Source organism: Peromyscus leucopus, chromosome 7 (assembly GCF_004664715.2).
Source record: "Peromyscus leucopus breed LL Stock chromosome 7, UCI_PerLeu_2.1, whole genome shotgun sequence".
NCBI lineage: Eukaryota > Metazoa > Chordata > Mammalia > Rodentia > Cricetidae > Peromyscus > Peromyscus leucopus.
The window spans coordinates 34,155,838-34,300,016 of record NC_051069.1 but is presented as its reverse complement, the minus strand read 5'-3'; the positions used below and the strand labels follow the sequence as shown (position 1 = coordinate 34,300,016).

The 144,179-nt window shown below is 36.6% G+C and overlaps 7 protein-coding genes and 2 pseudogenes across 7 annotated transcripts; 2 read left to right on the top strand and 7 right to left on the bottom strand.

Moving 5' to 3' along the window:
* Window positions 1-22,653: 22,653 nt before the first annotated feature.
* Window positions 22,654-23,597, bottom strand: LOC114687614 (annotated as a pseudogene).
* Window positions 23,598-30,765: 7,168 nt separating this feature from the next.
* LOC114687626 lies at window positions 30,766-31,722 on the bottom strand (annotated as a pseudogene).
* An 11,838-nt stretch (window positions 31,723-43,560) lies between these two features.
* LOC114687618 (olfactory receptor 145-like) lies at window positions 43,561-44,521 on the bottom strand. The gene has a single exon (XM_028862209.1). It carries the CDS (start codon window positions 44,491-44,493, stop codon window positions 43,561-43,563), a length of 933 nt encoding a protein of 310 aa, XP_028718042.1. The 5' UTR covers window positions 44,494-44,521.
* A 16,438-nt stretch (window positions 44,522-60,959) lies between these two features.
* Window positions 60,960-61,892, bottom strand: LOC114687623 (olfactory receptor 8B3-like). Its single transcript, XM_028862214.1, has one exon. The coding sequence runs from the start codon at window positions 61,890-61,892 to the stop codon at window positions 60,960-60,962; it is 933 nt and encodes a 310-aa protein (XP_028718047.1).
* A 9,202-nt stretch (window positions 61,893-71,094) lies between these two features.
* LOC114687622 (olfactory receptor 145-like) lies at window positions 71,095-72,027 on the bottom strand. The gene has a single exon (XM_028862213.1). It carries the CDS (start codon window positions 72,025-72,027, stop codon window positions 71,095-71,097), a length of 933 nt encoding a protein of 310 aa, XP_028718046.1.
* Window positions 72,028-81,501: 9,474 nt separating this feature from the next.
* On the bottom strand, window positions 81,502-82,437 carry LOC114687611 (olfactory receptor 145-like). Its single transcript, XM_028862202.1, has one exon. The coding sequence runs from the start codon at window positions 82,432-82,434 to the stop codon at window positions 81,502-81,504; it is 933 nt and encodes a 310-aa protein (XP_028718035.1). The 5' UTR covers window positions 82,435-82,437.
* A 7,250-nt stretch (window positions 82,438-89,687) lies between these two features.
* LOC114687619 (olfactory receptor 8B3-like) lies at window positions 89,688-101,450 on the bottom strand. The gene is given in 4 exon segments (XM_028862210.1): window positions 89,688-89,707; window positions 91,724-92,110; window positions 92,113-92,621; window positions 101,416-101,450. Coding segments are annotated over 4 exon segments (951 nt in total).
* Window positions 101,451-108,748: 7,298 nt separating this feature from the next.
* On the top strand, window positions 108,749-110,766 carry LOC114687616 (olfactory receptor 145-like). The gene is made up of 2 exons (XM_028862206.2): window positions 108,749-108,794; window positions 109,818-110,766. Exon 2 carries the CDS (start codon window positions 109,834-109,836, stop codon window positions 110,764-110,766), a length of 933 nt encoding a protein of 310 aa, XP_028718039.1. The 5' UTR covers window positions 108,749-108,794; window positions 109,818-109,833.
* A 20,449-nt stretch (window positions 110,767-131,215) lies between these two features.
* Window positions 131,216-131,794, top strand: LOC114687625 (olfactory receptor 145-like). The gene has a single exon (XM_037208214.1). The coding sequence runs from the start codon at window positions 131,216-131,218 to the stop codon at window positions 131,792-131,794; it is 579 nt and encodes a 192-aa protein (XP_037064109.1).
* The last annotated feature ends 12,385 nt before the right edge of the window (window positions 131,795-144,179 follow it).

Below are 144,179 nucleotides of genomic sequence, written 5' to 3'. Positions count from 1 at the left end.
GTCTCTGGTAAGACTCAGGTACAGAGGCTTTAGACATCGATTGAAGGCAAATGTCATCAGGGATGATTTCTATCTATGAAATGAATGGTGATATGAGGTTGTGAAATCAGGAATAATAAGGAAAGGGAGAGCAGAGCATGTATTATGAATGAGGGAGAAAGTACATGGTTTGAGGTTATGAGAGGTAGTAAAGTGATTATTGTAGGTGAAGAAACATAGAAAACAATATTTTGGTGTAGAAGGATATCAACAAAAGTCATTGCTTCTGAGATAAAAGTTAAAACAGCTGCTTCCTAATTAGAGTACAAAATTATTAGGAACTTTATTGACAAATACAGAAAAAAATCTAAGTGTAATTTCAAAGTGACAAAATTTAGTAATAACATGAGATAGAAAACATTATGTCAGTATAGTATACTTCATGCTAGAATAGTAAGTATGCTCCACCCATGGACTGTCATTGGTATCAGCGTTCACAAGAGGAGAGAGGACTGCTCTTTTAGGTCACTTGAGTCCTTATGAGGAGAAGGATTTCTGTGAGAGAAGACTACTTTGGACCAGAATTCTCTTGCCAGTATTTCCCTGCTTCCAAGCAAGTTACAACTTGTCTTTCCCCAGTGAACAGGGAATGAACATTACATTAGCAGGGCTTTCTGTGGCTCAGCAACTGATGATGTGTGATAGTACTGCACAGCTAGTAATGGTGTACTGGCAGAGTATGTTCTGAATTCCCCTGGATCTTTCCTATGTGCAGCTTGCATCCAGCAACAGCTATTTTCACTGCATTGCTGTCTCAGGTTCACATCAAGTTGTGCCCTGGAAGCAATATCAGTGGTGGCAGTAAGGGACCCATGAGGCACCTCAAGTTCACTCATGGGAGAAGTCCATTGGCATGTACAGTGATGATTTGTCAGTCTTTGGAGGAATCTGGGTAGCAGCTTGGAAAAGCGACACAAGACCTTCTCCTTTATTTAACTAAGATCATCTACTCATGGTTTTTATGTCTCCATCTTACATGGAAATCCTAATGAATTTCTGTGGATTTCTCTCTTTGGGGCAATTAATAAAGTAAAATCGCATACTATATTGTCCTTTCTGATTGTCTTCTTTCACTTAGTGTATATGTTTGCAAAATTTATCCAAATTTTAGAATGAACCTCTGCTTCATTCCTTTTTATGGCTAAATAATGTTCTGAAGAAGGGATATAGCACATTTTGTCTATCCATTCAGTAGTTAACATATAGCAGAGTTAAGTTTATACAAAATGAACCCCATGCTTTCTTGTGAGATTTTTGTTTCATTTTGTCTTGTTTTGACATTTACTATTTTATTGGTTTTTGTTTTGTTTTGAGAAGGAACATAAAGTTGAGTGGATAAAGAGTTTAGGAGATCTGGAAGGAGTTGGGAGGCAAAATGATGAAGAAAATAAAATACATAAAAAAATACTTTAATAAAAGTATAAAAACAAGCGTTTTAGTGACTTATGAATAATGCCCTAATAAATACACATATAAACCTATACCCAGATTTATTATGTGGACTTCTTTCCACTTAGTATATATTTAGAGATAGAATTGGTATCACCCATAGTAACTGTTTCTACCTTTTGGAACTGTGATTCTGGACTATTAAACCAAGTTTTTTTTTTTGTTTTGTTTTATTGCTCATGGTTGTGAACAACATGTGAAGGAATGTCAAACCTGCTCCATTTTCATAAACATTTGTTAAGGTTCTTTGCAGCATGAATCCTAGTTGGTCTTAATAAAAACCAGAGCCAAATATTGGGGTAAATGCTGAAAGATCAGAGAGATAAATGAACAAGCCACAGCCACCTCTCACCTCGCCAACTCCTCAGCTGAAAAGGACTGAGTTCCTTCCTCCTCTGCCTTATGCTCCTTTCTCTGCCCAGCCATATCACTTTCTTTCTCAACCTCCCTAGTGCTAGGATTAAAGGCCTGTGTGCCTCCAAATTACTGGGAGCAAAGGCATGAGATCCCAAGTGCTGGGATTAAAGGTGTATGCTACCATTGCCTGAACTCTATGGCTATCCAGTGGCTGGCTTTACCCTCTGATATTCAGGCAAGCTTTTTTTGTTAGATCATACACAAAATATCCTCACAGTCCTTCTTTTACATTCCCTATCCTAGGGTTGGTTTTGGTGGAGTTTATAATAAAACCAGCTTAAACTGAAGTGAGTATCCTGTGAGTTTAGCAGTAGGAGGTAAAATACTCTGAGAAAAATATTTTCAAACCAACTGTAGGATGCAATCCACTGGAAGATGTAGGAGTAATGTCAGTACTCAAATACTGTCTGTTCCCATTGTCTGTGATATTTCTCAGGGTATCAGGAGAGGGCATCCATAAAGGAGATCCTCACAGAAATAGCAGCATTAGGGGCAGCAGCTATGAACCATTTAGAAATGGAAACTTGGAAATCCCACTGAAGACACACTGAATCCACAGGCTTTGAGAGGAGTCTCAGTTGTCTATAAGTAAACATGATTTTCATGTGTGCTCAAGGTTAGCATAAGCAATCCTCTGCCAAGATCTGCCCTGTGAACATCAACTTTCTTACCAGCTGGTTATAAAAGCCCCATCACCCTTGCAATGAGAATGATAAGGGGGGGAAAGGCATTTTTTTTTTTTTTTTTTTTTTTGGTTTTTTTCAAGACAGGGTTTCTCTGTGTAGCTTTGCGCCTTTCCTAGAACTCACTTGGTAGCCCAGGCTGGACTCAAACTCACAGAGATCTGCCTGGCTCTGCCTCCCGAGTGCTGGGATTAAAGGTGTGCACCCCCACTGCCTGGCAAAAAAGGCAATTTTTGAAAGTAACATTAATTAATTGGAAGAGACCAGCATCTCCTAATATTGAGACAAACATTTTATACCAATCATTCATAACCAATTATGGACACAGAAAAACTGGCTAGGAGCAGATGGAATTTTTTAGAGAGAATTTCTAAGGTTTTAATGTAATTTTATTTATACTCGCTTTCTGTTTTCCCTAGGGAAATTTTCTATACCAAAATAGGATGAGCAAGCCATGGGGAACAAGCCAGTAAGCAATATTCCTCCGTGGCCTCTGCTTCAATTCCTGTGGCTAGGTTTCTGCCTTGAGCTCTTGCCCTGACTCCCTTTGATAATGAACTGTGCTATAGAGATGCAAACTGAAATAACTCTTTCTTTCTCAGGTGGCCTTTGCTCATGATGTTCTACCACACCAATAAAAATTTAGGTAAGACATCATGCAGGAGTAGACAACACAACTCCAATAAAATTATATATTTTTGCCAATTGCACAATACCTCCTTATAACTCCAGGTTAAATATAAAATAAAGGGTACTGCTGTTGGTCTTGCTGGCCAGTTAAGACTAAGTCTTATTGCTGAAAGCACCATTGTAGCTGGAGTTTTCTCCAGTTCCACTGGGGCCCACAGCTGCTCAGACCCAAGTAAACACACAGAAGCTTATATTAATTAAAACTGTATGGCCTAATGGCTCAGGCTTCTTGGTAGCTAGATCTTACATCTTAAATTAACCCATTTCTATAAGTCTATACCTTGCCACGTGACTTGTGGCTTATGAGTATCTTTACTTCTTGTTTCTCCTGATTCAGCCTTCCACTACCCAGAATTCTCCTTTCTGCTTATTCTGCCTATGCTATACTTACTGCCTGGCTACTGGCCAATCAGCATTTTATTTATCAATCAATCAGAGCAACACATTCACAGCATACAGAAAGACATCCCCAACACACCATGCACTTTAATGATAGGACACAGAGAAATCAAACTAGAACTGAGCTGGAAGCATCTACCCTTTTGGCTAGTTTTGTGAATGCAGAAAATTTTATACAGAATGCTGGGAGAAAAAAGTTACCAACACTCACCCAAATGTGAACCCTAGAAGCTGTAATATCTTTCTGCCAGGCATGATGTACTCATTAGCTCAATAGCAGCATGACTGTTCTAGGAGTACCCAATCATTATACATTTGAGGTTCACTCCACAGGAGGGAATTCTGGATGGTACTGTATTTGTAACCCTGCTTAGAAGCCCATAGAAAGGATGGCCATAAGTTTTGGCAAGGAACCTACTAATTTTGTTTTGATAATGAATATGACGCTAAATGATATTTTTAAATGCATGCTTCTACCCATAAATTAGATTATCTTAGCCTTCAGCAGAGAAGTTTTGCTTAGTAGAGAGTAGCAAAGTTAATGCAGAGACCCATAAAGCTGGTCAAAGCACTGAGAATAGGTTAAGAGTTGAGTATTCATCTTTAAATGGGGCATCTGTATTACCCCCATGTCTCAGAAAATAATCATGGAAGAGAATCAAGAAAACAATAAGACCAAAGGACAGGAGGTGTGATGTGAAGTGTTGTCACTGGGATATGATATAACCATTGCATTCATGAACTTACAGTAACTATGGTGACCTCCACATGATGGAACATCTGGTAAACCCAAGGCATCCACAAGAAAAAGTGTGAGCCTGGCCGGTGAAGAGAATACTGGTGGACCCTGGTTCAGAGGGAAAGGACAGGAGGAAAAAAAAAGGAAGCACCTGCTCTCTCCACCTTTTCATGCACGCATTGCAGTACCACAGCACGAGATCAGTAGAGAGAGTGCCAAGTGAAAGTCTCCCCCCCACATTTCCCTGGGAGACATATGGAGGGTAGGCTGCTCCCCAGATTCCCCTCTACCCTAGGACCCTGTGCATCCTGGGTCTGAAGGGACTGTGAACCCCCTCCCTTAGGGTGGGAGAGAAGGCACAAATGGGGCCAGACCAGTCCATGAGAACCCACCACTTCCTGAAGAATTATTGGCAGTTATTGGCTGCTAGAGGAGTCATTTCTTCCAGTGGTGTAGCCACTGGTAAGTTTTCCATGTTCTAGTAAACAACTGCTTCTCATGCTCATAAGAACAACTGTAGGTAAACATACTTAGTGAGTCCCAAACAAAATTCAGGTCTAGGGGGAAAATAGCATGAAAACAGGACAGTGACCTGTTGGGAACAAGAAGGTTTCAGGGAAACTGGAAGTGGAATAAGAGTGGGTGGTGAGGGTGAAAATCACAAGAACATTTTATAAACACATGAAATTGTCAAAGAAGGATCAATCAGAACCCTGGAACCATATTTAATCCCCATAGATTTGTAAATTCTATCCAGATTTTATAGATTAGGAGCAGACATAAAGCATATTCAGATGTGTACATGGTTATAGATATTGACTAACATGGTTAGAATGTAAAAATAATGAGACATTAATCTGATGTCTGAATGATTTGTACCCTTGTCACAATCATTCTATGAATAAGCTGAATTTTTATTCATTTAATTTAAATCAATCACTTAGCTATCCTTTGCGAGTTTCATAGAGCACTAATCAGGATGCTATTCTTAGATCTACATGAACAACCTGGATTTGAGTGGGAGTAATGAAGGGCAAGGTTGGAGGGAAAGAGAGCTTAGGGGAGCTGGAGATCCCAGCTGGATCAAGAACAGAGAGGGAGAGCAAGGAATAAGAGACCATGATAAATGAAGACCACATGAAAATAGGAAGAAGCAAAGTGCTAGAGAGGTCCCCAGAAATCCATAAAGATACCTCCACAATAGACTGCTGGCAATGGTTGAGAGAAATCCCAAACTGACCTACTCTGGTGATAGGATGGCCAAACACCCTAATTGTCATGCTAGAAATCTCATCCAATGACAAAGGGAAGCAGAAGCAAAGATCCACAACCAGGCCCCAGGTGGAGCTCCAGGAGTCCAATTGGCGAGAAAGAGGAGGAATTGTATGAGCGAGAATTGTTGAGACCAAGATTGGAAAAATCACAGGGACAAATAGCCAAATGAATGGAAACACATGAACTATGAACCAATTGCTGAGGAGCCCCCAACTGGATGAGGGCCTCTGGATAAGTGAGACAGTTGATTGGCTTGAACTGTTTGGGAGGCATCCAGGCAGTGGGACCGGGACCTGTCCTCAGTGCATGGCTGTTAGGAACCTGAGGCTTATACAGAGACACTTGGTTCAGCCTGGGAGGAGGGGACTGGACCTGCCTGGAATGAATCTACCAGTTTGAACTCGATCCTCAGGGGAGTCTTTGCCCTGGAGGAGATGGGAATGGGGGGTGGGTTAGGAGGAAGGTGGGATGGGTGTGGGAGGGGGGAGGACAAGGGAATCTGTGGCTGATAAGTAAAATTAAATTAAATTATAAAATAAAATTTAAAAAAAGAAAAAGCAAACAAATAAATAAAAAAGATCCAGCAAAAAAGATGCTATTCTTTTAAATTTCAAGTAATATTCCTGATTATTACATTTCTGAGATTTGCTAAAATTTCAAAAAAAATCTACATGTACAAAGTGTGTTGATCTACAACTTCTTCTTAAAATTACTCTGTAGGACTTTAGAATCAAGACAATGCTTCTCTTTCACAACAACTATGATATTTTTGTTGATATTTATTGTTAGATGATATTTTGAAAACTGAAATCATGGTAAAATGTACAATTAGCTTATCCATGTCTGGGGTTTCCTTTAATATTAGATATTTAACTGAAAATTGAATTCCTCACACACAAGTCAACTTGAATTACCTATTTTTAAACATTCATACACACATTATAATAAAAAAAAGCAAATGATAGTCCATGTACATCTCCAAATATGTGAACATGAGCAAGACTAAATGGACTCATTAACATGTACTACTTATAAATAACTTTTTTGTGAGGATAAATCCGTTTCAAAGGTTTTCACACTATATAGTTATACATTTATTCATATTAACTTACATTTCATTTTATTTATTTTTTTCTCCATGAGAACCATTCAAGTTCATCCTAAATTAAGGAGATGGGAGAAAGGAAGTAGAGAGAGGAGACAATAATTGATGAACACATCATCAGTATATTTCCTGGAGCTGTACTGTAATGGTTCCATATTAGTCTTAGCGTCATATATATATAATTTGATTTAATATTACATATCAGCCATGGATAACCCTGTCCTCCCTACTCCTGCCCCCTCCACCCTCCCCTTAGCCCACCCCCCATTCCCATCTCCTCCAGGACAAAGACTCCCCTGGGGATTCAGCTCAACCTGGTAGATTCAGTCCAGGCAGTCAGTCCAGTCCCCTCCTCCCAGGCTGCGCAAAGTGTCCCTGCATAGGCCCCAGGTTCCAAATAGCCAGCTCATGCACTAAGGACAGTTCCCAGTCCCACTGCTTGGGTGCCTCCCAAACAGTTCAATCTAATCAACTGTCTCACATATCCAGAGGGCCTGAACCAGTTGGGGGCTCCTCATCTATTGGTTCATAGTTCATGTGTTTACACTAGTTTGGCTATTTGTCCCTGTGCTTTTTCCAATCTTGGTCTCAACAATTCTCGCTCATACAATCCCTCCTCTTTCTCGCCAATTGGACTCCTGGAGCTCCACCTGGGGCCTGGCTGTGGATCTCTGCATTTGTTTCCATCAGTCATTGGTTGAGATTTCTAGCAAGACAGGTAGGGTGTTTGGCCATCCTATCACCAGAGTAGGTCAGTTTGGGATTTCTCTCAACCATTGCCAGCAGTCTATTGTGGAGGTATCTTTATGGATTTCTGGGGACCTTTCTATTTAGCCTACAAAACAGTAAGAGATCACTGTATTTTGCTAATATTTATCCCTATTGCATTTTCTTCTCCCATCTTTTAGGTCACATTAGACCTCTTCCTCTTGTGTTTTTTGGTCCTACAGAACAGAAAACCTGTGTTTATTTTTCTGAGTCTGGTTTATTTTATTAACCAGAAAATCTTCTGTTCTATGCATCTTCCTTCACATGAATCAATTTTCTTGTTTATGCATGAAAGTGTCTATGATAAGCCTGTCCAACTCATCTTAATTATTCTGATGGAGGTCCCAAAGACTGGGTAGAAGAGGAGTCCTAAAAGAGAAGCCAATGATAGTGTGGTATTTGGGATCACAGATTAGTTGTATTTGGGAGGAAATTCCACACTGCTTTTTTACTACACAATTGTTGGATAAGCATTCTCCCTAGCATTTGATATTTGTTTTCTTGATGAAAACCATTCATATAGAAATTAAATATATAAAAAAAATTAAAATAACCTTACATGAGGTAAATGAGAGTGATCAAGTAAAAAGTAAGACAGAGAGACAGAGAGAAACAGAGAGAGAGACAGAGACAGAAGGACAGACAGAGATTGCAGTTGATAGTCTATCCTACATGGCCATCCCCAAATACCTTAACATAAGAGTACCATAAATGAATTCACTAAACTATGTGTGTATGTATATGCCTGTGTATGTATGTAACAATGAATAATAAGTGGTCATGAACTTGAGAGATTAAAAAAAAAAGGAAAGGAGGTGGGTGGAAATAATTTAAATAAAGTACTTATGTCTGAAATTCTAAACATTAAAATAAAATGTTTTGAAACATTTATACATGTATAGAATGTATCTTGGTAATATGCATTCCCTTTACTTGCCACAGCTGCCACTGAACAAATGCCCCCAACCCACCACCATCTTCCTTTCAAATTAGTTTCTTTTTTAAAATGTAAAACCCTAATGAATTGCCAGATTTTCACTATGCAATGTCTTCTTTGTTTCAACTCACATCTTCTGACCTAACATCCATTTCGACAGATATCATCTTTGTTATTCATACTCTCATTCATATTAGGTTTACACAGGATTTCTTTTTCTATCTCCTCACTTTCATTCTGTTTCCTTAAAATTAAAGTGGGTCTCACATAGACAGAATATGTTCACATCTTGTTTTGCTTCACTGAATCACCCTAAGTCTTTTATAAAAGAATTAGTTGATTTTTTTCCTACATGATGATTGATAGTTGAAGATCTTAACAATATTTTACTACTTTATTTTGTAGTTTTATGATGTTTTTTTTTCTCAACTTGCTATATTCTTTTTTTCCAATTATTTTATTTATTTATTTATTTTATTTTATTTTACAATACTATTCAGTTCTACATAACAGCCACAGATTCCCTTGTTCTCCCCCTTCCTGCCCCCTCCCCTTCCCCCAAGCCCACCCCCCATTCCCACCTACTACAGAGCAAGGCCTCCCCCGAGGACTGAGATTAACCTGATCGACTCAGTCCAGGCAGGTCCAGTCCCCTCCTTCTAGATTGAGCCAAGCGTCCCTGCATAAGTCCCAGGTTTCAAACAGCTAATTCATGCAATGAGCCCAGGACCTGGTACCACTGCCTAGATGCCTCCCAAACAGATCAAGCCAATCAACTGTCTCACCTATTCAGAGGGTCTGATCCATTTGGGGGCCCCTCAGCCTTTGGTTCATAGTTCATGTGTTTCCATTCGTTTGGCTATTTGTCCCTGTGATTTATCCAACCTTGGTTTCAACAATTCTTGCTCATATAAACCCTCCTCTTTCTCACTAAATAGACTCCTGGTGCTACACCCGGGGCCTAGCCGTGGATCTCTGCATCCAGATCCCTCAGTCGTTGGATGGGGTTTCTAGCACAACAATTAGGGTGTTTGGCCATCCCATCACCATCTTTTGAGGATTGATATGTTCTGATAATATTTTACTTTTCAGGGATGATTCCATTTGAATCTTTTCCATTCTTCTTTTGATAGTTGCAATAGATTTGCATTTTATGATTACTATAATACTCAAAGAAAATATCTTACCAAATATGTCTTAATAAGACAAAAACATATTTTTTAGAGTTGTCTTATCCTTGTGATATCCAACTGTTAGGTAAGAGATGAAGATGCTAAGATAATAAAATTATTTCATTTTATAAATTGAACTTTTCCAAATTGCATGTGAGATCACTATGGTTCTGTATGATGCGGTGCCTACTGAAATATAGTATTTCAAAGTAATATGTGATAAAGACAATGTTGATGCAATAGAACACAGCTCTTACCTAAAATGGAAAAAAAAAGTTCATTCTTGAGCCATTTTGAGTGACCATGGTCTGGCAAAAACAGATTTAGGTTACCTCAAATCCCATTTTTCAGTGTGAAAAGAGTTTCTTGAAGTTTTATAGTTTTATAGAACCAATGAAGTCATACATCAAGGTGAAACAGTTGGTGGGTACATCAGAAAGGCAATTAGATCAAGATGGAGGAGCTATAGGCCCAAGAAGTTATCTGATGATATTCTTAGCTTTTAGGGTGGTGGAAGCTTGTAGTCTGGTAAATGAATCAACTCCATTGTTTTGGTCTGTTATTCAAGCCATGTTAGTTCTGACACAGAGCTGGCAAGGAATATCTATTGGAGGGTGAGGCTAATGCTAACTCAAGATAATTAACATCTAGGCTTACAAATTTCAAAGCTGACCAGTCATTGCAGTTTTAATCAATCAAGCTTTTTTTTTTTTGTTTTGTTTTTTTTTTGTTTTTCGAGATAGGGTTTCCCTGTGTAGCTTTGTGCCTTTCCTAGAACTCGCTTTGGAGACCAAGCTGGCCTCAAACTCACAGAGATCCACCTGCCTCTGCCTCCTGAGTGCTGGGATTAAAGGTGAGTGCCAGCACCGCCCGGCCTCAGTCAAGCTTTGAAACCACAGTTTCCTTCTAGGAAATTATGTTTCACAATGACGTATGCATAAAAAGAATGTTATAGTCATTGGACCTTGGTCTTTATATAAGAATTATCACATGTATACCTGGGACCTACAGAGTCTGAGTCTAAAGTCTAAGTCTCCTCTGTCTGTCTGTCTGTCTGTCTCTCTCTCTCTCTCTCCCTCTCCTTTTTTCCTCCCTTCCCACCCCCTCTCTGCCTTCTCACTTTCTGCTGGACCTTCTGACAGGACCTCTTATTGCTAAAACATGATAACACTGATGTATGTCCTTATCTGCCTACAAATAAAATTTAATGAGAATTTTATCACTTATTGATAAAAACATACTCCAGTCTCTTCTGCACTCCTGATTTTTCATTTATAATTTGCATGGCAATCTCTCTCCCTCCCTCATGTTCGAAAGTGTACAGAATACACAAATGCTTGATTTTTCTAGTTAGGTAAGCTATGGACCCTTGAGCTAGCTACAGACCTGTGTAACAGGCTTTTTCTCTTGGGCCACTAACCAGCTCCCAAATCAAGACATGGAGACTTACTAGTTATGAATGCTTGGCCTTATCTTAACTCTTATTTCAATATGTTTCTCTTATGTAAATTTTGCCTTGGGGCTTTTTACTCTTTTTTCTAAAAGTCATACTGTGTCGGCTGGCTGGCTGACCCTGGGGCATCTCCCTCTCTTTCTCCCTCATCTCTTCCTTCTCTCTTCTACTCATTCTCTCTGCCTACTAGCCCCTCTTATCCCTCTCCTGCCTAGCTATTGACCCTTCAGCTTTTTATCGGAACAATCAGGTGCCTTAGGCAGACAAGGTGAAACAAATGCAACATATCTTTACATAATTAAACAAATGCAGCATAAACAAAAGTAACACATTAAATTGTTAACAAAGTCAGCAGAAACTAATGTAACTTTTTTTACACAGTTATATTAATATTCTGTAGCATAAACAAATGTAACACATCTTTACATAGTTAGATATCCCACAACAGATCTGATTTTGAAATTGTAAGCTAGCTTTTGAAATTTTAAGGTAGCTAGACAGGCATAAGCAGCTTCAAGACCATTGGTGATGGGCCATTCCTTAAAGGAGAACTCCCACAAAAAAAGGTGTCTGCATAGTTGATCAACTGATAAAAGCTTCTATGACTATGAAAAGTTTGGTCCACAAAGTACAAAATATTTATTAACTGGATTCTTTGCAAAAAAAATAGAACTTTGACAAATTTTAGTTTGATATGGTAAGTATCATTTGAATCCATTTTTAATTTATTTTATTTTTAAATACTGTTTTGATGTTCCTATATTATGGTCTCATTGTATATTCCAGGCTGTCATGAGAGTGACAGGACTGGCCATGCTGACCTGAAACTCACAGTCTTCTAGCCCTAACCTCTTGAAGATTAATGTTACAGTATCGTGTCCTTGATGGAACTTTATTTATTTATTTATTTATTTATTTATTTATTTATTTATTTAATGCCAGATGCTGTTTATTGCAGGAGGGAGGAGTCTTAAATACAGGCTTACAACACAATGGGAGAACCCTGGAGGGAAGAAAGTTTGTTACAGATGTTTTACAATCTTGCATCTAAGCTGTTAACACCCATTATGAAGGATACACAGACAAGGAACTTCCCTTAAGCATTCAGGAGGGTGGAACCCAGCAGGGAATTAGCATAGGGAGGATATCAAGGTCAAGGTCAGCAAGCAAGGCAATAGTTACACAAAACGGGGGCCGGGACCCTACAAGTCCCTAAACTTCTGACTTAGGTTGTGTGGGATGTCAGCAGGTCACCTTACCTGTTAAGGAGACAGCTGCCCAGGCCACACAGGTGCTCGTCTTAGGTTGGTGAGCACCCCCAGGATTTACCCTTCTCTAAATACTCATTATCATACAGGCTCAATCGTGTGTGAGCTGCAGAGTTAACTGCTGACAAAGATCTCAAAATGGCACTGGGCTTGCAATCTGTGTGTTTGACACAGAAAAGACCAACAGAAGTCCTACCCACCCATAGCCAGCAGTCTAAAGGCAACTGATCCATTCCCTTCCTTAATGAGCCTTACTGCAAATTGGAATCCTTTTAAGATGGTATCCCAAAAGCAAATGGAACTTGAGATTATAAATTTATAATTTTCAAAGCCAATTGAAATGTATATAACTATTGAATTAAATTTATCATGCCCAATAGAATAAAAGATTAACTAGCTGTGGTAGCTACTTTTGCTGCCAGGGACTCCACTATACCAGCTGTAGTAAACAATTATGAAATGGTAATCTCAGAAACTTTAGCAGCAGTGGCCACCACTGCTATAACAGCAACAACAGCAGCAGCAATGTCAAATTCTCTTCTGGAGCATGTGGGCATCCACTGGCATGGATACAGCTCCAGGAACACAAGCCACCAAGGCCCATTTTTCTTAATCCCAGCATGACTTAAGATGGCAGGTCTGCAAAAGAACAACTAAGAATCATAAAGAAAAAACAGGCAGCTCAAAAGGAGCATAACTAATGGTCTTATATGGGCTACATTCAGGCTCATAAATTTTAAGGTATCTTCAAAGGGGGGGGCTAAATGAATTTCAGGAGGCCAATAAATGTTGCACATAGCCACTCCTGAAAAGTAGGTAGTACATCAGCTTGAAGAGGATTGTGAAAATGAGAAGGCTTAGCTGGCATGCTACTGTTAACAAATGGAGGTCAGTGACCTTCAGGGTTATCCTTAATCTCCAAGGTGTCTGGGTGACATGTTCTCAAACATACTTGAAAAAGCAGTAACTATACACTACATTCTGGAGAATCCAACCACATGGCTACAGTTTCTAGGCTTATGTTAATGCTTGCCAAAGCTGGCCATATTTGGCTCTCAATCTCCATTGGCATGAGAAGGGAAGAGTTTTTCATGAAGGCCCAATAGGTCTCTGCCATGTTGGGCTTCAGCAGCAGCCACAGGGCGCAAACAGCACTCAGGAATCCAAAGAGGAACCTTATTGTCCTGAGGAAAGACATAAACAGAACCCCGGGCCCACACCAACACCAGATCAGGTCTCCTCCAAATGCCAGTAGAAAGATCCTTCCATCTCTCCAGAGGGTGATTTGCAACAGGAACCCTGCAGTGCTTATCTGCAGTGGATACCCCAGTAGAATCCACTGATAAAAAATTTAAAATATATAAAACAAGGGAAAGAAGTGAATGAGGAGAGGAATGATGAGTCCCTAGTTCCCTGCTTTTTTACTTAAGTAAAATATGTTTGTTTGGTTTTTTTTAATAGTACAAATTTTTCTTTCATTTTTTTAATTAATTAATTTATTTATTTTTCTATTATCAGTTGATACAGGATGTATTCTTATCTTAATAGTGAAATGTCTCATTAAGGCTTGCTCAGTAATTGAGTAAAACCAAAACTTATTATAAGCCACAGTCGTCCTAGGGTCCCCCATGCTATATATATAGCCTCCATGGTTCTGTGGGTTGTAGTCTGATTGTTCTTTATTTTATATCTAGAATCCACTTATGAGTGAGTATATACCGTGTTTGTCCTTCTGGGTTTGGGTTACCTCACTCAGGATGATTTTTTCTAGTTCCATCCATTTGCCTGCAAATCTCATTCTTTCATTGTTTTTCTCTGCTGAGTAGCACTCCATTGTGTATATGTACTGCATTTTCTTAATCCATTCTTCAGTTGATGGGCTTCTAGGTTGTTTCCAGGTTCTGGCGATTACAAATAGTGCTACTATGAACATAGTTAAGTATGTATCTTTGTGGTATGAATCAGTGTTCCTTGGGTATATGCCCAAGAGTGCGATGATTGGGTCTTGAGGTAGTTCGATTCCTAATTTTCTGAGAAATGGCCATACTGATCTCCACAGTGGTTGTACAAGCTTGCATTCCCATCAACAGTGGAAGAGTGTTCCCTTTGCTCCACATCCTCTCCAACATTGATTGTCATTTATCATAGCCATTCTGACAGGTGTAATTTGGTGTCTCAGAGTCGTTTTGATTTGTATTTCTCTGATGATTAAGGACATTGAGCATTTCTTTAAAGTCTTTCAGCCATTTGTGATTCTTGTTTGGTGAATTCTGTTTAGCTCTTTAGCCCATTTTTTAATTGGATTGTTCAGTATTTTGATGTCTAGTTTCTTGAGTTCTTTATATACTGTGGAGATCAATCCTCTGACAGATGTCAGGTTGGTGAAGATCTTTTCCCATTCTGTAGGCTGTCTTTTTGTCTTATTGACCGTGTCATTTGCCCTGCAAAAGCTCCTCGGTTTCAAGAGGTCCCATTTATTAATCGTTGTGCTCAGGGTCTGTCCTGTTGGTGTTATATTTAGGAAGTGGTCTCCGGTGCCAATGCGTTCAAGAGTACTTCCTACTTTCTCTTCTATTAAGTTTAGTGTAACTGGATTTATGTTGAGATCTTTGATCCACCTGGACTTGAGTTTTGTGCATGGTGAAATATATGGATCTATTGTAATCTTTTACATATTGACATCCAGGTATTCCAGCACCATTTGTTGAAGGAACTTTAATATATTTTATCTAACACACTGAAATGTTGAGAGGACCTGAGTGACCATATGCAACCCCTAAAATATGTTAACATGGTGTGATAGTGAAGTATCTTGGTGCACAGGCACTGAGAACAAAAGTATCAAAATGAAAATCTCCAGTGACTGTTAGATCAGCATCCCTGGAAGCATATTGGAAATAAAAGAAACAGACAAATATATACAGAAGAAGATTTTTTTTCCTTAAATAAGAGCAACCTAGGAGCCCCAGTCTCTCTGTGGGAGTAGTGACTTCTGGCATATGGCACTTGGGCATGGAGGGTTTAATGCAGTGGAAAGTGGTTGTGATGGAAGATTCCATCTGTTGAACACTTCCCCAGCATTGTCAAAATGATAGATACCTGTGGAGGGAAGCTCCTTGGATCCTTCCAGCCCACAGATGTCATTAGCTAAGTCAATGTTCCTGTCTGGAGATGTGCTGGCCACCTGAGGTTTTTAGTCATTAACCCTTTAGTGACAGTGTCCTAGGTGTTTTTCCTATGCACACCAGATATTAGAAGCATGTGTCTTAATCTATCCCATCTGAAAGCTAATTATATAGGGAGGGTTAGAGAAAGGAGCTCAGTGGTTCAGAACTAGTCTAACCTACTTGCATACATCCACAGAGTTATAACAAACAAACAAAAAAAAAAAACAAGCAGAAAGAGATTTAAAAATATATTTGCAAAAAATTCTTGTAAGAAAACCTGAAGCTAATCAACTGTCTTACTTATCCAGAGGGCCTGATCCAGTTGGGGGCTCCTCAGCTATTGGTGCATAGTTCATGTGTTTCCTTTCATTTGTATATTTGTCCCTGTGCTTTTTCCAACCTTGGTCTCAACAATTCTCGCTCATACAAACCCTCCTCTTTCTCACCAATTGGACTCCTGGAGCTCCACCTGGGGCCTGACCGTGGATCTCTGCATCTGGTTACCTCACTCATTGGATGGGGTTTCTAGCACAACAATTGGGATGTTTGGCCAGGTGGCCTTTGAATACTTCAGAGATCTATTCAGAGGGCCTGATCCAGTTGGGGACCCCTCAGCCTTTGGTTCATAGTTCATATGTTTCCATTCATTTGGCTATTTGTCCCTGTGCTTTATCCAACCTTGGTTTCAACAATTAGCTTGATCTGCTTGGGAGGCATCCAGACAGTGGGACTGGGTCCTGTCCTCAGTACATGAACTGGCAGTTTGGAACCTGGGGCTTATACAGGGACACTTGGCTCAGCCTGGGAGGAGGGATCTGGACCTGCCTGGATTGAATCTATCAGGTTGAACTCAATCCTCAGGGGAGTCTTTGCCCTAGAGGAGATGGGAATGGGGAGTGGGCTGGGGGGAAGGCAGGTGGAGGGGTGGGGGTGGGAGGGAAGAGAACAAGGGAATCCGTGGCTGATCTGTAAAATTAAATTTAATAAATAAATAAAAAAATAAAAAGAAAACCTGAAGCATGTTATGACATACTATGGAAATCTTTGCAACTAGGCTTGAGAATGAACCAGAATTTAATGTAGTTTATCATAATGTATTATATTTAATACGTTTTGTTTAAAATATTTTAACGTCAGTTTTGTTTCTTTTCATATTCATTGAAATTAGAAGTTATCCTCATCATTTTCTTTTATATATGTTTTGTTTTTTCACTGTGTGTAGAATTGATGCTTTTGTACCTCTTTCAAAATAGCATTAAGTAGTTCTCTTCTGTTTTTGTTATTTTAGACTGTTATTGAACACTTTCTCATATTGATTACAATATTATGTTGTCTGCATACCTATGTGGAGAACTGGCCATATTTGCCATTTGAAATGAAATATGAAATCCTCTTTGTGTCTCTGTGTTTGTGTCTTTCAATACTCTACTGGACAAGAATGTATTACTCTCTAATGCCAGTATTTAATAGGTATAGATATTTCTGTATTGACCATTGTCTAATGTGGGTACATTGCAGGTGTACTTATGGTGCATATAACATTGTTTTACTACATGTTTTATGTTTACCTTTTAAATATAAACAAGCACATTTTATTGCTAAAATACACTATTACAAACATATAATATTAAAGCTCATGAGATTAATAGTTTACATCATGACACAGGATTCTTAAAGTACATGAACATTTGGACTCTTGATTTCAAACCTACAACCCTGTTTAATATACCTTCCACTTAAAATGAAATATGACTTATTTATGGTGTATTCTTATTTTTTTATGATGATCTATAGATTCACCTTAGTAATTTTTTTGGTGGCAGCCCTATTTATTCAATAAAACTGTTTGCTGGCTCTTTCTTTTTTTAAAAACTTATGATGCATGTTTTGTTGGTAAAGTTAAAGATTCTTGATTCAAGCTAGGGTCTGACTTCTTTGGGAAAATGCTCAAAATATTTTAAGAGGCATTTAGATAAGGTACTGGGAAGGAATAGAAGTTAAAGGTAACAGGTCAAAGACTCAAGAAATTGAAATCTCTGTGTGTAAAATGATAAAGAAAAATTAAATTGCAATTTGATCAGATTTTGTGTGGATTTTTAGATTGAACTTTATATCTGATTATTTTAAAACCTTATTACTTTTGTACAATAGATTTAATTTTTTATTATTTCAATTAAGAAATTTTCCATTCATCCTACATATCAGTCACATACTCCCTTGTCCTCCCTCCTTCCACTATCCAACCCCCAACCCAGCCCCCATTCCCACCTCCTCCAAGGCAAAGTCTCCCACTGGGAGTCAGCAGAACCTGGTACACTCAGCTGAAGCAGGTCTAAGCCCCTCCTCCCTGCACCAAGTCTGTGCAAAGTGTCTCACCATAGGCACTAGGTTCCAAAAAGCTGACTCATACACTAGGGACAGGTCCCAGTCCCACTGCAGGGGGGGAGGGGGGCTAAAAAGTTCAAGCTAAACAACTGTCTCACTTATCCAGAGGGCCTGATCCAGTACCATGGGAGCTATTTATTGGCCTATAGTTCATGTGTTTCCACTAGTTTGGCAGGTTGTCTCTGTACTTTTTCCAATCATGGTCAAGATATCTCTTGCTCATAGAATCCCTCCTCTCTCTTGTCGATTGGACTCCTGGAGCTCTGCCTGGAACCCAGTCATGGATCTCTGCATCTGGTTCCATCAGTCACTGGATGAGGGTCATATGATGACAGGATATTCAGGCAACTGATCACCAGAGTATGTCAATTCAGGCACCCTCTTGACCATTGCCAGTAGTCTATGATGGAGTCCTCATTGTGGATTCCTGGGGACCTCCCTACCACTCTTCTTCTTCCTATTCGCATATTACTTTTTATGGTATTTTTTATTTAAATATTGTTTTCATTTTATATGCCAACCACAGTTCCCTTTCCCTCCCATTCTCTTGCCCCCACCCAAATCTCCACCCCACTCCCATCCACTTCTCATAGGGAGTAAGAACTCCCTTGGGAAGTCAACACAGGCTAGCATACCATGTTAGGACAGAACCAAGCCCCTCCTGCCTGAATCAAGGCTGAGCAAGTTATCTCACCATAGAGAATGGACTCTAAAAAGCTGGTTCATGAACCCAGGATAAGTCCTGGTCCCACTGCCAGTGGACCCACAAACATATCAAGCCACACAACTGTCACCCACATTCAGAAGGCCTAATTTAGTCCCATGCAAGTTCCCCAGCTGTCAGTCCAGAGGCCTTGAGCTCCTACTAATTCAGGTCAGCTGTCTCTGTGGTTTTCCCCATCATGATCATTATCCTTCCTTGCTCATATGACTCCTCCTCTTTCTCTCTTCAACTGATCTCCAGGAGCTCAGTCCAGTGCTTGTCTGTGGATTAGTACATCTGCTTCCATCAATTACTGCATGTAGGTTCTATGATGACAATTAGGTTAGTCACTAATTGATTACATGGGAAGGACAGTTCAGGTACCCTGCCCACTACTGCTAGGAGTCTTTGACTTAAATATCATCTTTGTGTCACATGCTTAGTAAGCTTACCTGGATTCTGAATGATTCTGTTTGTTGCCATTTGTCTCTTGTAGTCCCTACCATGAAAAGGAAATAATTATTTGACAGGCATATGTATTTGTCACTTAATTTATGTATGCATAAATATACATATTATATACACATGAGACACAAAGAGGATTTCATATTTGATTTCAAATAGCAAATATGGCCAGTTCTCCACATAGGCATGCAGACAACTTAAAATTATTTTAATTAATATGGGAAAACTGTTCAATATCCCCAGTGATAATGTCTATAATAACAAACAACAAATATCAGCTGTCATCTACTGGCTCTCCTTTTGGCCTCTGTCAGTGTGCCCACCCATGGAATGCTTGCAAAGAGTTCTAAATATTACAAATATTATTTTCTTATGTCACTATATCCTTATTCAAAACACAATTTAAGCACAATCTATTGTATCTAAAAGGCAAAAAGAAAGATATGAACATTCCCTCAATTTGAACTCTTCTATAGAGGTCAACTTCACCCTTAAATGGGAATCGAGTCATGTTGAACCATAAGTCAGGAGTTTAAACATGATGTTTATCTAAATCCAAGCATTTGAGACAACATACCATCCATGTCCAATTTTATATAATGATTCTGAATGAGAAGTAGAAAACAGTGAAAAAATAGTAAAAGTTATTGTAATTATCCTACAAAATATTTCAATAGTGACATGGTGCCAGGTGAAAAGAATCTTAGCTCAGTCATTCGTATCATTTGCTTGTGAGGAAAATGAACTGTAACAGGGGTCCTGGTTGTTGTCTAGAGGATGACTGAATCATTCCCTGACACAGACTAAGAATTGAAGTCTAGGAAAGACAGAAAGCCCCTAGAGAAAGCAAGAGTAACAACAGCTTTATCCCTTCAGGATAGGAGAAGCACTATGGCTGAGAGTCCTCTATGACTGAGTATTTTATAGGATTTCTGGTCTCTCTCTTACCCTACGGGCTCTCCATACATTCTTGCCATTTCTCCTTGTAATGTCTCCTGAGAAGAAGAAAACACTTTCTCAGAGAATTACTTTTACTTTCCTGGTCTTACTACATCCCTCTAGTGTTCCTTCATAACTCTCAACATCCTCTCAGAATGACTTTTCTACAATACGAGTTAATCACTAAATATACTTTTCAAATTTGCTTTACTTTGTCAGCTCAAGTAGGGTTTTAAAGTCTTTATTCTATATGAGAATGAGAAAAAAATCAAGAAATACAGAGTTGGTTTATCTAGTTGTTTTTTTTTTTTTTTATCTAGTTCCTACTACACTTTAAACTTAAACATTCTTCGGTATTAAATAACATAAATCAATGTCATCACCAGAGAACTCCTGTATTCATTGTATTCCTAGATATTTCTTTAGAAGAAAGTAACATTTTCCACTTTTTCCCTTAAATTCAATTTTCCTAAAGCACATTTCAAATGCAACTTATTTTGTCTATTAAGGCTGTTGTCTAATAACATCAGCACAAAAATCTGTTCATTTTCAATAATTCTCTAAAATCCTGTTAACCCACTGTCCTATTTTTCTTGCTCTTGCTATGATAAAAGGCCAAGAACAAATCAACTCAGAGCAGGGGGTTTTATTTCATCTTAGAATCTATCACTGAAAGAAGTCAGGGCAGGAACTCAAGGCAGGGACCTTATACAGAGTCTATGGAGGGTTGCTAAGTACTGGTCTTCTTCAGACTCACATTCAACCACCTTCTTATACCTCCCAGGACCTACCCAAGGGAGGTATTGCTCACAGTGGGGGTAGATCCTTCCACATCAATGAAAGCCATAAAGATTTGCCTAAAGGTCAGTCTGACATAAATGTTTCCTCAATTCATGCTTTCTCTCCTCCCAAATGTGTCAAGTTGACAACCAAGATTAGTCATCACACCTCCATTCATTATAGATACTGTTCAATCAAAACTTTTTAAGTAATTAAGTTTTACAATAGTCAAATATAAAATTTAATTTAAAATGCACACAAATCTGATCAACATGCTATTTACTTTTTATTTAACATTTTGCACACAGGGATTTCCTATGTCTTGAATTTTTGACCTTATACCTTTAACTTCTAGTATTTTCCAGGACCTTAACAAAATGCCTCTTAAAACATTTTGAGCTTTTTTCCAAAGTAAGTCAGACCTCAGCTTGAATCAATCATCTTTAACTTCACCAGCAAAACACGCCTAATATGTTTTAAACAAGGAAAGAGCCAGCAAACAGTTTTACTGAATAAATATGGCTGCCACAAAAAAGTGATGATTTGAATTTATAGCTCATAAGCAAAGAAAAATAATACTACATTAGAAATGTCATCATATTTCTTTTTAGGTGGAAGGTATATTAAAAAGTGTAATAAGCTTGAAATCAAGAGTCCAAAGGTTCACAAACTTTCTTTAAGAATCCTGTATCATTATGTAAACTATTATTCTCATGAGCTTCAATATTATGCTTGCAATAGTGTATTTTAGCAAAAAAATTGCTTGTTTATATTTCCAAGGTAAACATCAAACATGTAGTGAGACAATGTTCTGTGCAACCACAAGTACACTTGCAGTAGGTCATAAACAATGGCCAATGTAGAAATATGTACTAAATACCTATTTGACTATTAATTAAATAAATACATATTTAATTAAACATCTACTTAATACCTATTAAATAAATACTGGCATTAGAAGGTAAAAACATTCTTGTCCAGTAGAGGATCGAAAGACAAGAACACAGAGACACAAAGAGGATTTCATATTTCAATTCAAATGGCAAATATGGCCAGTTATCCACATAGGCATGCAGACAACTTTATTTTAATTAATATGAGAAAACTTTTCAATATCTCCAATGATAATGTCTATAATGACAAACAACAAAAAGAAGAACTACTTAATACTATTCTAAAAGAAGTACAATAATAAAAGTATCAACTTTACACACAATGAGAAAACAAAATATATATAAAAGAAAATGATGAAAACCAGATAATTTCCAATTTCAATGAATACGAAAAGTGTAGGAGTCCAGCTCTAACCTGTCAAAGGGTTCTTGGGGGGAGCAGAGAGGAATGAGGAAGTAGTAGATAGAAATATAGGCATAGATGGAGAGAAAGACAGAGACACAGGATAGCTTTGGGAGGCCGTGGGTCAATACCCAGTTGCCTTGAGATTTATTCTAATGGACTTTTTATACACTACTAAGGGGAGAGGCAAAAGACCTTGCCCTTTCAAGATCAAAGCACAAAATACAGCCAAGTGTAGACCCTTCAAAACACCTGGTAAACACGCTCCTGGCCAAATCATCCTACTATGCAAGCCCTGTTGGGTAAAGCAAGGTCAGACTTCTGACCTTGAGTAAGACCTTATTAAGGAGCCTCTGTGGGCCCCCACAGAAAAAAAAAAAAAAACTGATGTTAATATATTTTAAACAAAACATACTAAATGTAATATACTATGATAAAATATATTAAATACAAAAATATATCAAAAATAGCAAACATACTCTCCCCATGGTTTACCTACAGGCTCAGAGAGATTCAGTGTCTGATCAATACATTCTCCTGCTCAAGGTTTTTCTCACAGCCACTTTAACATCTTTGTTCCTCAAGCTGTAGATTAAAGGGTTCATCATGGGAACCACATATTTTTTCTATAAAAAATAGAAGAGAATTTTCCCTCATCCATAGATACAGCTGAGGTAGGTTTGAGATACATGAATGCACCTGATCCAAAGAATAGACAAACAGCAAGCATATGGGAACTGCAGGTGCTGAAGGCTTTGGACCTGCTTTCAGTGGATCTTATTTTGAGGATGTTGGAGAGGATGAAGCCATAAGAGGTAAAGATATTAACTGTGGGCACAATGATGTCTTTTCCTGTTACAATGAACAGCTCTATCTCATTGGCATAGGTGCTGGTGCAGGAGAGCTGCAGTAAGGGAGGACATCACAGAAGTAGTGGTTGATGGTTTTCCCATCATAGAAGGTCAGTCTCAGGATGAATCCAGTGTGGATCATGGCACCAGAAAACCCCATCAAATATGAACCAAGCATTAGATAGGAACACACCTTAGGAGACAAGGCAACATTATACAAGAGTGGATTGTAGATAGCTACATAGCGATCATAGGCCATTGAAGTCAGAACACAACATTCAGAAATGGCAAAAAAAAAAAAAAAAGGAAGTAGATCTGGGTCATACATCCCATGTAGGAGACAACATTCCTTTTTGTTGTATAAAGTTCATCAGCATTTTGGGTGTAAACACAGAAGAATAATAGCAATGAATGCAAGACAAGTTAAACAGGAAAAAATACATGGGTGTGTGGAGTTGAGAATTCCACACAATCAGAATGATCAAAGTCAAATTCCCCAATGAAATGATCATGTATATTACCAGAAAATGGAGGAACCATGGTATTTTAAGGTTAGGTTGCTCTGTTATCCCTAAGAGAACGAATTTAGTTAGAAAAAAATCATTTTCAAAAGCCATTCTTCTTCCAGAGAATCTGTCGAGTTGGAAAAATAAGTGATATTTCACAGGGAAAGAAAGGAATTTAAAAACACATCTTCCCCTTCAAATTTCAGTTTCTTGTTTGAGTGTCAAAAAACAAATAGCTTCAAAGTCTTGAGCCCACCTTTCAAGCTACCAGTATAAGTAACAGCATTGTCTTCCTCAATTAGCATCTCAGAGGTTGAATACATTAAAGAGTCTCACTAGTACACCTCAGAGTTTAGCCCAGTGACCTAATATGCTAATTTGACAACTTGAAAATTCAAGATCAAAAGATAAATTCGGTGCACAAGGACACAATTATCCTTCTTTCTTCTAATCCTTTCTTTATTGCTTCTGTCTGTTCTTGATACAGGGAAATGTTTTAGCAATCTGGTGGTAATCTATATCCACCAGTGTACTTAGAATCATAAGCAGTATTTTCAATATCAAGAAGAAGAAATTGAGTCTGTGACTGGTTATGATGTAGCCAGTGTCACAAAAATTCTTAAGTCTAGAGAAATTGCCATGTGTAATGGAAATGAAGCACATTGAAAAAGAATATTGCAACTTTCATGTCTACAGACTCTGACCATTCTCTGTAAACCTAAGACATTTTTCTCTGAATTTCTCTTGAACCTTAAAATTGCTTTTCATAGATAGAAAAGTGCATATTATTAATTGGTGGACTCATTTTGATACAATGCCACTATGAAAATATAAAAACAAAAATAATAACAACAGGAAAACCTCACTTTAGAAGAAACACTGCGTCATCTCTTCTATTAACATTTATATTCTCATAAATGGACAAAGAATGTTGGTTGTTGGAACTAGGGGAAAGAAAAAGACCCCAGGGAAGAAAGTTTAATTTTGCAAAATAAAAAAGTGTTTAGAAATCTAATGTTCAACATATTAACATCGGTTGATGATGATTTGGTAAGAAAATTTACCATATCTTCTCATTATAGGTATTACTACACAAACACACAAATGTGTGTCAACATATAGGAGAGACATATGTAAATAGCCTCAATGACATGACGCATGATTTCATCCAGGATATGTGGTCAAAATGAGTATTATGCATCAAAAACCCTTTTACATAGTATTTCTTTCTCAGTAAATGTTTTCAATAAAATTTGTGATTTTAGTATGAATAGATTTTAAAACTTACCTTATTTTAGAGAGAAATCTTATGGACCCCTTTCGTTGGTAAATGTTCCTATTATTCAAGAAAGACTGTATCAGGCTCCAAAGAACTCAGTTTATTATTCAAAAACAATGCTCCATAAAATTAATTTCTGATGTGCTCTGGACACTTTTTGAATCATTGTTTATGTTTAATAAGTGTAGTCATGATCCACTAAAAGGAAAGATGAAAAATTAAACTGTGTTCATTTTTATCATCCTCAACACTTAAGGAAACACCACATATTTCATATAAGATTAATTGCATAAAGAAATTAGTTATAAGCAAGACAGAGTTTTTCTTAGGTTCTTCCCAGGAAACATATTACTGATATAAAATGAGATAAGGTGATGGCATTTAGATGCTTACCCATGACAGGCCTTTACTTCCCTGGGGACTCAATATATTATTCAGGTGTGCACTTCTCTTTGGGGATTATACATCCTCCATACTTGAGCCAATATTGAACTCGCATCTTCCAGCTATCTTCTCTTGAGGGAAAACTGTTGTTTTGGTTATTTCTCAGATTTTCACCATGTCTTTTATGTTAATATTTCATAGAGTCTATTCCTAGAGTTTCTTTTTTTATTTATAATGTCTCATTTAATCATAAAACTATAAATTTTTTACAAGAACAAATAGATATATTCAATTTATGTATTTTCCCAGAGATATAATCTGATTTCTCCTACTTAATTAGCAATCATTCAATTTTTCTCTGTTTTTTTTATTTTATAATTTAATTTAATTTTACATATCAGCCACGGATTCCCCTCTCCTCCCTCCTCCTTCCTCCCTCCCCAGCCCTCCCCCCAATCCAACCCCCATTCCCATCTCCTTCAGGCCTAGATGTAATTATTTCCATAGTATGTCATTACATGCTTCAGGTATTCTTACAAGAATTTCTTGCAAATATGTTTTTAAATATCTTTCTGCTAGTTTTACTTTTGTTTTTGTTTGTTGGTTACAGCTCTGTGGATGTATGCATGTAGGTTAGGCTAGTTCTGACCCATTTTGAGCTGCTTTCTCTAGACCTCTAATTCTATCAGCTTTCAGGTGGGACAGATTAAGACACATGCTTAAAACATCTGGGATGCATAGAAAACACACCTAGGACACTGTCACTGAAGGGTTAATGACTAAAATCCTAAGGTGGCCAGGGAATTTCTGGACAGGAAAGTTGACTTCATTAATGACACCTCTGGGCTAGTAGGATCCAGGGAGCTTCTCTCCATGGGTATCTATCACTTTGACACTGCTGGGGAACTGGCCTACAGACAGAATCTCCCATCACAACCCTTTTCCATTGCACAAAGCCCTCAATGCCCATGTGCCGTGTGCCAGCAGTCACTACTCCCACAGAAAGACTATGGCCCCTAGGTTGTTCTGATTTAAGGAAAAATTCTGTATATGTTTGTCTGTTTCTTTTATTTCCAAAATGCTTCCAGGGCTGCTGATCTAACCGTCACTAGAGATTTTTATTTTGATACTTTTGTTCTCAGTGTCTGTGTGCTTGGATACTTGACCCTCACATCGTTTGAATATTTTTTAGGAGTTGTATATGGTTACCCAGGTCCTCTCAACAATTCAGTGTGTTGGGTAAAATATATTCAGATTCCATCAAATGACACAATGTTGCAATGAAAATATTCAAGAAGTTAGGGCCAGAAGACTGTAAGTTTCAGGTCAGCATGGCCTGAAAATAAAATAAATTACAAAATGAGTCAAATGATACTCAACATACCAAATTAAAATTTGTCAAAGTTCTTTTTTTTTTTTTTTTTTTTTTTTTTTGGCAAAGAATCCAGTTAGTAAATATTTCGTACTTTGTGGACCATAGGATGCTGTTCCTGTCTTGTGAAGTGTGTATGTGTGTGTGTGTGTGTGTGTGTGTGTGTGTTTAGGAAATAAGTGATAATTTATTCTGGAACCAAGTGTGAGTGATCAGAGCCTGGAATCAAAGATTTGGGTCTTAGCAGATACAATTTTATGATGTGGAAGCAGATTCATAGAGTATTTATGGTAACAGAACAAGCTATCTTTCAAGGCATTTAAAAATGCATTGATAGAAACATTAAATAGATTATAAAAGCAGGCAGAAAAATCTACACTGTAAATCTCACACTCTAACTGCTGTCATTTTGGGCCCTTGCATTGGTGGAGAGTAGAGTTTTTTAAGTTAATACATTCCAGGGGTTTTTAAGTTTAACAAGGTATTGGATGTGGCAAGTGATGGTTCTTTGGGGCTCTGAAGATAACCCCAAAGATCTTGTAATTAGACTGTCAGATCAGCAACATTCCAAATTTTCCAGAGTCATAGAAGCTTTTATTAGTTGACCAGCTATGCAGGAAGCTTCTCTGTGGGAGTTCTCCTTTAAGGAATGCCCCATCATTGATGGCCTTGAAGCTGCTCATGCCTCTCTGGCTACCTTAAAAATCTCGAAAGCTAGCTTACACTCTCAAAATCTGCTCTGTTGTGGTATATTTAACTATGTAAACATGTATTACCATTGTTTATGCCTCAGAATATTACTTTAACTGTGTAAAGGTGTGTTAACATTTTTTTCTGCTGCCTTTAAGGATGTAAAGATGTATTACCTTTGTTTATGCTGCATCTGTTTAATTATGTAATGTAATGATGTGTTGCATTTGTTTCACCTTGTCTGCCTAAGGCTCCTGATTGTCCTGATAAAAAGCTGAATGGCCAATAGCTACACAGGAGAGGGATAGGAGGGAATCTCTAGAAGGCAGAGAGAATTAAGAGAAAAGGAGAGAAGGAGGAGCTAATGAGGGAGAAAGGGAGGGAGATGCTCCAGGGCCAGCCAGCCAGCAGACACAGTATGACATATAGAAAGGAAAGAAAAATCCCCAAGGCAAAACACAAGGAGAAACAGACTACAATAAGAGGTAAGAAAAGGCCAAGCATTAATAAGTGTCCATGTCTTGATTTGGGAACTGGCTAGTAGTCCAAAAGGAAAAGCCTGGTACACAGGTCTGTAGCTAGCTCATGTGTCCATAGTTTAACTAACTAGAAAAATCAAGTATTTGTGTATTCTATACAATTCCTAACATGAGCGAGGGAGAGGGATTACCATACAGAATATGAATGAAAAATCAGGAATGCGGCTGGGGGGTGGTTGCGCGTGCCTTTAATCCCAGCAGAGCCAGGAGGATCTCTGTGAGTTCGAGACCAGCCTGGGCTACCAAGTGAGCTCCAGGAAAGGCGCAAAGCTACGCAGAGAAACCCTGTCTCGAAAAAACAAAAAAAATCAGGTATGCAGAAGAGACTGAAGTATGTTTTTTCAATAAGTGATGTAGATAAATTCTAATTAAATTTTATTTGTAGAGGGATGAGGGTATACATCAGTGGTATCATGTGTTAGCACCCAAGAGGTCCTGAGAAGAAGGTCCAGAAGAAAGCAGGAGGGCAAAGAGGGGGGAGAGAAAAGGAGGAAGAAAGGAGAGAGAGACAGAGAGAAGTGACTTAGACTCAGACACTGTGGCTGCCAGGTATTTATGTAAATAATTCTTATACAAACACCAAGGTTCAATGACTGCAATATTCTTTTTATGCATATGTCATTGTGAAACATTTTTCTGCATGAAAACTATGTTTTCAAAGCTTCACTGATTAAAACTGCAATGATTGGTCAGGCTGAAATTTGTAAGCCCAGATGTTAATTACCTTATCTTGGGCTAGCATTAGTCTCACACTCCAACAGACATTCCTTGCCCAGCTCTATGTAAAAATAATATCATGTGATTAATAGATAAAAACTATGGAATTAATTAACTTAGGCAGACTACAAATTTCCACCACCCTAAAGCTAAGAATGTCTTCGGAGAGTTTCTTGGGCCTACATCAGAGGCATCTTGCTGTAACTGCCTTTCTGATGTACCTACCAACCTTTTCTAAATTCACCTTGATGTATGACTTCCTTGGTTCTATAAACTATAAAACTTCATGAAACTACTCCCATACTGAAAAGGGGAATTTGAGATAACTTAAATCTCTTTTTCTAGACCGTGGTCATTCAAAATGACTCAAGACTGAAATCTTTTTTCCCCTTAAGTTAAGAGCTGTGTTTTTGCATCAACATTGTCATTATCACGTATTACTTTGAATTCCCATTTTTTCAGTAGGTACCATATCATATACATCCATAGTGATCTCACATGCAATTTAGAAAAGCTCAACTTATAAAGTGAAATCATTTTACTATCTAAGCATCTTTATCTCTTACCTAACAGTTAGATATCACAAGGACAAGACAGCTGTAAGAAATTAAATAATTGGGAAGGAGAGCCAGGCAGATTTCTGTTAGTTCGAGGCCAGCCTGGTCTATAGAGCAAGATCCAGCACAGGCACTAAAACTACACAGAGAAAACCTGTCTCAAAAAACCAAAAAAATAAATAAATAAATAAATAAAAGCTATGTGCAAAGATGGCAAGTCAAAATTATTTAGATAATGACATAGAATAAAATTTGGCAATTTTTTTTGCATCTAATATTATACTTGTTTCTTAACTTCTTTTTAAGAGGATCCTTCATTAATATAAGCTTAGTTCTATGCTGGCTAATTTTCACTTGAATATCTATATATGATGGATCAAGGGAAGAGGAAATGTTAAGCCATTGTATATATTGTATACATATATATGTATACACATACACACATATATATACATATATAGTCTGAATTTTAAAGCTAAAAAGCTGTTAACAATCAATGACTCAGGTTAAAAGATGAATGTATAAAAGATGTAGTGACTCGATCAATGTCATGATTGTTTTGGGTTGCTCAAAAGGACTGGAATCTTTTTTTTTTTTTTTTTTTGCTTTTCATTTTATTTTATTTTTCTTTATTAAGAAATTTTCTACTCAACCTCATGCTATCAACAGAACCCCTCCTCTCTCCTCCTACTCCCAGCCCTCTTTCCCGAGCCACTCCGCATCCCCATATACCTAAAACCGAGGTCTCTCATGGGGAGTCAGCAGAGCCCAGCTAACTGAGCCTAGGCAGGTCCAAGGCCCTTCCCACTGCACCAAGGCTGTGCAAGGTGTCACACCACAGGCACCGGATTCCCAGAAGCACATAACTTTTTAATACCCACATGTTTATTCAATCATTCTCCAACCTGATGTTCGATGACATTATTTAAGGATAAAAAGTTCTACCAAAGCTTTATAAAGAGTGGAGAGGAAGTATAATCCTTAAAGCTCTATACTGCACATATATAAAATACTAACCTCATAAAATGGCTGGTTAATATTTATGAAATAAATATAACAGGAATGGCTGACATAAAAATGTAAAGTACAAGCCGGTCAGGGGTGGCGCACGCCTTTAATCCCAGCACTCGGGAGGCAGAGGCAGGTACATCTCTGTGAGTTCGAGGCCAGCCTGGGCTACCAAGTGAGTTCCAGGAAAGGCGCAAAGCTACACAGTGAAACCCTGTCCCGAAAAAACAAAAAACAACAACAAAAAAAATGTCAAGTGCATATTATTTACAGTTGCAATGTAGGTTGTATTTAATAGACAGTTAATAAAAACACCTGGATCATGAATCACTTGCCTTTCAAAGGGATACTGTGATGTTCAAGAAAGGAAAAATTTAGTGAAATTCACACTTGATTACATTCACAAATGAGAGCCATCTTGCCACAGGATACATGGACAATGCAGAATTACTTTGTGTAACCATAGACAGATTTTTTTTGATACATCCCATAAAAAGTATGACAAAATGGGTTTAACTAATTAATGTTATTCTTAAATAAAATGAGAGATTTTTTCCCAAAAAATAAAAACTAAAAGGAAATTTATAACAAAATCATCTGCAAGAGCAAAAATATTCCCATATTCTACAAATGATCAGATTTTTTTTAACAAAAATAGATTAAAAAGGCAGTCTTGATTAAAGCCACAGACATACTCATTGACAAAACTATACTGATAAACATTTGAATTTAGTCAAAGCCTCCTCCTGCTAAAGGTTTTTCTCAGGGCGACTTTAACATCCTTGTTTCTCAAGCTATAAATTAAGGGGTTCATCATCGGAACCACAATGGTATAAAAGACAGAAGATATTTTTCCCTGATCCATAGATCCAGGTGAGGAGGGTTGAAGATACATAAATGCACAAGATCCAAAGAACAGAGAAACAGCAATTACATGGGAGCTGCATGTGCTAAATGCTTCGGCTATGCCTGCAGTGGATCTCATTTGAAGGATGTTAGGGAGGTTGAAGCCATAAGAGGTAAAGATAATGACACTGGGCACAATGATATCTTTCCCACCTACAATAAGAATCTCTATCTCATTGACATAAGTGCTGGTGCAGGAGAGCTGCAGCAAAGGGAAAAGGTCACAGAAATAGTGGTTGATGGTGTTCCTGTCACAGAAAGTCAGTCTTAGGATGCATCCAGTGTGGATCATGGCACCAGAAAATCCCATTATGTATGAACCAAGTATAAGATAGGAACATACTTAGGGGGACATAGTAACATTATACAAGAGTGGATTACAGATGGCCACATAATGGTCATAGGCCATTGACGTCAGAACACAACATTCACAAATGGCAAAAAAAAAAAAAAAAAAAAAAAAAAAAAAACAGAAGAAATACAGCTGGGTCATGCATTCCATGTAGGAGATAACATTCTTCCTTACTAAAAAGTTCATCAGCATTTTGGGTATAATTACAGAGGAATAACAGAGGTCAATGCAGGGCAAGTTTAAAAGGAAAAAGTACATGGGAGTATGGAGGTGAGAATTCAGCACAATTAAAGTTATCAAAGCTGCATTCCCCAGTGCTGTGGTTGTATATATTAGCAGAAAGAGTAAGAACAGGGGTAACTGGAGATCAGGGTCATTTGTCAATCCCTGAAGGATGAATTCAGTCACGAAAGAACCATTTTCCAAACCCATTCCTCTTTAAGATAATCTGTAAACACAAAAGTATATTGTGACATTATAAGACCACAAAAACTTACTGACACAGCTTCTATTACATTTGTCAAGTACATGATAGGAATGCCTATATAGCTGAGTTCACATAAATTACTGTTCATGCTATCAGGATGTAGAGTGTTATTTCCCCAATTAGAATATTAAAAGTTAAATAGAGTAAATTAATCACCAGAAATATAAAAATCTGTGATCATTGCTGTGACTTGCTATCATGACTACTCAGATATCCAAGTAAGAGGAGGCAGAACAAGTAGAGAATTCCAATCCCTCATCTCATCATGTTGTCATTGCTTCGGCCCTAGGTAGATGTATGGAGAACCTGTAAAACCTATAGCTAACCTCAAACAGATATAACTGTGGTGGCATCAGGACTACCAAGATTTTTTCAAATACAAACTTAGTTTAGATTTAGTCAGAGTCTAGGAATAATTATATTCTCATGCTTGCTACCAGAAAAAATAATCTAGAAAGATTTGAGATGGTCCTCAAGATGATACTTACTGACTGTGACATTGTAATCCTTGTCTGTAGCTAGAGTTTTCATGCCTGGCCCATAGTCAGGACAAATCTGTCACCCACCAGTCCCACAGCTGCTCAGACCAACCAAGTAAACAAAGAGACTTATATTGCTTACAAACTGTATGGCCATGGCAGGCTTCTTGCTAATTGTTCTTATATCTTAAATTAACCCATTTCTATTAATCTATACCTTGCCACATGGTTCATGGCTTACCGCCATCTTCACATGCTGCTTGTCATGGTGGCCACTGACAGTGTCTCCTCCCATCTTCATGTTCTCTCTGTTCTCCTCTCTGTTAGTCCTGCCTATACTTCCTGCCTAGCCCCTGGCCAATCAGTGTTTTATTTATTGACCAATCAGAGCAATTTGACATACAGACCATCCCATAGCACTTGTCTCCTGAAACTTTCAACACTTTGTACTATCTTTTCAAGGATTCTCTTTTGGGAATTTCATTGAGTCTTAGAATTGCATAATATGAAATGAAAAGGCACTCATGAGATCCCTGGAATTCAATGTCAAGCTACTTCACAAGACCAAAGACAAAGACACTAAATGGAAATGCTATGTCTTCTCTCCAGTTACATTGATGAAAAGAGATTATTCATGGCTTAGTTCATAGGATTAGAAATCAAGCAGTGCATGATAAATTGCAACATAATTCAAATAAGAAACATAGTTAAGTCTGTAGATACAATTTTCAGCAAGTTAAAATAATTAAGAATGGGTGCATGCTTAAATTTTCTACAGATAAAAGAACATTTTAGATTATAATTACCACTATCTCTATATACATTCAAAACTCAAACAGCAAGCCTATATAGAGAAAATACATGTTGAATAATCTCCATTTAGGAGAATTTTAAAATTAATAAATGTTTCAAAGCAATTGTAAAATGTACCTTTATTGAGGAGGATCTTAAAAGTGTCATTGCAGGCAGTTATCTGCAGAGTTGAAAATGCAAACTTGGTTCAGATTGATTTTGTCAACCTGGATCACACTCAGGAAGGTCATTGTCAACATAATTAAAACAAGGTAAAATTTGGGAAGAAGCTTCCAGCCACAAAAATTCCCATTCCAGGTGCACAACAAAGCTTAAAGTGTGATTAATAGAAATTCCTTTACAAATTACCCGTGAAAATGAGGGTGGGTTCTATAGTTAAAGGGCATAGAATCTAGTGTGGCCTTTAGCCAAGATAGCATAGAGGTCAGCAAGCTATAAAATACATATAACATCCTCCCTAACAATAGTTTCTATTAACTGAGAGAGAGAGAAGTCTGGGATAAACATTCTGGCTATTGTGTGTGGTCTGCTTCTATAGCGAAAGGTAGATGAGTTCTGCCTCCACAAATAGCCAAAAGTTCACCCAGTCATTAACAATATCCAATGACAGCCTATCAAAAAGAATACAATTATTTTATCTCCTCTACTGTGGAGAGTCCCCTGGATGTTTAAGATTTATTTCTAGTTTTCCTAGTAATTTGTGATGCCAGAACCATCACACAATTTATCATTTATAGATGCTGCAGATATATCATGATGATGTTAAGGAAAAATGAGGATACCAGCATAAAGAAATTTCAACTTACCTCATTATGAGAGAAAAGCTTTTATGTCATTCCTTTCTGCTTGTTGTTTTATAGGGATCTGTCAATCTCTGGGGGTTTCAAACCTTCAATTCTAAAAGGACACAACACAAAATTAATTTTCATATACCCTGAAATTACCATTAATATATTATAATTTATTAAAGTACCCCTCGATCATTTGAGGTGCTGTCTTTTTATCACACCTACCAACAGATAAGACATCAGAAATTTTTCATACTTCACTAGCATGATATACTTGGCTATGTCAAGGTAAAGGCTTTTTCAATCTCTTTTCAAAGGCACAGACACAGATATAAAAAAGACATGATGGTGTTCACATGCTAGACCAGGATGTATCTTTTGTTCCTTAGAGACTTGGCATTTAAGAAATGCATGCACTTCTCTGTAAGGTCTGTACTTCTTTGCTTGAGCCAACATTGCACCCCGACTCCCAATAAACTTCATATCTTAAGGGAAATCTATTGAGCAGCTTCCTTTTCTCATTGTTCCTCCATCCTTAATGGTGGCTTCCACAGATCGTATTCCCAGTATTCCTTATTAATTTATCATTTTTTATGATGGAATGCACCAAAGTATCTAATGTATTATCTATCCTGAGAGTTCCCCAAATCACTTTACAAAAATAGTTTATTATTGCTGTGTTTTGTCTTCAGTGCTCAAGATCAAAATAAGAAAGACATTGATGCCAAGTGTGAGCTCTTCCATTGAGAAAAATTCATAGACACCCAAGTGCTGTGAGATGGTCTGTATGTCAAATTGCTCTGATTGGTCAATAAATAAAACACTGATTGTTCAGTAGCTAGGCAGGAAGTAGGCAGGACAAGGAGAGTAGAATTCTGGGAAGTGGAAGGCTAAGTAAAGGAGTCACTGCCAGCCGCCGCCATGACAAGCAGCATATGAAGATGCCGGTAAGCCATGAGCCCCATGGCAAGGTATAGATTTATAGAAATGGATGAATTTAAGATATAAGATCAGTTAGCAAGAAGCCTGCCACGGCCCTACAGTTTGTAAGCATTATAAGTCTCAGTGTTTACTTGGTTGGGTCTGAGCAGCTATGGGACTGGAGAGTGACAAAGATTTGTCCTGACTGTGGGCAAGGCAGGAAAACTCGAGTTACACCCAAGTCATATTTAAAATTTTGCATCATCACCAAGTCATTTCAATACTTACTGAGAGTATGTACTTCAGTTTCCAGTTTAGTTCTTACCTGTAGGACTTTTTAGATGAGTTCAACAACATGTATACATATTTTACAAAAAGTATGGAATCAAGCTATTTCACCAATTTATTCATTTTCACATAATAGGAATTATAAAAAGATCACATCTTCAGTTGTGTTGATGTTGTGATTAAAAAAAATCATAAAACTAGTTACAATAAATCCCTGCAAAATGGAAAATAGTGAAATGTCAGCTATGAATATAAATTCTATTGGCTTTATGAAGGAGTCATTTCTTGATTTATTTATCATTCTTTTAAAATATGCTATGTCAAATCTATTTTTCAACTCAAAGCAAAGATTAGCTTATTCCTTTCCCAGAGATTACTAGACACAGGAGGGTATCTTTGGAATGAGGTAGATTACAGATATTTATTGGAACTTGCATGGATGCTTATTGGTGAATGAATAAATGAGGTGAAGTGGTATTTATGAACACAATGAGCTTATTAAACTTCGGTAATAAAGAACACTCAGCCTATGATAACATAGGACACAAATCCTCTTAATGAATGCCAATGAACTATAAGGATTAATGTTCAAAATGTAAATGAAATTTGGAAAGTAGCGTATGAACAAAATGAGTTTGACAGACAAACAGAAACAAACAAATAAAATAACAACAATCCAAAACATTAAGAGAAACAAAATAGCAGATTAGAAGCACCCAACCCTTTTCAGAATCTAAGCAGCCTGGGATTATGGCATTGAGTAATTATCTTGCTAATGAGGCAGGTATCTAAGTGGTTTTTTAAAAAATGGTCTTAGAAACTTAGGTTTGAAGTTATATATATATATATAATAAGATTAAATTAAATAAAAATAGAAAGCCTTTGATTCTGGTCATTAGAACAGAGGATGTGAAAGAGTACATTATCACTGACCCCAAGTTTTCCTCTCAGTGAGGTGGAGGGGAGGGTTATTAGAAGGGAAAATGTGGTTAATGTCACTAGGGAAAATGCACAGGGAAACATGCAAAATAAAAATGCTGACTGAAATTAACTAATTTGGGAGCTGTATTTTAGGCTACTACTTGAGAAGAAGTACTCTGCCTTTCTCAATACGAAAGCCTGCTTTAACAAGGAGCCATTGTGTGAAAGATGTGCCTAAGGTATTTGCTTTGAGAAACAAGTATATTATAGACTTTTCTTACTTTTGGAATTTACAGAAAAAGTTACTATACCATTTTGATGGCATCTACTTTGTGGTCAAGTGTGGCTCTGACAAATTTTAACTGAATGAAGATCATGAAGAATCTGTAAAATGAGACTGGTTTCAGAAGCAGGTTATCCTCAAAGCAAGATCCTATATGGATGAGCTTTGGTTTCAGTTCAGCAACCTTGACTCAATAAATAAAGCAAAGAAAGACCACAACAATGAAGATACCAGACATTAGTTCAAGCTTCCACATACAAATGTACACGTATACATGTGCATTCACATATATGTGTCTACATGTACACAATACATACACATAAAATGCCCATGCTATTTTAATTGGCATTGAAAGTTTAATTTATGATAAATTCTTCTGGTGAAATAGATTCCTGTAAAATATTTTCTTTAATCCTCATGGTAATCATGAGTCAAAAATAAATATAAATTTTTAAAAGCACAACTATCTGTAACTCCAGTTTCAGGGGTTTTCTCTCCTCAGTGGAGTTGCACAACCATATACAAATACACACACATATAAATAATGTTTAAATCTTTATTTTAAAAAGTCAAATTATCTCAGATCATGCCACCCTATATAAAAGAACTTACAAACATCTCTGGAAAACTTGTAGAACTGATAACTCATTTCAGGGATGTAACTGCATAAAAACTTATCATCCCAAAGTAATATTCTTTTCTATATACAAATAAGAAACTTAATTACCAATAAAGAAATTAGGAAATATTTTCCGTTCATATCAACTTCAGAAATGTCTAAGAATAAACCCAAGTGAAGACCTGAGGACTCTACGTTTCCTATTCATATCAACTTTAGAATTACCTAGAAATAAACCTAAGTGAGGACCTGAGCACCCTGTAATTGGGACTTAAATTTATGAATAAAATACTAGAGGATGGGAAGACTAATGCTCAAGGATTAGAATAATTAATATCTTCAAATGTCTATATTATCAATAAAGATATGCAGATTCATTATAAATATCAAAATCTCAATAATATTTTCACAGAAATAGAAAATTCCTAAAATTAGTTTTAAAACATGAAAGACTCTAAATATCCAATGAAAAACCTAAAAAGATAGTGCTGTGGGATAATGCTCTTATAAACTGATTTAATAAAATCAATAGCCAACCAGGAAGTATAGGTGGGGTAAGCGGATGAGGAAAATTGTGGGAAGAAGAAGGCTGATTAGAAGACGTCAGCCTGCCATTCAGGGAGCATCATGTAATGGCACATAGGTAAAGCCATGGAACATATAGCAACATATAGATTAACAGAAATGGGCTGAGTTTAAGTGTGATAGGTAGTCAGTTCTAAGCCTGAGCCAATGGCTGAGCAGTTTTAATTAATATAAGCCTCTCTGTGTTTACTTGGGTCTGAGTGGCTGCAGAATGGGTAGAACACAGGAAAACTTACAGCTATAGACACAAGGCAAGAGTGTCCACCAAAACCTGAGAGAACTTAGGAAGACATTATAAATGTAGCTAAGAGCACCTTCTTAGTTCATGTCGCTCATGGTGAGCCTAGGTACAATTATGTGTCCCCTGGATGTGGCAGGTTCACAGAATGCAGAATAGAGCTATAGCATGTCAGATTTTTGCTGAGTTACACAGAGGTTTCTGCAAGCCATGCAACATGGTGCAAGGTAGATATAGCTTTTACTACTACTGAAAAAAAAAGAAAAGAAAAATAAAAGAAAGGTTTAAAAAAAGAAAATAAAAGAAGTTCTGGGCTACACACTGCTAGATGGAAGCATAGACCCAGTGGCTCCCAGTGCTGCTGGTTCATTGTCTCCACCAGGTTAAAAAGCTGAGATGGGTGGGGTCAGCAGCCAAGGCTGCTGCTTAAGTACTAACAAATGCAGTTTAATCACAATAAGAAAGATTCAGATGGAATAAGACTTTAAATGGTTTATATTATATAAAAATGTATGTAAGCTTGAAAGACAGAAAAAAATAAATGTAGGCAACTACACAAAAACAGAGTTTTAAAAAATAAAGTCTTTAAAGATACAGTAAGGTAATATAGAAAATAAGCCATGTAAAGTTGGATATTACACAGAGAGTCTGGATTATATTGTCTTTGGGATTTTTAACTGCAGGATACATTTGACTGTAAAAGCTGCTGAGTTAAATATATATATATATATATATATATATATATATATATATATACACACATGTATTTATATATATACATGTATATATATACACACATGTATTTATATATATACATGTATATATATATATATATATATTAAGATATCTTGATTTCAAAATCTATGTCTAAGGATATGTTGCTTTGGAAAAGTGGTTCTGCTTTTGTTTCCACAGAAGATAAGAACCTGTGGATTGCTTCCAGACTAATATGGTTTGACCAGCCAAGACCCCCTGAAAGATCTCCAATGACACCAAGGCCCAAATCATCCAACATCCAAAATCAGCTTCAAGGCAAATGGCTCAGAGAATACAACTTCACAAGCTACTACAATAAGGTCTTGACCATAATCCTAAAATCTTCTTAATGTCCCCATAAGATTACCAGTGCCCCCTATCAGCAGGAAGTAGCCTAGAAAACTCTGCCCACATTCCCCAATAGATGTTTGATTTTGTTTTGGTTATTGGTTACAAATTGTTATTGGTTATAGTCAATCTCTTTCTAAAAGAAGAAAGGAGGATATGATATAAAAAATAAGATGAATGTTTTACATTGGTATAGATTTTAGTTTATTGATACAAATTTAAAGTTAATTTTTTTGTACTGTATGTATATTTCTACTCTTGTTTAAAATATTTTGTTTGTGCAACTCATTTAAAATTGTAGTGTATAGTTGAGAAATACAGATTAATAATAAGTCATCTATGATAATCAAATTTATAATCATGTGAAGTTTTCTAGGTATACATAGATATATATTTCAATTAGAGTTATAATCATCAAACACTTCAAAGACCTACAGAATATGGCTTTTAAAATGTTTTAAAAACTTAGACTTTCTGAACAGTGAGACACATCTGCTCCTGGCTGTACGTATTTATTTCAAAGAGAAATATGAGCATTGAAGACACTCCATAGGGAGTTTATCTTCTTGGCAAAAATAGCCATTTGGGCAAGAAACTGTTCTTCCCTGGACTGTTTGACAAAATGATATATTGACTAAACATGCAGGACCCATGGGAAGGTGAACACTGAACTTTGCAAGGTGAGATGGTCCTTCAGTTTTCTACTTTGAAGAGGAAATTGTCAGATATTCTACAGGACACAGGGGAAAAACTGAGAAAATCTAAGCCTGTAGGCTGAAGAATAGATGCCCCAACATTGCAGAAGAACTTTGAGTGACTGTCCAGGCAGCCAGCTGTCTCTGTGATTCTAGATTTTTGGAAGTTGCTTACAATGCTCTTTCTGCTTACTTGAGTAATATTATATACCTCTGATGTCTTTGATGTAGTTAAAGACTAGATAGTTATAATTATGGTTTTCTTTGGTTATGATAAAAGTAAATTAGATATGAAAATTTAGACTCACAAATATAGGACAGTTACAATATTTTCTTTAGTTTTGCCAAATACATATAGACTAGATATTGTAACTATGATTCTTGCTTGATAACTGTTTGTTATATATAATTTAACTATGTAAAAGTTAAGACCTTCCTTTTTGATTAGACAAAAAAAAAAGGAAATGTTGTGGGATAATTCTCTTGTAAGCTGATTTAATAAAGCTCTGATTGGCCAGTAGCGAGGCAGGAAGTATAGGCAGGGTAAGCAGATGAGGAAAATTTTGGGAAGAGGAAGGCTGAATCAGGAGATGCCAGCCTGCCATCTAGGGAGCAGCATGTAATGGCACACAGATAAAGCCATGGAATGCGTGGCAATGCATTGATTAACAGAAATGCGCTGAACTTAAGTGTAAGAGCTAGTCAGTTGTAAGCCTCAGCTAATGGTTGAGCAGTTTAATTAATATAAGCCTCTAGGGACATAATATTTTGTATTGTACTCAGAAGAATCAAAGACAGTACCCCACAGAGCCCTTTGTACATCCAAGTTTATTATAGGACTAGTTATAACAATCAACGAATTGAACATGCCTAGATGCCCATCACTGATTAATAATTGCAGAAAATTTATTTATAAACTCAGTGGAGCTAATTAACCTGTAACAAAGAACACTGTGTTAGGTGTAGGAAAATAAATAGACCTGAAGATCCTCTGGTTACATTAAATAAATGAAGTTCAGAAAGACAAATTGCACATATTTCTGTGACGTTCAGGATCTAGACCTAAATATATATGACATGAAACTGAAAGAAATAATATATGACAGACAAAGAAAACTAATGGGTTGGGGGCAGAGGAGAAGTGGAGTATAATGTAACGAAAAAACACAAATAGCATGTTTCTCCTCATTTGCAGAATCTAATATTAAATATATATGTATCTATATATTTGTACATTAAAATTCCATGACATCAAAGAAGATGGATGAGTATTTGTGGGGACAATGCTAATTAGCAGGAGGCAAGTGCAGTGATACATATTTATGAAAATTAAGTTATTTAAGCCATTATGTTGTTTGATACATAAATAATACAAATAAAAAAGTATGACTATGGATAAATGATAAACTTGAAAAATCACTAAACAGATTAATTGCATACAACCTATCAACTATAAACATAAACATGGCTGTCTTGATTAGTAAATTAAAATGTCTTTCTCTGGGAGGAAGTTATCATTTAGTAAAATATCTTCCATAAAAGACACTGTAGTCATAGATAATATTGTTGGTAATTTTATCAGATGTTTGTTATTTAACTAAAAGTCTTCTACAGTGGGTATATAAAAAAATCACAATCATCACATAAAGCTGATATCTCCCTGACACAAAATTATATAGACACGGTACTCACAAGGGCTACATTTCTATCCTTGGCAATAGAGCAGGTAATAAATGACAGCTATGATGCAAAGGAATGAATATGTAACTCTCTTTTTTTAATTAATTAATTAATTTATTTATAATTTATTTGGTTTACATCCTGGCTGCAGTTTCTCCTACCTCCTCTCCTCCCAGTCCCTCGTCCCATCTCTACCCATCTGTTCCTACCCCAATTCACTCCCCCTCCGTTTCTATTCAGTAAAGGGCAGTTCTCCCACAAGTATCAACAAAACATGGCATATCAAGCTACAGTAAGACTAAGTACCCCCCCACCATGTATTAAAGCTGGGAAAGGCAACCCAGTATGAGGAATAGAGTCCCAAAGGCCAGTAAGAGAGTTGGAGATAGGCACTGTTCCCACTGTTAGGAGTTCCACAAGAGCACCAAGCTATACAACTCTGCATAGATGTAACTTTCTTAACAGCAGGTATGACTCAGAAAATGCACTAAAAAAAATTGTCACTGCAAGATATTACGTAATTTATAATAGTATTGTCTATAATACATACAATTCCACAATTTGTTGCTCTATCAGCATTCCATAGATGAAATAATCAAGAAGGCAGCAGCTCACAGTTCTCAGTGTCACACAGTCCACAGTCAAGTTGTCTGAACGTGGTCTGGGCCTTCCTGAAGCAGCATCTTATGTCAGAAGAAGACATAGAGGCTGAGAGCAAAAGTCACGACACCAGGAGGCAAATGAGCAGTAGAGGGATAAGTGTAGTCTTTTGTAAGGATTCCATGTCCATACAAATGAGCTCTCCAGTTCTGCGAGAGCTTCGCCAGTGTGACCAGGACAACAGCTGCCTTGACTGATCTTATCTTAAAGGCACTCATATAGTACCTTATACTGGCGATTACATTTGGAAACATCTTTGAAGGGAGAGACTTAAGCACAGTGAAACCAGTGTTATTTGCTCTTACCATCAAGGAATACTTGAAAATTTAAACAGTTAAAGGCTGTTGTCATACAATAGCACCCCAAACCCAAACCTCAGGAATACCTCAAAAAGATATTTGTCAGAGCTTTTGTTGCCTATTCGAAATTGTTTCGTGACATCGTCTTTAAAGCTTATTAATTTATTTGTATATCTTTTTTGTTATTTGCATGTGTGTACAAGTGTGTTCGTGCGTGCCTTTAATCATTGAGTTCCTGGTCAAAGAGATATATTATCTGAAACAGCAAGCTAAATGGTGTCAAAGGAAATAAACCTGATGTTGAACTCTAGTGAGCTTAAGGATCTGCCCATCTCTAACCGTCCAGTCCTGGCATTAGAAATGTCTTCCATCACACTTAGCTTTTTCGGGGGAGAGGGTTTAGTCAGGTTTTCAGGCCTATAAGCCCCCTGCCAATGGCACTCCCTTTCCAACCTCATCTTCAGTTTAAAGTGACCGAGCAACAGGACATTTACAGCATACTTCTTCTAATGAATGGAGAACATGGATTTTGAATTTTGAATATTAGAAATATTAAGAAGAGCAAAAAGGAAGGAAATTGTTAGTACCTTAAAATTCACTATGAAGGCTCTATTGGCATCCAATCTTGGCTTTTTGTGACTGGAAGTAATTTGAAATTTTATGTTTAAAATGTCCATTTTTTTTTTTTTAGAAAATGGTGATTCCTTCCACTTCAGTAATCGAGACATTTAAAGGGTTCCTTCCAGGTCATTAATAGTCTCATTTGAATACATATATACATACACACACACAAAACAAAACAAAACAAAACAAAACAAAACAAAAAAAAACTAAAAGAAAAAAACAGCTAAATATTTTAAGTTTGTCTTTACAAAATAAATGCATAATTACTGACAAAAAAAGAAATTTAAGTGCATTGTATCATAGCTGTGATGTGGGTTATATTTAATAGCCAATGGTGAAAGAATGTGATCATGGAGGACTGTTGTATCAAAATGACATATGGTCATCTAAGAAAGGAAGACAGGAGCAGAGACAGACTATTTGACTCACAACTAAAGAAAGAATGACAAATAAGAACTGCACTGCTAGAAGATATGTGGGCATTTGTTACTTATGTAATCTCTTTTAGGGCTTGTTAGAACCATCAGTGCTTTTGAGAATGTAGCAATGAAAGGGGGAAAGTTATTTACTTACTGCTACTCTCAAATTGCTAAAATCTTGAAGGAAAATAATTTCCCAATGGTGGAGAACAAAGAAAACCTACAGAAAATAAAACAATTTTACAAATTCTCCTCTCCATGGTAGGAAAAAACAAAACAATACAATGAGGAATATAGGAAAATAAATTGACCAATACACACTAACTCTTGGTGGTATTCCTACAGGTAAAAAAATAGCAAGTTCTAACTAAAACTTTCTTTTGGTTAGAGTATTTTTCAGAGCAATTTTAACATCTTTGTTCCTAAGGCTGTAGATTAATGGGTTCATCATGGGGACCACAATATTATAAAAGACAGAAGATATTTTTGCCTGATCCATAGACCCAGCTGAGGAGGGTTTTAAGTACATAAATGCACATGATCCAAAGAACAGAGAAACAGCAATTATGTGGGAGCTACAAGTGCTGAAGGCTTTGGACCTGCCTTCAGTAGAATTTATTTTGAGAATGTTGGAAAGGATGAAGCCATAAGAGGTAAAGATGATGACTGTGGGCACAATGATGTCTATACCTGCTACAATGAGCAGCTCTATCTCATTGACATAAGTGCTGGTACAGGAGAGCTGCAGTAAAGGGCGGATGTCACAGAAGTAATGGTTGATGGTGTTCACATCACAGAAGGTCAGTCGAAGCATGAAACCAGTGTGGATTGTGGCTCCAGAAAATCCCATCAAATATGATCCAAGCATAAGATAGAAGCACACCTTAGGGGACATAGCAATGTTATACAAGAGTGGATTGCAGATAGCCACGTAGCGATCATAGGCCATTGCTGTCAGCATGTAACATTCAGAAATGCCAAAAAAGCAAAAAATGTAGAGCTGAGTCAGGCACCCCGTGTAAGAGATAAAATTCTTCTTTACTAAGAAGTTCATCAGCATTTTGGGTATAATCACTGAAGAATAGCAGAGGTCTATGAGGGACAAGTTAAAGAGGAAAAAGTACATGGGGGTGTGAAGGTGAGAGTTCAGCACCATTAGAATGATCAAGGTCAAATTTCCTAATGTGGTTACCAGATATATTACTAGAAAGAGTAAGAAGAGGGGTACTTGGAGGTCAGGCTCTCCTGTTATCCCCAAGAGTATGAATTCCATCACTAATGAGCCATTTGCCACAGCCATTGCTTTGCCAAGAAAATCTGGGGAGACAAAAATGGCAAAATTATAGGAAGAAGCACAACTGACAACCCTCTCTGATAATCTTGAGGAATGTCCTGGGAATGCATGACCCACTTGAAAACAGTGTACCCACCTAAGATGTTACATGATACAAAGTGGAATTCTTCCCTATGAAATGAATATAATGCCTGTCTTTAACCCTAGCTCTTGAGAAACAAAGGCAGATAGACCTCTGTGAGTGTAAGGTAGCCTGTTCTACAGTGACACCTCCCACTCTACATACACAATCACACACACGGAAACACACACACACAATATCACAAGTAGACTATTCTACAATGACTGCTAGAAAAATCTAGAGAAAATACCTTGGAATGGAACAGGACAGAAATGTTCATCTCCTTATTCTCTATATCCTTATCCCTTTAGGATGTAGAAGGAAGGTATAGCAACCTCCTAATGATACCAGTTTGCGTTCTATGGAGTGAAAATCATGAGTATTGTTTCCACACAAAATAGAAGATCCAGAATCTAGGAATAGTTGAGGTACTCAGAAACATTCATGGTCTCAAGGAATTTTAAATTTTTCATGGAGAGGTAGGTTACTAAATGAAAACACTGCAACTTAAATATTTAATGGATCTCTGGATGGTGTCAATTCACCCTTCTTACGCATTTTTCTTTGAAATTTACTTGAATCATAAGCCTGCCCTAAACAAAGAGAAAGAAGCACAACATAAATCCTTGGACTGATCTCAAGCTGAAGTTACTATGCAAACAGAAAAGGCAATGTAATTCAGGAGAAAATCTACATAATCTTCCTTGCATGTGAAATTTGTAATGGTCACATTCTCAGGAGGAGAAAGAAAGGTGTTGGTTGTTGGAAACTATAGGAGAGTAAAACAGGTGAGGTTTGGCCAAGTTGAAGAATATTCAATTATGAAACAAAAAAAGGTTCTTGATTTCAAATGTTCAGCAATGATAAACAAGTTAATACTACATTTTATATCTCTGTTTGATTTAAAATGACATTATATTATCATATTTATATATACATATATATATATATATATATATATATATATATATATATATATATATATACAACTATCTGCACAAAACACACAAATGTAAAGTGTGTAGACAAATTAACTTCATCATTGGGTCATTTCAACAATGCAATTTCTTGATCAAAGTATCAAGAATTTTATGACATATATACTATTTGCACATTAGTAGTAATTCAACAAAAAAGTTAAATAAAAATTAATATATTAATGTCAATAGATTTTAAAAGTTACCCCATTTAGAAAAGAAAAAAACATGGACTCATTGTCATTATTACTTACTGTTTTTGTCTTAGAACACCAATATTGGGTCCTGAATCTTTGATTGCTTTGATTCTATTACCATGCTTAATAAGTTATTTTCAGGCATTCCCCAGACACCTTTCTGAATTATGGTGCACAGGTTGTAATACTACTTCTTAATCCAGTAAAACAACAAGAGGAAAAGGAACCAATTTTTTTTTATCATGTCTGCCACTTGAAACTCCATTTTCTTATGGGTTTCATTTTATAATGCACTCAGAATACTCCAGATGATTTCTTGGGCTCTTGCAGGGGTCTGAAGACAGATATTAAAAAGGACTGAAGTGATGGCTTATACATGCAAGACCAATGTGTACCTTTAGTGCCTTGGAGATTCAATCAATGCCTGTCCTGGTCTTTTGGGATTGTGTATTCTCAGTACTTGAGCCAAAATTAAATTCCCTTCTCCTAATCACCTTCTTTGAAGAAATCCATTGTTTGTTTCATTCTCTTATCCCGCATTGTCACAGTAAAGTTGCACAGAATCGACCCCATGACTTTCTTAGTATTCCACAAAAGTTGTTGAAGGAATATTGTAATACTTCTGTTATAATCTCCCCTGGCACTTCTCCAAAATCATTTTTATTTGTGTTATTTTTGTTTTCTGATCTAGGCATTAATCCTAAGTCCTCATGGATATTATACCAGAGTTTAAACATTCAATTCCCTTCCCCATCTCTCTAAAATTATTTTTTAAGTGTTGCATACATTCTGCTTTTAATGTTTCTTGGAACTAACACATAAATATCAAACTGTCATAATCATTAAACACAATATTTAACAATATAGGTTAGCATTTTTTTATATTTTTCATAGAAAATTGTGGAAGGAAGAGTTGGACTCTCTGAAATTGAATCCTTAATACAATAGGTGGTAATTATTAGTTAACATTTCTCTACCCAGTGTCTACTTATAAAACAGGGATGATAAATAAAGTATACCCTTCATCAGATATATGTTGTGATTAATTTAGGAAAGGAAATGAAAAAATGGAAAAAGTAAAGTCCTATAAACTAAAAATAGAAAATCTCACCTGTGAGTACCAGTGCTTATGAATTTATGGAAGGATTTCATATGTACTCTTCATATATTGAAAATAAAATAAATTGAAAGGGTATTTAAATTCCATGTATACAGTAGAGTATAATTATTACTGAGATTACTGGACTCAGAATAACATGTTGGAAATGCACACACATCAGTTTTTCACCTTGTCTAAACAAATATTTGAAATAGAGGATACCCTTGTTTTATGTTTTTTGGTGAAATTAATTTGGACATATATCTGGTAATATAGTTTCAGTTTCAGAAGAAACAATAATTGTTATATTGTCACTCTACCTTGTGACCGTGATTTATTTTTGTTTCTAAACTGGGATGCTCCTGGTTGCTTTGTGGCTACATATAGGCATCCATGTTCTTTCAATATCATAGAATATCTTATTAAATCTATTAAAAGTTAAACCAGGCCAGGGGTCCTGACAGGTTTCTGTAGTTCTGACTGATGGAATTTTAATTTCAGACACATAAGAAACTTCCAGCAAATCCTGGGCTAGATACAGATAACATGTACCCCCAAAACTCAACTGGGAAGAAATATATTAAAACTAAAAATAGAATCCAGTGGTTGTCTTTACACTGTAATAGAAATTACCAAAATGTGTCTGCAAAAATCCAGAGAATGTGTAATTTTGAATTTGTGGACAATAGAAGTTGATCGCTGGTGGTGAAGATGTTTGGGTCCAAATATGAGTGTAGAAAGACTCCAAGTAAACTGTATTTATATGGACTAAGAGTATGTCTGTTTCTAGAACACACGCAACCTGATGGTCCAGACACTCAAACCCAAACAAGAAATCTTCTTTTCAAATGTTCACCATATGGATTCAACCCTTTTAAAACTTATTATATTTCAGCATCTGGTATATAACACATCAAGCCACAGTGGCTTTAGGATCATTTGTAAACTTTCAACTTGATAACTAATTTTTTTTTTTTTTTTTTTTTGGTTTTCGAGACAGGGTTTCTCTGTGTAGCTTTGCGCCTCTCCTGGTAGTCCAGGCTGGCCTCAAACTCACAGAGATCCGCCTGGCTCTGCCTCCTGAGTGCTGGGATTAAAGGCGTGTGCCACCACCGCCCGGCTTGATAACTAAATTATTTAATGAACTGCTTCAGAGTACTTATTTTGGCTTACATTAAGTTTTACAAAAGTAGTAAGATCAAATGAAGTCAAAGCTAAGCTTTTCATTATTGAAACAGACTTTTTTGATATATTGTTGAATCTCATGTATTGGTGGAAGTATTAAGGCAATTGCACATAGTTAAAAAGGGAGGGGGTTATTTTGTGGGGCAGCTTACAAGTAAAGGGATAGGCTACAGGGTCCAGGAGAGGTGAGATGCAGTCCAGCAGTGTTCCCCTGAGAACTCTGCTTGGTCTACCTCCAGTGTCCTGTATCCAGGAACTGAGAGAGTGTGCACATCCAGATCTCAGGTTGTAAGGGCTCCTGTCTTGGCACTGCCTCGTAGGCATGACAGTTACTGGAAGCCTCATTGGGGGTAGTACCTCCAGGTCAACACTGGAACAGCTACCCACTACACTCATGGTAAGCACAAATTAAATAAATAGAAGATGGTTAATGGAAAACAGAGTTTCAAACTGCATTATAGCACAAAATCAACAGAGAAATGGATTAGACTACAAGAAACAAAATTATGCAACACAACCCAAAGACAGTCAAATATCACTCATAGATAAATACTGTACCTTTCAATAAAATACTAAATTAAAGTCATTGATACCTCAAATAAGAAAGATGAAATTATCCAAATGCCATGACCAAGAGGTGTTATATCTCCATAAAAGAGACTCACCTCAATTTTAGGGACACATATAGAATGAAAGTCAAAACAAATGGGACCATCAACAGCTATAGTATTAGCTAACAAAGTAGAGTTTAAATCAAAGACTTTGAAATAAGAGAATGAAAAATTACATTGTGACAACATTATCATTTCATCAAGAAGTTATACAAGATATAAATATATAACCAAGCAATGGTAGAAATGTAACCATTAGGCAAATATTAGAAGTATGAACTTATAGGGACAGAAAAAGAAAACAAGAGAATTATCAATAAAGCACTACCAAGAATGCAAAGATCACAAAATAGAATAAAATTAAAAGACATTACATTAGAATACAGGATATTGCATCAAATAGCACAACACACACACACACACACACACACACATCACAAAGTACCTATAGAAATATTTGTATATGGGTGTCAGTATTCCATTTCCAATCTTTTGTAGGGATAGGGTTCCTTGTTGATCACTGATAGGTGTCCCATGCTAATGGCCTATTCAGTTCCAATAAATCCTGTCCTGTCCTCTCCTCTCTTCTCCTCTCCTACACTCTTACCTTAGGAAAGTTGAGATAACATTTTCAGCTGGCATATCCAGCTATATATGGATTCTGGTGATGTGACCTCAGGTCCTCACACTTTTACAGTAAGTTATTTATTTACTCACTCATCCATTCTCTCAGCTCCAAATCAGTTTTCTGAAATGTAGATTAATCTCTTCAGCTTTTTAAGGGGGAATTTACACACTTATGACAAAGGTGTGCTTATCTATTTTCACATAACCATTTATCTCTTAAGTGAATATTTACTATTCTAGAACAAGGCAAACTTCAAAACTTCAGAGTTTATAGATATTTTTATTTTATAATAATCACCTCTTTGTGTAAATTACACAAAATTGCCAAAATTTATTCAAGGCCAATTCAGAAATCAATATAAATTCTACCCAAAATCCAAGCCAATATTCATTTAAGTTATTTTATATAAGTATATATATGGGAAGGATGCTCATGTGTTATCAATTTCTATGAAGAATTGCAATTTGATTTTGATGAAGATTTTAATGAATTTGTAGATTGTTTTTGTTATGATGACCACTTTCACAATATTAAAACTACCAATCCATGAGCATGGGAGGTCTTCATATTACCTAGTAATGGATACCAAAGCAGGACCCATCTTTCTGCTGCATACAAGAAACACATCTCGAATTAAAAAACAGACACTTCCTAAGAGTAAAAGGCTAGGAAAAGACTTTCCAATCAAATGGTCTTAAGAAACAAGCAGGTGTAGCTATCCTGATATCCAGCAAAGTAGACTACAAACTAAAATCAATCAAAAGAGATAAATAAAGGCATTACATACTCATTACAGGAAAGATCCAACAAGATGAAGTTTAAATTCTGAACAGTTATGCCCCAAACACAAGGGCATCCACATATGTAAAAGAAACATTAATAACGCTTAAACCACACATAAAACCGCACACATTAATAGTGGGAGATCTCAAAACCCCACTTTCACCACTGGACAGATCTCCCAAATTGAAACTTAACAGAGAAATAAAGGACTTAACTGATGTCATGACCCAATTGGACCTAATAGATATCTACAGAACATTCCAACTTAACAAGAAAGAATATACCTTCTTCTGAGCACCCCATGGAACTTTCTCTAAAATCGACAACATACTTGGCCACAAAGCAAATATCAACAGATACAAAACAATTGGAATAACCTTCTGTGTTCTATCAGACCACCATGGTTTAAAGTTAGATTTCAATAACAACAAAAACTACAGAAAACCTACAATCTCATGGAAACTGAATAATGCTCAACTGAATCACCAATGGGTTAAGGAAGAAATAAAGAAGAAATTAAAGACTTCCTAGAGATCAATGAAAATGCAGACACCACATACCCAAACTTATTAGACACTATGAAAGCAGTGCTAAGAGGGAAATTCATAGCACTAAATGCCCACATAAAGAAGTTGGAGAAATCTCACACTAGTGACTTAACAGCACACCTGAAAACTCTAGAATAAGAAGAAGCAAAGTCTCCCAGGAAGAATAGACATCAGGAAATTATCCAAGTGAGAGGTGAAATCAATAAAATAGAAACTAAGAGAACAATACAAAAAAAATAATGAAACAAAGAGTTGATTCTTTGAGAAAATCAACAAGATAGACGAGCCCTTATCCAAACTAACCAAAAGACAGAGAGAGAGAATTCAAATCAACAAAATCAGAAATGAAAAGAGGGACAAAACAACAGACATTCAGGAAATCCAGAGAATTATCAGGTCATATTTCAAAAACCTCTACTCCACAAAACTGGAAAACCTAAAAGAAATGGACAATATTCTGGATAGTAACCACATACCTAAGTTAAGTCAAGACCAGATAAACTATTTAAATAGTTCAATAACCCCTAAGAAAATAGAAACAGTCATTAAAAGTTTCCCAACCAGAAAAAGCCCAGGACCAGATGGTTTCAGTGCAGAATTCTTTCAGATCTACAAAGAAGAGTTAATGCCAATATTCTCTAAATTGTTCCACATAATAGAAACAGAAGGAACATTACCAAATTCCTTCTATGAGGTTACAATTACCCTGAATTCTAAACCAAACAAGGATACAACAAAGAAAGAGAACTACGTATGATCTCCCTCATGAACATTGATGCAAAAATACTCAATAAAATATTGGCAAACAGACTCCAAGAACACATCAAAACAGTTATCCACCATGATCAAGTAGGCTTCATCCCAGGGATGCAAGGGTGGTTCAACATACGAAAGTCCATCAATATAATACACCATATAAACAAACTCAAAGAAAAACATCACATGATCATCTCCCTAGATGCAGAAAAGGCATTTGACAAAATCCAACACCCCTTCATGATAAAAGTCTTGGAGCAATCAGGAATACAGGGAACATACCTAAACATAATAAAGGCAATTTACAGCAAGCCAACAGCCAACATCAAATTAAATGGAGAGAAACTCAAAGAAATTCCACTGAAATTAGGAACGAGTCAAGGCTGTCTGTTCTCCCCATACTTATTCAATATAGTACTTGAAGTTCTAGCCAGAGCAATAAGACAACATAAGGAGATTAAGGGTATACAAATTGGAAAGGAAGAAGTCAATCTTTCCCTATTTGCAGATGACATGATAGTATACTTGAGTGACCACAAAGATTCCACCAAGGAAATGATAAAGCTTATACCTCCTATATACAATGTACAAAGAAGCTGAGAAAGAAATCAGAGATACATCACCCTTTACAATAGACACAAATGACATAAAATACCTTGGGGTAACACTAACCAAGCAAGTGAAGGACCTATATGACAAGAAGTTTAAGTCCCTGAAAAAAGAAATTGAAGAAGATGTCAGAAAATGGAAAGATCTCCCATGCTCATGGATAGGCAGGACCAACATAGGAAAAAAGGCAATTTTAGCAAAAGGAATTTACAGATTCAATGCAATTCCCATCAAAATATCAACACAATTCTTCACAGACCTGGAAAGAATAATACTCAACTTCATATGGAAAAACAAAAAACCCAGGATAGCTCAAAGAATCCTGTACAATAAAACAACCTCTGGAGGTATCACGATCCCTGCCTTCAAGCTTTACTATAGAGCTACAGTAATAAAAACAGCATGGTATTGGCATAAAAACCGACATGTGAACCAATGGAATCGAATTGAAGACCCTGACATTAATCCACACACCTATGAACATATAATTTTTGACAAAGAAGTCAAAAGTGTGCAATGGAAAAAAGAAAGCATCTTCAACAAATGCTGCTGGCATAACTGGATATCAACATGTAGAAGGCTGCAAATAGATCCATATTTGTCACCGTGCACAAAACTTAAGTCCAAGTGGATCAAGGACCTCAACATAAATCCAGCTACACTGAACCTGCTAGAAGAGAAAGTAGGAAGTAGTCTTGAATGCATTGGCATAGGAGATCACTTCCTAAATAAAACACCAGTAGCACAGACACTGAGAGAAACAATCAATCAATGGGACCTCTTGAAACTGAGAAGCTTTTGTAGAGCAAAGGATATGGTCAACAAGGCAAAGCAACAGCCTACAGAATGGGACTTCACCAACCCCACATCTGACAGAGGACTGATATCCAGAATATATAAGGAACTCAAGAAATTAGACATCAAAACAACCAACAGTCCAATGGAGAAATTGGCTATAGAACCAAACAGAGAATTCTCAACAGAGGAAACTCAAATGGCGAAAGACATTTAAGGAATTGCTCAACATCCCTAATCATCATGGAAATGCAAATCAAAACAACTCTGTGATACCACCTTACGCCTGTCAGAATGGCTAAGATAAAAAAAACACTGAAGATACTTTATACTGGAGAGGATGTGGAACAATGGGAACTCTCCTCCACTGCTGGTGGGAATGCAAGCTTGTACAACCACTTTGGAAATCAATATGGAGCTTTCTTAGAAAATTGGGAATCAATCTCCCCAAGATCCAGCTATACCACTCTTGGGCATATACCCAAGAAATGCTCAATCATACCACAAGAGCAGTTGCTCAGCTATGTTCATATCAGCATTGTTTATAATAGTGAAAACCTGGAAACAACCTAGATGCCCTTCAACTGAAGAATGGATAAATAAATTGTGGCACATATACACAATGGAATACTACTCATCAGCGAAAAACAATGACACAATGAGGTTTGCAGGCAAATGGATGGATCTAGAAAAAATCATCCTGAGTGAGGTAACCCAGACTCAGAAAGACGAATATGATATGTACTCACTCATAGGAGGATACTAGAGGTGGAACAAGGATGACTGGACTGCTACTCACATCACCAGGGAGGCTACCTGGAAAACAGGACCCCAAGAAAGACACAAGGATCTCCCAATGACGGAGAAATGGCTGAGATCTACATGAACAACCTGGACATGAGTGGGAGTAATGAAGGGTGAAGGTCAAGGGAAAGAGAGCCTGTGGGAGCGGGAGATCCCAGTTGGATCAAGAACAGAGAGAGAGAACAAGGAATAGGAGACCATGGTCAATGAAGACCACATGAGAAAAGGAAGAAACAAAGTGCTAGAGAGGCCCACAGAAATCCACAAAGATGCCCCCCACAACAGACTGCTGGCAATGGTCGAGAGACAGCTGGAACTGACCTACTCTGGTGATGGGATGGCCAAACACCCTAATAGTTGTGCCAGAAACCCCATCCAAGGACTGAGGAATCTGGATACAGAGATCCATGTCTAGGCCCCGGGTGGAGCTCTGGGAGTCTAATTAGCGAGAAAGAGGAGGGTGTATATGAGCAAGAATTGTTGAAAACAAAGTTGGATAAAGCACAGGGACAAATAGCCAAACGAATGGAAACACATGAACTATGAACCAAAGGCTGAGGGGCCCCCAACTGGATCAGGCCCTCTGAATAGGTGAGACAGTTGATTGGCTTGATCTGTTTGGGAGGCATCTAGGCAGTGGTACCGGGTCCTGTGCTCATTGCATGAGTTGGCTGTTTGAAACCTGGGGCTTATGCAGGGATGCTTGGCTCAGTCTGGGAGGAGGGGACTAGACCTGCCTGGACTGAGTCTACCAGGTGATCTTAGTACTCGGGGGAGGCTTTGCCCTGTAGTAGGTGGGAATGGGGGGTGGTCTGGGGGGAAGGAGAGGGGAGCAGGACGGGGGAGAACAAGGGAATCCATGGCTGATATGCAGAACTGAAAGGTATTGTAAAATACAATAAAAGGGAAAAAAAGAAGGATATCCATCAAAATGGATGTTAGGTCAACAGATGTGAGTTGAAACAAAGAAGACATTACATAGTGAAAATCTTGCAATTCATTAGGTTTTTACATTTAAAAAAAAAACTGTTTTAAAGGGAAGAGGGTGGTTCAGGGGCATTTGTTCAGTGGCAGCTGTGGAAAAGAATGGGAATGTATATTACCGAGATACATTCTATACATGTATAAGTATTTCAAAACATTTTATTTTAATGTTTAGAATTTCATACATGAATATTTTATTTAAATTATTTGCACCTCTTTTCCTTTTTTCTATCTCTCAAGTTCATGACCTTTTACTGTTCATTGTTACATACATACACAGGCATATACATACACACACACACCTCAATGAATTCATTTATGGTGCTCTTATGTTAATGTATTTGTGGAAGAAGAACACTTAGGATAGACTATTAATTGCAATCTCTCTCTCTCTCTCTCTCTCTCTCTCTCTCTCTCTCTCTCTGTGTGTGTGTGTGTGTGTGTGTGTGTATGTGTTACTCTCTATGTCTCCCTCTGTCTCCCTCTCTTCCTCTTTCACTTGCTCACTCTCATTTACCTCATATAAGGTTATTTAAATTTTGCTTTATATATTTAAATCCTGCAAGAAGTGTTTTCATCAAGAAAATAAGTATCAAATGATAGGGAGAATGCCTACCCAACATCTGTGTAATAGAATAGTAGTCTGAAATTTCCTCCGAAATATAACTACCCCATGATCCACAACACTGCACTATCACTGGCTTCTCCTTTAGGATTCCTCTTCTACCCAGTCTTTTGGACTTCCATCAAAATAATCAATATGGGTTGCACAGAGCTTATCATAGAGAGTTTCAAGCATAAACAAGAAAATTAATTCATTCGAAGGAGAGTGCATAGAACAGAAGATTTTCGGGTTAATAAAATAAACCAGACTCAGAAGAATAAACACAGGTTTTCTGTTCTGTAGGACCCAAAAACACAAGAGGAAGGGGTCTAGTGTGACCTAGAAGATGGGAAAAATGCAAAAGGGATGAATGTTAGCAAATTACAATGATGTCCATGTATGGAAATGACAAACTTATTATTTGTAAGCTAAATAAAATAATAAAATGAAATATGAGTTACTATGAATAAATTATCACTATGTAATGTGAAAACCTTTGAAACAGATACATCTTCACTATGAACTATTTATAAAAAGACATTTATAAATAGTTCATGTTAATGCTTCCAGTTAATGTTGCTTATGTTCACATATTTGGAGATGACCACTTAGGATGGACTATGACTTGCAATGTTTCTATACTATATTGTGTATGTATGAATGTTCAAAAAAATAGGTAATTTAAGTTGACTTGTGTTCAAGAAATTCAATTTTTAGTAAATTATCTAATATTAAAATAAATTCCAGACATGTAAAAATTGATTGTAAATTTTACCAAATGTTTTCAGTTTTCAAAATGTCATCTAAAAATAAATACCAATAAAACATTTCAATTGTTGTTATAGAGGATTGCTTTAATTCTAAAACCCTACAGAGTAATATTAAGAAGAAATTGTAGATCAACACACTTTATCAATGTAGATTTTTTCTTGAAATTTTAACAATTTCAGAAATGTAAAAATCAAATCAAGAATATTACTTTAAATTTTATGGAATGGCATCAGGATTAGTGTTCTGTGAAACTTCTAGAGGATAGCTAAGTGATTAATTAAATTAAATGAATAAAAACATTCAGATTAATCATACTATGATTTTGACAAAGGTACAAACCCTTCTGATATCAGATTAAAGTCTCATTATTTTTACATTCTAGCCATGTGGGCTAGTATCTATATCCAGGTACACATTAGAATATGCTTTAAATCTGCTCACATATCTTCACAGTATGGATAGAAGTGATAAATCTATGGGGATTAAATATAGTTTCAGTGTTCTGATTGATACTTCTTTGACAATTTCATATATTTATAAATTATTCTTGTGATTTTCACCCTCACCACCCACTCTTATTCCACTTCCAGGTCCCCTGAAACCTTCTTGTTCCCATAGGTCCCTGTCCTGTTTTCATGTATTTCCCCCCTAGACTTGAATTTTGTTTGTGACTCACTAAGTTTACTTACGGTTGTTCATATGAGCATGGGAAGGGGTTGTTTACTAGAACATGGAAAACTTCCCAGTGGCTACACCATTGGAAGAAATGACCCCCGTGGCAGCCAATAACTTCCAATAATTCTTCAGGAAGTGGTGGGTTCTCACATTGTCCCCCATCATCATGACAAAATGATGATGAGCCAGGTTTGTGGAGATCATGTGGGGGTTACCATAGTTACAGTTTCAGTTTGCATCAATACAACACAGTCCATCATTAAAGGGATTCAGAGCAGCACCATAAGGAAGAAACCTGGTGGCAGGAGCTGAAGCAGACGCCATGGAGGAGCACTGGCTTGCTGACCCTATTTCGTTATAGAACTCAGGAAACCTGCCCACGAGTGGCATCACCCCCTACTGGGGTAGGCCATGTTACAACAATCATCAATCACATAAATGCCCCACAAAACAACCTTATGGATGCATTTTCTCAACTAAGGTTTCCTTTTCCCAGATAACCCTAGCCTAGGCCAATGTTACATAAAAACTAGCCAGGAAAAAGATTGTCTCCATTGAAATACTTTTTAAATTACATTTTTAACATATCTTCCTGTTTAGCATACAAAAAAACAGGGAAACTGTCAATATTTGAGAGGAGTAGCAATAATGTAGCCATTAATGTACCTTCAGCTACGTTATCTTATCTTTATTAGTTATCAGGAAAGGTATAGATTCTCTTAATGGCAAATATTATTCCACACACTAATCAGAGTTATGATATATTAATTCATTACACTGCAGGGCCTGAACAAATCTAACAACAAGCTATTCATTTGCTCCCATGCATCCCATGGGAAATGAGTTGGTGAAACCATGATGAACAGCAAATTGGAGGTTCTTCCAAAACTAAAAGTATGTCTATCAAGTGATCTAGCTATCTCACTAGTAAGCACACAGCCAAAGGACAGATGATTTTGAAATTGTGGTATGTAAAAGAAATTCAGTTTGTCTTCAATAACATATTGTTTTACCAAAACAAAATGATTTCCCCCAATTTTTAAAAATGCCATTGAACATATATCAGAGATGCAGACATGGGTCTAGCAGGTCATTTTTATTATTGAAAATGACTAATCTGCAGGAGTCCTGTGACTTTCTCTTTTCTATTATCTAAAAAAAAAAGAATAATAATACACTTTTTGAAAATTTCCTTAAGCAAAACAGACCAGAAAGTGTAAGTAAAATACATTAAAACCTTAGTGAGTTCATGATCAGCCAGAACTACGTGGTAAGTTTAAAACAAAGAAGAAAGGAAAGAAGAAATAAAGAAAGAAAGAGAGAGAGAGAGAGAGAGAGAGAGAGAGAGAGAGAGAAAGAAAGAAAGAAAGAAAGAAAGAAAGAAAGAAAGAGAGAAAGAAAGAAAGAAAGAAAGAACGAACCAAAGAAACCTCAGATTGCCTTCCTCTTCCAACCCCCAACTCCACTCCGCCTCTGTTTCTGTTTAGGAAAGTACAGGTCTTCCAAGGATATGAGAGGATCAGGAGTTCAACTTATTCTTCACTACCTAGTTTGTGTCAATCTGGGATATGTATGAACTTGTCCCCACATTTAGAAAAGATAAAAACACAACAGTAACAACAAAAGACACATTGAGGCTGGCAAAACTGGATATCCACATACAAAGAAACAGAAGTATATCATCTCATTATGTATAAAAATTAACATGAAATTCATGAAAAAACTTTTAATGAAACACTTTAAAGTTTGAAGATAATGTGAAAATATGAGATGAGATACTCCAACACATACACAGAGTCAATGAATTTGTAAATCAGTAATTTTACAATCATATCTCTCTCTCTCTCTCTCTCTCTCTCTCTCTCTCTCTCTCTCTCTCTCTCCATATGTATTATGTGTGTGTATGTGGACACACACATACACACACACACACACACACACATATATGTATGTGTGAGTATGTGTGTCTCTGTGTATATATCTGCCTACAATTTTTCTAGCCATGCTTTCTTCGTTGTAGTTATCTTCTGTTTACTGTCATGAATTTATTCCAAGGTATGTACGTTTTTGAGATTATAATAGAATTACATCATTGCCCCCATCTTTGCCTCTCTCTAAACCCTCCCAAATATTGCTCCTTGCTTCCTTTCCAATTCATGGGGCTCTTTCTTCATTAATGGATAATTAATGATTGGATTATGGGGAATTACCTGTCTTTAGTCCATTGTCATCATGGCTCAAAGCATGAAGTGTGGCAGCATGCATCAGACATGGTAATGGAGAAGGAGCTAGGAATTCTACACACTAATTGGCAGGCAGCATGAAAATGCTGTGAGCCACAAGGCAGACTTGAGCTTCTGAGACATCAAAGCCCACCCACCTAGTGAAGCACTTCCTCCAACAAAGCCACACCTACTCTAGCTAGTTCATACCTCCTAATAGTGTCACTTCCTGTGAGCCTATGGGGCCATTTTCTTTAAAAACACCACAACATCAAAAAAAAAAAAAAAAGATGATGAATAGGATTGCATCAAAAAAGTGTTTCCCCACAGCAAAAGAAACATGAATAATAAATAGAGCAATGTGTTTACTGGCTCTTCCTTCAACAAGAACTCACTAACTGGAGTATATTAAAGAACTCAAACATGTTAATCACCCAAAGACTCAATACAGTCATTAAATGTGCAAAGTAAGTTAATGTTTATCACAATAATACATATAAGAGGCACACACACACACAATTCAACACCTGTAGCTATCAGAATAGAAATCAAAATTATATTGATCTACTGTCACATTCTAACAATGGCTATAATCAAGAAAAATAAATAATGAGCAATAGCAAAGCTGTAGTAAAAGTAACCCATCTTCTGGGAAGCAGAAAATGTAACTATGGAAATAATTAGAGAGATTACTCAAAAAATAAAAATGCACTAACACAAAAATGGGCGATAGATGTTTAAGGAATCAAGTTTAATACACAATATAGTTAGAGATAGACTCATGATTATAATAGCACTATTCACAATAACACATTTTGGAACTGGCATAGGAATCTGTCAACTGAGTTTCAACAACAACTCATTACATTAGCTCCTGGTGTTGTCCTCACTCTCTTCCCAAAATAAAAATAGGTCCACATTTTCAGTCATTCTCCAACCTGATGTTACATGACATTATTTAAGGGTAAAAAATTCTATCAAATCTTTATAAAGAGTGGAGAGGAAGTATAAATCTTAAAGCTCTATACTGTGGTGGTATTGTGTTCCCCAAAATATTGTGCACCCTAATAAATTTATCTGGGGTCAGAGAACAGTTACTAGGTTCAGAGGCTAGAAAATGCTGGCACTCGCACCTTTAATCTTAGCATTCCAGAGACAGAAATCCCTCGATTGCTGTGAGTTCAAGGCCACATTGGAAACAGCCAGGCATGGTGACACATGCCTTTAATCCCAGAAAGCTAGTCTTTAATCCCAGGGAATGATGGTAGAAAGGCAAGATATATAAGGTGTGAAGACCAGAAACAAGAAGCATTTGTCTGGTTAAGCTTTCAGGCTTCTAGCATCACGGTTCAGCTGAGAACCATTCGGATATGAGGACACAGAGGCTTCCAGTCTGAGGAAACAAGACCAGCTGAGAAGTTGGCTAGGTGAGGTTAGCTGTGGTTTTTTTCTGTCTCTCTGACGATCCAGGATTTCACCAGAATAACTGGCCCCGGGTTTGATTTTATTAATAAGACCTTCTAAGATTCATGCTACACTATACTGCATATATATAAAAGACATTCCTCATAAAATAGCAGCTTAATATTTATGAAATGAATATAACAGAAATGACTGACATAAAAAGGTCAAGTGCATATTATTTACAGCTGCAATGTAGGTTGTACTTAATAGCTAGTTAATAAAAACACCTGGATCATGAATCACTTGCCTTTCAAAGGGACACCGTGATGTCCAAGAAAAGAAAAAAATAATCAAATTCACACTTCACTACATTGACAAATGAAAGCCATCTTGCCACAGGATACATGGACAGTGAAGAATTACTTTGTGTAACCATAGACAGATCTTTTTTTTGATACATCCCATAAAACGAATGACAAAAGGGGTTGAACTAATTACTGCTTTTCTTAATTAAAATGATGAGACATTTTCCCAATAGTAAAAACTAAAAGGAAATTTATAATAAAATCATCTGTAGGAACAAAAAATTCCAATATTCTGCAAATGATCAGATTTAAAAAAATAGAAAAAGAGGTGGTTTTGATTAAAGCCATAGAAATACTCATTGACAAAACTATACTGATAAACGTTTGAATTTAGTCAAAGCCTCCTCCTGCTAAAGGTTTTTCTCAGGGCGACTTTAACATCCTTGTTTCTCAAGCTATAAATTAAGGGGTTCATCATGGGAACCACAATGGTATAAAAGACAGAAGATATTTTTCCCTGATCCATAGATCCAGGTGAGGAGGGTTGAAGATACATAAATGCACAGGATCCAAAGAATAGAGAAACAGCAAGAATGTGGGAGCTGCATGTGCTAAAGGCTTTGGCTATGCCTGCAGTGGATCTCATTTGAAGGATATTAGAAAGGATGAAGCAATAAGAGGTAAAGATAATGACACTGGGCACAATGATATCTTTCCCACCTACAATAAGAATCTCTATCTCATTGACATAAGTGCTGGTGCAGGAGAGCTGCAGCAAAGGGAAAAGGTCACAGAAATAGTGGTTGATGGTGTTCCTGTCACAGAAAGTCAGTCTTAGGATGCATCCAGTGTGGATCATGGCACCAGAAAATCCCATTATGTATGAACCAAGCATAAGATAGGAACATACCTTGGGGGACATAGTAACATTATACAAGAGTGGATTACAGATAGCCACGTAACGGTCATAGGCCATTGATGTCAGAACACAACTTTCACATGTGCCAAAAAAACAGAAGAAATACAGCTGGGTCATGCATCCCATGTAAGAGATAACATTCTTCCTTACTAAGAAGTTCATCAGCATTTTGGGTGTGATTACAGAGGAATAACAGAGGTCAATGCAGGACAAGTTTAAAAGAAAAAAGTACATGGGAGTATGGAGGTGAGAATTCAGCACAATTAAAATGATCAAAGCTGCATTCCCCAGTGCTGTGGTTGTATATATTAGCAGAAAGAGTAAGAACAGTGGCAACTGGAGATCAGGGTCATTTGTTAATCCCTGTAGAATGAATTCAGTCACCAAAGAACCATTTTCCAAACCCATTCTTCTTTAAGATAATCTGTAAACACACAAAAAAATATTGTGACATTATAAGACCACAAAAAATTACAGGCACAGCTTCTAATACATTTGTGAAGCACATGATAGGAATGCCAATATAGCTGAGTTCACAGAAATTACTGTTCATTCTATCAGGATGTAGAGTGATATTTCCCCAACTAGAACATTAAAAGCTAAATAGAGTAAATTAATCACTAGAAATCTAAAAATCTGTGGTCATTGCTGTGACTTGCTATCATGACTACTCAGATATCCAAGTAAGAGGAGGCAGAACTAGTAAAGAATTCCAATCCCTCATCTCATCATGTTACCATTGCTTCCATGGAGAACCTGTTGCAACCTAGAGCTACACTCAACCAGATATAACTGTGGTGGCATCAGGACTACCAAGATTTTTTTCAAATACAAACTTAGTTTAGATTTAGTCAGAGTCTAGGAATGATTATATTCTCATGCTTACTATCAGAAAAAAATATTAATCTAGAAAGATTTGAGATGGTCAAGATGAAACTTATTGACTGTGACATTGTAATAATGTGTCTCTTGAAACTTTCAACACTTTGTACTGTCTTTTCAAGGATTCTCTTTTGGGAATTTCATTGAGTCTTAGAATTGCATAATATGAAATGAAGAGGCACTCATGAGATCCTTGGAATTCAATGTCAAGCTACTTCACAAGACCAAAGACAAGGCACTAAATGGAAACGCTATGTCTTCTCTTCAGTTACATTCATGAAGAGAGATTATACATGGCTGAGTCCGTAGGATTAGAAATCAAGCAGTGCATGATAAATTGATGAATTGCAACACAATTCAAATGAGAAACATAGTTAAGTCTCTAGATACAATTTTCAGCAAGTTAAAATAATTAAGAATGGGTGCATGCTTAAATTTTCTACAAATAAAAGAACATTTTACATTATAATTACCACTATCTCTATATACATTCAAAACTCAAACAGCAAGCTTATATAGAGAAAATGCATGTTGAATAATCTCCATTTAAGAGAACTTTACAATTAATAAATGTTTCAAAGCATTTGTAAAATGTACCTTTATTAAGGAGGATCTTAAAAGTGTCATTGCAGGCAGTTATCTGCCGAGTTGAAAATGAAAACTTGATTCAGATTGATTTTGTCAACCTGGATCACACTCAGGAAGATCATTGTCAACATATTTAAAACATGGCAAAATTTGGGAAGGAGCTTCCAGCCACAAACATTCCAATTCCAGGTGCACAATAAAGCTTAAAGTGTGATTAATAGAAATTCCTTTACAATGTACCCGTGACCGTGAGTGTGGGTTCTATAGTTAAAGGGCATACAATCTAGTGTGGCCTTTAGCCAAGATAGCATACAGGACAGCAAGCTATAAAATACATATAACATCCTCCCTAACAATTGTTTCTATTAACTGAAAGAGAGAGAAGAGTCTGGGATAAACAATTCTGGCTATTGTGTGTGGCCTTCCTCTATAGCAAAAGGTAGATGAGTTCTGCCTCCACAAATAGCCAAAAGGTCACCCAGTCATTAACAATATCCAACGACAGCCTATCAAAAAGAATACAATTATTTTAACTCCTCTACTGTGGAGAGGCCCCTGGATATTTAAGATTTATTTCTAGTTTTCCTAGTAATTTGTGATGCCAGAACCATCACACAATTTATCATTTATAGATGCTGCGGATATATCAATGATGATGTTAAGGAAAAATGAGGATACCAGCATAAAGAAATTTCAACTTACCTCATTATGAGAGAAAAGCTTTTATGTCATTCCTTTCTGCTTGCTGTTTTATAGGGATCTGTCAATCTCTGGGGGTTTCAAACCTTCAATTCTAGAAGGACACAACACAAAATTAATTTTCATATACCCTGAAATCACCATTAATCTGTTATAATTTATCAAGTACCCCTTAATCATTTGAGGTGCTATCTTTTTATCACACCTAACCCCAAATAAGACATCAGAAATTTTGCATACTTCACTAGCATGAAATACTTGGCTATGACAAGATAAAGGCTTTCTCAATCTCTTCTCAAAGGCACAGACACAGATATAAAAAAGACATGAGATGATGGAGTTCACACGCTACACCAGGATGTGTCTTTTGTTCCTTAGACACTTGGCATTTAAGAAATGCATGTACTTCTCTGTAGGGACTGTACTTCTGTGCTTGAGCCAACATTGAACCCCACTTCCCAACAAACTTCATATCTTAAGGGAAATCTATTGAGCAGCTTCCTTTTTCTCATTGTTCCTCCATCCTTAATGGTGGCTTCCACAGATGCTATTCCCAATATTCCTTATTAATTTATCAATTTTTACCATGGAATGCACCAAAGTATCTAAGGTACTATTATCTATCCTGAGAATTCCCCAAGTCACTTTACAAAAATAATTTTTTTGTTGTTGTGTTTTGTCTTCAGTTCTCAAGATCAGAAAGTCATTGATGCCAAGTGTGAGCTCTTCCATTGAGAAAAATCCATAGACACCCAAGTCATGTTTAAAATTTTGCATCATCACCAAGTCATTTCAATACTTACTGAGAATATGTGTTTGAGTTTCCAGTTTAGTTCTTACATGTAGCACTTTATTGATGAGTTCAACAACATCTAAACACACATTACAAAAAGTATGGAACGAAGCTATTTAAATAATTTATGAATTTTCGCATAACAGGAAGTATAAAAAGATCACATCTTCAGTTGTTTTGTTGTGGTAATAAAAGAAAAAATCATAAAACTAGTTACAAAAAATCCCTGCATAATGGAAAATAGTGAAATGTCAGCTGTGAATATAAATTCTATTGGCTTTATGAAGGAGTCATTTCTTGATTTATTTATCATTCTTTTAAAATATCCTATGTCAAATCTATTTTTTCAACTCAAAGCAAAGATTAGCTTATTCCTTTCCCAGAGATTATTAGACACAGGAGGGTATCTTTGGAATGAGGTAGATTACAGATATTTATTGGAACATGCATGGATGCCTATTGGTGAATGAATAAATGAGGTGAAGTGGTATTTATGAACACATTGAGCTTATTAAACTTCAGTAATATTGAACATTGTGTAATTAATATATGTCACAGCAAAGACAAAGTCTGTGAGTTGTTACTAGAGTTAGGCATGGTGGTGTATGCCTATAACATCCTTACTTGGGAGGATGAGATGAGAGGATGAGGACTACAAATTGTTTTGGCTACCTAACTTGAGGCCAATATAAGCTACATAATATTTTTTCTCAAAAAATTTTAAAAAATAAAAAACACAACAAAAAGAACAAGAGACATACTGATACCACCAAAACTAGTTATCCACAAGTAATAAAGAGAATTATATCCTTACTTCCCATCCTGTAAAAAAAAAAATGAATTGTATCAAAGATCTAAATTAAACACTTGAAAGCTTGAAGGTAATAGAGAAATATGAGGGAAAACCCAAGACAGACATGGACTCTAGCAGGTATTTTTATTTTTTGAAATCATAATTACATTGTAAACCTCTTCCCTTTCCTCTTTCTGAACCCATTCATAAACTTCTCCATGTTTTCTTTCAAATTCAAGTTCTCCCTTTATATATAGGTCTTTAATTACATAGACAATGAAAATAAATCTGACCAATGGGTTTGAATCAAATAAATGCTTCTCTATAGCAAGAGAAATACTTATAAAGAATAGGGGAGGTATGTTTGACAACTTTCCTTCAACAGGAGATCAGTATTTGGAGTATATATGTCTTATATGTCAATTATGTCTTAGCCATTCTGACAGATGTACAGCCACTTTGGAAATCAGTATGGCCACTTCACAGAGAATTGGGAATTAATTGACCTCAAGATCCAATGATACTACTCTTCAGCATATACCCAAGGGATGTTCAATCATACCACAGAACATTTATCAACTATGTTCATATCAGCAATATTCATAATAGCCAGACCCTGGAAACAACCTTGGTGCCCCTCAACTGGAGAATGCATAAAGAAAATGTGGTACATATACATAATGGAATATTACTCAGCTGTAAAAACAATGACATCAAGAAATTTGTAGGCAAGTGGATGGAACTAGAAAATATTATTTAGTGAGGTAACCCAGACTCAGAAAGACAAACATGAGTACTCACTCATAAGTGGATGTAAAGCGAAGATTACAACCCACAGCTCCAGAGAAGATAGGAAACAAGGAGGACCCTAAGAGGAGTGCATGGATTGCCCTGGGGAGGAGAAATAGATGAGATAACCATGAGTAAACTAGGGATGAGTGGAGGGAAATAGAAAGGAGGGGATGGGGGATGAGAACATAGGGAAACAGGATGATCGAGCTGGGGGAGGAAAGGACTGGGAGAGCAATGAAAGAGATAACTGGATAGACAGAGACATTATGGGTTAAGGGGAAAACCTGGTGCTAGGAAAATTCCCAGGAATCCATAAGAATGACCCCAGATTAAACTTCTAGCAATAGTGGAGAGGGTGCTGAACTGGCCTTTCCCAGTAATCAGATTGGTGAATAACTGTCATCATAGAGCCTTCATCCAGTAAATGATGGAAGCAGATGCAGAGATCCATAACGAAGCACCAGACTGAGCTCCAGGTATCCAGTCAAAGATAAGGGAGAGGGGTTATATGAGCAACAGGGGTCAAGATTATGATGGGGAAATCTACAGAGACAACTGAATCAAGCTCATAAAAACTCATAGACTTTTTAAACTGAAACTGTGGAAAGTACATGGGACCGGACTAAGCCCTCTACATACGGGAGACAGTTGTATAGCTTAATCTGTTTGAGGGACCCTGGCAGTGGGATCAGGATCTATCCATGGTGGATGAGTTGGCTTTTGGAGCCCACTATTTATGGTGGGACACTTTGCTCAGCCTTGATGAAGGTGGGGGTACTTGATCCTTCCTCAATTGAATGTACCAGGCTTACCCTTTTGGAGGAGGGCATGGAGCATAGATGGGTGTGGAGAGGGAGGAGAGAGGAAGGAAGGATGAAAGGGGGATGGTTCATATGTAAAATGAATTAAACATTTTTTAAATAAAAAAGAAATCAACTATGTTAATCACCAAAAGAAGTGAAAATGGCTAACATAAACACACACACACACACACACACACACACACACACACACACACACTTCAACACCTATATTCTTAATGAAATCCAAATCAAATCTACATGATCTTCCATTTCATCTAACTCCAAAGGATATCATCAAGAAAAATAAATAATAAACAACAGCAAGATTGTTATCAAACTAACGCATCTAAACTGCTGCAGGAAAGGTAACTATGGAAATTAGAACAGTGATTATTCAAAAATAATTTTTTTAAAGAGCAACCACATTACTGGCTATTAAGTAACTAAGGAAATCAGCCCTACCATATAACATTTATAGAGACACACCCATGATTGTTACAGCACTATTCACAATAATTTCTGGAATTAGCATAGGATCTCATCAATGGGTAAAGGGCTAAAATGTAATATATAGGAATGATGGGGATTATTTAGCTAAAAGAATAAAGACATCATCTCTTTATATAAAGATGCATGTTAGCAGATATAAGCAAGAAACAGAAGAAAAGATACTGAAAGTTTTGTATCATATGTGGGATAAAATAATACAAAGATGCCAGGGATGTACTGAAAATAATGAGGAAGATATGAGGATATTTAAAGGAGGTACTGTTAACAAACTACTAAACATGAGTTCATTCAGATATGCAATGAAACATTTTCCTGTATAATTATTCTACATTAATGATAAGATTTAAGGATTACAAGTTCACTTAAACATCTAAAATAAAAGGTTTAAGATTGCAAAGTAGATTTTCAAGGAAGATGACTGTCTCTGGAAAGTTCCTGCAGGGTGTGTGTATATATATGTTCATGTTGCCTTTTGTGCCTCTTCAAACAAAATAATTCTATCTTATCTAATTCACTGATCGTAACTAAAAGAATAATAAATTTACATGGATTAGCAACACCCTAAAAAGTTTACCAACAACACTCTGCAGTGCTTAAAACATGCCCCATATAAACTTGCTGTTTTCTCAGGGAAGCAGCACCTTAGTCAATTCAGGAAAACATGTTAGCCAAAAAACCATATGTAGAGGAAAATCCAAAGACTTTCCCAAGCACACTGAGCTCTTCTATGAGAAGAGAACATTTTGAATAAAAGCACAAGAATCTGTGCCCTGAAGAAATGCCTCAGTAGTTAAGAGCTCTTGATGCTCCCACAGAGAATTAGGGTTCCATTCCTAGTACCCACATCATGATTCACCACTATCTGTAACTCCAGTTTCAGGGCATCTAACATCCTCTCTGACCTCTGAAGACGTTTCAGGAATGTGATACACATGCCTACATGCAAATAAAACTATTGGGGAAAATTATAAAAGCCACTCCACGTAATTTAAAGGGAGATTTATTTAGTGGATGTCTTACAAATGAAGGAATAGATAGGTTGCGGGGGTCTGGAGAAGGTGTATCACAATCCAGCGGTGTTCTCTGGAGCTCTGCACAGTCCACCTCCACCGTTCAGGGTCCAGGCACAGAGAGCACGCACCGAGAGAGCCTCGCCCATCCAGCTCTCGGGTTTCTAGCTCCTCCCCTAGCCCTGCCTCGTAGGTGTGACAGTTGCCAGAGTCTCAATGGGGGTTGGAACTTCCAGATCCAAGCTGGAATGTCTACCCACTACATAAAACTCTCATACACGTGAAAAAAAAGGAATAAATCTTTTTGAAAATTTTATGTAAGAGATTTTCTAGTCGTTTTAAAGTGCCAAAATTTGATTAATTGAGTCACCAGAAGGTCAAATGGTCACTTCAAAGTAAGAGGAAATTCAAAACATCTAAAATCAAACAAACAAGTAAAAATTTTACTTTTAACAAACATCCAAACACTTAAAATTGATTGAGCTGTAGACAAAAAAAAAAAAACTAAAATAAAAATTGTTTATATCATTAAAGTTATCATATAACATAAGCAAATTGTCACTTGATATCAGATTATGAATTTTCTGGTAAAATATTTGGCCATTTCTCTGAGACAAAAATTTACTGTTGCATTGCTAGTGGAAGTATTTTGTCACAGTTTATTTTTTATTAAATAGTACTTTCAAATTATTCTTGTCTCTCATCTAAGGCAGGAGTTTCCAATTTCTTAAATTCCACATACTGTTATGCCAAGATCACGACCCCAAAGAGACCACTGAAGACCGTGGATGCCCAGAATGCAAGAGCAAGGTTTATTCTATAGACACAAGTCTAAACAGGGAACTCGTTCCTACACCCAGTACAGTGAGGCAGGGAGGAGTTGCTCTTTCTTTGTGAAGCTAGCTATTTAAAGGCAAAAACCACAAACCCTTCAGGGAGGTTGGGAAGGAGGGTAGGGGATTTTGCATGGGTGCAACTTGGATTGAGTTATTTTTATTTTTGAAGATCTCTGTTCTCTTTTAATTGGGTAAGGGTATGTAACCTTTGAATTTACTGATTGGGGCTTACAATTATCATTTTGGGGGCAGTCTAGGACAAGTCCCAGGCTTTGTCCTTGAGCTGCCATGGGGGTTGGCTGGCCTACCACATACTGACTGTAGGGGCTAGCTCAGTGGTCCAGGCTCTGTCTTTGAGCTGCCTGGTAGCTGGCTGGCCTAGCATGTATTGACTGTGGGGAATGGCTAAGTGGTCTAGGCTCTGTCCTTGACTCATGCATATAACTCTAAGTAGGTGAGGGGTCCCAGACAGTAAACATCTGGCTGAACTTTGAGCAGTCAGAGTACGTGCAGAAAGGGAGCTACTGCAAGGACTATGTCTTTTGTTCATGGCCCTCCCAGAAACTGCTTGCTCAAGTCTCAGGAAACTGAAATTGAGGCCTGATCTCTGAGAGAAGACTGAGCAGCCTGTTATGGCATCTGCTTGGTCCTTTCAATACCACTAATACATAAAACCAATCAAAGACAAGGATGATTTAGTTGTATATAAGCAGTACTGATCTGTATATTTTTTCTTTATAATTTCATTTATTTGTGAACATAATTTGCATTTCATTTAGGTCTGGTGAAATTTTATCTAGCTTCTTTTATTTGAAATTACCTTTTATCTCCATTCTTGAAGACTATTTTGCTAGATTTACATTTAGGAGAGGGGCAGGTTGGGGGAGACTGGGGAGAAGTGGGAGGAGGGAAGAGAGGGGAATCTGTGGTTGCTATGTAAAAATGAATAAAAAAATTCTTAAAAGAAAATATTAAAACTAGAAGATGGACAACCATTAAAGCAGTCATTAGACTTTTCCTCTTTTTTGTAAATTCTTCACATTAAATAGTATTAGTCAGTATAGCAATCATAAAATTCCCATATTCCTAAATATTTCTAGGACCCTCTATAAAAGAGAAGAGAAAAGAAGATGACACACCATTCGCCCATGCTTTTACTTTGCAAATTTCTTCCTTCCTTGAGTTTCAACTATGAATCATTGTTCTAACTGCTGCGGTTGTACCAGCTCTATTCCCCACATAAAAATGAGTCCACATTTTCAGTCATTCTCCATGTGCTGGGAGACTATATTCATCAGGGATTAGAAGTTCTGCCAAAGCTTTATGAAGTATGGAGGGAAAGTGCACTCACTAAAGCTCTGTGCTGCATGTATATAATACGTAGATTCCTCATAAATTCTTCAGTTTTATCTTCAAAAAGTAAATATAACACACCTAACACAAGAAAGTCAAATTCATATTACTTACAGTATATTGTATTCAATAGCCAGTTAATAAAAACACATGGATCATGAAGCACTGAGATTTCCAAGGGACACAGTGATGCCCAAAAAAGGGTAAAACACAATCTGATTCACATTTTATTACATAGATAAAGGATAGCCATCTTGTCACAGAATACATGGACAATGCAATATTACTTCATATGACCACTGACAGATCATTTGTTATTTTTAAGATACGCCCCAATAATGATAAAGAAATTTAATCACTTACTACTACCTTAGCTAAAATGCTGAAAGAAGAGTTTGCCAATTATATAAAAATCAAAGGAAATTTATATTAAACAAAATATTCCAATATCCTACCAATGATCAGATTAAAAATAGACTAAAATGTGTTTTGTTTAATGATGAAGAAATTCTTAATAACATAGGTACAGGGATGAACATATTAATTTTTGATCAAAACAACCTCCTCATAAAGGTTTTTCTCAGGGCAACTTTAACATCTTTGTTCCTCAAGCTATAGATTAATGGGTTCATCATAGGAACCAATATGGTATAAAAAATGGAAGATCTTTTTCCCTCATCCATAGACCCAACTGAGGAGGGATGAAGATACATAAATGCACCCGAACCAAAGAACAGAGAAACAGCAATTATGTGAGAGCTGCAGGTGCTAAAGGCTTTAGATCTGCCCTCAGTGGATCTCATTTGAAAAATGGTAGATAGGATGAATCCATAAGAAGTAAAGATAATAACACTGGGCACAAAGATATATATCCCACCTACAATAATAATCTCTATCTCATTGGCAAAAATGTTGGTGCAGGAGAGCTGCAACAAAGGAAGCAGATCACAGAAATAGTGGTTGATGGTGTTTCTGTCACAAAAGGTCAATCTAAGCATCCATCCAGTGTGGATCATGGCACTAGAAAATCCCATTATGTATGAACCAAGCATAAGATAGGAACACATCTTGGGAGACATTGCAGTGTTATACAAGAGTGGGTTGCAGATAGCCACATAACGGTCATAGGCCATTGATGTCAGAACACTGCATTCACTGAGAGCAAAAAAACAGAAGAAATATACCTGGGTCATACATCCCACATAGGAGATAACATTCTTCCTTACTAAGAAATTCATCAGCATTTTGGGTGTAATAACAGAGGAATAACAGAGATCAATGAAAGACAAGTTTAAAAGGAAAAAGTACATGGGGGTATGAAGGTGAGAATTCAGCACAATTAAAGTTATCAAAGCTGCATTCCCCAGTGCTGTGGTTGTATATATTAGCAGAAAGAGTAAGAACAGGGGTAACTGGAGATCAGGGTCATTTGTCAATCCCTGTAGAATGAATTCAGTCACCAAAGAACCGTTTTTCAGACTCATTCTTCTTTAAGATAATCTGTAAACACACAAAAAATATTGTGACATTATAAAACCACAAAAAAATTCTGCCACAGCTTCTATCACACTTGTGAAGTATCTGGTGAAAATGCCTTACATCTACCTATTTGAGTTCATGGAATTTGCTATCAACATGTAGAGTGATATTTTCCTAGGTTCGTGCATAAAGCTAAATGGAATAAAGTCAATGACCAACAGTCTAAAATGCCATGACCACTGCTTTCATTTGAAAGCAGGACTGCTCAGATGTCCAAATAAGAGGTGGCAGGACAAGTATGGGTTCCTCATCGCTCATATTCATCTTGTCATTGTTTCAGCCCTGGGCAGATATACGGAGAACCTGTGGCAATCTGGATTTACCCCATCCAAACACAACTGTGGTGGCATCAGGACCACCTACATCATTTCAAATATAAACTTTAGATTTTCCAGAGTTTAAGATAGTTAGACCTGTGCTTGCTATGGGAAAGCATTAATCTAGAAGGTTTTGAGAGACGTCCTTCAATAAATATGTAACTTACTGAATGTAACACTGTGTCCCTTTCCTCTACTGAATTTCTCAACACTCCATGCTGCCCTTTCCAGAATATTCCCCTGAGAATTCTTTTATTCTTATAATTACATAATATAATATGAAAGAAATTTCATGAGGTTCTTGTACTTTGATGTGAAGCTACTTCACAAGGCAAATGCCCAAGACACTGAAGGGAAACAGTGCATTACCTTTCCTATGTGGGAAATATAAAACAGTTTCATTCATCAACAGAGGGTAGAGGATTCATGGCTGGGGTCCATAGGATTAAAAATCAAGTTCTGCTGGCTAAATCACAAAATGATTCAAATGAGAATCATAGTTAAGTCTGGATATCTAATTTCAACAAATTATTGAAGTTAAGAATGATGTGTGCTTTGATTTTCTAACAAAAAAATTAAATTATCACTACCTGTGTATACATTCCTATGTAGGACAAAGACATGAATAAACTCCATTTTGGAGAACTTTATAACTAAAAACTGGGTCAAAATAGTTAATTATTTTTGTCATTTTAGATATTGTATCTAAACATGTTAAAGAAAAACCAAAAACACCAGCATAAAGAATTTTCAACTTACCTCATCATGTAAGAAATGGTTTTATTTCATTCCTTTGCCCTTTCATTGCGACAGGGCTCAAGAAATCTCTGAGGGTTTCAATCCTTTGTTTCTAACAGGAAACAACACAAAGTTATTTTTCTTATACCATGAAATCTCCATTAATTTGTATTAATTTATCAAATACCCCTTAATCATTTAAAGTGGTATCTTCTTTTTATCACACTTACCACCAGATGAAACACCAGAAATTTTGCATACTTCACTAGCATGATATACTTGGCTATGACAAGGTAAACGCTTTCTCAATCTCTTCTCAAAGGCACAGACACAGATATAAAAAAGACATGAGATGATGGTGTTCACACGCTAGACCAGGATGTGTCTTTTGTTCCTTAGACACTTGGCATTTAAGAAATGCTTGCACTTCTCTGTAGGGACTGTACTTCTGTGCTTGAGCCAACATTGAACCCCACCTCCCAACAACCTTCATATCTTAAGGGAAATCTATTGTGCAGCTTCCTTTTCTCAATGTTCCTCCATCCTTAATGGTGGCTTCCACAGATTCTATTCCCAGTATTCCTCATTATCTTATTATTTTCTAACCATGGAGTACACTAAAATATCTAAGGTATTATTTATTCTAAGAGTTCCGAAAATCACTTTACAAAAATAATTTATTGTTTCTGTGTTTTGTCTTCAGTGCCCAAGATCAATTTCAGGATGTCCTTGATACCAAGCATGAGTTCTTCTATTGAGCAATATCCCAAGTCATGTTTAAATATTACATCATTGCTAAGTCATTTCAATACTTACATGACATTTCTGCTTTACTTTGCAATTTTGTTCTTACATTGTAGAAATTTATAGATGAGTTCAACAATATTTAAACACATTTTAGAATAAGTATGGAATGCAGGAAGTTACTGATACAAGCTATTTAACTAATGTATGCATTTTCATAAAATAGAATTATAAAAAGATCATGTCTTCAATTGTAACATTGTGGCGATTAAATAGAAAAAAATTCATAAAACTAGTTACAATAAATCATAGTGAAATGTTAGCTATGAATATAAATCTTATTGGCTTTATGAAGGGGTCATTTTTAATTTATTTATCATTAGTATAAAATATCCTATGTCAAATGTATTTTTCATCTCAAAGCAAAAGTTAGCTTATTCATTTCCCGGAGATTATTAGTCATAGGAGGGTTTATTTGAAGGAGCTTAGACTACAGCTACTTACCAAACTGGGATTAATTATTAGGGAATGAATATGTTATCCACATTTTAACACCTGTAAGTTGCCAAATACATTGTCCAGTTTCATTCTGTCACTCTCCATTCCTACTTTGCTTTATTTATTCATTTATTTATTTTTGTTCCCAAAGCAAGTGTGGTCAAATATCAGTACTAGTAGACCAGTTTATGGTCTTCCATGTCTTCTCAATTGTATAATATACTGAGTCAAACTTATTAAACATTGTGTCTATTCCTCTGTGGTAGACTACAAATGAAACAGTGGGAAGTCTGAACCAGGAAGATTAAGAGTTAAAATGTCTTTGGACTCTATTCAGCAGGCTTCAGGAAAATCCTTGGGTGCAATCAAGTTCTTGTCTCAAAAAACATAAAGGCAGAAAAGAAAAAAAACACACAACAAAAACAGGAATTGAACTAAAAGTTTAAATTAAATTAGGAATTGCAAACTTGCCCTTGTTTTTATAAAAATAAGACATAAAGCTTTGTGGATAATGATGAGTGTTTTATTATTTTAAAATTTCTTTTAGAGAATAATAATTTTAAGTAAATTCTAAAAAAATTTATTTGTGGAGCCTAAAAGTACAGGTCAATGGTACAGGTCTTGGCTAGCACACACAAGACTCTGTGTATTTATCCATCACTGACAATAAAAAAAGGATGGCCACCTATATGAAACTCACAGGTGCTGATGTAGTCCCTATGCAAAATCAAGGTGACTTTAATAAGGTAAATCATCTTTTTCTAAAGTAGAACATACATATAACATTCAATTTTTAAAAAAAATAACATTTTATATAGGGCCAAGCTCAAAGCCATTGACATATCTACAATAACAGAGGACATAAATCCTGTTCATGAATGCCAATGAACTATAAGAATTAATGTTCAAAATGTAAATAAAATTTGGAAAGTATCATGAACAAAATGAGTTTGACAGACAAATTGAAACAAACAAATAAAATTACAACAACAATCCAAAAGATTAAGAGAAACCAGATAGCAGATTAGAAGCACACAACCCTTTTTAGCTTAAGCATCCTGGAATTATGGCTTCTTAGTGAGGCAAGTATCTAAGTGGTTTTTTTTTAAAAAAAAACAAACAAACAAACAAAAAAAAAAAAAACAAAGTCTTAGAAACTTAGGTTTGAAGTTTGGAAAAACCAGAGACTTGGTGTAGCGGTTAGCCAAAGCCTCTGTTTTGTAAGAAATGGCTAGTCCAGCCTGATTCATGGGAATTCAGAATCTGAACCAACAACCAGGGAGCCTGCATGGCACTGATCTTCTGCATATATATGACAGTTGTGTAGCTTGCTCTATTTGTGTGACTCCTGGCAATGGAAGCATGGCTGTCCCAGGTCTTCTTGGTGGTTCTTAAGAACCTATTTCTCATGCTGGATTGCCTTGCAAGCCTGAATAGAAGGGGAGGTGCTTGGGCTTATGGCAGCTTGATATATCAAATTTTGCTAATGCCCACAGGAGCACTGTCCCTTTCTGACTGAACACAGAAGAAGGATGGAGGGGAGATGGTGGAGAGGGTGGAAGGAGAGAAGGGAGGGGACATAGTGTTTGGGAGGTAAAATAAATAAATAAATTTTAAAAAATAACCAGAGACTTAGAAAGCCTTTGATTCTGGTCATTAGAACAGAGGGTGTGAAAGAGTACATTATCACTGACCCCAAGTTTTCCTGGCAGTGAGGTGGAGGGGAGGGTTATTAAAAAGGGAAAATGTGGTTGGTGTCACTAGGGAAAATGGACAGGGAAACATGCAAAATAAAAATGCTGACTGAACTTAACTGATTTGGGAGCTGTATTTCAAGCTACCACTTGAGAAGAAGTACTCTGCCTTTCTCAACATGAAAGCCTGCTTTAACAAGAAGCCATTGTATGAAAGATGTGCCTAAGGTATCTGCTTTGAGAAACAAGTATATTATAGACTTTTCTTACTTTTGGAATTTACAGAAAAAGTTACTCTACCATTTTGATGGCATCTACTTTGTGGTCAAGTGTGGCTCTGGCAGATTTTAACTGAATAAAGATCATGAATAGTCTGTCAAATGACACTGGTTTCAGAAACAGGCTATCCTCAGAGCAAGATCCTAGATAGATGAGCCAACCAATGAGCTCTGAGTTCAGTTGAGCAACCTTGACTCAATAAAAAAAGCAAAGAAAGATCACAGCAATGAAGATACCAGACATTAATACAAGCTTCCACATACAAAAGTACATGTGTACATGTGCAAACACATGCACCTACACTATACATACACACATGCAATGCCCATGTAATTTTAATTGGCATCGAAAGTTTAAGTCATGATAAATTCTTCTGGTGAAATAGATTTCTGTAAAATATTTATTTTAAGCCTCATAGTAATCATGAGTCAAAAATAAATACATTTTTTTAAAAAAAAAAACACAGCTATTTTTAACTCCAGTTTCAGGGGTTTTCTCTCCTCAGTTGAGGTGCACAACCATATACAAGTACACACATATATAAATAATGCTTAAATCTTTATTCTAAAAAATCAAATTATCTCAGATCATGCCATCCTATATAAAAGAACTTACAAACATCTCTGTAAAACTTGTAGAACTGATAACTCCTTTTAAGGAAGTAACTGCATAAAAACTTATCATCCCAAAGTAATATTCTTTTCTATATACAAATAAGAAACTTAATTACCAATACAGAAATTAGAAAAATTTGCCATTCATATCAACTTCAGAAATGCCTAAGAATAAGCCCAAGTGAAGAACAGAGGACTCTACATTCCCCATTCATATCAACTTCAGAATTGCCTAGAAATAAATCTAAGTGTGGACATGAGGACCCTATAATTGGGACTTTAAATTTATGGATAAAATACTAGAGGATGGGAAGACTAATGCTCATGGATTAGAAGAATTAATATCATCAAAATGGCTATATTACCAATAAAGATATGCAGATTCATTATAAGTATTGTAAAATCTCAATAATATTTTCACAGAAATAGAAAATTCCTAAAAGTAGTATTGAAACATGAAAGACTCTAAATATCCAATGAAAAACCTAAAAAGATAGTGCTGTGGGATATTGCTCTTATAAACTGATTTAATAAAATCAGTAGCCAAGCAGGAAGTATAGGTGGGGTATGAGGATGAGGAAAACTGTGGGAAGAGGAACACTGATTCAGAAGATGCCAGTCTGCCATTGAGGGAGCAACATGCAATTGCACACAGGTAACGCCATGGAATACGTGGCAAAATATAGATTAACAGAAATGGGCTGAATTTAAGTGTAAGAGCTAGTCAGTTGTAAGCCTGAGGTAATGGCTGATCAGTTTTGATTAATACAAGCCTCTGTGTGTTTACTTGGGTGTGAGTGGATGCAGACTGGGTGGGACACAGGAAAACTTACAGCTATAGATAGCATCCAACATGGGGCAAGAGTGTCCACTTAAAAGCTGAGAGAGCTTAAGAAGAGATTATAAATGTAGCTAAGAGCACCTTCTTAGTTCATGTCGCTCATGGTGAGCCTAGGTACAATTATGTGTCCCCTAGATGTGGCAGGTTCACAGAATGCAGGATAGAGCTATAGCATGGCAGGTTATTGCTGAGTTACACAGAGGTTTCTGCAAGCCATGCAACATGGTGCAAGGTAGATATAGCTTTTACTACTACTGAAAAAAAAGTAAAAAAAAAAAAAAAAAAAAAAGAAGAAGAAGAAGCTTCTGGGCTACACACTGCTAGATGGAAGCATAGACCCACTGCCTCCCAGAGTAAGCAGAGACCATGGCTCGCAGAGCTAATGCTGAGTTATCTCTACCATGTTAAAAAGCTGAGAAGGGTAGGGTCAGCAGCCAAGGCTGCTGCTTCAGTACTAGCAACTGCAGTTTAAAACAATAGATTCACAATAAGAAAGATCCAGTGGAATATGACTTTAAATGGTTTACAATGTATGTAAACATGCATGTAGGCTTGAAAAAGAGAAAAAAATAAATGTAGACAACTATATAAAAAAGAGTTTTAAAAAATAAAGTCTTTAAAGAGTCAGTAAGGGTAATATAAAAAATAAGCCATGTAAAGTTGGATATTACACAGAGAGTCTGGATTATATTGTCTTTGGGATTTTTAACTGCAGAGAGACATTTGATTGTAAAAGCTGCTGATATATATAAAAATATATATATATATAAAATATATATATATAATCTTGATTTCCAAATCTATATCTAAAGATATGTTGCTTTGGAAAAGTGGTTCTGCTTTTGTTTCCACAGAAGATGAGAACCTGTGGATTGTTTTCAAACTAATATGGTTTGACCAGCCAAGAACCCCTGAAAGGTCTCCAATGACACCATGGACCAAATCATCCAACATCCAAAATCAACTTCAAGGCAAATGGCTCAGAGAATACAACCTCACAAACTACTACAGTCAGGACTTGACCATAATCCTAAAATTTTCTTAATGTCCCCATAAGATTACCAGTGCACTCTATCAGCAGGAAGTAGCCTAGAAATCTCTACCCACATTCCCCAAAAATAGATTATGGATGTTTGATTTTGTTTTGGTTATTGGTTACAAATTGTTATTGGTCATAGTCAATCTCTTTCTAAAAGAAGAAAGGGGGATATGCTATAAAAATATATTACAAATGTTTTACATTGGTATAGATTTTAGTTTATTGATACAAATTTAAAGTTAATTTTGTTATACTGTATGTATATTTCTACTCTTGTTTAAAATATTTTGTTTTAGCAGCTCATTTAAAATTGTAATGTATTGTTGAGAAATACAGATTAATAATAAGTCATCTGTGATAATCAAACTTATAGTCATGTTAAGTTTTCTAAGTATACATAGATATATTTCAATCAGATTGATAATCTTCAAACACTTCAAAGACCTGCAGTGCAGCTGGAGTTTTATCTCCGGGTCCCACCAATCCCTAGCAGTCCAACAGCCCACTTATAAAATAAACATACAGATGCTTATATTATTTAAACTGTTTGGTCTAATGGCTCAGCCTTCTAGATAACTAGTTCTTACATCTTGAATTAATCCATTTCTATAAATCTATAGTTTGCCACGTGGCTCATGGCTTACCAGAATCTTCACATGCTGCTTGTCATGGCAGCAGCTGGCAGTGTCTCTCTCCACTTTCCTGTTCTCTCAGTTCTCCTCTCTGTTAGTCCCACCTATATTTCCTGCCTGGCCACTGGCCAATCAGTGTTTTATTTATTGACCAATCAGAGCAACACTTTTGACATACAGACCAGCCCACAGCACTTCCCCTTTTCTTTCTTCTATTTTTTAAAGGAAAGTTTTAACTTTTACACATCTCAAACCGGGTATATTTGGGAATTTGGGCATAGCTCCTATTAATACTTCCTGCTGGAGTGGGGCTCTGTATCTTATGGGGACACAAAGAAAATTTTAGGATTATGGAGTAGTCCATGAGGGTATATCATCTGAACCAGTTGCCTTGAAATTGTTCTGGATGTTGGATCATCTGGGACTTGGTGTCATCGGAGACCTTTCAGGTGGTCTTGGCTGGTCAAACCTGATGTATCTTAATCTAGAAAAAATCCATAGCTTCTGGCTTTCTGTGGAAACAAAAGCAGACTCTCCTTTCCAAAGCAACTTATTCTTACATCCAAATTTTGAAGTCCATGTACTTTTAAAATATATATTTTGGCATAACTCAACAGCTTTTACAATCAAATGTTTTTCTTCAGTTACAAATATCAAAGAGAACATAATCCAAATTCTCTGTGTGGTAGCCATCTTTACATGGCTTATTTTTTTATATTACCTCGAGCCTATTGCTTTAAACTGCAGCATTCTAAGACTGAAACTTCGCTATGATTGCTGGCTCCGCCCACTTCAGCTTCCCAAGATGGCAGTGGTACATTTTCTGCCAGCTCTGGGAGCCATCAGCTTTCAGAAATAGTGGGTCTATGCTTCTATCAAAGCAGCATGCACACCAGCAACTCGCCATAGTAGATAGTAGCTCAAACATGCAGGATGCCGCTAACTTGAAAGAGACAACTAGGAACTGTTTTTAACTCTGTTTTAGAATCTCTTTACTCAGATTTTAGGTGGAAAGTCTTGCCAACACATTGGGCGCTATTTGTAGCTGGTGTTTTCTCTCAGGGTCCCACCAAGCCCCAGCAGTCCAACAGCCCACTTATAAAATAAACATACAGATGCTTATATTATTTAAACTGTTTGGCCTAATGGCCCAGGCTTCTAGCTGTCTAGTTCTTACATCTTAAATTAATCCATTTCTATAAAACTATACCGTGCCACGAGGCTCGTGGCATACCAGAATCTTCACATGCTGCTTGTCATGGCAGTGGCTGTTAGTGTCTCTCTCCACTTTCCAGTTCTCTCAGTTCTACTCTCTGTTAGTCCTGCTTATACTCCCTGCCTGGCCACTGGCCAATCAGTGTTTTATTTATTGACCAATCAGAGCAACACATTTGACATACAGACCATCCCACAGCACTACAAAATACAGCATTGAAAATGTTTTAAAACAACTAAAAGAAAAACAGCTAAACATTTTTTGTTTGTCTTTATAAAACAAATGCATAATCACTGTCAAAAAAGAAATTTAAGTGCATTGTATCATAGCTGTGATGTGGGTTATATTTATTAGCCAATGGTGAAAGAATGTGATCATGAAGGACTGTCGTATCAAAATGACATATGGTCATCTAAGAAAGGAAGACAGGAGCAGAGACAGACTATTTGACTCACAACTAAAAAAATAACAAATAAGAACTGCACTGCTAGATGATATGCGGGCATTTGTTACTTATGTAATCTCCTTTAGGGCTTGTTAGAACCATCAGTGCTTTTGAGAATGTAGCAATGAAAGGGGGAAAGTTATTTACTTACTGCTACTCTCAAATTGCTAAAATGCTGAAGGAAAATAGTTTCCCAATGGTGGAGAACAAAGAAAACCTACAGAAAATAAAACAATTTACAAATTCTCCTCTCCATGGTAGGAAAAAACAAAACAATACAATGAGGAATATAGGAAAATAAATTGACCAATACACACTAACTCTTGGTGGTATTCCTATGGTAAAAAGATATCAAGTTCTGACTAAAACTTTCTTTTGGTTAGAGTTTTTTTCAGAGCAATTTTAACATCCTTGTTCCTAAGGCTGTAGATTAATGGGTTCATCATGGGGACTACAATGTTATAAAAGACAGAAGATATTTTTCCCTGATCCATAGACTCAGCTGAGGAGGGTTTTAAGTACATAAATGCACATGATCCAAAGAACAGAGAAACAGCAATTATGTGGGAGCTACAAGTGCTGAAGGCTTTGGACCTCCCTTCAGTAGAATTTATTTTGAGAATGTTGGAAAGGATGAAGCCATAAGAGGTAAAGATGATGACTGTGGGCACAATGATGTCTTTTCCTGCTACAATGAACAGCTCTATCTCATTGACATAAGTGCTGGTGCAGGAGAGCTGCAGTAAAGGGAGGAGGTCACAGAAGTAGTGGTTGATGGTGTTCCTGTCACAGAAGGTCAGTCTCAGGACACAACCAGTGTGGATCATGGCACCAGAAAACCCCATCAAATATGAACCAAGCATTAGATAGGAACATACCTTTGGAGACATAGCAATGTTATATAAGAGTGGATTACAAATGGCCACATAGCGATCATAGGCCATTGCTGTCAATACATAACACTCAGAAATGACAAAAAAACAAAAGAAATAGAATTGGGTCATACATCCCTCATAAGAAATAACATTCTTCTTTAGTGTGAAATTCATTAGCATTTTGGGTGTTATAACTGAACAATAGCAAAGGTCAATGCAGGACAAATTAAATAGGAAAAAGTACATGGGGGTGTGAAGGTGAGAATTCAGCACAATTAGCATGATCAAAGCCAAATTTCCCAAGGTTGTTATCATGTACATCACAAGAAAGAGGAGGAACATGGGTATTTGAAGGTCAGGCTGGTCTGTTAACCCCACCAAGATGAATTCAGTAACCAAGGAAGCATTTTCTAAAGCCATTCTTCTGTAAGGAAATCTGTAGGAACACAAACAACAAAGATGAAATCAGGTAACATAAAAGAACACACCATCAATATTTCTCCTACATAAGTGAGGTGTCTAGTAGAACTGACTGAAATTGATCATTCTGAAACCAAAGAGCCACCTTGGATGGTACCACATTACTCAGTGTCATCATCTTGCCCATATCAGTCTTTAAACACTAAATGAGTTATAAAGCAACAACAGTGTATACAAGTTGACTGTGGTACTGTCATACCCAATATTACTATTAGAAAAACTAACAGAGAAGCAAGATGTGTGAAAACAAATTGCCCTTTCTTTTCTTTTTTTTTTTTTAAACTATTGTTTGCCTGACTCAGCCTCTGCCTTAGGCTAGAAGAGGCTATAGCAACATGGTACTGAACTTCATCTAAATTGACCCTTGTAGAATTGGAAACATAAACAAAAGAACCTCATTTCTTAGGTTCAGGAGGAGCTAATGTAGTGAACACTGCATCCACTCTTGTAGTTTAAAAGGGAACCATCAGGTGTTGACGGCTTAACTTCTTAGAGGGAAACCAATGGTTTATCAATTACACTTCAAAATATAGCAAGCCTCAACAGGCCAATAACTAGAGAATTGCCTATTCTCTAGTTAATTGTGAAAAGCTTTTTCTTATTGTAAAGTGATTTTATGGTATAGCTGAGTCTCTCTCTCCCTTTTTTTCTCTGTCTCTCTGTCTCTGTCTCTGCCTCTCTCTCTCTCTCTCTCTCTCTCTCTCTCTCTCTCTCTCTCTCTCTTTCTGTGTGTGTGTGTGTGTGTGTATGTGTGTATGTTTGTGCCCATGTGCATGAATGTATTTTCCAAGCATCTGATTCATACCAAAATAAAGAGAACAGACCAAATTGAAAGGAGAATGGCTTCTGGGAGGTTATCGTGAATGACATTTCTAGTAGTAATCTCCAGCTGGATTATCTCTGCCAAGCAAATAGGGACCATGCTAATAAGGGCCATCCAAACAAGGACCCTCATGATCTTGGGGTCAGGGACTGGGGTTAGGCTGAAGTTCCTTGAAGTCAGCTGCAGCAATCCTGATGTTAAGTGTTTGGGATTCCCAGACCTTTCTTGTAAAAACTTCCCTAGAAGGGACTACCTTCATTTTGTCATCTCTTATTTATGGCTCCCTCTCTGGTTTACATACCAGCCTGTCACAACAAAATCCATAAATTCAGAAGTGAGATAAATCTGTTGAAATAGAACTTGTTACTTAAGACACCACAAGCAGTTCCAGTTTTTGTCCAGAAACATTTTCTGCCCAGTTTGCAGGACATTTTTTTTGGTTAAATTTTACGACTGCACAAATTTGGGAAAGGAAGATCTTGGATGCTTGATTTTAGCTCAACACAAAGCCATTCACAAACATTATAAGATCAAAGCTTAAAATGGAAAACTATGACCTCTATGATATGTGTAATCTAAAATAGCTATATCCACAAAATCAGGAAATAAAATGTTGTTTACTAGAGCAAATGGAGTGAAGAAAAGAAGGTTTTTTAACGGGTAGAGTAATCTCAAAGTTCACTGAATAAACTGCTGGAAAAGAAAAAAAAATGTTACAAATCCAAGATGTTGGTTTTAAACATACAGGGACTCTATGCCAAAAAGAAATCCATTCAATTGGGAAAGATGCCTAGACCTATAAAACTACTGTTCAACATGTTAACAGAAATAATGCCCCCTTGTCAACTTGAATTTGGTAAGAGGATATATCTTAAGGTCATCTTCTCACTACATGCATAAACATTAAAACCAAATAAAAGTAGGTCTATATGCAAGAAAGCTATATTTGAATTAGCTTCAATGTTGGGCATTTCACAAGTAACACATGGGTCAAAACAAATTTCTTATCTCACATTATTGTTTTAGAGTTTAAACATATCTCAGGGAAGGTGTCAATTACAAATCATCATAGAATTCCAAACTTACCCACTTTTGGTGAGAAAATGTCCTTACTTACCAATTTAATTTACCCTGAAGTCCTGAAGAGGACTTAAATTTCCTTGATTCCAAGACAATGAAGCACAAAATTAATATCCCATACTCTATTGAAATCTTTCTGAGCTACTGATCATAATTCATAAAGCTACTCACTAACACTGAAGAATCACAGGGAAGCATACAGCTTTTCCTTTTATCACACTGACCACTGGGTGAGACACCAGAATATTTTACACAATTTATCACTATTCTACACTTGGCTATGGGTAATGAAGGGGCTCTCTCCGTCTCTTTTCTGGGCACTGGTCACAGAGCCCAGATATAAAGAGGAAATGGAGTTACTGCATTTACATGCTAGGCAATGGTGTATGTCTAGATCTTTGGGGACCAGTTCTCTACTTAGGTACACCTTCTTCTTTAGGGATTGTACTTCTTCCTTGATTGAACCAATAATGAACTCCCATCTGCCAGTCATCTTTCATCTCTTAAGGGAAATCTGCTGCCTTTGATATTTTTCTCTTAGTTACCACATTCTTTCATGGTAATGTTGCACGGGATCTACTTCCAATATCATCTACTACCTAATTATTATTTTTAAGTTGTTTTTTTTTAAGGAATTCACATTTTGGAAATTATTTTTCTCACCATCATGTTTTGTTTTTAAATATCTGTATCAAACTCAGGAATTCACCCATGTGAGACATGAAGACCACTGAGCAATATCACCAGACCTCCAAGTTCACTCTTACTGTTCTGTGTGTAGTGGTGCACTCTTTCAATTCCATCACTAATGAGGTAGAAACAGGCAGATCTGTGTGTGTTCAAGGCTAAACTGGTTCCACATACTGAAATGCAGGACAGCTTGGGCTACATAATAAGACATTTTCTCAAAAAAAAAAAAAAAAAACACAATGAATCAAAAAACTAAAGCCAAATCACATTTATGGTGTTGCAACTCAAGTTAATATTTTTTAACAATTACTGAAAATTTCCCAGTGGGTGCCCTGCTTGGTCATTAACAATTTATTAATGAGATGAACATTTTTCCAATAAAACATTGTTGATTTGTAGTTATCCAATAAAAAAGAATAAACAATAATAATTAAATGTAATATATAAATAAAATATCTACATACTAATGAAAATTTAATTTCATGCAAGAATTTGATATCTTCTTTTGTTTGTGTTTGTTTTCTTTTTATATTTTCAACATTTTTTATATTGCTATAGCCTAACAGATTGCTAAAAAAATCAAGGTGGAAAAAATGGCATACATGATCATCAAAATAACACATTAAAAAATGTTCAAGATTCATCCATTTGCCTGCAAACCTCATGATGTCATTGTTTTTCTCTGCTGAATAGTATTCCATTGTGTATATGTGCCACAATTTATTTATCCATTCTTCAGTTGAAGGGCATCTAGGTTATTTCCAGGTTTTCACTATTATAAACAATGCTGATATGAACATAGCTGAGCAAGTGCTCTTGTGGTATGATTGAGCATTTCTTGGGTATATGCCCACGACTGGTATAGCTGGATCTTGGGAGAGAGTGATTCCCAATTTTCTAAGAAAGCTCCATATTGATTTCCAAAGTGGTTGTACAAGCTTGCATTGCCACCACCAGTGGAGGAGAGTTCCCCTAGTTCCACATCCTCTCCAGCATAAAGTGTCTTCAGTGTTTTTGATCTTAGCCACTCTGACAGGCATAAGGTGGTATCTCAGAGTTGTTTTAATTTGCATTTCCCTGATGATTAGGGATGTTGAGCAATTCCTTAAATGTCTTTCAGTTTGAGTTTCCTCTGTTGAGAATTCTCTGTTTAGTTCTAAAGCCCATTTCTCAATTGGACTGTTGGTCGTTTTGATGTCTAATTTCTTGAGTTCCTTATATATTCTGGATATCAGTTCTCTGTCAGATGTGGGGTTGGTGAAGATCTTTTCACATTCTCTAGGCTGTCGCTTTGCCTTGTTGACTGTATCCTTTGCTCTACAAAAGCTTCTCAGTTTCAAGAGGTCCCATTGATTGATTGTTTGTCTCAGTGTCTGTGCTACTGGTGTTATATTTAGGAAGTGATCTCCTATGCCAATGCATTCAAGACTACTTCCTACTTTCTCTTCTAGCAGGTTCAGAGTAGCTGGATTTATGTTGAGGTCCTTGATCCACTTGTACTTAAGTTTTGTGCATGGTTACAGATATGGATCTATTTGGAGCCTTCTACACGTTGATATCCAGTTATGCCATCACCATTTGTTGAAGATGCTTTCTTTTTTCCATTGTACACTTTTGGCTTCTTTGTCAAAAATTATATGTTCATAGGTGTGTGGGTTAATGTCAGGGTCTTCAATTCGATTCCATTGTTCCACATGTCGGTTTTTATGCCAATACCAAGCTGTTTTTATTACTGTAGCTCTATAGTAGAGCTTGAAGTCAGGGATTGTGATACCTCCAGAGGTTGTTTTATTGTACAGGATTATTTTGGCTATCCTGGGGTTTTTGTTTTTCCATATGAAGTTGAGTATTATTCTTTCCAGGTCTGTGAAGAATTGTATTGGTATTTTGATGGGGATTGCATTGAATTTGTAGATTGCTTTTGCTAAAATTGCCATTTTTACTATGTTGGTCCTGCCTATCCAAGAGCATGGGAGATCTTTCCATTTTCTGACATCTTCTTCAATTTCTTTTTTCAGGGACTTAAAGTTCTTGTCATATAGGCCCTTCAAATGCTTGGTTAGTGTTACCCCAAGGTATTTTATGTCATTTGTGGCTATTGTAAAGGGTGATATATCTCTAATTGCCTCCTCAGCTTCTTTGTCCAGTGTATATAGGTGGGCTACTGATTTTTTTGAGTTGATCTTGTATCCTGCTATGTTGCTGAAGGTGTTTATAAGCTTTATCAGTTCCTGGGTGGAATCTTTGGGGTCACTCAAGTATACTATCATGTCATCTGCAAATAGGGAAAGCTTGACTTCTTCCTTTCCAATTTGTATCCCCTTAATCTCCTTATTGCTCTGGCTAGAACTTCAAGTACTATATTGCATAAGTATGGGGAGAGTGGACAGCCTTGCCTCATTCCTGATTTTAGTGGAATTGCTTTGAGTTTCTCTCCATTTAATTTGATGTTGGCTGTTGGCCTGCTGCAAATTTGCAAATTGTCTTTATTATGTTTAGGTATGTTCCCTGTATTCCTGATCATTCCAAGACTTTTATCATGAAGGGGTGTTGGATTTTGTCAAATACCTCTTCTGCATCTAGTGAGATGATCATGTTTTGAGGTTAGTTGTTCCATGAATTTGGATTTGCTAATGCTAGACGAATTTATATTTAGAAATGTAATGTCCCCTAGATTAGTGATTTTCTTCATCAGTATGATTTGATCTTCTTTATCCCTCTGAATAATCTTGCATTGAAGTCCATTTTTAAGGTATTGGTACTAGTAAACTAGCTTTCTTTCTAGCTGCATTTGTTTGGAATTCATATTTCCAGGCCATCACTCAAGGCTTTTTTTTTTTTTGGTCTTTTCCATTGATGTACATTTCTTAGATGCAAGATACGCACATTTACCCAAGTCTTCTAACATGTGTCTTTATTTGAGACTACCACATTAGTAATTAATTTTGAAAGTCATATTTTTATTCTGTTTTGATTTTCGAGACAAGGGTTCTCTATGTAACAGCTTTGGCTGTCATATTTTAATTGTTGTCATTTTCTTGTTTTATAATGTTTAACACATTCCTAATTCTCACTTGTCTATTTGCTGTTGTAATACAGTTTATTCTTTTTATAGTCTTATATATGTGTTTATCTTTCTCACCAGTATGCAGGATTTCTTTAGGTACCTCTCAGTTTCATGGCCATGAATTAATTTGCTTTGTATTCCTGTCTTTCTGTGCATTAGATGCAGCAGTATGATACATTATGGATGTCTACCTTTCTGCTTTGCTTTTACTGAACTTTAGTTATGTTGGCTTTGTAAGGGACTTTGCCTATCAGTCCCTAGTTACATAGCTAGTACAGCATGTTTTGTTGTGGAATTATACAGTAAAAAGAAATGCAAAGTGATGTCTCAAAAAGAATAGATGGGGCGGGGGGAAGACTGCAACTCAAACCTCCATTTGCACTTTTGTAAGCTCTTAACTGGAATATACCCTGATCACATTCATTTCGAACTGTGCTAGCAATTTGCTTGTTAGAAATTTATATGAAGTGAATTCAAGGTAAAGCCACCAAATCTCCCCTGTGTTTATTAAGAAGGAAACTAGTTTTCTATGTCATTCTGGATGTCCATGTTTTCACATTGTGTTACAAATGTGTTCCTTATTAACAGTAGGAAAAAGTTTCAGTCCTCAGGGGAGGCTTTGCCCTGGAGGAGGTGGGAAGGGGGAGTGGGCTGGAGCAGGGGGAGGGGGCAGGAGGGGGGAGAACAAGGGAATCCGTGGCTGATATATAGAACTGAATGATATTATAAAATAAAAGGAAAAAAAAACAGTAGGAAAAAGTGAGCATTGTGCTTTGCTTCTAGTCCTAATTCTTAATATGACAATTACACTTCTCTCTCTCTCTCTCTCTGCATTTGAGTATTTTTGAGTATTGTTTAAATATGTGATGTCTGCACAGGTGTACCACAGAAGAGTGTCAAGTGTCCTGCTTTATCACCCGCATCCTAGGTCCTTTGAGACAGTACCTTACTAAATCTGGAGGTAGTGTCTGCCCAGCATCATCCATTATTCTTCCTGTCTCCATGGTACAGCTCTCGTGTTATAAGCGTACTCATCGAAAACACTGGATTTATTTTATTATGGATGCTGAGCTCCACACTTAGACCTTATGCTTGTTCAGCAAATACTTATACTAAATGAAATATCTCTCCATCCTCAGCTCTGAGCACTTTAATAACAATATAATTTTTCTTAGTGCTTTCCTTCTTTGAAAAGAAAATCAAATAAGTACATCTTAAAGTCAATGAAAAAGTTATCAACTATATCATCTATAATAATTGTAGTAGTCTTAAATATTAAAAATTATTATTTAAATATTATTTTTCTTCAAATTTCCTTAAATGATGAGAACTCATATCAAAACAAATGTATCTTCTAATGTTGTAACAAGTTTTATTTATATTTTGAGATTTGTTGGATGAAAACTTTGTGAGATAATTTAATATGGATACTCCAATTAGCGGTAAAAGTTGTAACAGTGTAAACACACCCCTTCTCTGGAGAATTAGAAACAATGGAAAAGTTATTTTGAATATTTATGAAGATTGTCCAATCTATGAGAAAAGCCTTTTATCTCAAAGTAAGAAAATTACAAATGAAAGAAAAACTGAAAGCTCAGCTGATTTAAATAAATATAAACTTTGGAGTGAAAACCAGTGATGCCAATGGCCACCAGCTAATCACAATACACAAATCAACCACTTATACTAAATTTCACAATGCTTAAATACAAAGTTATGATAAAAACACTAAAATTGTGAATACTTTTGTAGCACAAAGCTTTCTGTTGTTCTTTGATTAATGATCTTCAGCACAAATGTCTTTGGTCTGTTTGCCCAAAGAGGAAAAAAAAAAGAATGCAATCTCCAATTCTTGGACAGAAGTATAATAATTTGAGTTTGACCACAAAATTTCTTTCAATTGCTTGATTTATTCATTGGTTTAACATTTGGATGTTTAAATTTTCCCAGCTGAAACGAGAGGTTTTACTGACTACAGAACTATAAAGAATCCGCAAATAAATGTCCAGAGATCAGAAAACTTTAATTGTCCCCAGATATTCTAGGACAATTAGAACTTCAGGAATTAATATTTCTTTATGATAAATAACTTAAACCTATCCTACTTAGGGAAATCTAGAAATTTTAATTTGGAGATTTGAATACTGGGGTGCTTTAATTTTCACTTTATTTCCAAATTCCTAACTTGAGCTTCAATTATCATTCTTTCTTTATTCTTAATCAATCAATTAATTAATTAATTAATTAGCTTATGTGTGGTGTGTACATACCACAGTTCATGTGGGGAAGTCAGAGGACCACACTGGGAATCAGGTTTTTTTTTTCCTTCTCGTATGTGGGTGCTAGGAATTGAACATAGGGCATCAGCCTGAGGAGCAGGTGCCTTTGCCTAATGAACTATCTCATCTGACCACTATGTTATTTTTTGATTCCACCCAAATGTAGCCATTCTCTTTTCACAGCCCAACATCATTGGCATATACCTGTTGAGGACTGTAGCTTTTCTCAAAAATTTGAAAGTGGAAGATAATACACACAGAGATATAAATTTACATGGCAATGTATCTTCTAAACCCTGTTAGAGAGGGAAGTCATAATCTGGATTTGCGTCTTGGAGAGCATGGCGGAATGTTGTTAGGCTCTCTTCTTTCCTATTCTCATCTTCTTAAGTATCAAACACATGAAAACATTTCAAATTCACATTTTTATTATTTTTGTACAAAATCTGGCTTTTTGAGCCAGTCACCTCTAAACTACCTTAAATCACAACAAAGAGTGCCACTAAGTTATTTTCTAGTGGAAAGTTAAGCAACATTTAACATGAGAAATGTGTTAATCATCTAAAAACAAAGGCAGTAAGATTTCAAAATGGAATTTTTTTTCTTTCACATTTACTGACACAAAAATATTAAGTACATTGAAAAGTACTTGGGACTTTTTATTGGAATAACTATAATACTTTAATTATCAACCTTGTTGCACATTAGTATACAATCCATGTCATAAATATATATATATATATATATATATATATTTATATATTTATATATGTAAATCTAGTGTGAGTTTGGGTACAATGAAAAATATTAAAGAACTATAACAAGAAGGCTCAATGTTTACAACAGCAAAACGGGTTGTATTTAAATGGTCTTTGTGAAACTTGCATATACCTGAGATATTCATTTTTGAAGTTTGATGACAGAAATAGTCTCATTTGTATGTTCAGTGAAATATAATAAAAGAATCACACATCCCATTCATTAGCAAAATATCATCTTAGCATTTGCTTGATAGTTTAATGAATAATTTATCTTTCCTAAAAGAAAAAAATCAATAATAACAATAAAATGCAATGAATTAAATTTTTTAACATGATAAAACATATGTACTAAATGATGACGAGAAAGGAATAGCTATTATTAACAAAACCTGAAAACAAATTGAGAATATACCTAATAATTACATGATAAAATAGGAAACATATTTCATCTAATATTTTAATAAAAAGATAAACATCAACAAAGCTACAGGAAAGTAGAGATGCTGTTTCTAACATAATTTCCACCTGCTCAGGGTTTTCCTAAGGGCAACTTTAACATCTTTGTTCCTCAAGCTGTAAATTAATGGATTCAGCATGGGAACCACATTGGTATAAAAGACAGAAGAGATTTTTCCTTTATTCATGGACCCAGCCGAGGAGGGTTTAAGATACATAAATGCACCTGATCCAAAGAACAGAGAAACAGCAATTATGTGGGAACTGCAGGTGCTGAAGGCCTTGGACCTGCCCTCAGCAGAGTTTATATGGCAGACACTGGAGACAATGAAACCATAAGAAATAAAGATGGTGATGCTGGTCACAATGATGTTGATGCCCACCACAATGAAAACCTCCAATTCATTGACGTAGGTGCTGGTGCAGGAGAGCTGCATCACAGGGAGGATGTCACAGAAGTTTGATTGATGGTGTTTGCATCACAGAAGGTCAGTCTCAGCATGCATCCTGTGTGAGCCATGGCACCAGAAAATGCCATCAAATATGAACCAAGCATTAGGTAGGAACATATTTTAGGGGACATAGCAATATTATATAAGAGCGGGTTACAGATGGCCACATAGCGATCATAGGCCATCGACATTAACACATAACACTCAGAAATAACAAAAAATGAATAAAAATAGAGTTGGGTCATACAACCTATATAAGAGATAATATTCTTATTTAATATGAAGTTCAACAGCATTTTGGGTGTAAACACTGAAGAGTAGCAGAAGTCTATCAAAGACAAGTTAAAGAGAAAAAAGTACATGGGTGTATGAAGATGTGAATTAAGTCCAATTAGAATTATCAAACCCAAATTCCCCATCATAGTCACCAAATACATTAGAAGAAATAGGAAGAACAGAGGTAGTTGGAGACTGGGCTGGTCTGTTAAGCCAATCAGGATAAATTCAGTCACAAAAGACCTAATTCCAACAGCCATTATTTTCCTATTGGAATCTGCAGGCATTGGTCAATGCATTACACTGTAAGACAAAATATCTGTTTCCACATTATATTTCTTTCCACCAATGTATATTCACAGGAAATTTTCAAGTCTACCCCAGGCTCAAACTGTAGAATCTGCCTTTCTCATGGCAGTGAGTGCCATAGAGTTTCCCTTATTACAGTCTTTCCAAGCTAAACATGTCAATGTATCTCAGCTTCTGAAATACTGAATGAAGGCTGGGTCATTTCATGTAAACATGACTGTTTACAAACCAAGGTATAAGGAAAGTATGACTGGACAGAAACACCTTTATCTCATCTTATTATTTCTTCTTTTACTTGATTAAATTGCTTTCTAGAAAAAATAGCAATAGAAAATTTAACAATTAATATTTATATTTGTTCAGATTAGATAGATGTAGAATGAAAAATTGAAACATTATCCATGCACAAGTAAGGACTCTGAATAAAGGCAAGGTGAGAAACTACTGTATGTCACAGAATCAAATTTCAAAGTTTACATTTCAAAGTTCTGTACTTGGAGAAGGAATTTATTTATACTATGTTTTAAAAATATCTCTACTTTCTATCTGGAACATGTTCATGTCAGGTTTATTTATATCGCAAGGTTTAAAAATGGGAAAATTGGACCTGTCATATATCTCTGAACTTCTATCATAAACAAAGACATTAAGGTACATAGAGTTTATAAACTCACCATTGTTGAGCCAGAAAAGATTGGTGTTTTCTTATTGTTACTTGAAATGAAAATTTCAGCATTTGTGCATTATGAGGCTCTTGTTGTTGTTTTTACTAACAATTTACAAAGTGCCTTGGAAATATTTATGGATTGTAACTTACATTTGCTGATTATGATCTTTCACTACTTATTCATAACAGTAAAAGTCTTCATATTGGTCTACTTGTCACTTTACAATATGGAGGAGTTTCAATGTAAGTGTAATGATATTAATGTAATATGCCAGGCTTTAAATGGAAAGAATCTTGTTAGTTCTCTTCCCTGAAGAATAGCATCTTGGTATAAGAAGGGCATAGAAGGATTTTATTTACACTCTGGACCAATCTCTCTTTAATACCTAAGGGACTCACAATTTTACAGAAATTTTTAATTTACCCTTGGGCTTGTAGAATTCCCAAGACAAACCCCAAAACAAGATTCCATCTCCATATTATATTCATATCTGAAGGGAAATATGTTGCATTATCTCATTACTTTCCACATCCTAAATAGGAATGTTTCTACATATTCCTATTCTATATTTCCTACTTCCTTTATCAGAAATATTTCAATAATTGCAGTAGCTCAGTTCAATAGTCTCTCATTGAATATTTCACTTTATTAAATTTCCCCTTTCAAAAGTTTTTAATTTTACAATGATTAGAAATTGCAACCTGGGGGTCCTTCTGAGAATTTAATCTAATTAATTCTGTCAGTTAAATTTCCTTTGCTTTGATTTGTGTTCAAAATTTATAAAGTAGTGACGGTGACTGAGAGCTCATATTTTGTCAGGTTGTTATGAAAGCTAAAAAATACTGTAAGTTAATTTGTGATAATATGATGGCACATGGCAAATACCTAAACACAATATATTGCTATTGCTCTTGGCTGCCAACCATAACCAGATGGAAAGACTATTTCTGAAGTATACATCTTGACTGAAGGACATAGAGAAATCAGTCTTGAAGAGAACAAGAATCTCTGTCTCTCTGTCTCTGTCTCTCTCTGTCTCTCTCTGTCTCGCTCTCTCCTAGCTTTCAGGGTTCTGGAAAGCTCTATGCAGAGGCAGGCGGATCTCTGTGAGTTCGAGGCCAGCCTGGGCTACCAAGTGAATTCCAGGAAAGGTGCAAAGCTACACAGAGAAGCCCTGTCTCGAAAAACCAAAAAAAAAAAAAAAAAAAAAAAAAAAAAAAAAGATATATTACCCACTAATGGAGCCTACATACAGCAATACCAACCTGCAAGGCAAGATATCCATACTGGTGCAATAATGCAAAAACTGTTTAAGGGTGTTTGTTGGGCCTGAAAAAATAGGTTTAGAAGAGAATTTATGTACTCATCTCATGCTGAGAAGACTCTTCTGCCAGAGCAGTTGCATTTCATAAATGAGTCACATAATTTGTGACTGGCCAAAGACCTCCTATATTTTCTGACTTACCTCTGCTTTCTCCTTGTCATGAGCCTCTCCCCTTTTTCTCCATCTGAATTCTTATGAATCTGCACACCTACATGCTGAGAAATATGTGATGTTAGTATGTGAATGGCATGTGGAAATGACTATACTATCCTGTTGAGCACATACGATGTTACTTGTATATATTTTTTAGGACTGATCATTTGACACTGGACAACCAATTGGGGTTCTTTTACCTGGGAGGATCGTTACCCATCATCAGGAAGTCTTGAAGTGAAATTTTTCGAGATCTAAAGACATTTGCAAATACTTATTACTCTACCTAGAAAAATCTTTTGTCATAATTGAGGACAAAATAAATATTCCAATGATGGAAACAGGCTAAAGGAATCTATGGTCACTAAGTCATCTCTACAGAATATAAATGAAGGTATCTATTTCAAATGAAAGCAAAGATAAAAAATCTGTAAGGATACAGGAAACAACAGGCCACATTAGGTCATTAGTTAGTCAAATGAGAAAGAGCAAAACAGCAAACAATATGAATCAACTGAAAGACAGGCATCAGTGCACATCTTTTACTAATGGTCTCAATTTTCCAATCAAAATATATTGACTAGTAAAATGAGTGAAAAGGGGACCAGTCTATTTGTTACCACCAAGAAATGCACTTTGCTTGTCAGTATATTAAATACGAGAAGAATCAATCAAGATAACATTTTAATTTAGACACACACGTGCACACACACACACACACACACACACACACACACACACCGTGAATCTACTCAATTTGATAAAACAAATATTACTAGATATAAAGACATAGGCTAACTCCCAAACAATTATAGTGGGTAATCTTAATAGCCTATATTCATCAGTAGAAAAGTCATCCTAAAAAAAATTAAACAGAGAAACATTTGAATTAAATGAAGGTTATGAACTTAGGTACCCCCCAGCTGGTAGTGCTGTTTGGGAAAGCTGTAAAACTTTTGGGAAATAGAACAGTGACAGGTGATAAGGGTCTCTGGAGGGAGTTCTTGAGGTTTTATGTACAGGCCCCATTTCCCATCCACACTCTACTTCCTGACATTGGGTATCATTAAGCTATGTGAATGAAAATGAGTCCATAATCTTTTGAGGAAGATTGCTATTGGTGTATGGAAAAGTACTTATTTTTATAAGTTGATTTTGTATTCTGGCACTTTGTTAAAAATATTTTGATCATTTCTATAAGTTTTCTATTACAATTTTTGGAATTTCCTATGTATAATAACATTATCTTCAATTAGAGATAATTTGACTTCCTTCCTTCCTATTTGTATCTGTTTAGTTTCCTCTTCTGATCTTATTGCTGTAGCTAGTGCCTCAAGCACTGTACATAAAAGGAGGGGAGACACTAGATATTCCCAGCTCACTCCTTATTTTAATGAGACTGCTTCAAGTTATTCTCCATTTTGGATGATGGTGACTGTGGGTTTATCTTATATAGCTTTTCTTATGTGTAGGTATGTTTCCTCTAGTCCTACTTTCCGTAAGATATTTATCATTTATTTTCACAGAGGTTTTTCTAGAATGATCTTATAATCTTTTAAAGATGACTTATTACATATATTTGTAGATGTAACCAACCGTCTTATTAAATAAGAAACACAGAAACAATGTAAAAGAGAAAGCCAAGAGGTCAGAGCTCAGAGCTAAAATCTCACCCTTCCTCCTGCTGTCCCAGCTTCGCGAAAAGAGACCTACTTCCTGTCGGTTCGTTTTTTTTATAGTATGTCGTTCTGCCTTCTCATTGGTTGTAAACCCAAACACATGACTGCCTCGTCACTGTCTGAATGTACAGCCCCCTAGGTCTTAAAGGCATATGTCTCCAATGCTGACTGTATCCCTGAACACACAGAGATCTTATGGGATTAAAGGCATGTGCCACCACCGCCACACTCTTGCTATGGCTCTAATAGCTCTGATCCTGAACACACAGATATCTATGGTATTAAAGGTGTATGCCACCACCGCCACACTCTTGCTATGACTCTAATAGCTCTGACCCCCAGACAACTTTATTTATTAACATACAATCAAAATAATATTTCAGTACAATTAGATTACCACCACATTTCCCCTTTTCTATTTTAATAAAAAGAAAAAAAGCAAAAGGTTATAACTAACAAAAGAAAAACTATATACAAATGTACAATATCTATATACAATATATACAAGTAATAAATACCTAAACAGGTATTTGACAAATCAGAGAAAATAATTCCATTATCTATCCTATTTTGGTAATTCAAAGATGTATCTAATGTACTTTCTATCCTAATTAATTTTCAACTATAACTAACTAATCTTCAACCATAACTAACTAATCTTCAACTCCCTCATATATTGACTTACATATGTTGAATCATCATTGTATATAGAGTACAAAGCCAAACTGGTTATGATGTATTTTTGTTGTTTTTTTTTGTTTTTATTTGTTGGTTTTTGTTTTATATGCTTGTATTTAATTTGTGAACATTTCACTGAGGATTTTTCATCTATGTTCATCAGAAATATTAGTTTGTAGTTTTCTTTTTTGTTGTGTCGTTATCTGTTATGAATATTAGGACAATATTGGCTTGTAGAAGGATTTTGGAAGGTTTCTTATATTTATTATTTTTGTATAATTTTTAAAAGTATTAGTTGTAAGTCTGACAGAATTTTGCTATGGATCTATCTAGGCCTGAGATATTTTCTAGACAGATCTTTTGTTATTGTTTTAATCTTCTTATTTATTATAATTCTATAATTCGTTTGAACTGTTTCTGGGTCAGGGTTACCTCACTCAGGATTTTTTTCTAGTTCCATTCATTTGCCTGCAAATTTCATGATGCCATTTGCCAGATTTTAAACAGCTGAATAATACTCCACTGTGTAAATATACATTTTCTTTATCCAGTCTTTGGGTGAGGGGCATCTAAGTTGTCTCCAGTTATTGGCTGTTATGAATAAAGCCACAATGAACACAGCTAAGCAACTGACTTTGTGGTAGGAAGGAGTGGTTATTATACATGCCCAAGAGTGCTATGGCTGGGACTTAGGGTAGATCAATTCTCAATATTCTGATGAATAGCCATATTGATTTCCTTGGTGGCTGTACAAGTTTTCACTCCCACAATCAGTGGAGAACTGTTCCCCTTGCTCCATATCCTCATCTGCATGAGCTGTCATTGTATTATTGATCTTACCAATTCTGACATGTGTAAGATGGAATATCAAAGCAGTTTTGATTTTCATTTCAATGGTGGCTAAGGATGCTGAACATTTCTTTAAGTGTTTCTCAGACATTTGAAATTCCTCTATTGAGAATTCTGTTTAGATCTGTTCCCCATTTTAAAAATGGATTATTTGTTCTTTGATATTTGGTTTCTTGAGTTCTTTATATATTTTGGATATTAGTCCTCTATTGTATGTGGAGTTGGTGAAAACATTTTCCCATTCTGCAGGCTGTCATTTTGTCCTGTTGACAATGCTCTTTGCCCTATAAAAGATTTTAAGTTTAATGAAGTCCTGTTCATTGATTGTTGATTTTAATGCTTGCACTCATTTGTGTTCTGTTCAGAAAGTCAATTCCTATGCCAAGGATTTCAAGACTATCCTCCACATTCTCTTCTATCAGGTTTAGTGTATCTGGCTTTATATTGAGGTCTTCAATCCACTGGAGTTTTATGCAGGGTAAGGAACATGGATCTATTTGAATTCTAGCCAGTTTGACCAGCACCATTTTTTGAAGATGCTGTCTATATTCCAATGTGTATTTATGGCTTCTTTACAAAAAACTAGGCGTCCATAGGTGTGTGGGTTTATGTCTAGGGCTCCAATTAGATTCTATTGGCCAATGTATCTGTTTTTATGCCGAAACCATATAGTTTTTATTACAATAGCACTGTGGTACATCTTGAAATCAGGGATAGTGATACTTCCAGCAGTTCTCTTATTGGTCAGAATTGTTTTAGCTGTCCTCATTGTTGTTGGTTTTTTTTCATATAAACTTGAGAATTGTTCTTTCAATGTCTGTAAAGAATTGTGTTGGGATTTTGATGGGAATTGCAATGAATCTGTAGATTGTACTAGGTAGAAGGGCCATTTTTACTGTTAATCCCACTGATCCTTGATCCTGGGAGATCTTCCTATCTTCTGATATCTTATTCAATTTCCTTTTTTCAAATTCTTGGAGCTTGCATCATACAAATCTTTTATTTGCTTGGTTAGAATTACCCATGATATTTTATATTATTGGCTACTGTGAAAAGTGTTGTTTCTGATTTCTTTCTCTGTCCATTTGTCACTTGTATAAGAAGGGCCACTGATTTTTTAAAGTTGATCTTTTATCCACCCACTTTACTGTAAGTGTTTATCAACTGCAGGAGTTCCCTGGTGGAATTTTAAGGTCAGTTATATATACTATCATATCATCTGCAAATAACAATACTTTGACTTCATCTTTTCCAATTTGGATTCTTTGATTGTCTTATTACTCTTATTATTCTTAGATTGTCTTATTATTCTAGCTAAAACTTTAAGTGTTATACTGAATAGATAGGGAAAGGATAAACAACCTTGTCTTGTTCCTGATTTTAGTGGAATTGCTTTGAATTTCTCTCTTTAATTTGCTGTTGGCTTTAGACTTACTGTAAAGTGTCTTTATTATGTTTAGGTATATCCCTAATCTCTCCACTACTTTTATCTTGAAGAGTGATTAGCTTTTGTCAAAGGACATTTTTGTGTCTAATGAGATGATCATGTGTTATTTTTCCCTTTCAGTTTATTTATATAATGAATTACATTGTTGATTTTTTTATGTTGAACCATCCTTGTATATGTGGGCTGAATCCTCCCTGATTATGGTGGATGATCTTTTCGATGTGTACTTGGCTTCAGCTTGCAAGTATTTTAATGATTATTTTTGCATCTATGTTCATAATGGAAATTGGTCTACAATTTTCCTTCTTCATTGAGTTTTTATGTGATTTGGATATCAGTAATTATGGCCTCATAAAATGAATTGTGAAATTTTCCATCTGTTTTTTGGTTTCCATCTGTTTAAGGAGTATTGGTGTTAACTCTTTTATGATAGTCTACTAGAATTATATGCTAAAATTGTGTGGTCCTGGGTTTTTTTATTGGTTGGGAAACTGACTTATTGACTTCTTCTATTTCACTAGGCATTATAGATCTATTTAAATTGTTTACCTTATCTTTATTTTACTTTGATAAAGAATCCCTATTGAGAAAATTATCCATTTTTTGAGACTTTTAAATATTCTTTTAGTACAGGTTTTTTAAATTGCACTAATGATTATCTTGGATTTCATCAGTGTCTGTTGCTCCAACCCCCTTATTCTCTATCTTAAGTTAGTTTGGAAAGGGGTTTGTCTATACTGCTGATTTTCTCAAAGACTTTTTGTATTGTGCTCTTCCTATTTTACTGATTTCAGCTCTTAGTTTGATTATTTCCTACCATCTACTCCTCTTGTGTGTGCTTACTTCTTTTTGTTGTAGAGGTGTTGGTGTGCTGTAAAGTTGTTGGTATGAGACCTCACCATTTATTTTTAGATATGCACTTAGGGCTGTGAACTTTACTCTTGGCATCACCTGCATTGTGTCCCATATGTTTGGATATGCTGTGTATTAATTTTCATTGAATTATAGAAAGTCTTTATTTATTGCTATCTTGACCCATTTTTCATTCAGTGGAGAGTTGTTCAGTTTCTAGGAATTTGTAACTTTCTGTTGTTTAAATTCAGCTTCATTCTGTGGTGCTCTGATGACACGCAGGGAATTATTTTAATTTTCTTAGATCCGATGAGACTTTCTATGTGTCTGACTATATAGTCAATTTTGGAAAAGTTCCATGAGATTCTGAGAAAAAGATATATTCTTTTTTTGTATGTGTGGAATGTTCTGTAAATATCTGTTACGTTCATTTGGATTAGAGCATCTGTTAGATTTAGCATTTCTCTGCTTAATGTTTGGATGGATGACCTGTCAATAGGTGAAAGTGGGTTATTGAAGACTCTCACTATCAATGTGTGAGGGTCAATGTGTGATTTCAGCTGTGGTAGTGCTTCTTTTACAAAGATTGATGCCCTTGTGTTTGGGCATAGATGTTAAGAATTCAAATGTCATTTGGTGGACTTTTCTTTGATGAGTATGTAGGATCCTTCCCTATCTCTTTTGAATAATCTCTTTTGGTTTGAAGTCTATTTTGTTAGATATTAAAATAGCTTCTCCAGTGCTGGACTCCAGCTCTGGATGAGAGCAGGGCCTGAAGATGGGTTGAAGCAAGAGCAGCGATGGAGGAATCATATATGGGATAGATACTTCTTAGTTTCACTTTAGGAGACATGGACAGAGAGGAAGTAGACAGGAGTCATTCCTAGTGGTGGAGAGGTCACAGAAGAAGATGTAAGGAGTTGGCAGGAGAAGGAAGTGAGCCAGGCCATGGTGGTTTGGAGAATCTTGCAGCCTGTCTGACTAACATCCAGTGTTTCTTTATTTATACAGAATTTAGTAAGCAAGGATACATTCATGATGTTTCAAAACATAGATAATATCATTTTTTGTTTTGGACATGTGTTCCACTTCCTTTTGCTCATTTTTAGTCATCATTAAATTATGACAGAAGAGAGTTTCATTTCCAATCATTTTCTTCAAGTTTTGATACCATTAATAAACAGAGTTATCACTCTTACTCATTAATCCCATAACTTAATTTTTGAGAATCTAGAAGTATATGATAGCCTTTTCTCAGGCTGGTAGCTTTGGTTGATTCAAGGACACTAGACCAAAACAAAATCTTCAAGCCACCATGGGCATTTTGTCATGTCCCAAGCAGTGTATCATTAACTCTTAGTGGTCAGAGTGCTCAGGAAAAATCCCCAGTCTAAAGCTGCTGCAGTTATTATTCAAATTCTGGCATAATATAATTTTCAAATTTATATCTTTATAGAATTTGTCTATATGTCTAATCCTGGCATTCTGTTGTTCCTTGGCCATATGGCATTATAGTGGGTCTGTATGAGCTAACTTTTCTTTTCTTTTTTTTTTGTGGGGGGGCGGTTTCAAGACAGGGTTTCTCTGTGTAGCTTTGTGCCTTTCCTGGAACTCACTCTGTAGCCCAGGTTGGCCTCAAACTCACAGAAATCCACCTGGCTCTGCCTTCCAAGTGCTGGGATTAAAGGCATGCACCACCACCACCCAGCTAGTTTGTGTTTTCTTTATTGCTTCTGTTTACACTTTCAGATCTTGAACAATATAAGAGTCCAGCTCTGACCTGTCGAGGGTTCTTGAGGGGAGGAGAGAGGAATGAGGAAGTATTAGACAGAAATACAGATGTAGACAGTGAGAAAGGCAGAGACACAGGATTGCTTTGGGAGGACCCTGGGTCAGTAGCCAATCACCCAGAGTTTAATCATGATGGAATTTTTATACGTCAGCAAGGGGAGGAGCAAAATATCTGTCCCTTTGATGGTCAAGGTATAAAGTATCAACAAGTGTAGACCCTTCAAAACACCTGGTAACCATACCCTCATGCAAATCATCCCATTATGCAGTCCTGCTGTGTAAAGCAAGCTCAGACTTTCTGACCTTAAGTAATGACTTACTGGGGAGCCTCTGTGGGCCCCCACAGAACATTTTGTTTCACTTCCTTCAACTGTTTGTTTGTTTGTTTCTTGCCTTTTTTAAGGGATTTATTCATTTCACCCAATTTTTTTCCTAAAGGGATTCATTGATTTCTTCTTTAACGATGTCTATCAACTTCATATATTTACAGCTGCAATGGTTTTAAGGGTTTTGTTTGTTGTTGTTTGGTCTTGTTTTTGCTTCAGCTATATTGGAATACTCAGGGCCTGCTGTGCTAGGATATTGGGACTCTAGTGAAGACATATTGCCCTGGCTGGTATTGATTGTGTATTTATGCTGACATCTAGGCATCTGGGTTTATGGCAATTAAAGTTCTATGTGCTGGTTTCTGGCTTTGTCTTGGTTGAGTGAGTGGTTTGTTTTTTGATTTATTTTTTCACTCTGGAGTTTTCAGAGTGTCATGGTTGTGTGTTGTTTGTTTTACTGACTTGCTCTGCTTTTCTGTTCACAGGAAATGCCTGATGATGTTAGAAGCTGAGATGCAGTGACAAGTTAAAGAGGGACTTCAGTGAGGAGGGTGGTCTGTGGGACTCACAGGAGACATGGGAAGAGAAGACGGGAAGCAGCAGTTGGTAATCTGTTGTAGTTCTATGGAGGAGACTGAAGGATTGTCTCTAGGGGAGCGGAGAGTAGAGAGCGTCTAGAGGCAGCTCATCAGACTTTCTGGCAGGTGTACCATGCATTTCAACAGAGGAAGAGTGCTTGAGTTGGGGTCTGGGATAGAGAGCTGAGGTGTGGGAGGAGGATTATGACAGGATAATCTGTAGAATCAATAGCAGACATGGCAGAGAGGCAGCAGGTGGTGATCTGTTTCAGGGCTAAGGAGGAGCCTGAGGGATTGGGTCTGGGGGAACAGAGAGTGTGGAAAATGTCTGAAGCCAACCTATCTGGTCTTCTGGCAGGGATGGCCTGTGGTTGAGCAGGGGACATCTGCCTGAATTAGGGGCTGATATAGAATGATGGTAGGGGAGGCTAAGAGAGGATGGTCTGTGCATTCCACAGGAGATGTGAACAGGAAGGAAGGGAGGCTGAAGCTTGTGTTCTGTTCAGTGCTAGGGAGGAGCCTGGGGGATTGGGTGGGAAGAACAGAGAGAACAGAGAAGAATTTGGGGCAGCCTGCCTTGTTTTCTCCAGATTGTCTTTTGTTCTTTCTTGGGCAACAATGTGTCCTTTGGAAATGTCAGTGCCTTCATGATCTAGGTGTTTTTATTGATTGGCTATTAAATACAACCCACATTGCAGCTGTAAATAATATGCACTTGACCCTCTTTTGTCAATTTGTAGTGTTATATTTATTTCACAAATATTAGCCAGCAGATGAGGAATATAAGTATTACATATGTACAGTATAGAGCTTTAGGGATTATACTTACTCTCTACTCTTCATAAAGCTTTGGCCAAAATTATATCCTTGAATAATATAGCCTAGCAGCAGATTGAAGAATGATTGAAAATGTGAACCCATTTTTATTTTGGGAGGAGAGGGAGAACAACTCCAGGAACTAATGTAATGAATTCTAGTTGAAATTCAATTGAGAGGTTCCTGTGCTAACTCTAAAAGTTATTATTGTGAATAGTAATAATCATGGGTGTATCTCTAACTACATTGTGTGTTAAGATTGATTCTTTAGGTATCCAACAACAATTATGGGGTAGTACATTTTTCTTTTTTGAGTAATCTCCCTATTTATTTTCATGGTTACATTTTCTGCTGCAGGACAGATGGATTATGTTAAATCACAGCTATGATATTGGTTATTTATTTTTCCTAATTATACCCATTGTGAGTTAGATGAGGTCATAGATTAATATATCATATAATCTCGAAAAAGTAATGATTTTTTTAAAAATACCTTTTCCGAAATTCATTGAGTGTCTTGGCTGTCTTAGAGTGTTTCAGTATGTATACACATTATCTTCAAACTTTTAAGTGTTTCATTAAGATCTTTCATAAATTTCATATTAATTTTAGTGCAAGATGAGAAGTAGGGATATACTTCTCTCATTTAAATGTGGATAACTCTAGCATTGGAAGCAAGCAATATGAAAGGAATTTGATTCAATGACTATGGAAATTTTTTCCAGGACATTGCAGCTAAGTCATATAATTTGGTGCTGATTTTATTTTCTTGTAATTCAGTTTTATGTATGAATCTTTACCTAGAGAGTATGCAATGTATTTGTGCCACTACAAAGGTTAAAAAATGTCACATTGAACTAAACCAAGTTTATTAAAAAAATAAATTCTTAGTAATTTGAACTTATGGGTTTTTTTGCTATTTTCTTACATATAACTTGAAATTAGATTAACGTTTTGTTCACAATCGTGAAGAATACAGAAAGACTAAAGGTTATAAGTCTATATATAGCTTGAAAGAAAACATTTAATACCATGATAATGTATATTATTCAAACATGCAAAAAAACATTAGTCATTGTGATTTGAATGAAAATGGACCCCATAGGCTCTTAGGGAGTGGCACTATTAGGAGATGTGGTCTGGTTACAGTAGGTGTGGAATTATTGAAGGTAATGTGTCACTGGGGTGGGCTTTGAGGTTTCAAAAGCTCAAACCAGGCCCAGTGGCTCACTCTCTTCCTGCTGCTGTAGATCCAGATGTAGAACTCTCAGATACCTCTCCAGCATTATGTCTTCCTGCACGTTATCATGCTTCCCACCATAGTGATAATAGACTAAACTTCTGAACTGTAAGCCACCCCCAATAAAATATTTTCCTTCATAAAAATTGCTGTGGTCATCATGTCCCTTCACAGCAATAAACCCTAATACAGTCATAATTTCAGCTAAGACAGTTGAATTGCATAACATAAATTAAAGGAGAAATTCAATAGATAAGCTTACTTTACAAATAAAAATTTTACCTATTATATGTGATGTGATTGTGACTTTAAGTAGTGTGAATAACTAAAATGTTAGTTCTACAAAGGATGCTGTCACACTCCCACACCATGTTAAATAAAGACATAGTGCATTAGCTTCACCTTAGTTTCAGTTCAGATTTAGCATATTATTGCCAGAAGCCTTGTACTGACCATTGACACTTTTTTACTCATTGATATCCAAGAAGCCCAGAGCATCATATGGGATGCTCAAGAACTATACCACTGAGCTGTATCCTTAGCCCTTGAGAATAAACAATAAAATTTAAAGGAATTGATTCACAATCATTTACCTATTGTCTAAACTATATTTTAGATTGTAACATCAGGGTCTTTACATTTCACAAAACCTTAAATCCTTCTACCTCAGCCTTCTTACTGCTGTGACTATAGTTATGTGTGATCACAAAGGACTAGATATGATTTAAATAATTGAACAAAATAAACTGAAATATTGATGGAACATTGGTATCTTCATTAGCAGCCCCTTAGCGATGACCAGATAACTTAAACACCCAATTTTTAATCATACATGCTTTGGGAACAAATATAAATCAAAGTGAGAAGGTAAGATTGTTAGCACACAATCTTATTTTTTCTTATACAGCTCCTGGAAGATTTCAAATAGAAATCTCACCTGAAAAAACAATTCCAGAACAATCCCCATATCTGATACTTGATATTTGTAGAAATGGACAATATGCATCTGTAATTTCCCCAATATCATACAACATATCCTGAAATCAGAACTGTATACGACAAAAATATCCATTCTTTGCTTTAATTTACATACATATTACACTTGTGATGTTTCCAACCAATGATATCTTAATCTGGACATAATTCCTTCTTAAATTCAAGAGCACTAGTGATTGTGGCTAACATTTTACTAATTCCTCAAATACAATAATGTTCTTTTTTTTAAAAAAAAATTAACTTTTTATTGATTCTTTGTGTATTTCACATCATGTATCCCAATTCCACTTATCTCCCTGTCCCTTCACCTCTGCCATTTGTCATTGTGAACCCTTTCAAAAGCAGCAAAATATAAAAGTATAGCCAAAAAACAAAACAAAACAAACAAGCAAAAGGTCTTGGCATGGAAGCTATAGTGTGGTCCAGTGAGTCATACAGTATACCCTTTAATCCATATATCTTTACTTGTAAGTGCTCTTTGCAATGGATTGTTGATCTGGCTCAAGACCTCTGGTTTCTTCTGCTCTATCAATACTGGGCCCTTAATGGGTCTCCTCTGAGAGGCCCTATTGCTGTCCTGTGTCATGGAGATCTTGCTGCCTTCCTGCTTCAGATCCAGCCCCCTCACATACTCTAGCAGTTCATAGATGAGGTGGATATTGGGGTGGGCTAACTCATAGCCCTCTTCTGGGCCTGAGTGACAGCTGGCAAAAAAAAGAACAAAAAATATTATCTTTTTCATTTAATTATAAAAATTGTAAGAAAAAATAAATGATAGTTTAATTAAGTGTTCATCTAATTATTCTTTAGCAATAAAAAGTTGGGAGTCAGATATCAGAGTAAGAACCTGAATGATTAGAGAAGAGGAAGAAAAGTGACCAGTGACCTCCTCTTTCTCTTGTCCTTGATCCAAAAGGGCCAAGACTCTCTACAAGCCCTGCCCTACTACTTCTTGGGTCTCTCTCTCTCTGTCCCTGGTCTTCCAGATCTCTATGCCCCTGGACCTCTAAAGACTCTAGGGCTAATTTTGGTAAGCTTATAGTTAGCTCCACCCTCTGACTCAAAGCAAACTTTATTGGCAGTTTCAGAAGTGTCAGAATGCAATCAAAGCATCCTACAACAGTTTAACCATTCCTATTTTACAGAAATGAACATGGAAAACAGGGGTGTTTGGTAACTCATCTGTCTAGCTACATATCCTCTATTCTTATTATAATGAGTGTAAAAATCCTTGGCATCATTGATATACTGTTATATTTAAGGACTGAGTAGTGCACTTGCTTTGAATATTTAAATATTTATTATAAATATTTGGCTGGAGTGTGTAGTGGTTAGAATAAGAATGGCCCTCATAGGATCATAAGTTTGAATGCTTGGTACCCATTTAGTAGAACTGTTTGGGAGGAATCAGGAGGTATGGTCTTGATAGAATAACTGTTGTCTTAGTGGAGAAGGTGTGTTACTAAGTGTGGGCTTTGAGTTTTCAAAAACCCAATCCAGGCCCTGTCTTGCCTGCAACTTGTGGATTAGATGTGATCCCTAAACATTGATACTGCACCATGCCCACCACCCAAGGGCCCCCTGCTATGTTGTTCATAGACTAACTGGGGTTCTGAAACTGTAACAAGCCACCAATAAATAAATGCCTCCCATTAAAAAATACCGTGGTCATGGGCAGCACAAATTGTTAGAAGGTCTTATTAATAAAAAATCTGGAGCCAGGTTTTGGGGTGAACGCTGAAAGATCAGAGAAACAGAACCAGCCATAGCTAACCTCACCTTGCCAATTCCTCAGCTGATCTTGTTTCCACAAACTGGAAGCCTCTGTGTCCTCATCTGAATGGATCTCAGCTGAACTGCTGCTCAAAAGCCTAAAAGCTTAACAAGGCTCTAGTTCCTGGTTTCATGCTCTATATATCTTTCTGCTTGCTGCCATCACTTCCTGGGATTAATGGCATATGTTACCACCATGCCTGGCTGTTTCCAGTGTGGCTTTGAACTCAGAGATCCAGATGGATCTCTGCCTCCAGAATGCTAGGATTAAAGGTGTGTGTGCCACCATTTTCTGGCCTCTATATCTAGTGGCTGTTCTGTTCTCTGACCCTAAGTAAGTTTATTAAGGTGCACAATGTATTGGGGAATACAGTATCACCACAGTCATGGTTGTTCATCACAGCAGTAGGAACACTAACTAAGAAAGGGTGAAACATGGTAAAAGTGATTCTGGAGGGCTTGAGTGCTGATCAATGGCAGAGTACTTACTCAGGGGCAGATTTGACTTTGTGTGTTTGATTCAGCACATTGAAAATAAATGCAGTAAAAAACACAATTTCTAAAAAGAGGTATGGGAAAATATGAGGAGAGATGATACACTAAATATTTTTCCACATTTTTGAAAACTTTGAAAAATGTATAAGAAAGTTTTAATGGGACTCTGTGGAATATTACTCCTAAAGATTCACAAACAAAACAAAAAGTAACCAATACAAAAGATTTCCCTTATGAGATGAAGGTCAGTGGGAGATGGGAGTTCATAATGGCATAAGTACAGAGGATGTTCCAATCCCTAAGAGAAGGTCATACCTTACTCCCTTAGGACATGAAGATATATCATGGCCTAGCATGCAAAAGAAACCACCTCATTTCATTTTTACAACTGGCATCTGTGCTCTGGGATGAGATTGAGGAAGATTTTACTTTGGGTTCTCAGGCAAGTATAGTAAAGTACCTAAAATAAGTAAAATCTTCCTGTGTATCATCCAATGGCCAGAGTGAACACAAGAAAAGTGGCTTACTTTTTATCTAGGGCTTCAGAGGCTGAAAGATTTACATTAAACTTTATGAGAAGCATTTCAGAAAGATTTTCAAGAAATATGAGAAATTAATTTTTGTCCTCATATTCTTGGAATCCAAGAAACACTGAGTCTTGTATCTTGATACAGTCCTTTGAGATAACAAGGGCAGGTAATAAAGAGACAGCACTATTTTCTCTCCAAAGCATGGTAAATTAATATTTAATATTTTGCATCTTTTTGAGATTGTGATACAAGCTTTTCATCTCTTCAAACTATCTCATATAACCCACTATGCGCTCTTTCAAGTTCATGGCCTCTTTTTTTAAATTAAATATATATAATATATACGTATATATATACATATATATTGGTATCAGTGCACATATGTATATGTACACATGCATAGATATATTCACAATTAGCTCAGTCTATATGTTATTTGCATGCATCTTTTGAAATTCATGTTAATGTCAAACTTTCATGTGAGGTCTTTCTTGAGACATAATCCTGAAATATGAAACAAATCATATAAGATTTACAACTTGTTTTGAACAATTTATTCATTGTAAGATGCCAAAATTGAAGCTAAGGCCTCCCTCCACATAGACTTGCTTTTTTTATGTGTTTGATATGAACATAACATAGATAAAGTGAGAAGACAATTGTAAGATATAATCAGTTCAGACTCAAGTATACGACAAAGCATTGCTAAGCATTCCTAACATGCTGAACACTAGGTATCCAGAAATTAATCGTACTTTATACTGAATCATTTTACACTTTGATTAGCATCTCTTCACTTTGCCTCATGTAGACTGTAGCAAACATGTGGGTGATTTCCAGGCATTCCCAGTGTATGTGTCTCATGTGTGATAGAACAAACACTTGTAAATTCTCTGTGGCACTTTACTTTCACTCTTTCTTTTCTATCTCCACAGATTCTCTTAGTGAAGAATGGTTCTGACAAATGGTTCTTCGGTAACAGAATTCATTCTCTTGGGTTTAACGGACAACCCTGACCTCCAAATACCCCTGTTCTTAGTTTTTCTAGTAATGTATATGATCACTGCCTTGGGAAATTTGACTTTGATCATTCTAATTGTTCTGAACTCTCACCTTCATACCCCCATGTACTTTTTCCTCTTTAACTTGTCTTTCATAGACCTCTGCTATTCTTCTGTTGTTACACCCAAAATGCTGATGAACTTCTTAGTAAAGAAGAATGTTATTGGTTTTGCAGGATGTATGACCCAGCTCTACTTCTTTTGTTTTTTTGTCATCTCTGAATGTTATGTGCTGACTTCAATGGCCTATGATCGCTATGTGGCTATCTGCAATCCACTCATGTATAATGTTGCCATGTCCCCTAAGGTCTGCTTCTTTCTTATGATTGGTTCATATTTGATGGGGTTTTTTGATGCCATGATCCACACCGGATGCATCCTGAGACTGACTTTCTGTGATGGGAACGCAATCAACCACTACTTCTGTGATCTCCTGCCTTTGATGAAACTCTCCTGCACCAGCACCTATGTCAATGAGATCGAGATTTTCATTGTAGGGGGGAAGGATATTACTCTACCCAGTATTGTCGTCTTTATATCTTATGGCTTCATCCTTTCTAGTATCCTCCAAATAAGATCCACTGCTGGAAAGTCCAAAGCCTTCAGCACCTGCAGTTCCCACATAATTGCCGTTTCCATGTTCTATGGATCATGTGCATTTATGTACCTAAAACCCTCCTCAATTGGATCTTTGAATGAGGGAAAAGTATCTTCTGTTTTCTATAATATTGTGGTCCCCATGATGAACCCTTTAATCTACAGCTTGAGGAACAAAGATGTTAAAGTTGCCCTGAGAAAAACTCTGAATAGAAAAAAGTTTTGATGACAAACATACTGTCTTACAGTCACAAATGCATGATTTTCGAGGTATAGTGCCTGCTTCATGATCTTATTTCTTCATTATAGTGGGGTAATTTATATTTTTCTTTGCCAACATGCTGTTGGAAAATGGTGTTCAATGATATCTCTTTAAAATGACTGATTGCATATTCAGTACTTTCTCCATTGATTAAATACAACTCTCAAAACATTATTTTGTAACATTAGTCATATGCATATTGTAAGAATATACCATCATAGTTTGATGATGTATTTTTTCCACATATATATTTTTCCACACACATGTGTGTGTATTTGATGAGCCAAATTCTGGAGTTTAATGAGATTATTAGTCCTTGGCCTAAAAAAGCTTATTAAATATTAAGTCCAGAGTAAACTATTAGTCATGATTTGAGTCTGTGCTTTTTAACATTTAAATCTACTGCATTCTTAAAATACTTTTTTTTAGTAAAACAAAATATGGGATAACAGTACCCTTTTGAATTTTGCTCTTATTTCATCCTGAATGTAATACTAATTCACACAACATTTGTTTCTTTATTTTCTTTTTTTTCTCATATCCCTCTTTGTTTAGAAAAATGAGCTGATATCTCTTTTTGAGCAAGAGGATGTATTTTTTTTTGCCAGTACATCTGGCAAAAAGAAAAGGTTGGGTGAAATTAGGAACTGGTATTTCTTTCCAAAAGATTTTGAAATGCTTTCAGAATCTTACCCATCTGCTGACAGTGCTTATTGCTGTGATTTCTACTTGAATGATTATTTCATTTTCAGAGTCTCTCTTAGGATCTTTCAGTGTCTTGGTTTCTTTGCTGAGCTTTTCCTCCATGCTTTTCAGTTTCTTCTCTATGTCTTAAACAGATTTCCTTACTTCACACATCTTCTTGGTTGAGTCCTCTATATGGTCACTGATCCTTTTGTAAAGTAAGACTCTTGAATTCCTTCTGACATGGCTGCTGAATGTCTTTATTTTCTCTTATTGGCAGTATTGTAAGTGTATCATGATGGTGCAGGGAAGGTTGAGACTCACACTTAGGGTTCTTATTCTCATAAAATAATTTAAGAATAGACTCAAAGAAAAATTTGGAGGCAATTTTATTAGGATTTAAAAGGGAAAAAATATGGCAAACTGTAAGTCTCAGCAGCTGCCTGGGGGAGAAGAATGGAGAAGCCATACTGTTTAAGCCAGCATGAAGTTCAGACACATAACAGACTAGCAGCCACATGGCAGGGGGGTACTCCAAAGAAAGCCTAATGAAAAAGCTCAAAATGTTGAGAAAACCAAAGCTTTAGATAATGTGTGCTTTGAAAAGAGACAGAAAGAATATAATATTTTTAAAATAATTTAGAAAAGTTGACAGATTTGGGAATCTGTGTGACTATGACCCAATATGCTACTACACTAGGAGTGAGAATCTGGGAAAGATTAGCCTACTGTCTCATTAAAGGACTAATTATTCTACCTATTCTTTAGCATAGCTTAAGGTAGATCTCTTTCCTAGTGTTGGTCTCCTGTCCAGGTGACTCACCTGGCCCAACTCTAAGGTCTGCAACTGTGATGGCTATTCTTGGTTGTCTGTTAGACTATATGTGGGATGAACCATAATCCAGACACTAAGGGTACACTTGTGATCAGATCTTGAGTCAAGAAACAACACGTCTTCAATCCATACCTTGTGTCAGGAAGACAAAGACTTTTAATACAGAATTGGAGGCTGGAAGACACATGCGATTAATCCAGACCTTGAGTCTGGAAGGCACAACTTTAATTGGCTGGAAGCCTATATAAGGACAATCAAATATGGAAAGTTTTGTTCTTCACTTGCTTGCCCTTCCCCTGTTAGCACTTCCATTTCTTCACTGGCATTGGAGCCTGCTTCTTCAGGATTCCAGCATATACAGAATACAAGCTGGGACACGCAGCCTCTTGGGACTGAGCAGCTACTAGATTCTTGGACTTTCTATTGATAACTAGCCATTGTTGGACTGTAGCCTGTAAGTCATTCCAATAAATTTCTGTATATATGCATACATATGTGTGTGTGTGTGTGTGTGTGTGTGTGTGTGTGTGTGTGTGTGTGTGTAGAGACAGAAAGAAAGAGAGGGAGAAAGGGAGAAATGGAGAGAGAGAGATTCATTACATAAGTTCTTTGACTCTAGAGAACCTTAACTAATATGCCAATCAAGACAGATACTCTATTCTCTTGACTAGAAAGGATTTTTAGTTTTTATTTATTGTTGTTGTTTTTTGAATGTGCTTTACTGCTACCCAACAATGGTTTTGGTTTGTTGCTGTTGTGTTGTGTTCATATAATGGGATGGATGTGTGTTCCATTTGAATTTTCCACTTTGTTTATTTTGTTATGTTTTATGGGATTCTTCTTACAGGAAATCCATTCTTCTTCACTAGGAATTGGGTTTTGCTGCTATTTAATGAAGAAGGGGAAATGGCTGCATATCCTGTTATGTGTTTCCTACAGTCATGGAGTGGGATTGAAATAGGAGGCACTTGCACACATCACTTGTGTCTCTGGTAAGACTCAGGTACAGAGGCTTTAGACATCGATTGAAGGCAAATGTCATCAGGGATTCTATCTATGAAATGAATGGTGGTATGAGGTTGTGAAATGAGGAATAATAAGGAAAGGGAGAGCAGAGCATGTATTATGAATGAGGGAGAAAGTACATGGTTTGAGGTTATGAGAGGTAGTAAAGTGATTATTGTAGGTGCAGAAACATAGAAAACAATATTTTGGTGTAGAAGGATATCAACAAAAGTCATTGCTTCTGAGATAAAAGTTAAAACAGCTGCTTCCTAATTAGAGTACAAAATTATTAGGAACTTTATTGACAAATACAGAAAAAAAATCTAAGTGTAATTTCAAAGTGACAAAATTTAGTAATAACATGAGATAGAAAACATTATGTCAGTATACTATACTTCATGCTAGAATAGTAAGTATGCTCCACCCATGGGCTGTCATTGGTATCAGCATTCACAAGAGGAGAGAGGACTGCTCTTTTAGGTCACTTGAGTCCTTATGAGGAGAAGGATTTCTGTGAGAGTAGACTACTTTGGACCAGAATTCTCTTGCCAGTATTTCCCTGCTTCCAAGCAAGTTACAACTTGTCTTTCCCCGGTGAACAGGGAATGAACATTACATTAGCAGGGCTTTCTGTGGCTCAGCAACTGATGATGTGTGATAGTACTGCACACCTAGTAATGGTGTACTGGCAGAGTATGTTCTGAATTCCTATGGATCTTTCCTATGTGCAGCTTGCATCCAGCAACAGCTGTTTTCACTGCATTGCTGTCTCAGGTTCACATCAAGTTGTGCCCTGGAAGCAATATCAGTGGTGGCAGTAAGGGACCCATGAGGCACCTCAAGTTCACTCATGGGAGAAGTCCGTTGGCACGTACAGTGATGATTTGTTAGTCTTTGGAGGAATCTGGGTAGCAGCTTGGAAAAGCGACACAAGACCTTCTCCTTTATTTAACTAAGATCATCTACTCATGGTTTTTATGTCTCCATCTTACATGGAAATCCTAATGTATTTCTGTGGATTTCTCTCTTTGGGGCAATTAATAAAGTAAAATCACATACTATATTGTCCTTTCTGATTGTCTTCTTTCACTTAGTGTATATGTTTGCAAAATTTATCCAAATTTTAGAATGAACCTCTGCTTCATTCCTTTTTATGGCTAAATAATGTTCTGAAGAAGGGATATAGCACATTTTGTCTATCCATTCAGTAGTTAACATATAGCAGAGTTAAGTTTATACAAAATGAACCCCATGCTTTCTTGTGAGATTTTTGTTTCATTTTGTCTTGTTTTGACATTTACTATTTTATTGGTTTTTGTTTTGTTTTGAGAAGGAACATAAAGTTGAGTGGATAAAGAGTTTAGGAGATCTGGAAGGAGTTGGGAGGCAAAATGATGAAGAAAATAAAATACATAAAAAAATACTTTAATAAAAGTATAAAAACAAGCGTTTTAGTGACTTATGAATAATGCCCTAATAAATACACATATAAACCTATACCCAGATTTATTATGTGGCCTTCTTTCCACTTAGTATATATTTAGAGATAGAATTGGTATCACCCATAGTAACTGTTTCTACCTTTTGGAACTGTGATTCTGGACTATTAAACCAAGTTTTTTTTTTTTTTGTTTTATTGCTCATGGTTGTGAACAACATGTGAAGGAATGTCAGACCTGCTCCATTTTCATAAACATTTGTTAAGGTTCTTTGCAGCATGAATCCTAATTGGTCTTAATAAAAACCAGAGCCAAATATTGGGGTAAATGCTGAAAGATCAGAGAGATAAATGAACATGCCATAGCCACCTCTCACCTCGCCAACTCCTCAACTGAAAAGGACTGAGTTCCTTTCTCCTTTGCCTTATGCTCCTTTCTCTGCCCAGCCATATCACTTTCTTTCTCAACCTCCCTAGTGCTAGGATTAAAGGCCTGTGTGCCTCCAAATTACTGGGAGCAAAGGCATGAGATCCCAAGTGCTGGGATTAAAGGTGTATGCTACCATTGCCTGAACTCTATGGCTATCCAGTAGCTGGCTTTACCCTCTGATATTCAGACAAGCTTTTTTTTGTTAGATCATACACAAAATATCCTCACAGTCCTTCTTTTACATTCCCTATCCTAGGGTTGGTTTTGGTGGAGTTTATAATAAAACCAGCTTAAACTGAAGTGAGTATCCTGTGAGTTTAGCAGTAGGAGGTAAAATACTCTGAAAAAAATATTTTCAAACCAACTGCAGGATGCAATCCACTGGAAGATGTAGGAGTAATGTCAATACTCAAATACTGTCTGTTCCCATTGTCTGTGATATTTCTCAGGGTATCAGGAGAGGGCATCCATAAAGGAGATCCTCACAGAAATAGCAGCATTAGGGGCAGCAGCTATGAACCATTTAGAAATGGAAACTTGGAAATCCCACTGAAGACACACTGAATCCACAGGCTTTGAGAGGAGTCTCAGTTGTCTATAAGTAAACTTGATTTTCATGTGTGCTCAAGGTTAGCATAAGGCAATCCTCTGCCAAGATCTGCCCTGTGAACATCAACTTTCTTACCAGCTGGTTATAAAAGTCCCATCAAGCCTTGCAATGAGGACGATAAGGGGGAAAAGGGCATTTTTTTGGTTTTTCAAGACAGGGTTTCTCTGTGTAGCTTTGCGCCTTTCCTAGAACTCACTTGGTAGCACAGGCTGGCCTTGAACTGAAAGAGATCTGCCTGACTCTGCCTCCCAAGTGCTGGGATTAAAGGTGTGTACCACCACTGCCCGGCAAAAAAGGCAATTTTTGAAAGTAACAGTAATTAATTGGAAGAGACTAGCAACTCCTAATATTGAGACAACATTTAATACCAATCATTCATAACCAATTATGGACACAGAAAAATTGGCTAGAAGCAGATGGAATTTTTGAGAGAATTTCTAAGGTTTTAATGTAATTTTATTTACACTCACTGATCTGTATTCGCTAGGGAAATTTTCTATACCAAAATAGGATGAGCAAGCCATGGGAAACAAGCCAGTAAGCAATATTCCTCCATGGCCTCTGCTTCAGTTCCTGTGGCTAGGTTTCTGCCTTGAGCTCTTGCCCTGGCTCCCTTTGATAATGAACTGTGCTATAGAGATGCAAACTTAAATAACCCTTTCTTTCTCAGGTGGCCTTTGCTCATGATGTTCTACCACACCAATAGAAATTTAGGTAAGACATCATGCAGGAGTAGATAACACAACTCCCAGAAAATTATATATTTTGCCAATTGCACAATACCTCCTTATAACTCCTGGTTAAATATAAAATAAAGGGTACTGCTGTTGGTCTTGCTGGTCAACTAAGACTACGTCTTATTGCTGAAAGCACCATTGTAGCTGGGGTTTTCTCCAGTTCCACTGGGGCCCACAGCTGCTCAGACCCAAGTAAACACACAGAAGCTTGTATTAATTAAAACTGTATGGCCTAATGTCTCAGGCATCTTGCTAGCTAGATCTTACATCTTAAATTAACCCATTTCTATGTCTATACCTTGCCACGTGGTTTGTGGCTTATGGGAAACTTTATATCTTGCTTCTCCTGACTCAACTTTCCACTACCCAGAATTCTCCTCTCTGTTTATTCTCCCTATGCTATACTTCTTGCCTGGCTACTGGCCAATCAGCATTTTATTTATCAATCAATCAGAGCAACACATTCACAGCATACAGAAAGACATCCCCAGCACATCATGCACTTTAATGATAGGACATAGAGAAATCAAACTAGAACTGAGCTGGAAGCATCTACCCTTTTGGCTAGTTTTGTGAATGCATAAAATGTCATACAGAATACTGGGAGAGAAAAGTTACCAACACTCACCCAAATGTGAACCCTAGAAGCTGTAATATCTTCCTGCCAGGCATGATGTTCTCATTAGCTCAATAGCAGCATGACTGTTTAGGAGTACCCAATCATTATACATTTGAGGTTCACTCCACAGGAGGGAATTCTGGATGGTACTGTATTTGTAACCCTGCTTAGAAGCCCATAGAAAGGATGGCCATAAGCTTTGGCAAGGAACCTGCTAATTTTGTTTTGCTAATGAATATGATGTTAAATGATATTTTTAAATGTATGCTTCTACCCATAAATTAGATTGTCTTAGCCTTCAGCAGAGAAGTTTTGCTTAGTAGAGAGTAGCAAATTTAATGCAGAGACCCATAAAGCTGGTCAAAGCACTGAGAATAGGTTAAGAGTTGAGTATTCATCTCTAAATGGGGCATCTGTATTACCCCCATGTCTCAGAAAATAATCATGGAAGAGAATCAAGAAAACAATAAGACCAAAGGACAGGAGGTGTGATGTGAAGTGTTGTCACTGGGATATGATATAACCATTGCATTCATGAACTTACAGTAACTATGATTACCTCCACATGATGGAACATCTGGTAAACCTAAGGCATCCACAAGAAAAAGTGTGAGCCTGGCCAGTGAAGAGAATACTGGTGGACCCTGGTTCAGAGGGAAAGGAGAGGAGGAGAAAAAAGGAAGCACCTGCTCTCTCCACCTTTTCATGCATGCACTGCAGTACCACATATGAGATCAGCAGAGAGAGTGTCAAGTGAAGGTCTCCCACCCCATTTCCCTGGGAGAGATATGGAGGGTAGGCTGCTCCCCAGATGCCCGTCTACCCTAGGACCCTATGCATCCTAGGTCTGAAGGGACTGTGAAAACCCTCCCTTAGGGTGGGAGAGAAGGCACAAATGGGGCCAGACCAGTCCATGAGAACCCACCACTTCCTGAAGAATTATTGGAAGTTATTGGCTGCTAGAGGAGCCATTTCTTCCAGTGGTGTAGCCACTGGTAAGTTTTCCATGTTCTAGTAAACAACTGCTTCCCATGCTCATAAGAACAACTGTAGGTAAACATACTTAGTGAGTCCCAAACAAAATTTAAGTCTAGGGGAGAAATAGCATGAAAACAGGATAGCGACCTGTTGGAAACAAGAAGGTTTCAGGGAAACTGGAAGTGGAATAAGAGTGGGTGGTGAGGGTGAAAATCACAAGAACATTTTATAAATACATGAACTTGTCAAAGAAGGATCAATCAGAACCCTGGAACCATATTTAATCCAATAGATTTGTAACTTCTATCCAGATTTTGTAGATTAGGAGCAGACATAAAGCATATTCAAATGTGTACATGGTTATAGATATTGACTAACATGGTTAGAATGTAAAAATAATGAGATATTAATCTGATGTCTGAATGATTTGTACCCTTGTCACAATCATTCTATGAATAACCTGAATTTTTATTCATTTAATTTAAATCAATCACTTAGCTATCCTTTGGGAGTTTCATAGAGCACTAATCAAGATGCTATTCTTAGATCTACATGAACAACCTGGAGGTGAGTGGGGGTTATGAAGGGCAAGGTTCGAGGGAAAGAGAGCTTAGGGGAGCGGGAGATCCCAGCTGGATCAAGAACAGAGAGGGAGAACAAGGAATACGAGACCATGATAAATGAAGACCACATGAGAATAGGAAGAAGCAAAGTGCTAGAGAGGTCCCCAGAAATCCACAAAGATACCTCCATAATAGACTACTGGCAATGGGTGAGAGAAAGCTCGAACTGACCTACTCTGGTGATAGGATGGCCAAACACCCTAATTGTGCTAGAAATCTCAATCAATGACTAAGGGAAGCAGAAGCAAAGATCCACGACCAGGCCCCAGGTGGAGCTCCAGGAGTCCAGTTGGCGAGAAAGAGGAGGGATTGTATGAGTGAGAATTGTTGAGACCAAGATTGGAAAAATCACAGGGACAAATAGCCAAATGAATGGAAACACATGAACTATGAACCAATAGATGAGGAGCCCCCAACTGGATGAGGGTCTTAGGTGGCTGTTTGGAACCTGAGGCTTATACAGGTTCACGTGGCTCAGCGTGGGAGGAGGGGATTGGACCTGCCTGGACTGAATCTACCAGTTTGAACTCAATCCTCAGGGAGTCTTTGCCCTGGAGGAGATGGGAATGGGGGTTGGGTGGGCTAGGATAAAAGTGGGGAGGTACGGGACGGGGGAGAACAAGGGAATCCATGGCTGATATGTAATATTAAATTAAATTATAAAATAAAATTAAAAAAAGAAAAAGCAAAAAATAAAATAAAAAAGATCCAGCAAAAAAGATGCTATTCTTTTAAATTTCAAGTAATATTCCTGATTATTACATTTCTAAGTTTTGCTAAAATTTCAAAAAAAAATCTACATGTACAAAGTGTGTTGATCTACAACTTCTTCTTAAAATTACTCTGTAGGACTTTAGAATCAAGACAATGCTTCTCTTTCACAACAACTATGATATTTTTGTTGATATTTATTGTTCGATGACATTTTGAAAACTGAAATCATGTTAAAATGTACAATTAGCTTATCCATGTCTGGGGTTTCCTTTAATATTAGATATTTAACTGAAAATTGAATTCCTCGCACACAAGTCAACTTGAATTACCTATTTTTTAAACATTCATACACACATTATAATAAAAAATAGCAAATGATAGTCCATGTACATCTCCAAATATGTGAACATGAGCAAGAGTAAATGGACTCATTAACATGTACTACTTATAAATAACTTTTTTAGTGAGGATAAATCTGTTTCAAAGGTTTTCATACTACATAGTTATACATTTATTCATAATAACTTACATTTCATTTTATTTATTTATTTTTTTCTCCAAGAGAACCATTCAAGTTCATCCTAAATTAAGGAAATGGGAGAAAGGAAGTAGAGAGAGGAGACAGTAATTGATGAACACATCATCAGTATATTTCCTGGAACTGTACTGTAGTGGTTCCAAATAGTCTTAGCGTCTCTTTTATATATATATTTAAATACTTAATATTACATATCAGCCAAGGATAACACTGTCCTCCCTACTCCTGCCCCTCCACCCTCCCTCACCACCCCCATTCCCATCTCCTCCAGGGCAAAGACTCCTCTGGGGATTCAGCTCAACCTGGTAGATTCAGTCCAGGCAGGTCCAGTCCCCTCCTCCCAGGCTGCGCAAAGTGTCCCTCCATAGGCCCCAGGTTCCAAATAGCCAGCTCATGCACTAAGGACAGGTCCCGGTCCCACTGCCTGGGTGCCTCCCAAACAGTTCAATCTAATCAACTGTCTCACATATCCAGAGGGCCTGAACCAGTTGGGGGCTCCTCATCTATTGGTTCATAGTTCATGTGTTTACACTAGTTTGGCTATTTGTCCCTGTGCTTTGTCCAACCTTAGTCTCAACAATTCTCCCTCATACAAACCCTCCTCTGTTTTGCCAATTGGACTCCTGGAGCTCCACCTGGGGCCTGGCTGTGGATCTCTGCATCTGCTTCCATCAGTCATTGGTTGAGATTTCTAGCAAGACAGTTAGGGTGTTTGGCCATCCTATCACCAGAGTAGGTCAGTTTGGGATTTCTCTCAACCATTGCCATCAGTCTATTGTGGAGGCATCTTTATGGATTTCTGGGGACCTTTCTATTTAGCCTACAAAACAATAAGAGATCACTGTAATTTGCTAACATTTATCCCTATTGCATTTTCTTTTCCCATCTTTTAGGTCACATTAGACCTCTTCCTCTTGTGTTTTTTGGTACTACAGAACAGAATACCTGTGTTTATTTTTCTGAGCCTGGTTTATTTTATTAACCAGAAAATCTTCTGTTCTATGCATCCTCCTTCACATGAATCAATTTTCTTGTTTATGCTTGAAAGTGTCTATGATAAACTCTGTCCAACTCATCTTAATTATTCTGATGGAGGTCCCAAAGACTGGGTAGAAGAGGTGTCCTAAAAGAGAAGCCAATGAAAGTATGGTATTGGGGATCACAGAGTAGTTGTATTTGGGAGGAAATTCCACACTACTTTTCTACTACACAATTGTTGGATAAGCATTCTCCCTAGCATTTGATATTTGTTTTCTTGATGAAAACCATTCATATAGAACTTAAGTATATAAAATAAAATTTAAAATAGCCTTACATGAGGTAAATCAAAGTGATCAAGTAAAAAGTAAGACAGAGAAACAGAGACAGAGAGAAACAAAGAGAGATAGAGACAGAGACAGAAGGACAGAGATTGCAGTTGATAGTCTATCCTACATGGCCATCTCCAAATACCTTAACATAAGAGTACCATAATTTAATTCACTAAAGTATGTGTGTATGTATATGCCTGTGTATGTATGTAAGAGGTCATGAACTTGAGAGATAAAAAAAAAGGGAAAGGAGATGGGTGGAAATAATTTAAATAAAGTACTTATGTCTGAAATTCTAAACATTAAAATAAAATGTTTTGAAACATTTATACATGTATAGAATGTATCTTGGTAATATGCATTCCCTTTACTTGCCACAGCTGCCACTGAACAAATGCCCCCAACCTACCACCATCTTCCTTTCAAATTAGTTTCTTTTTTAAAATGTAAAACCCTAATGAATTGCCAGATTTTCACTATGCAATGTCTTCTTTGTTTCAACTCACATCTTCTGACCTAGCATCCATTTTGACAGATATCATCTTTGTTATTCATACTCTCATTCATATTAGGTTTACACAGGATTTCTTTTTCTATCTCCTCACTTTCATTCTGTTTCCTTAAAATTAAAGTGGGTCTCACATAGACAGAATATGTTCACATCTTGTTTTGCTTCACTGAATCACCCTAAGTCTTTTATAAAAGAATTAGTTGTTTTTTTTTTCCTACACAACCATTGATGGTTGAAGAGCTTAACAATATTTTACTACTTTATTATGTAGTCTTATGATAGTTTTTTTTCTCAACTTGCTATATTCTTTTGAGGATTGATATGTTCTGGTAATATTTTACTTTTCAGGGATGATTCCATTTGAATCTTTTCCATTTTTTTTGACAGTTGCAATAGATTTGCATTTTATGATTACTATAAAACTCAAAGAAAATATCTTACCAAGTATGTCTTAATAAGACAAAAACTTATTTTTTAGAGTTGTCTTATCCTTGTGATATCCAACTGTTAGGTAAGAGATGAAGATGCTAAGATAGTAAAATGATTTCATTTTATAAATTGAACTTTTCCAAATTGCATGTGAGATCACTATGGTTCTGTGCCTACTGAAATATAGTATTTCAAAGTAATATGTGGTAAAGACAATGTTGATGCAATAGAACACAGATCTTACCTAAAATGGAAAAAAAAGTTCATTCTTGAGCCATTTTGATTGAACATGGTCTGGCAAAAAACAGATTTAGGTTACCTCAAATCCCATTTTTCAGTGTGAAAAGAGTTTCTTGAAGTTTTATAGTTTTATAGAACCAATGAAGTCATACATCAAGGTGAAACAGTTGGTGGGTACACCAGAAAGGGAATTAGATCAAGATGGAGGAGCTATAGGCCCAAGAAGTTATCTGATGATATTCTTAGCTTTTAGGGTGGTGGAAGCTTGTAGTCTGGTAAATGAATCAACTCCATTGTTTTGGTCTATTATTCAAGCCATGTTAATTCTGACACAGAGCTGGGCAAGAAATATCTATTGGAGGGTGAGGCTAATGCTAGCTCAAGATAATTAACATCTGGGCTTACAAATTTCAAAGCTGACCAGTCATTGCAGTTTTAATCAGTCAAGTTTTTTTTTTGTTTGTTTTTCGAGACAGGGTTTCTCTGTGTAGCTTTGTGCCTTTCCTGGAACTTGCTTTGGAGACCAAGCTGGCCTCGAACTCACAGAGATCCACCTGCCTCTGCCTCCTGAGTGCTGGGATTAAAGGCGTGTGCCACCACTGCCTGGCCTCAGTCAAGCTTTGAAACCAGTTTCCTTCTAGGAGAATATGTTTCACAATGATGTATGCATAAAAAGAATGTTGTAGTCATTAGACCTTGGTCTTTATATAAGAATTATCACATGAATTCCTGGGACCTACAGAGTCTGAGTCTAAAGTCTGTCTGTCTGTCTGTCTCTCTCTCTCTCTCTCTCCCTCTCTCTCCTTTTTTCCTCCCTTTCTCCCCCCTCTCTATGCCCTCTCACTTTCTGCTGGACCTTCTTCTCAGGACCTTTTATTGCTAAAACATGATAACACTGATGTATGTCCTTATCTGCCTACAAATAAAATTTAATGAGAATTTTATCACTTATTGATAAAAACATACTTCAGTCTCTTCTGCACTCCTGATTTTTCATTCATAATTTGCATGGCAATCTCTCTCCCTCCCTCATGTTAGAAAGTGTACAGAATACATAAATGCTTGATTTTTCTAGTTAGGTAAGCTATGGACCCTTGAGCTAGCTACAGACCTGTGTAACAGGCTTTTTCTCTTGGGCCACTAACCAGCTCTCAAATCAAGACATGGACACTTACTAGTTATGAATGCTAGGCCTTATCTTAACTCTTATTTTAATATGTTTCTCTTATGTAAATTTTGCCTTGGGGCTTTTTACCCTTTTCTCTAAACGCCATACTGTGTCGGCTGGCTGGCTGACCCTGAGGCATCTCCCTCTATTTCTCCCTCATCTCTTCCTTCTCTCTTCTTCTACATATTCTCTCTGCCTACTAGCCCCTCTTATCCCTCTTCCTGCCTAGCTATTGACCTTCAGCTTTTTATCAGAACAATCAGGTGCCTTAGGCAGACAAGGTGAAACAAATGCAACATATCTTTACATAATTAAACAAATGCAGCATAAACAAAAGTAACACATTAAATTGTTAACAAAGTCAGCAGAAACTAATGTAACACATTTTTACACAGTTATATTAATATTCTGTAGCATAAACAAATGTAATACATCTTTACATAGTTAGATAATCCACAACAGATCTGATTTTGAAATTGTAAGCTAGCTTTTGAGATTTTAAGGTAGCTAGACAGGCATAAGCAGCTTCAAGACCATTGGTGATGGGCCATTCCTTAAAGGAGAACTCCCACAAAATAAGCTGTCTGCATAGCTGATCAACTGATAAAAGCTTCTATGACTATGGAAAGTTTGGTCCACAAAGTACAAAATATTTATTAACTGGATTCTTTGCCAAAAAAAATAGAACTTTGACAAATTTTAATTTGACATGGTAAGTATCATTTGAATCCATTTTTAATTTATTTTATTTTTAAATACTGTTTTGATGTTCCTATATTATGTTCTCATTGTATAGTCCAGGCTGTCCTGGGAGTGGCAGGACAGGCCACGCTGACCTGAAACTCACAGTCTTCTAGCCCTAACCTCTTGAAGATTAATGTTACAGTATCATGTCACTTGATGGAACTTTATTTTTTATTTTATTATTTATTTATTTATCTATTTATTTATCTATTTATTTATTTATTTATTTATTTATTTATTTATTTATTTATTTATTTAATGCCGGATGCTGTTTATTGCAGGAGGGAGGAGGTCTTAAATACAGGCTTACAGCACAATGGGAGAACCCTGGAGGGAAGAAAGTTTGTCATAGATGTTTTACAATCTTGAATCTAAGCTGTTAACGCCCATTATGTAGGATACACAGAAAAGGAACTTTCCTTAAGCATTTAGGAGGTTGGGACCTGGCAGGGAATTAGCATAGGGAGGATATCAAGGTCAAGGTCAGCAAGCAAGGCAACAGTTACCCAAAATGGGGGCCAGGACCCTACAGGTCCCTAAACTTCAGACTTAGGTTGCGTGACCTGTTATGGAGACGGCTGCCCAGGCCACACAGGTGCTCTGACTTAGGTTGGTGAGTGTCCCCAGGAATTACCCGTCTCTGAATACTCATTATCATACAGGCTCAATCGTGTGTGAGCTGCAGAGTTAACTGCTGCCAAAGATCCTAAAGGGGCACTGGGCTTGCAATCTGTGTGTTCGACACAGAAAAGACCAACAGAAGTCCTACCCACCCATAGCCAGTAGGCTAAAGGCAACTGATCCATTCCCTTCCTTAATGAGCCTTACTGCAAATTGGAGTCCTTTTAAGATGGTATCCTAAAAGCAAATGGACCTTGAGTTTATAAATTTATAATTTTCAAAGCCAATTGAAATGTATATAACTATTGAATTAACTTTATCATGCCCAATAGAATGAAAGATTAACTAGCTGTGTAGCTACTTTTGCTGCCAGGGTCTCCAATATACTAGCTGTAGTAAGCAATTATTAAATGGTAATCCCAGAAACTTTAGCAGCAGTAGCCACCACTGCTATAACAGCAACAATGGCAGCAGCAATGTCAAATTCTCTTCTGGAGCATGTGGACATCCACTGGCATGGATACAACTCCAGGAACACAAACCGCCAAGGCCCATTTTTCTTGATCCCAGCATGACTTAAGCTGGCAGCTCTGCAAAAGAACAACTAAGAACCATAAAGAAAAACAGGCAGCTCATAAGGAACATAACTAATGGTCTTATATGGGCTACATTCAGGTTTATAAATTTTAAGGTATCTTCAAAGGGGGGCTAAATGAATTTCAGGAGGCCAATAAATGTTGCACAGAGCCACTTCTGAAAAGTAGGTAGTACATCAGCTTGAAGAGGATTGTGAAAATGAAAAGGCTTAGCTGGCATGCTACTGTTAACAAATGGAGGTCAGTGACCTTCAGGGTTATCTTTAATCTCCAAAGTGTCTGGGTGACATGTTTTCAAACATACTTGAAAAAGTAGTTACCATATATTACCTTCTGGAGAATCCAACCACATGGCTACAGTTCCTAGGCTTACATTAATGCTTGCCAAAGCTGGCCATATTGAGCTCTCAATCCCCATTGGCATCAGAAGGGGAGAGTTTTTCATGAAGGCCCAATAGGTCTCTGTCATGTTGGGCTTCAGCAGCAGCCACAGGGTGCACACAGCACTCAGGAATCCAAAGAGAAACCTCATTGTCCTGAGGAAAGACATAAACAGAACCCCGGGCCCACACCAACACCAGATCGGGTCTCCTCCATATGCCAGTAGAAAGATTCTTCCATCGAGCCAGAGGGTGATTTGCAACAGGAACCCTGCAGTGCTTATCTGCAGTGGATACCCCAGAAGAATCCACTGAAAAAAATTTAAAATATATAAAACAAGGGAGAGAATTGAATGAGGAGAGAAATGATGAGTCCCTAGTTCCCCCCTTTTTTACTTTAGTAAAATATGTTTGTTTGCTTGTTTGTTTTTTAATAGTTCAAAATTTTTCTTTTATTTTTTAAAATTAATTAATTTATTTATTTTCCTATTACTAGCTTGATACAGTATGTATTTTAATCTTAATAGTGAAATGTCTCATTAAGGCTTGCTCAGTAATTGAGTAAAACCAAAACTTATTATAAACCACAGTCGTCCTAGGGTCCCCCATGCCATAAATATAGCCTCCATGGTTCTGTGGGATGAAGTCTGATTGTTCTTTATTTTATATCTAGAATCCACTTATGAGTGAGTACATACCGTGTTTGTCCTTCTGGGTTTGGGTTACCTCACTCAGGATGATTTTTTCTAGTTCCATCCATTTGCCTGCAAATTTCATTCTTTCATTGTTTTTCTCTGCTGAGTAGTACTCCACTGTGTATATGTACCGCATTTTCTTAATCCATTCTTCAGTTGATGGGCTTCCAGGTTGTTTCCAGGTTCTGCCTATTACAAATAGTGTTGCTATGAACATAGTTAAGCATGTATCTTTGTGGTATGAATCAGTGTTCGAATCAGTGTCCATTGGGTATATGCCCAAGAGTGGGATGGTTGGGTCTTGAGGTAGTTCGATTCCTAATTTTCTGAGAAACCGCCATACTGATTTCCACAGTGGTTGTACATGCTTGCATTCCCACCAACAGTGGAGGAGTGTTCCCTTTGCTCCACATCCTCTCCAACATTGGTTGTCATTAGTGTTTTATCATAGCCATTCTAACAGGTGTAAGGTGGTATCTCAGAGTCGTTTTGATTTGCATTTCTCTGATCATTAAGGATGTTGAGCATTTCTTTAAATGTCTTTCAGCCATTTGTGATTCTTGTTTTGTGAATTCTCTGTTTAGCTCTTTAGCCCATTTTTTAATTGGATTGTTTAGTATTTTGATGTCTAGTTTCTTGAGTTCTTTATATACTGTGGAGATCAATCCTCTGTCAGATGTGGGGTTGATGAAGATCTTTCCCCATTCTGTAGGCTGTCTTTTTGTCTTATTGACCGTGTCTTTTGCCCTGCAAAAACTTCTCAGTTTCAAGATGTCCCATTTATTAATTGTTGTGCTCAGGGTCTGTGCTGTTGGTGTTATATTTAGGAAGTGGTCTCTGGTGCCAATGCATTCAAGAGTACTTCCTACTTTCTCTTCTATTAAGTTTAGTGTAACTGGATTTATGTTGAGGTCTTTGATCCACTTGGACTTGAGTTTTGTGCATGGTGACAGATATGGATCTATTTGTAGTCTTTTACATATTGACATCCAGTTATTCCAACACCATTTGATGAAGGAACTTTAATATATTTTATCCAACACACAGAAATGTTGAGAGGACCTGGGTGACCATATGCAACCCCTAAAATATATTAAGATGATGTGATAGTGAAGTATCTTGGTGCACAGGCACTGAGAACAAAAGTATCAAAATGAAAATCTCCAGTGACTATTAAATCAGCATCCCTGGAAGCATATAGGAAATAAAAGAACAAACATATACAGAAAAAGAATTTTTTTCTTAAATAAGAGCAACCTAGGGCCCGCAGACTCTCTGTGGGAGTAGTGACTTCTGGCACATGGCACTTGGGCATGGAGGGTTTAATGCAGAGGAAAGGGGTTGTGATGGAAGATTCCATCTGTTGAACACTTCCCCAGCATGTCAAAATGATAGATACCTGTGGAGGGAAGCTCCTTGGATCCTTCCAGCCCACAGATGTCATTAGTTAAGTCAATGTTCCTGTCTGGAGATGTGCTAGCCACCTGAGGTTTTTAGTCATTAACCTTTAGTGACAGTGTCCTAGGTGTTTTTCTAGATGTTAGAAGCATGTGTCTTAATCTATCCCATCTGAAAGCTAAATATATAGGTAAGGTTAGAGAAAGGAGCTCAGTGGTTCAGAATTAGTCTAACCTACTTGCATACATCACAGAGCTATAACAAACAAACGAACAAAAAAACAAGCAGAAAGAGATTTAAAAATATATTTGCAAAAAATTCTTGTAAGAAAACCTGAAGCATGTTATGACATACTATGGAAATCTTTGCAACTAGGCTTAAAGATGAACCAAAGGCTGAGGGGCCCCCAACTGGATCAGGCCCTCTGAATAGGTGAGACAGTTGATTGGCTTGATCTGTTTGGGAGGCATCTAGGCAGTGGTACCAGGTCCTGTGCTCATTGCATGAGTTGGCTGTTTGAAACCTGGGGCTTATGCAGGGATGCTTGGCTCAGTCTGGGAGGAGGGGACTGGACCTGCCTGGACTGAGTCTACCAGGTTGATCTCAGTCCTTGGGGAGGTTTTGCCCTGTAGTAGGTGGGAATGGGGGGGTGGGCTGGGGGGAAGAAGAGGGGGACAGAAGGGGGGAGAACAAGGGAATCCGTGGCTGATATGTAGAACTGAATGGTATTGTAAAATAAAATAAAAGGAAAAAAAAATAAAAAATTTAAAAAAAAAGAAATTCTGGGGATAGACTCTATGAAATATTAACATTGAAGTCATTTTTTTAAAGAAAAAAGCTGAGGAATAACCAAAATAATAGTTTTCCTTGAAGAGACAGTAGTTGGAAGATGGGGGTTCAATTTTGGCTCAAATCCGGAGGATGTGTAATCTCCAAAGAAAAGGACACACCTGAATGGTGTATTGAGTCCCCAGGGAAGTAAAGGCCCATCATGGGTAAGCATCTAAATGCCATCACCTCATCTCCTTTTCATATCTGCAATGTTTCCTAGGAAGAAGCTAAGAAAGTCTCTATCTTGCTTATAACTGATTTCTTTATGCAATTACTCATATATGAGATGTCTGGTATTTCTTTAGGAGTTGAGGATGAATAAAATGAATGCGGTTTATTTTTTCTTATTTCCCTTTAGTGAATTATGACTATGATTATTAAATATATCAAGGACTCAAAAATGTGTCCAGAGCATATAAGAAATTAATTTTATCCACCATCCTTTTAGAATAAAAGGAACTAGTGCTTCGGAGCCTGATATGGTCTTTCCAGAATAACAGGGACATATACCAATGAAAGAGGTCCATAAAATTTCTCTCTAAAATAGGGTTTTAAAAATCTATCCATACTAAAATCTCAAATGTATTGAACATATTTACTGAGAAGTAAATATTATATAAAAGCGTTTATGATGTATAATACTCACTTTGACCACATATCCTAGATGAAATCGTGCATCATTGAGGCTCATTCACATATTACTATCCTCTATGTTGATACACATTTGTGTGTTTGTGTAAATATACCTTTAATGAAAAGATAGTTTAAGGTGAGTTTTCTTACCAAATCACCATTAACTGATGTTAATATGTTGAACATTAGATTTCTAAACACTTTTTATTTTGCAAAACTGAACTTTTTTCCCCCTGGGGTGTTTTTCTTTCCCACTAGCTCCAGCGACCAACATTCTTTGTCCATTTATGTGAATATATATGTTAATAGAGGAGATGATGCGGTTTTCTTCTAAAGTGAGGTTTTCCTGTTGTTGTTATTTTTATTTTTATGTTTTCACAGTGGCTTTATATCAAAATGAGTCCAACAATTAATAATATGTATTTTTCTGTCTATGAAAAGCAATTTTAAGGTTCAAGAGAAATTTGGAGAAAAATATCCTGGATATATAGAGAATGGTCAGAGTCCGTAGACATGCAAGTTGCAGTATTCTTGTTCAATATGCCGCATTTCCATTACATATGGCACTTTGTCTAGATTTATGAATTTTTGTTACACTGACTGTATCATAACCAGTCACAGACTCAATTTCTTCTGCTTGATATTGGAAATACCACTTATGACTCTAAGTATACTGAAGTCCCGTCTGGATATAGGTTACCATCAGATGACTAAAATGTTTCCCTACATCAAGAACAGAGCGGTGGTGGCGTAAGCCTTTAATCCCAGCACTCAGGAGGCAGAGCCAGGCGGATCTCTGTGAGTTTGAGGACAGCCAGGTCTATAGAGTGAGATCCAGGACAGGCACCAAAACTACAAGAAGAAACCCTGTCTTAGAAAACAAAACAAACAAACACACAAACAAAAAACAAAAAGAAAAAGAAACAGAGTGAAGCGAAGAAGGGATTAGAAGAGAGAAGGACAATTATGTCCTTGTGCATCCAGTTTGCATTTTATCCTTGATTTTCAAGTTGTCAAATTAGCATATTTATGTCACTGGGCTAAACTTTGAGGTGCACTAGTGAAACACTTTACTGTATTCAACCTCTGAGATGTTAATTGAGGAAGACAATGCTGTTCCTTATTCTGGTAGCTTGAAAGGTGGGCTCAAGACTTTGAAGCTGTTTATTTTTTGACATTCAAACAAGACTGACATTTGAAGGGGAAGATGTGTTTTTAAATTCCTTTCTTTCCCCCTGAAATATCACTTATTTTTCCAACTCCACAGATTCTCTGGAAGAAGAATGGATTTTGAAAATGATTCTTTTCTAACTAAATTCATTCCTTGGGGATAACAGACCAACATGACCTTAAAATACCATTGTTTCTCCGTTTTCTGGTAATATGCATGATCATTGCATTGGAGAATTTGACCTTGATCATTCTGATTGTGTTGAATTCTCACCTCCATACACCCATGTACTTTTTCCTGTTTAACTTGTATTGCATTCATTGCTGTTATTCTTTTGTGATTACACCCTAAATGCTGATGAACTTTATACAACAAAAAGGAATGTTGTCTCTTACATGGGATGTATGACCCAGATCTACTTCCTTATTTATTTTTTTTTTTCTTGGCCATTTCTGAATGTTGTGTTCTGACTTCTATGGCCTATGATCGCTATGTAGCTATCTACAATCCACTCATGTATAATGTTGCCTTGTCTCCTAAGGTGTGTTCCTATCTAATGCTTGGTTCATATTTGATGGGGTTTTCTGGTGCCATGATCCACACAAGATTCATCCTGAGACTGACCTGTGATGGGAACACCATCAACCACTACTTCTGTGATGTCCTCCCTTTGCTGCAGCTCTCCTGCACCAGCACCTATGCCAATGAGATAGAGCTGTTCATTGTAGCAGGAAAAGACATCATTGTGCCCACAGTTAATATCTTTACCTCTTACAGCTTCATCCTCTCCAACATCCTCAAAATAAGATCAACTGAAAGCAGGTCCAAAGCCTTCAGCACCTGCAGTTCCCATATGCTTGCTGTTTGTCTATTCTTTGGATCAGGTGCATTCATGTATCTCAAACCTACCTCAGCTGTATCTACGGATGAGGGAAAATTCTCTTCTATTTTTTATACCATTGTGGTTCCCATGATGAACCCTTTAATCTACAGCTTGAGGAACAAAGATGTTAAAGTGGCTGTGAGAAAAACCTTGAGCAGGAGAATGTATTGATCAGACACTGAATCTCTCTGAGCCTGTAGGTAAACCATGGGGAGAGTATGTTTGCTATTTTTGATATATTTTTGTACTTAATATATTTTATCATAGTATATTACATTTAGTATACTTTGTTTAAAATATATTAACATCAGTTTTTTTTTCTGTGGGGGCCCACAGAGGCTCCCTAATTAGGTCTTACTCAAGGTCAGAAGTCTGACCTTGCTTTACCCAACAGGGCTTGCATAATAGGATGATTTGGCCAGGAGCATGTTTACCAGGTGTTTTGAAGGGTCTACACTTGGCTGTATTTTGTGCTTTGATCATGAAAGAGCAAGGTCTTTTGCCTCTCCCCTTAGTAGTGTATAAAAAGTCCATTAGAATAAATCTCAAGGCAACTGGGTATTGACCCAGGGCCTCCCAAAGCTATCCTGTGTCTCTGTCTTTCTCTCCATCTATGGCTATATTTCTATCTAATACTTCCTCATTCCTCTCTGCTCCCCCCAAGAACCCTTTGACAGGTTAGAGCTCCTACACTTTCGTATTCATTGAAATTGGAAATTATCTGGTTTTCATCATTTTCTTTTATATATATTTTGTTTTCTCATTGTGTGTAAAGTTGATACTTTTATTATTGTACTTCTTTTAGAATAGTATTAAGTAGTTCTTCTCTTTTGTTGTTTGTTATTATAGACATTATCATTGGAGATATTGAAAAGTTTTCTCATATTAATTAAAATAAAGTTGTCTGCATGCCTATGTGGATAACTGGTCATATTTGCCATTCGAATTGAAATATGAAATCCTCTTTGTGTGTTCTTGTCTTTCGATCCTCTACTGGACAAGAATGTTTTTACCTTCTTATGCCAGTATTTATTTAATAGGTATTAAGTAGATGTTTAATTAAATATGTATTTATTTAATTAATAGTCAAATAGGTATTTAATACATATTTCTTCATTGGCCATTGTTTATGACCTACTGCAAGTGTACTTGTGGTTGCACAGAACATTGTTTCACTACATGTTTGATGTTTACCTTGTAAATATAAACAAGCAATTTTTTTGCTAAAATACACTATTGCAAGCATAATATTGAAGCTCATGAGAATAATAGTTTATATAATGATACAGGATTCTTAAAGAAAGTTCGTGAACCTTTGGACTCTTGATTTCAAGCCTATTACCCTTTTTAATATACCTTCCACCTAAAAAGAAATATGATGACATTTCTAATGTAGTATTATTTTTCTTTGCTTATGAGCTATAAATTCAAATCATCACTTTTTTGAGGCAGCCATATTTATTCAGTAAAACTGTTTGCTGGCTTTTTCCTTGTTTAAAACATATTAGGCGTGTCTTGCTGGTGAAGTTAAAGATGATTGATTCAAGCTGAGGTCTGACTTACTTTGGAAAAAAGCTCAAAATATTTTAAGAGGCATTTTGTTAAGGTCCTGGGAAATACTAGAAGTTAAAGATAAAAGGTCAAAAATTCAAGACATAGGAAATCCCTGTGTGCAAAATGTTAAATAAAAAGTAAATAGCATGTTGATCAGATTTGTGTGCATTTTAAATTAAATTTTATATTTGACTATTGTAAAACTTAATTACTTAAAAAGTTTTGATTGAACAGTATCTATAATGAATGGAGGTGTGATGACTAATCTTGGTTGTCAACTTGACACATTTGGGAGGAGAGAAAGCATGAATTGAGGAAACATTTATGTCAGACTGACCTTTAGGCAAATCTTTATGGCTTTCATTGATGTGGAAGGATCTACCCCCACTGTGAGCAATACCTCCCTTGGGTAGGTCCTGGGAGGTATAAGAAGGTGGATGAATGTGAGCCTGAAGAAGACCAGTACTTAGCAACCCTCCATAGACTCTGTATAAGGTCCCTGCCTTGAGTTCCTGCCCTGACTTCTTTCAGTGATAGATTCTAAGATGAAATAAAACCCCCAGCTCTGGGTTGATTTGTTCTTGGTCTTTTATCATAGCAAGAGCAAGAAAAATGGGACAGTGGGTTAACAGGATGTTAGAGAATTATTGAAAATGAACAGATTTTTGTGCTGATGTTATTAGACAACAGCCTTAATAAACAAAATAAGTTGCATTTGAAATGTGCTTTAGGAATATTGAATTTAAGGGAAAAAAATGGAAAATCTTACTTTTTTGTAAAGAAATATCTAAGAATACAATGAATACAGGAGTTCTCTGGTGATGATATTGATTTATTTTACTTAATACCAAAGAATGTTTAAGTTTAAAGTGCAGTAGGAACTAGATAAAAAAAAAAAAAACTAGATAAGCCAACTCTGTATTTCTTGATTTTTTTTCATTCTCATATAGAATAAAGACTTTAAAGCCCTACTTGAGCTGACAAAGTAAAGCAAATTTGAAAAGTATATTTAGTGATTAACTCATATTGTAGAAAAGTCCTTCTGAGGATGTTGAGAGTTATGAAGGAACATTAGAGGGATGTAGTAAGACCAGGAAAGTAAAAGTAATTCTCTGAGAAAGTGTTTTCTTCTTCTCAGGAGACATTACAAGGAGAAATGGCAAGAATGTATGGAGAGCCCGTAGGGTAAGAGAGAGACCAGAAATCCTATAAAATACTCAGCCACAGAGGACTCTCAGCCATAGTGCTTCTCCTATCCTGAAGGGATAAAGCTGTTGTTACTCTTGCTTTCTCTAGGGGCTTTCTGTCTTTCCTAGACTTCAATTCTTAGTCTGTGTCAGGGAATGATTCAGTCATCCTCTAGACAACAACCAGGACCCCTGTTACAGTTCATTTTCCTCACAAGCAAATGATACGAAATGACTGAGCTAAGATTCTTTTCACCTGGCACCATGTCACTACTGAAATATTTTGTAGGATAATTACAATAACTTTTACTATTTTTTCAGTGTTTTCTACTTCTCATTCAGAATCATTATATAAAATTGGACATAGATGGTATGTTGTCTCAATTGCTTGGATATAATGAACATCATGGTTAAACTCCTGACTTATGGTTCAACATGACTCGATCCCCATTTAAGGGTGAAGTTGACCTCTATAGAAGAGTTGAAATTGTCGGAATGTTCATATCTTTCTTTTTGCCTTTTAGATACAATAGATTGTGCTTAAATTGTGTTTTGAATAAGGATATAGTGACATAAAAATAATATTTGCAATATTTAGGACTCTTTGCAAGCATTCCATGGGTGGGCACACTGACAGAGGCCACAAGGAGAGCCAGTAGATGACAGCTGATGTTTATAAGGCCAACCCACTAGATGACAGCCTATGATGGAGGAAACCTAGACAGGGTCTATGAGGAATATTGCCTATAAACTCTGACTGCTTCTGTCTGTGGTTCTCTTGGGTGATGATTCCCCTCTAAAACAGCTGTGGGATTTGTCCCACAACCTTAGCAGGGTATTTCTCAGTCCTTGGGCCCTGCCATCCTGTATGTTGATAGAAAGGTGACTTCTCTTTATTCTGGAAAATAAAACAATCTCTTGTGGTTCTGCTATTGTTCCACATTATGGTGAGATACTTAGAATTATGTTCTCTATAATTAGCTAAGCTAACAGGACAAACACGGACAGATGAAATGTCTCTGGTAAGACCACAGGTGGAAGTTACATAGATTAGACTCAAGGACAAAATTACAAAGTGCCTGGCTTTGTTGAATTAAAGTCCTTCAGATAATAAAGTGGCCTAATATGTGCTGTGCTTCACCAAATGGCAACTGATAAAGGGACCTAGCACTTACTTGCTCTGATGCTGTAATGATCAAGACCTTATAAGAACATTCTAACTTTAGTTTACAGTCCTAGATTTTAAGCTCAGTTTACTAACTGATTATTTTTAGTGCTGGATTTTATAAGGATAACAGGCAATTAACTAACTAACCAATCTAACCTAGTTTGGAAAGGACTTAGCCTTATGCCTAGTTGCAGTGAGAAAGGCCACACAGATAGCCAGAACTATGGGGAGATGGCCTTGCTTCATAGCCTTGAACAGAAAAAAGTTACAAAGTTCTCTTTCTGTTGAGGATGCAGGACAGAAAATTTATTTAGATCTGAGACTTTTTTCTTTGCCAGCCAACCTTTGGCGAAAGTGCTGGTGTGAATCAATGCTGCTAGCTTCCCCTTCAAATTTACACTGGTCACCATGGTTACCTGTAGACACCAATCCACCCATTGATTATTTGCACGAGGCTCCCAACCTAGGGACTGCAGCTGTTTTTGTCTGCTGGAAGTTGTGTAGAGAAACTTGACAGCTTTGCCACATAATGTTAGCCTATAATGTTAAATACACTTAAGAAATGTAGAGTAGCCCACGATTTCTTTACTTTTTCTTTAGATCTCTCAATAGTTTAGCGTTCTTCTCTTGTAGCCCCTAAGTTAATGTCCATAGGAAGATAGTGTACAGCCGACCCTCCACTCCCTTTTTTACAACCACAGCTGCAGCCGCCCACTATCTGTAGCTGGCAAGATTATGCTGCCTGTGTCTCTTATGACTTATACAAGGAATGCTTTGTGACCCTGAGAAGACTTTTCTGTAAACTTTTTTTACTACCAAAAGATGTGGTTAAATGTGTATATGAGCTGTGAAGAAAAAGCTGAAACAGAATAATAAAGAGGAAGAGCCGAACAAGATGTGTGTTAATTTATTCCTTCAGATAGAAAGATAGATAGATAGATAGATAGATAGATAGATAGATAGATAGATAGATAGATAGATAGACAGACAGATGCATGGAGAGAGGGAGAAAGAGGGAGGAGGGAGGGAGAGAGAGAGGGGAATGGAGGGAGGGAGGGAGGGAGAGAGAGAGAGAGAGAGAGAGAGAGAGAGAGAGAGAGAGAGAGAGAGAGAGAGAGAGAGAGAGAGACTTAAATTTTGTTCCACTACACTGTGGATTATTTTTCTCTAAACCCTGTTGTAGTCTTGGAGCTAGACTCCATGGGCAACATTAGCACACTCCTAATGGCTTTTATGACAACTCAGAGCTAATAAAAGTGGGTTAAACTAGATCATTAATCAGTCATTTGAAGACTCCCAGAATACAGTTAAGTCTGATCGATCTTCAGAAAGGATTAATTTCTTGCATACTTTATTTTATACTTTATTGTCTCTTGTGAAATATGTTTTTAATAGTGAAAGTATATTTTACAAAATTTATGGGAAGCAAAATTTGGAATATTGAAATTTATTTATTTAGCCTCTGAATTTCAGTTGATACACTTGAATTTTTCCAAAATGTAAATATCCCTGATGGGTATTTCCAAACACTCTTTAAAAAGTGATGGTTTTTTTGTTTGTTGTGTCAAAGAAGTATAAATAATGTGAGAGAAAATATGATTACATTGATGGTATCACAGCGAGAGGTACATTTGTAATGGAAAATTCTGGCTTCTCTGTATTCTGAAAAGATGAAATTTATACTTTGATGGGGAACTTCATAAATTTAATCTATAACAAAAAATGTTCTTACTTAAGGGTGGGAAATTTTGCCGGGCGGTGGTGGCGCACGCCTTTAATCCCAGCACTCGGGAGGCAGAGCCAGGCAGATCTCTGTGAGTTCAAGGCCAGCCTGGACTACCAAGTGAGTTCCAGGAAAGGCGCAAAGCTACACAGAGAAACCCTGTTTCGAAAAACCAAAAAAAAAAAAAAAAAAAAAAAAAAAAGGGGGGGAAATTTTTCCACAATTAAACTTTAAATTTAATTTATCAAACCTTTCTCTGAGAAAGCTGTTGCTTCTGCTCATGATTGGTATTGCAAGGGTCATGACCAGGTGCACTCTGTTGGAAATCTGGTGAGTCAGATATAAAGGAACTGTGAGGTTGCTTTAAGACTGAAATATCATGATTGTATCACATACAGGGTAAGCTTACAGAATCTCTTTGAACAATTCTGTATGTTGCCATTGTGTCTCTTGTAGTGCCCCCATGAAAAGGAAATAATTATTTGACAGACATATATATTTACCATTTAATATATATATGCCTAATTACACACATTATATATACATATATATGTGTGTATATGACAAGCTTAATAAAAATCTTTGTTCACATTTGTATATTAAGAATACTCCTGACAAAGAAACAACAATTAAAAAAAAAAGAGGGCATGAGTTTGAAAGAGTAAAATGTGGAGGTAAATGGGAGGGTTTGGAGGGAGGAAAGAAAAGGTAAAAATAATTCAATTATATTATAATCTAAAAATATTATTAAAAATAGATGGTAAAATGTTTCATATCTGCTTTTTATTTCCCCTTCCTCTAGTCTTTGTTAAGAACATTCTGCTCCTGTTCATATTGAACTTTATAATCATATATATATATATATATATATATACATATATGTGTTCATATATATAGATGTCTGTACATACATAGACACATATATATAAACACATATACACAAAGAGACATATTCAAAACCATTTTTTCTAAGAAATAGATGTGTAACTTCATCTGTATGTTATAGGATCCCACTTCTCTATCTCAGCTTATTAAAGTGAAAACACTTCTCATTTTTAGCCTTTGGTTGCATAGAAACTACAGGCTCATTATAAGAATAAATACATATTGACTCAATTACTCACTGTCTCTGCATAGATATTGGATCAAACATTTATGTCCAAGAAACCCACAAATGTACACCATTATAGCATTTGTAGGACATAAATGACTATGAGAGTATTCCAATATGCTATGTATACACAACAAAAACTATGCACAGTGTGTAACAATATGAAAGTTAGTTTGAGCTTTGGCATGTAACATATTTACATTCTATACAATATAACTTCCAAGGACCTGTAGTTGAAAAATAACCCCCAAAGCTGAATATGTAGACATGTCTGTTTTTTAGATCACCATGGAAATTTTCCATAAGTCCACAGATTTGCTTTTTCTGTGATGTCAGTGGGATGGTTCACCATTAATTTACATGAGCTCTTGATAAAGGAAGAGACTTATGTATTGTGCTTTTTGTAGAAAATATGTGTGTCTGAACACTGAAATCCCACTAAACATAGAGATCTGAGCCTACATCTCCATAAGTGAGTTGGATACTGGTGAATCATCAATGTCACAAACATCTTTCTCAAGTGGAGTCACAACTATCCAAGATCAACGTGGAGACACATGCTAATGGTTCAGTAAACCACAGGAGAATTGGTATGTAGTTTTCTTCACAGTGTTTTATGTATTGATCTCTCTGATCCTCATGAAATAACTGGAAACTCAAAAAGGAAAGAATTTCCTTGATAACATACTGATCCTGATGCTTAGAAATGTTTATGAGTAGTTTGAAGTCACAATTTAAAATTGGTAAAGCAGGAAGAGAATTTCAATATAAGATAGATTAGATCAAGTTGGCCTGTGGGCATATCTGTAAGGATCAGCTTGATTACTGATGTGTATGCCACTATGGGTAGCACAATTTCTTAAGCTGAGGTCCAGGACTGTGGAATCTGGATAAAACAAGATGAATATAGAGATAAATGCATTTGTTATTTCTTTGCTCTTGACTATGACAATAACTAGCTGCCTCTAGTTCCTGCTTTGACTCACCCCCAATGATAACCCTTTGTACCTGAAAGTCTCTTTTCTTAGTATGTTTTATCAAAGCAATAGAAAAGACACAAGATCAAAATGGTGTAATGATAGTGCATAAAGTATAGACAGAGTGCAAAATCTAAAGTGCTTGGAGACTGCCATTGTATTGTGTCCAGGGTCTCAGAGTGTTCCTTGACTTCAGAGAGCTACCAGAATTAAGGAATGAAGACATTACATGTTTCTTGACCAAACAAGCCAGCTTTTGATGGTTTCCAAAGTTTTGGCATACCTCATAACCTCGGAGTGAAATCTGAGGTGGTGTCCAAAGTCTCACGGTGTTCAAGGACTCAAAGGATGACTTGGGATAGGGGATGAAATCTTCTCATGCTCCCTAACCTCAGAGACTCAGTAGCAATGAGTGCAAAAGATTCAGCCTTCACTTTGACCTATGAAAGCACCCAGGGTGGGATCTGAAGTGTCAGCACACTCTTCAGAGGTGACTGGCAATGTGGGCCAAGCTCTTGATATATTTCTGATATTTACATCTTGTTTTTAATACATAGACCCACTGTTATTATTATAATATTAATATAATAGAATTGGTAATTTCTATTAGTAACCAAGTAAAAGTACTTGCCAAGGAAGCTTGAGACATGAATGCGTTCAAGTCCCTAGCACTCACATGAAAAACCAGGTGTGGCCATGTGTATATCTCCAAGATTTTGGGGGGCTGGCCAACAGCCTACCTCAATGATTAATTAGTGATCATGTCTCAAAGAATAAGAAGAAGAGTAATTGATCAGGACATGTGAGGTCTTCCTGTGGCTTTCATGTATACATACAGGCCCATACTCCAAAGATGTGCATAACATGACATACCCACTTGTACACATACACAATGGACAGAATTTAATAATGTGAGAGTCCTTTATTAGAGCATAAAATAGTGTTCCAAAGACCACAAAATATATGCTGACTCTTTTACTATGAAAAAATATAAATTAAGTTAGCAAGGTAGAGTGACATGCAACTGAAAAGATGAGACAAACATATGCCCACTGTAATCTCATCTTTTATCAATTACCAGTACAACATCAAAGTGGTACCTGACAGGTATGGGAAGTTGTAGATTGCACATATCCTGATTTCCAGAATCTCTGTGTGGCATATTCTTAGTAGCACCAACAGTATAATTTATGCACAGGATTTAAATATATTTTGGATTTAGGGTATTTTAAATTCATGATGAAGTAATCTGACCATAGCCTCCCATAAATCCAAGAGCTCATTTATGCATGAAATTTCATTATTTCTTTTATGCATGGCAATAATTCATCCATTAGTTTGACACAATAATCCAGGAAATGTCATAGTGTGTTTATCTTTCATAGGTTAACAAGAGGAACCATATGCAAAAAAAATATAATAAAACCTTTTCAAATTATTATATTAGTGAGGAGGTATACACTGGGGATTCAAACACAGAACATGTTAACATGGGTAAACTATTGCTCTTTACATCTAAAGGAATAATCAAGCAGTAATCAACACTCACATAAAAATGTGGAAATGTACAACATATAAATAGTGATTTTGGAGGCTGGAAAGCAGCTGAGTGGTAAAGTATTTGTCTAATGTATACAAAGTCCTGGGATCCATCCACAGAATAGTAAAGCAAAGGTAATTAACTTTTAAAAAAATAATTTAGGGAGATAATGCATGAATTCAAATTTTTTAAGAAAGTAATAAAGACTTGGGAATAGACTTTTGGAATATTAACATTAATAGAGCATAAAGAAAAAAGCAATAAATTTCTTTATTACAAGAAGATACTGGAAGATGGGAGTTTAATATTGGTTCAAACATGAAGAATATAAAATCACCAAAGAGAAGTTCATGTCTGGTTAAAATATTCAATCTCTAAGGAAATAAAGGTACAACATGGTCTAGCATATAAATGTAATCACCTCATTTCCTGCTTTTATTTATGTGATGTACTTGTTGGAAACAGATTGAGAAGCTTTTTACATGAAATAATTCCTCTGTAACTTTTTTGGAGTCTCACCAAGTGGCAAGTATAATAAAAGGAATACTGTTTATTTTCCTTCTGACATTTTTATAGCTAAGATAATAATATTGCAAATTATGAGCAACAAACCAGAAGGCATTCCGGAATGGGATTTTTTATAGCATCCTTTTAAAAAACAAAATTATTAAAGGCTCAGAGCCCAATATTACCATTCTAGGATAACTGATGAGTAACAATGATTAGGTAAGAGCAAGGTTTTTTCTTTTAAATCAGGTAAGTTTTAAAAATTATTCCTGATAGTTTTCCTTTTTATTTAAGATATTATCAGTAGTGCATAAAATGACATATATGATAAATAACTGTTTTACATTTAAGTTGTATCCTGTATCAAATACAGTTATAGACTATAACGTACTTAACTGTTGTAATCATGCTGAATTCAGTTTCCCAGATTTGTAATGCATAATTGAATTTCCTTTCCATTTAGCCCATGCATCTGACTTTCAGTACAAAGGAGCTAGCAGCCATTGTCCCACTCTCTTTCAGTTTACACAGCTCTGTAGCAAAAGTTTTCCTGATCACTCCAGGCTCCAGTAGTCCTACAGTCACTCAGACCCAAGTAAATACACAGAGGCTTGTATTAATTAAAACTGCTTTAGCCATTAGCTCAGGCTTACTACTAACTAGCTCTTACACTTAAAGTGAGCCCATTTCTCCCATTTCTGTTAATCTGTATGCCACCACATGTTCCATGGCTGTACATGTGTGCCATTACATGCTGCTCCCTGGATAGCAGGCTAGTGTCTTCTGATTCAACCTTCCTCTTCCCAGAATTCTCCTTGTCTGCTTATCCCACCTATACTTCCTGCCTGGCTACTGGCCAATCAGTGTTTTATTAAACCAGTGTACAAAAACATATTTCACAGAACAACTCTTTTAGATTGTACATGTATGGAAGATTATGCAAAATTTTTCATCAAGTGTGCTGAGTTTTAGGTTTACATATGACTTCAGGTTTAGAAGAATCTGAAGACCCTTGATGTACCCTTTTTCACCCTTTTTTCACTCCTAAGATACAAGTACAGTTCCTTGAAAGATGATCAGTATGTCCAGAGAGTCAGCAGACCCTCCATTGTGGTGTCTGACTTGATGATCTGCTTCTCCATGTACAGATATCATATTCCTTTATATTCATGATGTTTCTTGAGATGCTGGCAGTAGCTTAAACATTCCTAGACCTTGGTTCTTTCATTTTTTTTTATTGAGACAGAGTTCTTGATATTAACTGCACACAGTTCAAACTGTGGTCAGCACCAAGTTTTTGAAATTTCTGACAATACTAAGAGCAACCTGAAGGAATAAAAAGAAGAGAGTATAAGTAATTTTATTCTGGCCCATTCCATTTCACCCTTATCTCTAGTTAATTAATCATATGAATACAAAAGACCCCCAAGCTCAGCAGTGGACACACTTATGGATATTTTCAGCTATATTTCTCCGAGATTCTAACACAGGGAAGTGATTGCCATTTCACTTCATGATAGTGTGAGATGAGTTTACTGATATCAGCTTATTCTTTGCAGAAACCCCACCTTGTATCTCAACTTGGTGACAGAAGATAATATTGGAAGATCTGTGAGGTTCTCCTGGATCTCTACACATTCCTGAAAGATGAATGTCTCTGGTGAATGGTTCTTCAGTAATTGAATTCATTCTCCTGGGCTTAACAGACCGGAATGACCTCCAAATTCCCCTCTTCTTCATTTTTTCTAATAACATATATGATAACTGCATTTGGAAATTTGGCTTTGATTATTTTAAGTTTGCATATGACCTGAAAGTAAAAGTGAAATTTTTCAAGGGAATAGAGGGAATGAACAAGAGAAGGAATAGTGGAGAAGGTAAGATAGAAAAGTACAGGGGAATGTGCTGCATGTATAGCAATATGTTCTTACATGAAAATGTTCTAAGGTATCATAATATCACATACAATGATTATATACTCTAAAAATTTGAAAGAATAATACTTTCTCAAAATGTATTTGAATTTATTTATTTATTTATTTATTTATTTATTTATTTATTTATTTATTTATTTATTTTGTTTCTATACGACACATGAAAAAGGCTACCACCACAACTTTTAATACTTCCAGGGTTTATTTCAACAGTTGGTGAGGGTTGACATTTTTACCCCTTTTCCTCTAATTAATTAAGCATCCAGTTATTTGTATGACATAAAAATGTAATAAATATGCATGATTAAAAGAGTGAAACAAAACCTATCCACTTGCACTAAAACCTATTCCATGCAAATTGTAGATAGAACAAGATCAGAGACAGGCTGACAGACATCTGAGATGAATGTTTAATAGGTGAGGTAAAGTGTTGTTATTCAATTTAGGTAATATTTTATTTTACAATACTATTCAGTTCTACATAACAGCCACGGATTCCCTTGTTCTCCCCCTTCCTGCCCCCCTCCCCTTCCCCCCAGACCACCCCCTATTCCCACCACCTCCAGATCAAGGCCACCCCCAAGGACTGAGATCAACCTGATAGACTCAGTCCAGGCAGGTCCAGTCCCCTCCTCCCAAATTGAGCCAAGCGTCCCTGTATAAGTCCCAGGTTTCAAATAGCTATCTCATGCAGCGAGCCCAGGACCTGGTACCACTGCCTAGATGCCTCCCAAACAGATCAAGCCAATCAACTGTCTCACCTATTCAGAGGGCCTGATCCAGTTGGGGGCCCCTCAGCCTTTGGTTCATAGTTCATGTGTTTCCATTCCTTTGGCTATTTGTCCCTGTGCTTTA

What these genes read in the sequence shown, in the direction of transcription:
- LOC114687616 (XM_028862206.2), top strand. Translation starts at nt 109,834, where the DNA reads ATGGTTCTGACAAATGGTTCTTCGGTAACAGAATTCATTCTCTTGGGT.
- LOC114687611 (XM_028862202.1), bottom strand. Translation starts at nt 82,434, where the DNA reads ATGGCTTTAGAAAATGCTTCCTTGGTTACTGAATTCATCTTGGTGGGG.
- LOC114687625 (XM_037208214.1), top strand. Translation starts at nt 131,216, where the DNA reads ATGGCCTATGATCGCTATGTAGCTATCTACAATCCACTCATGTATAAT.
- LOC114687618 (XM_028862209.1), bottom strand. Translation starts at nt 44,493, where the DNA reads ATGGCTGTGGCAAATGGCTCATTAGTGATGGAATTCATACTCTTGGGG.
- LOC114687623 (XM_028862214.1), bottom strand. Translation starts at nt 61,892, where the DNA reads ATGGGTTTGGAAAATGGTTCTTTGGTGACTGAATTCATTCTACAGGGA.
- LOC114687622 (XM_028862213.1), bottom strand. Translation starts at nt 72,027, where the DNA reads ATGAGTCTGAAAAACGGTTCTTTGGTGACTGAATTCATTCTACAGGGA.